Genomic DNA, 131,934 nt, shown 5'->3' on the forward strand with positions numbered 1-131,934 from the left:
AACAGCAGGTTGCCAGTATCCCTCAAGAGAAAAGTGTATAACAGCTGTGTGTTACCAGTACTCACGTACGGAGCAGAAACCTTGAGGCTTACGAAAAAGGTTCTACTTAAATTGAGGATGACGCAACGAGCTATGGAAAGAGGAATGATGGGTGTAACGTTAAGGGATAAGAAAAGAGCAGATTGGGTGAGGGAAGAAACGCGAGTTATTGACATCTCTGTCTAAATCAAGAAAAAGAGTTGGGCATGGGCAGGACATGTAATGAGGAGGGAAGAGAACCGATTATTTTTTTTATTATTTACAATGACCTTACAGGCCCCCGTAGGAGCATGACGTAAGGGGGGGTATAAACAGAAACAGTACTATATGAGCTAGTGAACATATTATGTAGCAAGTGGCACTTATACATTTCTACTACAAAGCATTCAAACACAAGAGATACAGCACTTTAAAAAATGTAACTGATGCGCAGTACAAACCACGATGCAGGTGAAAAATATCAATGAAAAGCAATAAGTTTGTGAACAGATTAAAAGGGTGTTTTTGGAAGATGACTGCTGACTTGGTTGCGGAAGGAATCATGGTTTGTTAAGGAAGCGATAGTGTCGGGCAAATCGTTCCACAGAGAAATGGCACGTGGAAGCGCAGAGCTGTTGAAGGTTAATGTGTGACCGAAGATGCGCGAGTAACTGAAAATATTATGGAGGCGTTTTGACATGCGCAAAGGCCTTTCGAGAGGTAGCGGAGACAGCCTATTACCATTAACGTACTTGTGGAACAAACAGCGAAGTGCGATGCAACGGCGAGTTTCAAGTGAAATGATGTCATGATTCTGTTTAATTTCAGTTACGCTATGAGAAAAGTTATAATCGCAAGAAATAAAACGTGCTGCTCTGTTCTGTACGGCTTCTAGCATATTGATTAGATATTTTTGATGAGGCGACCACACAGGACTTGCAAATTCTAGTTGAGGCCGGACAAATGTTGCATATGCAAGCTTCCGGATGCTGGGTGGGGCGTTCTTTAAGTTTCTTCGTAAATACCCCAAAGTTCGTGAGGCTTTGGCCTTTGGCTTTGGCCCAGGACAGGTTAGGAGCGAGGTGAACTCCGAGATATTTATATGAAGATGCTTCCGAGACCTGAGAGTAGTTAAGAAAGTAGGTGAATTGAGAATCGACGTGCTTACGGCTAAAAGTGATAACGTTACATTTAGATTCGTTAGATTCGTTCAAGACAATGGTCATTACGCGTTGCGGACTGGATTCCAAGGGAAGGGAAGCGTAGCAGGGGGCGGCAGAAAGTTAGGTGGGCGGATGAGATTAAGAAGTTTGCAGGGGTGACATGGCCACAATTTGTACATGACCGGGGTCATGTACAAATAATTTCTACAAAAATAATTTCTACCAAGGAAACCCATACGGATTCCTCGGGTAGTTGGAGAAGTATGGGAGAGGCCTTTGCCCTGCAGTGGGCTTAACCAGGCTGATGGTGATGATGATGATGATGATGATGATGGTGATGATGGCCACTATGCCAATCAAGTGCGGGCCGCCCCTTCACTTCAACTTTCCCATGCGCCATACGCGCGCTCTCCTTTTACGTCAGCGAAATAAATCTAAACTGCATACGTTGCAGAAAGCCTGTTGCGCTTTTTTTCCCTCTCCAATCTGTGAGGCTGCATTGCCCCTGCATTGGCGAAAGGGATGCGTTGATCATTACGTGCACTTGCTTTAAACACATTTGCGAGTGTCAAAGATTGTGGTCTCTGCGAAAAACTACAGTATGGCTTTTCGATCATGGAACTCCACAGTAACAAAGTTGGGGCTGTGTACATTACGGAAGTGAATACAATATATATATATATATATATATATATATATATATATATATATATATATATATATATATATATATATATATATATATATATTGTGAGACTAGGTTTAGGCGGTCAGACGGTTCTTCTTGCTCCCGAGTGAGAGCCTCACCGCCAGGCCCCAACACGGCGGTGATCAGTATACGCAGATGAGAATAGGAAGGGTCTGAATAATGATCACAATATACCTGTATATATTAGTGTAAGACCATTATTATTGCTGGTGCGATTGTTATACACTCGAACCCGGCTATATCAAACTCACAAGAAAGACTATCAGTTCACTATAGAGCATAATTCGATATAAGCCTGCTAAATAAATGAGTGTCATAAAAGCACATACCTTTTATAAAATCACTTCATTGATGAAACTAGCTGAGTTTCATGATAAATAGTTCTGCATTTTCTTCTGCTTGGGCAATTTCACTGCCTGTGACGCACGCACTTCTCCACATTGTCTAAGGAGTTGGAGCAGCCGAGGGCGCAACCTTCTGCGTTCGCACAGAAGCACCGGACTAGTGCAGGTGCACCAATCAGTTCGGAGGATGTGGGTAAAGGACCGTCGTTGCTTTCCTCATTGTGCCCATTTTCGCTTGTGCTCGGGGCGATGTCGGCAATGTAGTCCTCGTTTTCGGGCTCTCCCATGGTCGCAACATCATCTGCACTCACAAAGTCGTAGACCATCGACTTGTCAACGGCTTCCGCAAATTTCAACAGCTCGCTCCAAACTTCGGTAACAACGGCAACGGCTTCGTCGCATTCACCAGAATTTACAGTCATCACCGAGCACGCAGAACCCGGCACGCCTGAAGCAGTTCAGGTTTAACCACATGTACACGGTCGTGCGTACGCGTCGGGCACCACGGGCACCGGGTAGCGCGTTTGGCCGCTCTAGCCCTAATCTCCCCCTTATTCTTCAAGATCGTGCTGAGAGTGTTCCCCGGAATCTTGCACGCTGCGGGGACATCCGACTTCTGACCGCGTTTCGTGCCGATTTACGATTTCGAGTTTAAGGACCAAAGGAGCATTCTGCCACTTCGTCACGAACACTACGGGAGAAGGCCCAGAAGGCGCAAACACAATGAACCAGAGAAGAAGCGAGACAGCTTGCACTTTCACCATCTTGTACGACGAGGGCAGAAGAGCCTCTGATTGGCTTTCTGAGCAAGCGCTGCGGGCGGGCCAGGATCATTTTTTTTTTTTGCAGCAGGGGGCTGTCGACGGCTCGCCCGAGGCAGCGCGGTCGCGGTAGGGAGAGCGGTTGGATGGAACCGAGCTTCCAAGTTTCCCCGCCACCACGAGGGAAAGCCCACGTCTGGGGGCACTTTTCCACCAGTTGACGTTCAATATATCGGGAGTCGTTGCTACATCTGTTCGATGTTAGCGTAATTTTAACGCGAGAGCGTTAAGGAGCTCGTGTCGCAGAAAAACTGGTTTCGTCGGCGTCGGCGGCGTTGGCCATGAGCGATAAATCCCGGCAGGCACTTCATGAATAAAAAACAACTTGCAAGATGGGCTGGGTGGAAATCGAACCAGGGTCTCCGGAGTGTGAGACGGAGACGTTACCAGTCAGCCACGAGTTCGATGCTTCAAAGCGGTACAAAAGCGCCTCTAGTGAATGCGGTGTTGCCTTAGAAACGAGCTGTTTCTAAGGCTCAGGCGTGCGCCGCTTGCTCAGGCGCACGTTTCGTTGCCGCGCCGAACGCTGCGTTGCTCGACGCTCACCGCGTCCGATGCGGGGCGCCTCGTAAGTGATCGCTGCGCCGTAGCCCATTGTCTTAAACCCCTTGGCGGGTCGACGGGAACGCTGCCGCGTTCCACTCTTGAAGGCTAAGCTTAAGCGTCCTCCAATTTTTTACTGTATATATGCTCATTGTAATAATACCATGTTGAGAAATTGTTCGATATATAGAATAATTTGATGTAAACAGGTTCGATATGGTTGGGTTTCGACTGTACAGCTGTTACCCAGAAATTAAATACCAGAGCACTCGATGGGGAACTATTGTAAAAGGTAAGGCTACGATACAGAGTCCGACCATTGAGGCAAAGGTCCGCACATTCTTTCACCATGCAATTGTATGGCGAAAAAGCACCTAGTTCAAGACAACACCGTACAAGTGGAGTACTAAAGACTTAGGTAATTTATAATGAGGTGTCAAAATATTATTTATCCTGGTTTGTAGGCTTAGTAGAAATGGCGGAACAGGCACATTTCACCTGCTGAGGAGTACATAGAAGGGTATGACAGTGCCTATAATTTTCAAAAAGTAAGGTTTCTGAGCATCAGTCTCAGTCTTTAATAAATAATATTCGTACTTTCCGTGCAATTCTAGAATGCTCAAAGTTCCCACATGTCCACCATGCTTTAAGTATTATGACATTACCAAATTTAAATCATTCTTACGAAAAAAATACCCTGACAAGTTTGCTTAATCCATAGAAAAGTGAGCTTTTTCTTCACTTTGATCATAATAACTGGGACACCTTGCATATTACGATCAGCAATGCACCTAATTTCCACACATGCCCACGTTACAGTTAATATGGGCGCACAATACTGCACAGTAGTGTTGAATAACTTGTATATGCTTTTGGCAATTGCACATGCAAGAACAGATGATATCTACACACCCTGCAGTGGACGAAACTTCAGCGGACATATTTGACTTCATTGCATAGCAGTTACAACTACCAAAACAGACTCAATTATGCAAAGTAGCATACGATGACCAATGCCATGGCTACTGTACACATAGACTAATCCAACTACCTCATCCTATGTAGGCAGCGGTAGGCGAGTTGCAGCGCTTAAATCCGTGGCCGTCCTGAGCCTGCTCAGAATCCGCTCAGGAGCCGACGTCTATGCCAACTCCATCGGGTATTAGTATTCCCGTCTCTGAGGAGTGCAGTCAGTAGGGACATACTCTGCCTAATGTACTCTGCGGATTTCTCGATAACCTTATTAATGACATGGATGTGATGTATTGTAAAGTATGCTTTCGTGAAGCCAGCTTGTTTCCTTAGTTGACTAAAGTCGAGCTTTGCCGTTATTCTACTGGAAATTATTTTAGTAAATATTTTATATAATACTGGGACTAAGCTAATGGGCCTATAATTTTTCCGTTCTTTACCATCTCCCTTTTTGTGTAATATTATACTCTGCATTCTTCCAGTTTTCTGGGACCCTTGCAGTCGATAGCGGCTTCGTATAGAGAGCCGCCACTTTTCCTAGCATCATGTCTCCTCGGTCATTGATTAAATAAACTTTTATTCCCTCCTCTACTGCCGCCTTCCCCGTTTCATTTCATGCAAGTCCCTTCTAACCTCATCTCTAGTTATAGGAGAAGCTTCTGTATCCTGGTCACTATCTTTCAGAATGGAGTTCTCCTGAGTCATCTGGGTACTGTACAGGTCAGTAGAGAATTGTTCCACTTCATTTATCATACCTTCGAGATTGTTGATGATATTACCCTGCTTATGTTTTAGTGCATACATCTTGGTTTCTCCTATGCAAAGTTTCCTACTCACTGATTTCAGGCTGCGACCATTTTTTCGGCTTCCTCAGCCATTTTCACATTTTAATTTCGAGTATCACTCATTTTCGCCTTGTTGATCAGTTGGACACTCTTGAGTTGATGCCGTATCTCGTGAGTTGGACACTTTCATTCTTTGTTGTCCCTTTATTAGGTCCTTTTCTGTTTGGGAGAGCTTGCCTACTACTTGCCTTGGTGCCTTGCCTGCCACCTAATTTGCTGCCTCCGAAACCAGTCTCGTTACGGTTTCATTCATTAGCTCTATGTCGCCATCGTCATCCCTCTGTTCTAAGGCTGCAAATTTGTTTGCAAGCACCAGCCTAAATTTGTCTGCTTTTACCCTTACTGCCTCTAAGTTGACCTGTTTCTTCTTGATCAATTTTACTCTTTCTCTCCTTAAATTCAGGTCAATCCTAGCCCTCACTAACCTATGATCACTGCACATTACACTACCTTTCACTTCTACTTCCGGCACTATGCTGGGATCGTCACGATGTATGAAATCAATTTCATTCCTTGTTTCACCATTAGGACTTTTCCACGTCCACTTTAAGTTGTTACGCTTCCTGAAAATGCTGTTAATTATTCTCAGCTTATTCCTGTTGGCTAATTCTACCAGCACCTCTACTCTAGCGTTTCTAGAATCGACGCCGCAGTTGCCAAATGCTTGTCATCCGCCTGCTTTTTCGCCAATTTTTCATTGAAGTCACACATTACTACTGCATATCGAGTTTTCACTTTTCGCATCGCTAATTCAACACCTTCATATAACTATCTACTTCCTCACTGTCGTGGCTTGATGTTGGAGCATAGACTTGTATTACCAGGCCAGCAGGATTACTACAGCCGATCGAACCTCCTCGTCGACCATTCCAGCAGATTGGGATGGATTTTTTGGGGCCGTTTCCGATGTCAACATCCAGGAATAAGTGGATCATCGTGGCGACGGACTATCTCACCCGCTTTGCTGAAACCAAAGCTCTACCGAAAGGCAGCGCAGCCGAAGTGGCGAAATTTTTCGTCGAGAACATCCTGCTGCGACATGGTGCCCCAGAAGTCCTCATCACCGACAGAGGAACGGCTTTTACAGCAGAGCTCACCCAAGCCATTCTGCAGTACAGCCAGACGAGCCACAGGAGGACAACTGCCTACCATCCGCAGACGAATGGTCTCACGGAGCGCCTGAACAAGACCCTCGCCGACATGCTAGCAATGTACGTCGACATCGAGCACAAGACGTGGGACGTGGTCCTGCCGTATGTCACCTTCGCCTACAACACGGCGGTGCAAGAAACAACAGAGATCACGCCATTCAAGTTGGTTTACGGCAGGAACCCGACGATGACGCTCGACGCCATGCTGCCGCACGTCACTGACGAGGAGAATCTTGACGTCGCTACCTATCTCCAGTGCGCCGAAGAAGCCCGACAGCTCGCCCGCCTACGGATCAAGACCCAGCAGCGTACCGACAGCCGACACTACAACCTCCTTCGACGCTTCGTCGAGTACCAGCCCGGCGACCGTGTTTGGGTATGGACCCCGATACGCCGGCGAGGACTCAGTGAGAAGCTACTGCGACGCTATTTCGGACCCTACAAGGTCATAAGACGTATTGGCGCTCTATACTATGAGTTCGTGCCAGACGGCTTTTCGCACTCACAGCGGCGCCGCGCACGATCTGAAGTGGTCCACGTGGTGCGCCTTAAACCATTTTACGGACGCTGATGAACTTCCTTAGTTTGTTGTTTTCTTTGCTACGAGTGGTTTTCTTTGTTACTTTCGTTTGTTTGCAGCATCGGGTCGATGCTTTTTAAGAAGGGGGTAATGACACGTGTACTTATCTTTATCGGGCAACCACGTTTCGCCGCTTAACAACTGTAATCGCAGAGCGAGGGACGCACTTGCATGTATCCGACGTTTCTGGAAAATTGTCGACGCTTCTAACCGCGTGTCTGTTGTCGCCGAACCTTGTGTTATCAGTTTTCATCGCGTGACACGAATGGTGTAGAACTTTGTGGAAGACACGCGGGTCCCATTAGTTAATCTGGAACATTCGACGACTGATCAATAAAAGCCGACGCGCTTGACCCGCTGATCAGTTTTTTTCCGATGATCGCCGACCGTGTTCGCCGCTATTGTTATGCTATAAGTGTAGCCTGTTTTTGTGGGCACAGGTTCGCCCAATAAAAGCTAGTTTTGTATTCCACCGTATTGCTTCTTTCTTCACCGTCACTACCACATGGCAATATACAGTAGAAGGGAACATTATGCAGGACGAGGTCCCGAACTCAAAGACTGTAATGAGGCCTCCTCTACAGGGCATAAATAAAAATAAAATCAGTTGCAACAAATAATGTAAAATATAACAAAATTAGGAAACGTAGCATTGGTTTAGGTTTGGCTGTACAAAAACAAATCAGCTGCAGATATGGTAGTAAAAAATAATAATTATTATTATTACATTCGACTAATTACAGAACTATAACACCATTATGAAAGTGAATGGATAGTGAGACATAATCAAATGAACTTTTATTTGTGTAGCATAACCAAATAGACATTTGGAAGGGAGAAAAGGAAAAAAAAAGACTTAGTGGTTGCAGATGATCAAACGTTGTCTTTGAGTTCTCTTTTAAATTTAAATTATTTACATGACCTAATAGTAGGAGGTAGTGTGTTCCAGAAGGAAACGGACGAAAAAAAATGGATACTCTGCTTACCATAATTTGTGGCTACCTTGGGAAGAATAAAATTATTGTTTAGTGCAAAACACGTAAGATTAGTATTCATTAGACAAGATTGATGTATCAGACTGTTGCGGTAACGTATAAAAACATACCAAGACTAAAGTTAATAAGTTCGTCTGCAGTAAGAATGTTATAGTTATGTAATAACTCTTTGGAATTGAAATGGTCAGGACTAAATGTAATTATTCTGACACCCTAGTTTTGTAATACTTGTAATGATTGTAAGTGGGTACGATACGTATTGCCCCAGCATGCAATGCAATAGTTTATATGGGAATGGTTAAATGAGTAACTCTAAAGAGAGTAGCGTATTCTGGTTAAATACATACCGAGCTTTTAAAAGTGTAATCATTCCGTATGTTGCCCTCTGCCTAACGTTGACTGTGTTGATGAACTTTAAGGCTAGAATCAAGTTCTACACCGAAGTAGTTACAGGAAGTCCTACGCACGAGAAGATTATTACCAAGGTGTATTGACGGACTAAATACGCATGAGCAATGGTGGGACGTGAAAAAAAGAATTTTAGTTTTCGACGAGTTTATATTGAGTTGATTAATATTGCACCAATTTAACACGTTGTTTACGCCGGTATTAAGTTTCGAAACTAGGTTCCCTATAGAAATGTCAGAGTTAAAGATAATTGTGTCGTCTGCATAAAGAACGTATTTAGAAGAAAGCAGGCAATTAGCCGGGTTGTTAACTCATATTAAAAACAAGAGTGGGCCAAGTATGGATCCCTGAGGTACACCAATGTTTGTTATTATTGATTTAGAAAGAACACCAATAATTCTAACTTTTTGTGTTCAATTCTTTAAGTAATTTTGTATCAAAATTAAAGCAGGACCTGTCATTCCAATAGATTCAAGTTTAAAGGACAAATGCGGTCGTTAATTTTATCAAAGGCTTTAGTTAGATCTACGAACACTAATCCAGCACAAATGCCCTCATCGATTGCCATCTTTAATTGTTCAGTTAAGCTGATAAGAGCAAGTTCGGTTGAATAACCGTTGGGGAAGCCGAATTGGAATGGTGAAAGAGTACTAAATTTAGATAGGTACTTAGTTAAGCGCTTTTCTACCAGCAGTTCAATAACTTTGCTAAAAAAGGGTGGAATGCATATTAGCCCATAATTAGTAATGAAGGCGCGGTCAGCCTTGTTAAATACAAGAGTAATTGTAGTTTCTTTTAGTTCTTGTGGGATGGATGGATGGATGTGTGTTGTTTAGTGGTGCAAGGGCCAGGTGTGGCCAAAGAGCGCCATGACTGATAATGATGGGTTAAGTGCTGATTGGTGAGTTACGATGATGGGGTGTAACATGGCTGTAAAGTGGCCTAAAACTAATCGCTATCGTATAAGCATAAAACGATATATAGTATAAAATCATGACAGTGATACGTGAAGTGGTCTCTGGGTTTAGCACGAATGACAAGTGATCATGGGGCTAAAATGCATGAATATGGAAATAGCACATATGTCTCATTAAGGCCTTTGAGCCCAAACGCTGGGAGGCAGGTGCTTTCTTTTAATGCAGCTACCGCAGCCAAAACCTCTGTTAAGAGGCTTTGCTACGAATTTCTTGGGGCTATAATATGAAAACTATGTACAACATTTAAAAATTGAAACAGGGATTGATGTTTAAAGAGCGGTTCGATACCTATAATCATTTGAGGATGAAGTGGAATTTGTTGCCGGTGTGGTAATGGAAAATGCTTTTTGCTATTTGCATCTAATTCCTTGCATTGCATCAGGATGTGAAGCACGATAAGTGGCTCACCACATTTATCACACGTGGGTGGATCACCACCGGACAAGAGGTATGCGTGTGTACTGTATGCGTGTCCTATTCTAAGTGTGCAAAGTGTTACTTCCGTGCGGCGGTTATTTGACACCGGCGGCCAGTTGCCAAGATATGGCTTGATAACATGCCGTTTATTTTCTGTTTCTTTATCCCACAACCGCTGCCAGTAAGCCCTGAGCGTTTTCCTTAGGGAGGGCTTAAGGTCCATTACAGGGACAGTCGTGGAAGAGTTGGAAGCGGTGGACGGATGTGGCTAGCCGGTCAGCCAACACGTTTCCTTCGATCTCGCGGGGCCCCCACACCCAGCATACTACGATATGCTGCTTGGACGCATAGGTGGTGCATAGTGCTGAATAGAGTGGTACAATTATAGGATTTTGATATTTCTTGACAGTTTTCAATGTGTTTACGACGCTCAAAGAGTCTGTATGTATAACTGCCATTAGGATATTCAATTCTTTAATGTGTTTAACGGCAGCCAATATCGCGTAGGCCTCTGCTGTGAAGATACTTGTGCTCGGCTGCAGAACAGCGGTATCCGAAAAGGATGGACCGACTGCTGCGTAAAACACGCGAGAATAACACTTCGATGCGCCTGTAAAAAATTCAGGATAAGAGTATTTGTGATGTAATTCGAGGAAGTACATTCGCATATGCGCTACAGGCGCGCGCTTTGTAACAGCTGCGAAATATGTATCGCAGTGTATAGGTTGCCACTGCCAGGGCGGGGGCCGTATAGCAGGGGGCATAAGGTGGTATTCAAACAGTGGAACCCTTGTTTCTTCAGCTATGTCTCTAACACGCAGTGAGAAAGGCTTTGCCACTGTGGGCCGGTTGCGGAATAGTTGAGAACTGAACAAATCATTTATAATGGAATACGCGGGGTGCTCACTGTTTGCGTTCACTCTCAGAAAATAGATAAAAGACGAATATGTTCTTTGCAGATGAAGTGACCACTCATCCGATTCAACGTAAAGGCTTTCCACTGGGCTTGTTCTAAAGGCCCTTCTTGATAGGCGAATTCCTAAGTGGTGGACAGGGTCTAGCATCTTCAGAGCAGTTGGAGTAGCCGACTGGTAAACTATGGCTCCATAGTCTAGTGGTGTGCGTATGAGGCTTTTATACAAGTTCATGAGACATTTTCTATCACTGCCCCAGGTTGTGCGTGACAGCACCGTTAAGATATTTATTGTTTTCATACATTTGTTTTTAGGATACTTTATGTGCTGCATAAAGGTTAATTTCGCGTCTAAGATTATGCCTAAAAATTTGTGTTCCCTATTTACAGGCCGATGCTCACCATGCAACACAATTTCAGGATCAGGGTGCAGGCCTTTTTCTAGAGAAAACGACACGTGCTTTTTTATGGGTTCAGTCTGAACCCGTTATCATCAGCGCATTTAGAGACATTGTTAAGACCAAGCTGGACCTGTCGCTCACAGATTGCGAGAGAACTTGACTGAAATCCTAACTGCACATCGTCTACATGTGTTGAATAGAAGATGTTACGTGGTATGTGTAGACAAAGAGGATTCAGTTTTACTATAAAGAGCGTGCAGCTGAGCACCCCGCCCTGCGCCACTCCAGTTTCCTGTACAAATTTTCGTGACAGAACGTTGCCCACTCGAACACAAAATGCGCGATTAGACAGATAACTTTCGATAACATTGAAAATATTACCGTGTATACCTAACTGTGAGAGGTCTCTCAATATCCCGAACCGCCACGTAGTATCATATGCTTTATCCATATCTAGGAATACTGATACAAAAAATTGCTTTTAAAGAAAAGCTTCACGGATACGTGCCTCAATACGTTTGAGATGGTCATTGGTGGATTGACACTCCCAAACCCGCACTGTTATGGGTCGAGCAATTTGTTTGACTCGAGGAAGTGTAGTAGGCGACAGTTATTCATTTTTTCGAAAACTTTGCAGAGGCAGCTTGTTAATCCCATGGGTCTGTAACTTGATACAGAGGAAGGATCCTTTCCGTGCGTTAGAATTGGAATTATTATAGCCTCCTTCCAAACAGAGGGGATCTCATGATTTTGGCTTCTAGCGCGAAGTGAAACACGGACACAGAAAGGAGCAGACAGGACGAGCGCTAGCTCTCAACTAAATGTTTATTGAAACGAAGAACATATATATAGGTGATTGCAAAAACCGTAGCATAAGAACATGACAACGTAAAAGCATCAGTTAAACATATCAGGGGGTATGGGAGTCAAAGAACAAAAATTCTTTCAGATTAGTACACGTATTGCGAAGGTACTGAAATTCGCAATCTAACAGAGACAACGAAGCATGACTGACGCAAGTTTCTCCTAATCTTTTTATGTGGAAAGCCTCGATAATTTCCCGCGTGGTTAAGCATCTGTGTCTAGAAAGAATTTTTGTGTCTTCAAAGAAAGGTTTACAACCACAATCGAAACAATGTGCCGCTAAATGTGACGCATTAGGGTTGTTTAGTAAATGTTTGTGTTCTTTCAGTCTAATGTTAATGCACCTACCACTCTGTCCAATGTAAGCTTTCCCACACTCGAGTGGAATCTTATAAACTATACCCGTGTTGCAAGGCACTAAAGGGGACACATGTTTAACTCCGCAATCATTCCTTTTTGCCTTCGTGTTCAAGTCTCCTATTTATCAAAGGGCACATGTTAGCAAACTTGCGTGGGGCTGAGAAAACGGTACTGACGTCATGCCTATTGGCCACATTCCTTAAACCATGGGATAATCTATGTATGTAGGGTACTACAGCAAACTTTGTTTCTTTTTTCTGTTTTTCTTGTTTTTTACCAGGGCTTTTAACCCATTTTACAAGTTTTTCGCAGGTTAGTGATAATAAATGCACGGGATAGCTAGCCTTTCCAAGCCTTTTTATCTGTTGTGAAAAACTTTGTTGCATACTGTGCGGACATGACTTAGTAATGGCAGACCTCTCTCATGGCAGATCTCTCGCAATCTGTGAGCGACAGGTCCAGCTTGGTCTTAACAATGTCTCTAAATGGGCTGATGAGAACGGGTTCAGACTGAACCCACAAAAAAGCACATGTGTCGTTTTCTCTGGAAAAAGAGGCCTGCACCCTGATCCTGAAATTGTGTTGCATGGTGAGCATCGGCCTGTAAATAGGGAACACAAATTTTTAGGCATAATCTTAGACGCGAAATTTAACAAGTTTAGAATGGCAAGCAGAAAATTCTAGCAGTGGCTTCTTGGCCCTAGGCGAATAATGCCAACAGACATGCTCATCGTGGAACGTTAAGCACAGATCTAGAAATTGTAATTTGTTGCCCTGGATAATCTCTAGCATGAAACCTAGGCCCTCACCACATTCCCTAAATACTTTTAAAATATCCGTAGCTTTCTTGGTGTAGTTATCGCGAGAACAAAACACCAGATTGGCGTCTACGTATCTAAACGCATGCACCGCCAATTCCTTAATATTGTTTTGTAGTTTTCTATTAACGCGACTTAGATAAATGTCACTCAAAACTGGCGCAACTTTAGAACCAATGCAAACTCCCGATTTTTATACATATATAGAACTACCCCATTTTACAATGGTATTCCCTATGTAAAACAAGAAAATTTCTAAAAAACATGCCACGAGCATCCCACAGTCCTGAGTAAACTGTCGAGAGGGGATCTCGCCGGAAAACCATATAACGTTGTAGAGGCAAAGGAGTGTTTTTTTTTGTTTCGGAGGGTAGTTGTTTGAACATCTCATATATTACGCGGTCTGAACCTGGGGCGGATGTATTACAACAGTTCAGTGCTGCCTGCAGTTCTGCTATGAAGAATCGTTCGTTGTACACCAACCTTTTAGCACATTTTCTTTGTAACTTTTGCTGTCCTATTCGCGTTTTGTAGTTTAGAAAGGTTTCGGACTAGTGCGAGGAGCTCGATATGTATTCAAAATGTGCACCAAGAACGTTGGCTTGATCTTCCAGGCTTTCTCCGTGGCTGTTTACTAAAAGTAAAGAATACGTTTGTTGCCCGTTAACGTTCTTCCCTCTATTCCAGACGTTTCTCTCATCTGTGTTAGAGTTGATGCTTGCTATAAACATTGCCCAACTCTCTCGTCTTGCTTGTCGGCGCGTTCTCCTCGCCTGTGATTTGACATGCTTAAAGGTTTGCAGGTTTTTTGCTGTTGGTGAATAGCGAAGCAGAGCCAACGCTTTGTTCTGGTTCCTCCGCGCTTGCCTACATGCATCGTTCCACCAGGGAACACGCCGCTTAGAACCCAGTGCCGCTCACTTGAGTAATACAGTTAGAGGCGGCATCAAGTATAAAAGCTATCAAATATGTGACAGCATCATTTATGGTTATACCGGACATCTCAGTCCACGTCATGTGAGTAAGAGCTTGGTACCGTTCCCAATCGGCTGAGTCAACCTTCCACCGAGGGACCTGCGGGAGAAGGTGATCTTGTTCCGCCGTACTTAAAATTATTGGGAATTGGTCACTGCCATACGGGTTATTAAGCACACTCCATTTAAAATAACGTAAAAACGTCGGCGACAAAATGCTAAGATCTATGGTAGAATATGACTTGTTAGCCAGGTTAAAATACGTGGGCTCCTTTGTATTCAAGAGATATGCTCCAGAAGAAAAAAGCAGCTGTTCAATGACGTGACCACGCGCATCACAGCGTGAATCGCCCCACAAACTACTTTGTGCATTAAAATCACCAAGAATAAATAGGGCTCCGGGAGCTTATCTAATAATGATTCTATGTCGCGTCTGTGAAGGTGATAATGTGGTGGTATATACAAGGAGCAGATGGTTATAAGTTTATTTAAAAGGACAGCTCAAATGGCCACTGCCTCAAGGACCGTTTGGAGCTTGAAATGTTGGCATGCTATGCTTCTGTCAGCAATGATGGCTACACCGACCGATGATGCGACAGCATCCTCGCGGTCTCTTCGGAAAGTCACGTATTGGCGGAGGAAGTTGGTGTGCTTCGAAGTTAGATGAGTTTCTTACACACACAGCACTTTAGGTTTAAACTTTGTGAGGACTTCTTGGACATCATCCAGATTTCTTAATTGTCCTCTAACATTCCGCTGTATGATGTTATGCATGTTGAAAAAAAATTGTGCTGTGTGTCTCGAGAGAGAGGAGAATGACGTTACTTTACAGAGTCTTTGTTAGGCCCTGTAATTGGTGTTTTTCTTTTCTGGAGCGGTCAAGAGAACCTTGCTGCTCCTTCGACGCTACCTGTGCCGTTTGGCTTGGACTGGTGTCCATTGCCTCTTGCAAGGCACTGGACACCCGCTCCAGAGAGCGATGTGTGCGTCGCATAGACTTCATCTCAAGCGCCGAAGTCTTCGTCCCCACCTGGCCGGAGATCGACAGGACCCCTGTGGCCTCTGCGGTGGCCTGGCTGCTACTGGAGCTTGAAGAGACCACTGGTGTGGACACTTCGAGAGATGGCAGGGCAGCGTTGGCTGCTCCCACCGTAGGGGCGGGTGGCGCAAGCCTCGGCACGCTAGACGTGGTCCGGGTTGCCGCCAGAAGCCGTTGCGGTGCCGCCCCCCGTTGCACCACTTCAGCGAAAGGTGTTTTAAATGTAAATAACGAGGACACCGTTTGTCGTGCTTCACGGAATGTTATGTTCTCCTTAACTTTTACAGTAATTATTTCCTTTTCTTTCTTCCAGGCTGGACAAGCTCTGGAGTATGCAGGGTGACTGCAGTCGCAGTTCGCACAATGCACCTCATTATTATTGCAGTCATCAGCAGAGTGACCGGTTGTGCCACACTTTGCGCACATAAGCTGTCCTCGGCAGCTCTGGGATGCGTGACCAAATCTCTGACATTTCAAGCAACGTCGCGAGTTCGGAATGTAGGGTCGAACATGAAGTTTTACATAGCCGGTTTCAAGAGTCTCGGCTAAAGTAGTTGAACTGAAAGTGAGTATTAAATGCTTTGTTGCGATTTCATTGTCATTCCGTCTGATTTTGATGCGCTGCACATGAATTACGCCTTGTTCCTTCCATCCATCCAGGAGTTCTTCTTCATTCAATGCCATTAGGTCTTCATCTGTTACTGCGCCTTTGACTGTGTTCATAGTTCGATGTGCGTTGACAGAAACAGGGATGTTACCAAAAGCTACGAGATGTACGAGTGTGTTGTACGGTTTCTTGTCTTTTAGTTCGAGGAGCAAATCCCCACTTGCCATTTTGTTACTTTATAAGCAGCTCCAATGGTCTCATTTAGGCACTTGGCCACAAGGAATGGGGAACTTGCTCTAGCTTTTGTGGATGTTTGTTCACAGTGAGTGACGTGGAATTTTGGAAATTTTTCTTTGTTTGTGGGTAAGAACAGTGAGGTTGCGTCGGTGCGTACTCTTTTCGAGGCACGATCGGGTGAAAACGGGTTCGAGGATCCCATGGAAAAAAGTGAGTTGTTCGGCAATGGCGTCTGCCACTGAGCCACCACGGAGCCCAACAAGGGTACGTGGCAGAACATGTAAACAAGTCGCCACAGCGCCAGCAGTATGCCGTTACTATAACCCAATATGGTATACCCAAGGTAGGACAGCCACACCAGGTTAACCCTTGCCACGAGGAAAAGTCGAAATTAATGAAAAAGATTGGAAGACAGGAAAGATCAAAAGTGGAAGAGAAAGACGAAGATGAGGGTAGAGAGAGACAGGAAAAGGCGACTGCCGGTTTCCTCCAGGTGGATCAGTCTGGAGGTGCCGTCTGTGTGAAGCAGAGGCCAAAAGGGTGTATTGCCTCCGCCGGGGGGCCTTAAAGTTCCAAACTCCCAGCATCGGCTCAACCCCCAGGATTCTCCTTTCCCCAGACACGGCTAAGCCGCGCACGGCTACACGCGGGAGGCTCCAACCCTCATGTGCTCGGGTACGTGGTGTCGCAACACACCAAACGCCTGCTGACGCAGACGCCCCTACGGGGAGTTCTCGTGGGAATGTTCCAGTTTTGAACAATAGGGTTATTATACTTGCGAAAACATAAGAGATTAGATGCGCAATCAGCTTGATATGATTCGAATGCACATTATCATAGGGTGGTTGCTTGGGCTAGGTGGTAATTCATGTTAAAAAATAACGTACAGCGCGAAGGACAAGGACTGCGAGAGACGACATACACATATTATGAAGACCTGCACTTGTTTTTATATTTCTTATAATGTTTTTTATTTGCGATGGTGTGGTTCGAAAAACAAAGAATGAAGGAGGTAGGCATCGCATTAAACGGTTATATTGCGTGGGCTTATGCGAATCGCTGCTAAAGAAAAATCCTGGCAAAGCATCAGCAATGTCTTGTGAGGAGGTGTACGCTGTCACATTATGAATGATTTCCTTCAATGTATCCCGATTGTTCTGCCTATTCCAAAAATCATTTACTATCTTCCATTTCTTACTAATGTCTTTTCCTCATTCTAATAATTTTGTTCTCGTAATAAAGTTTTTTCAGCTTTTTTAGTTCGATAGCAAGAAAGTTGGAAAATTTTTTGTACCTAGTGGTCAAATTGCCGTTAAACAGCCGTAGTTTCGTTTTGTTATACAGGTTGCATTTTTTCCGCATCAAGGCTAGAAGCTTATAATAATAATAATATTTGGGGTTTTACGTGCCAAAGCCACTCAATAACACTCAAATCAATAACATTTCGTTTATTTTGGGTGCCATAAAGCTCCCCTATCTTCATGTTCATTTAATGATGCTCATTGCTACCCGTTTCAGAGTTCCTACAAAAGTAGATGCATGTGCATATTTTTCTTTATTCACACAAGATAGGCTGGATCCTGAACCTGCCGGCCAAAAAGAAATATGGGGTTTTATGTGCCAAAACAACTTTTTGATTATGAGGCATGCCGTTGTGGAAACGTCAAGAAATTTTGACCACCTGGGGTTCTTTAACGTGCACCTAAATCTAAGCACACGGGTGTTTTTGCATTTCGCCCCCATTGAAATGCGGCCGCCGTGGCCGGGATTCGATCCCGCGACCTCGTGCTCAGCAGCCCAACACCATAGCCACTGAGCAACCACGGCGGGTCTAGAAGCTTATCTGACACCTAAGGATTCTGTGGGGACGCAAACGTTTTTGTATTTGTCTTTGCGGGTGTGGCAGTCAAAATACGATTTTAGTACAGGTATAAAGAACGAGAAGCCAGTTTGTGGATCTTTCATATCTGCTATAAAGGACCAATCAACTTGGACCAGCGAATAAATGAAAGCTTCTTTGTCAAGTGTCGGCTTTGTGTGAGTGGCTTTGACAAAGTTTTCATTATTCTGAAAGCGTAAAAATATCGCGTAGCGATCAGTCAGATTCTGTAACCGGACGCCTGCGTCTGGCGGAGACAGCAAATTGGAAAGCGCATGATCGATTATTGTACTATCTTCATAGTTTGTGCGCCGCGTTGGCACTTTTATGAATCATTCGTAACCGAAGCTATTGAAACATTTTGAATATTGTAAGGCGTAGGCATATGAGCTGTCTGCGAGGTTAATGTTAATGTCCCCTGTCATTATTATGGTTTTATTTTCGCCTGCAAGGATATTTAGCACGTCATGAAGGGTGGCGCAAAAATCATTAATAGACGAACAAGGCGAGCGATATACACAACTTATTAGAGTTTTGTTGTCCACATTAATAAAGTCACTTTTAAGTTCGACCCATACTGATTCACAGTCACGTACTCCCAGAAGAAGGTCGTGCCTTTTTTGTACGTAAGAGTACTTAGAATATTGATTGCCACACCGCAATGACAGCTGTACGGACGATTTGAGTATTCTGCTTCACAGTTAGGAAAGCAAAACAGGTTCGTGTGATCAGTTAGCCAAGTTTCTGAGATCCCAGTTATTGAGCATGAGAACTGAGGTGCCGCAGTCAGATTTGAAAAGTCATCATAGTGTGTGCGGATACTTCGTGTGTTAAAAAGGAATGATATATTCGTGATTATTGGAAACAATTATTTAGCTCGTTAGTTGTAAAATGTGATGACATTGCGAATTTGTTTGGCGATGCGATTTGTCAAAGGGCGGTGGTAGCTGAGGGAGCCCAGAAAGGTCTGCCTCCATGACGATCCCAACAATGCGGCTGCCAGTTGCTTTGCGAGCTTTAATGTGGCAGTTGGCACTCCATAAAAATTGCCATTTCTTAGATTTCTCTTCAGTTAAGGCCTTAGAAACGGCCTTATTTTCAGGTGTTAGGTGGTCATTTACGTATAGCGGCATTTCTTTACTTACCGATATGCCAATGTCACTTACAGCTAGCCACACTTTCTTTGCTTTTGTCGCGAAGTCAGACCTTTTGGCTCGCGGGATAAAACGAGCAATGATGTTTTTGTTGTTCTCAGTTTTGGTAGGCACACGGTCTACGACGTCGAGATCACGTGACGATAATGGGTAACCAATTTTGTCCCCATTGGTGTGCATCGCCGCCAGGCAGTGATGCAAACCAATGCCTTGTGTACAAGGAATACCTTTCACCTCGACGTTGTTCAGCCTCGAGTGCTGTTCTAGATCCCTCACTTTTTTGTGAGCTTACTGTTGCTAGCTTTTAGAGCGTTATTTTCAGCTTCCAGTGTAGCCTTTTCATCCTTCATTATCTCTACAAAATTGTTGAGGAATACAACACTGGTCAGCAAATTATCCATTCGTGTTTTCATTTCAACAACGTCTAATCCTGAAGTGCTATTTTTTAGAAATAATTTTTCGTACATGTCATCGAGGAACCCGGAACTCGAATTGTGAATCTTGGATACCAGTTTCGCCACTGGTTTTGTGAGTACTGCGTTTGAGGGCATTGCGCTCTGGACAACAGACCAAGCTATAGGCGGCACAAGAAAAAAGAACCTTGCAGTAAATCGTAAGACTAAATTCAATGGCTTCTTGCGCAGGTAAACACACTCCGCAGCATTCTGACAGCAGCTGCGGTGACACAGGCAATAGTACTAAGAGAGAATGAGCTTATGACAAACCTGTAGATGCAACGTAGCTTGGTTATTGCATGTGCATGCTGTCGCAACCGCTGCCAGGGTGAGCACCCATTGTGCTCGTGGTTGCTTATGTACTCCTGTTGTATGCTAAGCGCAGGCGCAACGGTGTCTCTGGGGGGCCAGGTAAGATGACTTGGCCTAATTACTGTCCCAGGTATGCTAACTTTTGGCTTGGTGCGTTCTCTAGGAAAGAGTCAAGTCACATGGTAATTAATTGTACGAAACCGGGACAACAAGAGGCCACAGGGGTTACCGATGCTGCTACCCTGCAGATGCCAAGTAGCTTGGTTATTGCGTGTTCTTGCTGTCGCAACCACGGCCAGAATTGTGATGCAGCAATTTTGTAGCATTTGTAGCTAGCACTTTTGTATTTAGTGGTGTGCTGAAGCTGATTTAGCAAGAGCAAGTGTGCATTAAGAAATATGCCATAATTCTGACTGTCAATCTCAGCTTCTTTGAAATAATGGTAGTAAGGCAATCTATACTGTATTTTTGAACATCATCATTGTGACAGTCTGCACCACCATTTGGCCTATTGTGGGACCCCACAAGACACGCTGCTGCCTTGGGTTTTGTCCCTCAGTCAATTGCTGACATTCTGCATGCCCCATGGATGGCAACTGTCATCCGCATCCAACGGAAGAAATGAGTTCTTCCGGCATTTATAAATCACCTTAAGCTGAAGCTAGAACCATAGCAGGAACAGCATATATACTACAAAGATTTATCTCTGAATGCCGTTGGGTACCTGCACATGACAGGCTACTGCATAGACTGCAGTTGGTGTTTTATTCTAGAATGCATTTTTCAGCAGTGCTGCTGGTTATGTTTGTAGGATCAGAGTTAACGCTGTATTTTCAATCCTATCGGCTCGCAATAAGACGCAATATTGCGCAACAGACCACAATATTAATTTACTGTTTTAGAAAAAAATTGGCACTTGAACAGAAATAGTTAACAGGTGCATACGTGTTAACGGGTTTGTTGCCGGCACCCAGTGTGTCTGTACTTTTGGCAAATGTCAGAAGCGTATTAATAAGCCTGAGTCACTTGAATCAGTTGTTGACACGTGTAATTCATCTATCATTGCGCTCACTGAAACCTGGCTTCACCCAAATATTACTGACAACGAAATATTTCTTGATCACGTGTAGGAGGCGGTGTTATGTTGGCTATTTCGCGAGATATTCCGTCTTCCTATATTCCTGTTCAAACTAACCTAGAAATTGTATGGGAGCACGCTTATATCTGCCATAAAAGCTTTGTGTTTGGGGTTTGCTATCGTCCACCCAATAATTGCTCAAATTTTGCTGCACATTTACATGATGCCATTGATACTATTATGGCACGTCATCCTAACGCTTTCATTTATCTCCTGGGAGACTTCAACTTTCCCAACATTTCCTGGTCTTCTGAGCCCCCGGCTTTGAAACCGTTTTCATCAGAAAGCTTTGACTTTATTATTCTTTGCTCGGTATTTTCTCTTTATCAGCTTGTCGCTCAACCTACTAGGCTATCGCACAACACGGCAAATACGCTTGACCTTATATTAACGAACTGTCCTGATATGGTCTCTGATTTATCGTATCTGCCAGGCATTAGCGATCATTTAACGCTCTGTATTGAAGTAAAATATTGTCAGCCGATAAACCGGAGAGTCAAAACGTCCCTTCGTAATTACAGTAAAGCCAACTTTGAAGCTATTAATAACGAACTGTCTACGTTTCTCACTGTTTTCTTAAATGATTTTGAAAGCCGTACTGCCGAAACTAACTGGAATATGTTTACAACAAAAGTACATGAACTAATTGACAAGCACGCACCTATGCTCACTATTTCTTCGCATATAACAGCACTTTGGTATACCTCGAATTTAAAACGACCTCGTAACAAAAAAAAGCGGCTCTATCCCTCTGCCAAGCATTCCCCCTCCGAGCAGCGGTGGGATGCATATGTGAAAGCGAATAATGTTTATGTCTCCGCACTGAAATGTTCTCGTAATAATTTCCTACAAAATACTCTGCCAGCTATCATCAGTAATGACCCAAAAAGTTTGGGCGAACCATTCACCCCGACGGTAATAGCGAAATCACGTTACTTGACTCTTCTGGTGATCCGATTCCTGTTGCCGACTGCTCTGTGGTATTAAATGATGTATTTTGCCGTAATTTTGTCATAACCTGGTCTACAACACTTCCCAACGTGCAGTGTTTTGATTCTCTAACAATGGATCCAGTAATTATACAACGCCTTGATATCGAAAAAATTATCGAATCATTGAAAGTGTCCTCAAGCCCAGGAATTGACCTTATCAATGCGAAATTCTTAAAAAGTACCAAAATATATTCTAGTATTATGCTATCCAAAATATTTCAACAATCAATTGATGAATCCACACTGCCACCCGACTGTAAAGTCGGAAAGGTGGTTCCAGTTCATAAATCTGGAAGTAAAAATTCACCCCTAAACTACCGCCCGATTTCACTAACTAGTATCCCGTGCAAAATCCTCGAACATGTTCTTTACACAAACATTGTTAATTTCCTTGATGCCAACTCGTTCTTTTCGAAGGCTCAACATGGTTTCCGCCGATCTCTTTCCTGCGAAACACAGTTGGCTTCATTTACACACAAGCTGCATACAATTCTCGATCGTCGTTCTATAGCTGACTGTGTCTTCCTAGACTTCGCAAAAGCCTTTGAAAAAGTTTGCCATAGTTTACTTCTCTTTAAATTAGGCAAATTGAACATTGATAGGAAACTTCTCTCCTGGATCGAATATTTTCTAACCGGACGCTCACAATTCGTGTCTGCTACCATTCATAATTCCTCGTTGAAGCCTGCTCATTCTGGAGTGCCCCAAGGTTCAGTGCTCGGCGCTCTTCTGTTTCTCATTTATATTAATGACTTGTCGCAATGCGTGACGTCTAACATTCACTTGTTCGCCGACGATTGTGTAGTCTTTCGAGAAATTATTGACCAAAATGACGTTACGATCACTCAAAACGATATCAACTGTATATCTAACTGGTGTAATGTCTGGCTGATGGAACTCAACACTACAAAATGTAAGGTATTACGTATCTCCCGTACAACTTCTTGCCCCATTTCCTACTTCCTCTAGAATTCCGCTCTCGAATCCGTAACATCCTATTGGTACTTGCGTGTGCACATAACATCCTCTCTTGCTTGGTCTCTTCATATTAGCAAAATAATTAGCAATGCCAACCGCTCGTTAGGTTACCTCCGGCGCAATTTTTCATATGCTCCTGTTTCCTTAAAACTCCTCCTTTACAAATCTTTAGTCCGAAGTAAACTCGAATATGCCTCTTCAATCTGGGACCCCAGAACTGCTATATTAACCTCTGCCCTCGAGCTTGTCCAAAATAACTCTGTCCGCTTCATTCTAGGAAACTACAGTCGTACTGCCAGTATCACTTTAATGAAAGAGTCCCTACAGCTTGCGTCACTCGCCTGTCGCCGCAAGTTTTCTCGCCTATGTCTCTTTCACAAGATATACTACAGTCCAGCCCTACACAACGACCTTATTCTTCCTCCATCATACATTTCCCCTCGTTTCGATCATGCACAAAAGGTAGGAATGATGTCGTGCTTCACGCATACATGTTATCAATTATTTGTACGCCGCACCTCACAGGACTGGAACCACCTTCCTGGGGCAGTCACGTCCACTGTTCAATATTCCCAGTTTCATAATGTTTTAAACACAAGTGTATTGCAATGTAACTAACCAACTATGTAATTATCTTTGTTATCGGTCATTTGCTTGAATTTTTGATGCTTCCCGCAATTATCTCATCGTTTTAGCTAACATTGTATTAGCAGAAGAAAACCTGTATAGTGTCTTTTTCCGTATGTTCCACTCCCCTCTGTAATGCCTCTGGCCCTGAGGGTAATACTAATAAATAAATAAAATAAATACAGTTTTATTAAATATGGCTGAAGAACATAAGCTTGGATACAAGGCGTGTATCACAAAACTGCTGCATGCAGCAAACTGGTTTTAGTGCTGATGTTTCAGCTGGTAAGATATTAGAAAGGAGATAGAAGTCTTAGGCGGGATAGTGCGACTACTATTGTAGTGCAGCAGGAAACATTAACCAAAGCTCTCCTCTGCTTGCACACCAGTGCATGCGCTGCACACAGAGCACTTATTGAAAGGCAGTTGCTATACGTGCTTGTGTTGGCAGCCTGGTTTCTGCATAAGAGAAGGGATTGGTGGTAAACATACAAGGTTGTCAAGGCCCATGAAGACTAGCTTAGGAACTGCACTCCTTTTCTTTACTTTACTTTTCCTACTGCATACATTCGTTTAAGACTTTTATGTTCCAGAACACTATTATTTTGCAATCATAATCTCAGACTGTTTATATTAGCAAAGAAACATTTTTCAGGTGGTCTGGTGCTTCGGCAGCCTGACGAACATACAGCGATCTAATACTTACACAACAAACCCTCTATAACAACTGGAATGTGAGCAGCAATGATATGTGAGATATACCTGTCACCACTTGCTAACAATGCCTGTATTAGGATCTGTCACTGCACTGCTTCAGGTTTTTTTCTAGTCAAAAATAATGTGATGTACAAAAACTATGCTTTGTTGTATTGTTACTCTGCGTTTTGCATTCAAATGAAACATTACATTCACTATATATATTGTCACGAAAAGACAGTTGAAGTTCTACCCGGCGTCGATGAGACAGGCAGTTTTACAAGATGGCGTACAAAAACTCAAGCCAGCGTCTTGAGCCTCTACTTCTTCTTTAGCGCCCACCTCTTGCCGAGTGCGCGTTCCAGTGACTTCATTCTCAGAGCTGGCTCGTGACACGTAATGGCATTTTTCCCACGCCAAAGAAAAGCATCGACCCAATGCTTGCTAAAAGAAAGTGTAAATGTGGAACTCTTATGATATCGGGTTGGCGCCGTTTTAACGCGCGAAATACGGTTTGAGGCGAATAACATACACTATCTCTGAGTGGTGCTGTCGACGCCGAGGCGACGCTGCACCGTTGGGAATGATTTCATAGTTCACTTCACTAACGCGGCGTATCACTTTGTAGGGTTCAAAGTATCTACTCAGCAGCTTCTAAGACAACCCCTGGCGACGGATTGGAGTCCACACCCAGACTTGGTAACCTGGCTGGTACTCAACTTGCCGATGTCGAAGGTCGTAGCGTCGTGCGTCTGCACTCTGATGCTTCGTGATGTGTATGCGCGTGAGTTGACGAGCTTCCTCTGCGTGTTGAGTAAGTTGCTCGGCGTCGGAAGTAAGCGATACTGTCGGTTTCATGTGGAAGCATTACGTCTAGCGTGGTCTAGACCTCGCGCCCGTAGATGAAACGGAACGGTGGGAATTGTGTTTTTTCCTGAATTGCGGTGTTGCACGCGAATTTAAAGTACGGCAGGACTTCATCCCATGTTTTATGCTGGACGTCTACATACATAGACAGCATGTCAGCAATGGTTTTGTTTAGCCGTTTCGTCAGTCCGTTGGTCTGCGGATGATAGGCAGTGGCCTTGCTATGCTGCGTGCAGCTCAGCTCGAATATGTCCTCTATCAGCTGAGCTGTAAAGGCAATGCCTATGTCGGTGATGACATGTGATGGGGCACCATGTCTGAGGAATATGTGATCAATAAAGAACTGGGCAACTTCATAGGCCGTGGCACGTTGCACAGCTTTCGTCTCGGTGTAGCGTGTTAGATAGTCTGTGACGAATATAACCCACTTGTTTCCGCTGGCTGACAAGGGAAAGGGTCCCAGAATATCCATGCGGATTTGATCAAACGGCGCGATAGGTGGTGCGATGGGTTCGAGTAGCCCCCCGGGCTTCAAAGACGGTGATTTCCTGCGTTGACACTCACGGCAGCTTTGCACGTAACGCGTCACCGTGGTAGAAAGTCTGGGCCAGTAGTACGTCTGGCGTACTCTTGCAAGAGTACGTAAAAATCCCAAGTGTCCAGACGTGGGCTCATCATGGCAGGCTATTAGAATGTCATCACGGAGGGAGTCAGGTACGACCAATACATAATCTTTGTCGCTGGCACTCGAGTTTTTCTTGTAGAGAACACCCTTTCGGAGGCAGAAGGTCGAGAGATTGCGAGAAATGCGTGGTGGAATTGTAACATTCTTGCCTTCTAGGTGATCGATGGGAGGGCGTATTTCGGCGTCTTCGCGCTGCCCTTTGATGAGGTCAGATGCCGTGAGCGCCCCAACGAATGCGCCGTCTTCGTCCATGTCCTTATCGCAAGTTTTGACGGAAGCGCGTGATAACGCGTCCGCATCTTCGTGCTTGCGGCCGATTTGTAGACGATGGTTACATAGAACTCCTGCAGACGGAGACTCCATCGAGCAAGTCACCCGGAAGGGTCTCGTAAGTTCGCTAACGAACACAACGAATGGTGGTCTGTCACCACATTGAAAGGGTGACCGTAGAGATAAGGTCGAAGTTTCAGGATGGCCCACACACCACTAGACACTCTTCCTCAGAGTTGGATCAGTTGATTTCGGTGCGTGAAACGGTGCGACTGGCGTAAGCGATCACTCGCTCGACGCTTTCCCGGTGTTGAACGAGTGCAGCGCCAAGACCAATGTTGGTTGCGTCGGTATGCGCCTCGCTGTTAGCGTCCTCGTCAAAGTGAGCGAGGACGGGTGATTCCTGCAGGCGATGCCGTAACTCGGTGAAAGCGGCGCCCTGCTCATCCGTCTAAACGAAGGGTGTGTGTTCTCGCGTGAGGCGTGTGAGTGGTTCGGTGATCCGGGAGAAATTAGCGAGGAAGTGACGATAGTACGCACACAGACCGAGAAAGTGGTGTGCTGCTTTCTTGTCACGAGGAGGCGGAAAAGCAGGAACAGGAGATGTTTTGTCTGGGTCATGACCGAGAAATTTCAACTGTTCGTAACCGAAGTGACACTTTTCTGGATTTAGTGTGAGATTAGCCGAGCGGAGTGCCTCAAGTACCGCCTTTAAAAGCTTCAGACGTCATCTAAGTATACTAAACAACTGAACCACTTCAGACCTGTCAGAACAGTGTCCATCATTCTCCGGAATGTGGCTGGTGCCGAACACAGGCCGAATGGAAGTACTTTAAATTCGTACAGTCCATCCGGGGTAACAAAGGCAGTTTTTTCGCGATCTTGTTTGTCAACTTCGATTTGCCAATATCCACTCTTCAAATCTATGGATGAAAAATACCTGGTTCGCCGCAGTCGATCTAAGGGATCATCGATCCGCGGAAGCGGATAAACGTCTTTTTTGTGGCGTTATTCAACTTTTGATAGTCAACACAGAACCGAAGCGTTCCGTCTTTCTTTTTAGCGAGAACCACCGGCGACGACCAAGGGCTTTGGGATGGTTATATGACGTCATCGTCAAGCATTTCTTTCCCTTGTGCATTAATCACGTGGCGCTCTTTCGTCGATACGCGATAAGGCAGTTGCCGTATGGAACGAGAATCGTCGTACGTGATTATTTGGTGTCTCGGGATGGGCGTCTGGCGTACCTTTGGAGAAGATGCGAAGCACTCCTTGAACCGAAGTAGACACTCGCGCAGCGCTTTTTGCTTTTCCTCCGAAAGGTCTGAATTGATGTCGATATTGCTGAGTGTCTGAGCTGGGTTGTCCTTTGTCAGAGACGCAAAGCATCCAGCAACGTCTGCTATGGGCTCCGCAAAAGCGATAGTAGTACGACGAAACAGGTGCCAATGCTTCTGGCTGAAGTTCGTCACGAGGAGCGCAGAGTGTCCACCTCGAATCACAATGAGACTGCAGGCTGCACATACACCATGAGTCAGCATAAGGAAGGAATTGCTCTCTGCAACAGCTTTCCTGTCGCGCAGATCGGCGCATGCGACCGCTACCAGGACACTTGCGCGTGGTGCTAAAGTTACACTGTCGGCGTAAACCCGAAGCGCGTTACGTCGGCAATTGTCGCGGCTGTTCGCTGCTCTTTCTGTCGAAAAAGTCACTGTGCGCTCCCGGAGGTCTATAATTGCACCATACTCTCGCAGAAAGTCGACGCCCAAGATGAGGTCCCGAGAACAATCGTGGAGTATAAGGCAGCTGGCTGGGAACGTACACCCTCGAATTTGTACTCTGACCGTGCCCAACGGTGTTACGATATGCCCGCCAGCAGTACGAACTTGCGTTCCAGACGAAGGCGTGATGACTTTTCTGAGTTCCGTTGGTAGTTTTCCGCACAAGATTGAGTAGTCGGCACCCGTCGGCACTAACGTGGCGGCCTTCGAGCACAGCAGATATGTCTAGCGAGAGTCTGTCGATGAGTTCGGCTGCTGTCGTCGCTGAATCGTGCTGAATAGACCGTGCCCGCGTCGATGGGAGGTCTTCGGAAGGGCGATTATTAGCGGCCTCGCCCCCGAAGGTCACTGTTCTTAGTTTTCCCGGGGAGGGTTTGGTGATCGCCTTTTCGCTGCCATTGGAGGGCTTCTAGGAGCTAGGGAAGATGCCTGGGGTATGACGAGTGCGACTGCCACCGCGAGAACAGTGGCATACCCTGTTGGTTCAGGTACTCTTCAATCGCCCTAGACCTTTCGCCATATCTGGGCCTTGGTGAATCCACGTCAAAACGTTGCAGTCCGAGGCGGCGGCACGGGCACTCATGGTATACGTGACCTGCTGCTCCGCAGTGATAGCCCCGAGGCCTTCTGGCCGGGGTACGCCAGACGTCAGATTTGCTTTCAAGCGGGCACCGATCCTTCTTACGTGGGATCGGTTGCACTGATGGGAGCGGCGGGACGTATGGTGTGACGTAAGAACTGGTGGGTATAAAGTAGGTCCGAGCGCGGACAGGGACTCGCGCCACAACTTCCGCATATGACGGCCGCTGCAACTGTGCTGTCACAGGCGGCGCACTGCTGCTTGGAACGGGACCTTGGATCGCTTGCTGCACTTCACTTCTCACGAGGGCAGAAATGGAACCGAGCGTGGGCTGAGGCGGTCAGCTGAGCCGTTGAAGCTCATCACGCACTACAGAGCGGATAAGGTCTCTGAGAACGTCCAGGTCTCCAAAGGCAACCGCGTCCGTCAGTGAAGCAGCATTCGAGTGCCTGTCATACGTAGCTGAGCGCTGGTGCGCAGCTGACGTAGCGTTCATTTGCCTTTCATGAAAAGCTGAGCGCTGGTGTACCATCTTTTCCATCGTCGTGGCTTCGGTTAAGAATTCAGCCACCGTCTTTGGCAGGCTTCGAAACATACCAGCAAATAGCTATTCTTTATCTCCCCGCATTAGGTGGCTTAGCTTCTTTGCTTCTGACATGGTAGGGTCCACCCGACGGAAGAGGCGCGTCATATCCTCTACGTATGACGTCACGCTCTCATTCGGCAGACGAATGCAGGATTGGAGCCCGTTCGGCTCGCTCGCAGCGATCAGCATTGGTATATGTCTCCAGTAAGGCATGGCGCAACTCGAGCCACGATTTGAGGAGCCCTTCTCGGTTTTCGTACCACGTGCGAGCACCGTCGTCCAAGCTGAAGTAGACGTTTCTCAACTTCGCCGCGTCACTCCATTCGTTTATCTCGGCCACGCGCTCAAACTGGGCTAACCAGTCTTCAACATCCTCGAAGATATCCCCGTAGAACACTTTCGGCACTCGGAGATACTGCAGCAGGTACTGAGTTGCCGTTGTGGCCGTACCTTTCATAATGGTCGATAGAGAGTTTGATGTTCCGTCCATACTGGTCCGTGGGGGCGTCGATGTTGGTGCGGAGGGTTGATCAAGCTCCGGAGGCAATCCTCGAATTCTCCTGCTGGCCCGGTGAACAGGGGTGTCCACTATTATGAGGCTGGTACTCCTGCTACTAGGAGGGGTTTGGGGCACCGGATGAACCGTATCCCGCACCTCCACCAGTTTTGTCACGAAAAGACTATTGAAGATGCACCCGGCATTGACGAGACAGACAGTTGTACAAGAGGGCGTACAAAAACTCAAGCCGGCGTCCTCAGCCTCTAATTCTTCTTCTTCAGCACCCACCTCTTGCCGAGCGCGCGTTCCAGTCACTTTGTCAGCGCTGGCTCACGACACCTAGTGGCAATATTTATATATCTGTATACATGCAGTTATTATTCTTATTGCCATTTAATGGTTGCTACCTTCCTCGCTGGGCTCGGATGTTCATAGGCATGATAGGCAATTAAACTGAATACTTTGAAGCAAGGTGAACGTAATTATTGCTTACGGCTTTCAATTTAACCAAGTGTACACGTATCACGCCAAATTAAAGTACATGTTTTGTTTTTCGTAGCGCAACTAGCTGCATGAAATTAAGGAAAATTGCAAAAATTAAATTGAACGCACCTGCTCGTTTATAGAGTAGCTCGTCTTACTGCAGAGTGCTTCGTCGTCCTTGGATAAGCTTAGTCGGTGACGATGTACCCGAGTATAAACCGCTGGATTGGGGCGAATTCCGGCGATCGCACAGCCAGATCCGCATCCAGCAATCGAACACTGTAGGCGTTACACGCACTAATGGCAGGAATCTTCGTACTTGTTTTCTTTGATAGGTGCGAAGTCCGCCGCAGTTAAATACCACTCCTTGCTTGAACTGATGCGGCTTTGTACGATCAGTCGTGAGAAACGCGTGAATGCACTGGCGCCGATAGTAGTTTTGGAGCACACGCACGATGAATAGCCGTATGCAGGTCAACAAGTGACTCATGCACAGAGTAAGACGACAGTCAGTGCACTAGCTCGTAGTCTTCTTGGCACGACGACCGATCTGTGTAGACACCGCAGCGGAGTAATTTTGTTGCTGAAGAGGTCTAGAGGAGTGCACCTGTCCCTTGAAAATGCGCAGCATGGTTAACCTATGAAAAGCTATGGAGGCAACTGCCGTCCATTGAAAAAAAAAAAAGCCGACTAGGCGAGTGACAGATCACAAGGCAGCCATGTTTACGCACTAACTTCGCTCGAGGAGCGATTCGAAGTAGGTGCGGGGCTACCTTGAGATTATCGAGTAAAGCGATCGAGGTTTCCTTCACACAAGGTGGGTTTCAAGTGCAGGGCGATTTGTGACATGAAAAACCACCCTCAAGGAGCATTTAGAGTAGAGAGTCGAGTCTAGGTGCGTTTGTGAATACGGGGGCTTAGAGCCTCAGCTGGCGAATTTTCAATTCTTGGTGGTTTTGCCAAGATATAAAATGCGAGGTTATTTGCTCTAACCAAAAACTGTTCCGGGAGTGGCATCATTGTTTGCCTCGCAATGTCAGTTATGCTTTCCAATTTGTCCTGGCTCAAATGGGCTGTGAACAGATATCTGTAATTTAGTGATGATACTATATAATTCAGCAGTTATAGTGTGCTTGTCAGCGTCACACGTCCTGTCAGGGCAGTCCTTTCACTGAGAAATCCACACCATTGCCAAGTGGCTGCTTGTTCCGATCTACCTAGAAAGGTTAAACATTCTTCTAAGGTGACCGCACTCTTCGACGTTGCTCGAAGCCCTTTGGATGGTTATTCTACAGGTTTTCGCGCTCAGTTCCCCTACCCAGGAATTGTGGACATACGTTCAGTTTCCTTTTTAGCCACCACGTGGCGTATCGACCTTAAAGATTTGAAATTCGAGCCATGATGTATGCCTCGATGCACAAATAAAGAAAACAAACTAAAATAAAGCACACCTTGAGCCTTTTGCTTCACCTCGGTACTTGGAAACGAGCGCGCTTATGTATCTGCCTCATCTTCAAGAGGACGTGCTACTTGTTGGGCTTTCAATGAATCGACGATTTTGCTAGACCTTGCCAGTATTGGGATTCGAGCGGTCGTAGTTGTCAGGAGGACCTTGAGGCAACAGGACTAGGCGAGCAGGGTTTATTTACATTATTTACATCTTGGAGAAGACATACATCGACAGTCTAGCGTGACTCCCATATGGAGCCCACAAGACTAACATACAGCAAACAGCTTACGAGCGCACAGCTCTCGAGTACATTTCGAGTATGACAACGAGCATGACTAGCAGCCGACACTCGCTGCTTATAAGCACTTGGTCCTCCCTTGATTCCATGCGGACGGAAACGTTCGTCCAGTCATCGTTCGACGTCACCGAAGATGACCCGCCCTTTTGGAGGTGGAGGAGGGCTCACATACACGTGCTGCACAGGTTTCAGTGCTGCACACACACACAGGTGTAATGATCCGGAGCCGACCTCAGAGGGGCTTCGTAGAACTCTGCTCCGTCCCGGGTGGCGCGGCCGGGTACCGCAGTTCTCTGAAGTGCGCCCCATCTGGTTGGATTGGAACACGTGCAGCGGGCTGAAATAGCTGGCACGTTGTCAACCCGTACGGCCATTCCTATCAGCTCCTCCATGGCCCCGAAAATCTCGCCTGGCCAGTGCTGGCAACCACTGGGCAGTAAGAGAATGGCTGGCGAGCAAGACGATGGCTTTGCTCTCCGCAACCCCTGCGTACTTGGAATGCCTTCAACCATCTCACAACTACTAGGCACAGAAGAGTCGACCCGGCAACACAATACCGCTCAGGGTTCAAACGCCCGGAATCAGCTGTTAATCCACTAGGCCTCCAACCACAATTTCAATGCAAGACACTCAACTGGGAAATCCCAAATTATTCCCCAAAATTTTGTGCCGCCAAAGCGAGCGTTCACGTTCCCCTTCAATTCGACCAAACCCGACCGTCGCGCTCCACAAGAGTAAAGGTTTACGCAGAATTAAAGCGAAGGCTCTTATACACATAAACTAAAACATAAACATAAACCCAAACATAACGAAAGCAGGCTAACTCCGCGAACAGCCTGTTCTTATCCTATCACAGTGGCGTACTTATCTCATGTACTGTTGCCACTGAACAGTCTGGCCAACTCCACAGGTACGTAATTACAAACGCGCTAGCTTTGTGGTCTCTATTCAGAACGCGTACCTGCGTCATACACAAAGTTTTCGTCACGCTTACTCACATGTCTTTCTCTAGTCCAATCAGGACACGCAACTTAACCGAGCAACTAAACTTGCGTAACTTACGCACACCGCCGAACCCAAAATAAAATGCGTCTGCTAACTACTAGCTCTACGCACGCTCACTAAAAAGACAGAACGCAGCTGCCTTCAACGCACACGAGCAACGCATTCAAACATTCTGCTTCCTTCCGTCCGCACAAGACACGCGCTCATGGATCTAAGAACGTTTCTCAGTGCAAATGATGCACTTACTGAAAACCTACGCGCTTAACCTTAGAAAATAAAAAAAACGCATAAAAAAGGTTACGTAATACAAACACGCGTTACGATAGGCCTCTAAACGATAACCTTGACACACAGGTTACTTACACACACAAAAAAGAAAGCCTATCTACTTATTAATGAACAGCTCGCGAAACCAGATGTTTACTTAAAACGCGTCTTTAAACTCTCGGAGCTTCTGAAACAAAAACCCAAAGCACCTACCTTGCAGACTGAAAGAAACTAGTCTCAATTCACGAAAATCTTCAAATGCTCAAAAAATAAAACAAAACAAAACGTTTTACTTCTACGGAAGCTCTGTTTGCCTCCCGTTCCAAACGTTTTCGACTGACTCACTTTTGAGCCGTACCGAAGGTGGTCGCGGTTCAGAAGCTACTCTGGCTCCCGAGGAACAACAAAAAGGCTGACTCACTGTCAGCTCCCCCAAGACGGTACAGTCCCCTGCCAATTTGCGTCCTGGCGCCCCGCTTTCTTCATGACCTCGATTGACCGCGTCGCTACTCCCCACCTGGCGTCGTCTTGCCACCTTGCGCTTCTTCGTACTACACGCTGAGCTTCGAAAAGAACGACGGAAGGACGAGGAATTTAACTGCCCCGTGCCCTTTGTCCGCGTCCGTGCAGAACATGCATCTCGGTCCCCCTTTGACCGGTGGCTCGAACGTGTTTGATGCGTCAACATCGTCCGTGACGACCGCACCTTTCTTTTCTTCGCGCCCTGCCTTTTCGCGCCTGTCACCGTCTTTGGCTTCGCTACATTAGCCACCGCATTCCGATCTTTTCGCGCTTCTTTCTGCGGCACTTTCTCCTCGAACTCTCTTTGATGCCGTCATCTCGCGCCTCGTGCTGGCCGTTACACATCTCGTCGTCGGTCTCTCACCCGCATAGTTTTAATGATCCTTAACTAAATCATCGCTCTCGTGGCTACCTAGACTGGCGGAGAGCCGCACCGATACCTGAACAATGCAGTTGTTCTCTCGTGAGCTACGGAGCTCGCCATCCCGAGAGCAACTCTCAACTGCATCGTCCAGCTGGCACTTCACTTCGGCATGGAGATCTGACTCGACATGGGTGCTCGTGTCTATCGGGTCAGCAGTACTCTTTACTTCGCTAGGAACCTCGCTAACATTACAAGCGACGCACACGCGTGGTAACTGTGCCAATTTGTTCGCAGCTGGCCTAGCTGTCTCTACAGTCCTCTGTTGGCACAGCACGTCGTCGCTCTCACTCTGGCCTTTAACGGCCTCTGCTGCCACTAAGGCACTGTTAGCTGCTAGCACTTCGAGTTCACTTATGAACTTGCTGCTAATCTCGCAGGTGCTGCTACTTCTCTCGGCTTTTGAGCAAAACCTGTTATCTAATTCCTCCCACTTTCGCTGCGTCCAGCCTACAGATTTCTCAAGCCGCTATAGAATTCGCTCGATTAACTGCTCAAAACCTTCAATCTCATTGTTCAATGCAGCAACCTCCAGCCTCGTTACTTCTGTTAGGCCTTCTTCCTGCGAAACCCCTTTCAGTTATGCAAACTAGAAGTGAGGCGTGCAGACAGGACACAAGAGAAGAGAAGTGGACAACACTTCTTGTGACAACACTTATCTTGTGTCCTGTCTGCACGCCTCACTTCTAGTTTGCATAATGAATCCTTACCAACTAGCCCAGCTTTCTGTCGTTCTAAGCCCCTTTCAATTTCTGCCTAGCTTCTTCCTGTTTTTGCCTAAATTCATCCTGTTCTTGTCTAATTGCTTCCTGTTCCCGCTTTTTATTTAGAATTCGTTTACTGATTTGTTATATGAATTTCCAACCATGCTCACTTTCGAGAGTTGTCTTACGAATTTCTGTTTCCCTCAAGTCATCCTCTACGTTTACCTCGATCTCTTGACACAACCACAACAGGTCAGCTCTCGTCAAACACATTTGGACCATGGTCGCTACTTTAAGCTTTGACTCTGCTGTCACACAATACTTGCTGCCATACCCACGCAAATCAAAATACAAGTAAAAGATCCCCAGCGAATGAAATCAAAAAACACAGAGAAATTGAAGCTTGGTAAATCGTTCAGCCAAAACCAAACGCTTACCCACTGAAGCAGCACCATATCACCAGTCCTGCATCGTACCCAGTCAGTTGCAAGCGGTGGTCAATCCCAAGTCGCCTCTAACTTGATCAGGATACCTTTCGGTCACCATGTGCAGACGTCCGTCAGCTGCCGTTGCTGTCTCTGAGTGGTAGGCCGATTTAGGAGCCATAGGCTGACCAAGGAGCCGTAAGTCGATTCCACCGCTGTCAACCAGATGTTGGGATTGGAGCGGTCGTAGTTGTCGGGAGGACCTTGGGGCTACGGGGCTAGGCGAGCAGGATTTATTTACATTATTTACATCTGAGACAAGACATACATCGACAGTCTAGCTTGACTCCCACATGGAGCCCGCAAGACTAACATACAGCAAACAGCTTACGAGCACACAGCTCACGAGTACATTTAGAGCATGACAACCAGCACGACTAGCAGTTGACACTGACTGATTATAAGCACTTGGTCCCCCCTTGATTCCAAGCGGACGGAAACGTTCTTCCAGTCATCGTTCGACGTCACCGTTCGACGTCACCGAAGATGACCCGCCCTTTTGGAGGTGGAGGAGGGCTCACATACACGTGTTGCACAGGTTTCAGTGCCGCACACACACACAGGTGTAATGGTCCGGAGCCGACGTCAGAGGGGCTTCGTAGAACTCTGCTCCGTCCCTGGTGGCGCGGCCGGGTAACACAGTTCTGTGAAGTGCGCCCCGTAAGGTTGGATTGGAACACGTGCAGCAGGCTGAAATAGCTGGCACGTTGTCACCCCATACGGCCATTCCTAACACTACACAATTCGTCGGCATTGCGGATGAATTTTGTGGTCGAAATACCAATTCCCGCGAAGATTCCGCTGGGTTTTATTTCTTCAATGTTTTTTATTATTTTTGAACTATTGTGGCCGCGGACTTCCGTATATTCAGCGTTATGTTTCCTGGGATTCTACAAAACCAGTGTGATGGGTTATGAGGATGCTTTGGCTAAATTATTTTTTGGGAAAACAGCTCAACACATCTGACTGAGGCTTTGCATTTCAGAGAGAAACCTAAATCAAAGCGATTGCTGCACTAATTTTGATTTAGGCAATCACATTATTGAAAAGAATAGTCGGAAATCGGTAAATCTGAAGTATGATTAGAAGTACGAAATTTACAAATCCGTTCGTAACAAAAACTGATCTCGCACCTCTGTAAACTGCATCCCCGGGCCTGGATCATCTTGCACGGACAAATTTGATTCATGAATGTACTAATCATTTAAAGTTGTTACGGTGCTTGTAAAGGTTTTCCAAAAGGATCGCTGATTTCCCATGAAGGAGCTAAAACTTTCTTTAGGTTGGATTTAGAAGAACATTTATGCTGCTGCACTACATCTCCAGGCTTGAAGTGACGCCTGATGCCGGCAAAAACGCTGAGAGCAAGTGGGTTGATATTAATACAGGTACCACTAAATTCGGAAGGCTCACTACGCTTGAAAAAAGACACTTCCTCACAAGAGCGGAAATTGGCCTCCCTGGTGAAGGATTCTGCCGCTACCTCCCTGATGATTCCCACTATTAACCCGTGGTCCTCATACCCGAGCAGCTGCGAAGCACGTGACAAACGCGGTGGTCCGACCTGTAACGCAGCAGAGGGTGCTAAGAATTTCTGGGTCCGGACAGGCCGCAATGGAAACTGACCCTTTTAACCTTTAACAGCAGAACTCTGTCTAGTGAGGCTAGCTGAGCAAGACTATTTCAGAAAATATCATACGTTCTTTAGGATATTATCGGACAAAGTGAGATTAGCAGAACTGGTGAGGCTTATACATTGCTTAATAAGGTGCATGTCCTCTGCAATTGAGGTATCCCAGATAAGAAGAAATACGGTGTAGGATTCCTAATCTATAAGGAAAAACCGGTCGAAATTGACGAATTCTACAGCATTTCTAAAGGGTAGCAGTGGTTGTAATCAAACTTAAAAGAGCTATTGATTGAGGACACTGCGAGCCTACGCTCCAACATCCAGTCACGATGATGAGGAAGTAGATCAGTTTTATGAAGATGTTGAATTAGCGATGTCTAAACTGCAACCTCAGTATACTGTAGTAATGGCTGACTTCAATGCAAAAGTAAGGAAAAAGCAGACGGGTGAACAAGCAATTGCCAACTACGGCATCGAATCTAGAAACGCTAGATTAGAGATGCTGGAAGAATTCGCAGAAAGGAATAAGCTGATAGTAATGAATCCCTTTTTGAAGGAGCGTTAACCTCGAAAAGCGCTAATACTGAAACAAGAAATAAAATTGATTTCGTACTTTCTGGCCATACCAGCATAGTGCAGGGTGTAAAAGGGATAGTTAGAGAAAAGAGCAGTGGTCATAGGTTAGTGAGGGCTAGGATTCACCTCCATTTGAACAGAGGAAGAGTAAAATTGGTCATGGATAAACATGTCAACTTAGAGACAGTAAGCGTAAAAGCGGACTAACTTATGCTGGTACTTGCAAACAAATATGCAGTCTTAGAGCTGATAGATGAATACGATATAGAGGCAAACGAATGAAACTGTAACAAGGCTGGTTTCAGCAGCAGCGAATAAAGTGAGAGGTAAACCACCAAGGGAACCAGTAGGTGAGCTCCCACCGTAACACATGCCCTAATGAAGAAGCGAGAAAGAATGAATGTGTCCAACTAACAATCAGATCAAATTTCTAGAACTGCCGAAACTAATTAACAAGGAGCAAATAACGGACATTAGAAACTAGAGTCAAAAAAGACAAATGTGTGCCTGTCATGCTGTCTGTGCCTCCGTGCTCTCTAACTCTCTAGTGCGTATTGCTTGGTTGTAAGCGTGCCGCTGCTCGCACTGTCGATGCTGTCGCGGTTGTTCAGTGGTCAGCCGAAGATGCGAAGTTGTAGATCTGGTGACGGCTTTGACCTGGGCAAACTGTAGCGGGAGGAGGTTCACTGCATTTGCCGGCCTCAGAAGCATGGAAGATAGGCTTTAAACGCGTATCCAGTGGAACTGTGCGCAGGAATCCGGCGATCGAACTATCGAGTAACTGCAGAGTCAAAACAGACAAGTTTTTTCGTGTTGTCCTGTCTGTTCCTTCGTGCTCTCTGACTATCCAGTGCGTATTGCTTGGTTGTAAGCGTCCAGCTGCTCGCGCTGTGGATGCTGTCCCAGTTGCGCAGTGGCGACCCCAAGATACCAATGGCGTGTCTTTCTTAGTTCTAGATTTGATGACGGCTGTGATCCGGGCAAAGTGTGGCGCGAAGAGTTCAATGAACTTGCCGGCCTCGCAAGCATGGACGATAGTCTCTCCACGCATATCCAGTGAAACAGTGCGCTGGAAATTAGCGATGGAAGTAGCGAGTAACTGGAGCGTCAAAAAAGTCAAGTGTGAGCGTCTTATGCTCACTGTGCCTCCACGATCTCTGACTCTCCAGGGCGTAATGCTTGGCTCTAAGCGTTCCACTCCTGGCGCTGTCAATGATGTCGCACATGCGCAGTGATGAGCCGAAGATACGAATGGCGTGTGTTTCTCAGTTGTAGATTTGGTGACGGCTTTGATCCATGCAAAATGTGGCGGGAAGAGGTTCGCGGAATTTGCCGGCCTCGGAAGCACATACGATAGGCTCTCCACGCGCGTCCAACAGCGCACTGGAAACCAGCGATGGAACTAGCGAGTAACTCCAGCGACAAAAAAGACAAGTGTGAGCCTCTCGAACTGTCTCTGCCTCCGTGCTCTTTGACTGTCCAGTGCGTATTGCTTAGCTGTAAGCGTGCCGCTGCTCGCGCTGTCGACCCTGTCGCGGTTTTTCAGTGGTGAGTCGAAGATGCGAATGTCTTGTCTTTCTTAGTTGTAGATTTGGTGACGGCTTTGCTCCGGGCAAAACGTGGCGGGAACTGGTTCGCCGAATTTGCCAGCGTCGGAAGCATCGACGATAGGCTCTCTACGCGTATCCAGCGGAGCAGTGCACCGGAAACCAGCGATGGAAGTAGCGAGTATCTGTAGCGTCAATAAAGACAAGTGTGAGCATGTCGAACTGTCCGTGCTTCCCCGCTCTCAGACTGTCCAGTGCGCATTGCTGCGCTGTAAGCGTCCCGCTGCACGCGCTGTGGATGCCATCGTTGTGGCGCTGTGTTGAGCCGAAGATGCGAATGGCGTGTCTTTCCTAAATGTAGATTTCGTGATGGATTTGATCCGTGCAAACTGTTGCAGGAAGAGTTTCACCGAATTTGCCGTCTTCGGAAGCATGGACGGTAGGCTCTCCACGCGTATCCACTGGAAGAGTGCACCGGAAACCAGCTATGAAAGTAGCGAGTAACTGCAGCGTCAAAAAAGACATGTGTGGGCCTGTCGAACTATCTGTGCCTCTATGCTTTCCAACTGTCCAATGCTTCCTGTAAGCGGGAAGTGTAATGGTGTAATAGTGTAAAGGAAGTGTAATGCTTCCTGTAAGCTTCCAATGCTTGCTGTAAGCGCCCTGCTGCTCGCGCTGTCGATGCTGTCGCGGTTGCACTGTGATGAGCCGCAGATGCGTATGGCGCGTCTTTCTTAGTTGTATATTTTTGACTGCTTTGATCCGGGCAAACTGTGGCAGGAAGAGTTTCACCGAATTCGCCGGCGTCGGAAACATGGACAATAGGCTCTCCACGCGTATCCAGTGGGACAGTGCACCGGAAACCAGCGATCGAACTTGCGAGTAACTGCTGAGTCAAAAAAGACCAGCGTTATCCTGTCGCGCTGTCTGTGCCTCCAAGCTCTCTGACTGTCCAGTGCATTTTGCATGGCTGTAAGCCTCCTGCTGCTCTAGTTGTCGATGCTGTCGCGGTTGCGCTGTGGTGAGCCGTAGAGGCGAATGGCGTGTCTTTCATAATTGTAGATTTGGTGACGGTTTTGATCCATGCAAAATGTGGCGGGAAAAGGTTCGCCGAATTCGCCAGCCTCGGAAACATGGACCATAGGCTATCCACGCGGATCAAGTGGTACTGTGCACCGGAAACTGGTGATCGAACTTACGAGTAACTGCAGAGTCAAAAAAGACAAGTGTGATCCTGTCGTACTGTATGTGCCTCCGAGCACTCTGACTGCCCAGTGCTTATTGCTTGACTGTAAGCGTCCCGCTGCCCGCGCTATCGATGCATTCGTAGTTGCGCAGTGCTGAGCCGAAGATGCGAATGGCGTGTCTTTCTTAGTTGTAGATTTGGTGACGGTTTCGATTCATGCAAAATGTGGCGGGAAGAGGTTTGCTGAATTCAGCGGACTCTGAAGCACGGACGATAGGCTCTCCACGCGTATCCAGTGGAATAGTGCACCGGAAACCAGCGATCGAATTTGCGAGTAACTCCAGAGTCAAAAAAGACAAGTGTGATCCTGTCGTACTGTATGTGCCTCCGTGCTGTCTGACTGTCCAGTGAGTACTGCTTGGCGGTAAGCTTCCTGCTGCTCTCGCTGTCGATGCTCTCGTAGTTGCCCTGTGGTGAGCCGAAAATGCGAATGGCATGTCTTTCTCAGTTGTAGATTTCGTGACGTTTTTGATCCAGGCAAACTATGGCAGGAAGAGATTCAACGAATTTGCTGGCCTCGGAAGCATGGACGATATGCTCACCACGCGTATCCAGTGAAACGGGGCACTGGAAACCCGCGATCGAAGTAGCGAGTAACCGCAGCGTCAAAAAAGACAAGTTTGAGCCTGTCAAACAGTTTGTGCGTCCGAGCTCTCTGACTGTCCAGTGCGTATTGCTTGGCTGTAAACATCCCGCTGCTCGAGCTGTCGATGATGTCACGGTTGCGCTGTGGTGAACCGAAGATCCAAATGGCGTGTGTTTTTTAGTTGTAGATGTGGTGCCGGCTGTGATCCATGGAAAATGTGGCAGGAAGAGTTTCACCGAATCTGCCGCCCTCTGAAGCATGGATGATAAGCTCTCCACGCAGGCACGTACCCAGAATTTTTTTTCGGGGGGGGGGGGCACCACCTCCATGATCATCATCACCATCATCATCATCATCGTCATCAGCCGGCTTTATTTCCACTGAAGGACGAAGGCCTCTCCCTGCGATCTCCAATTACCCCTGTCCTGCGCCAACCGATTCCAACTAGCGCCCACGAATTTCCTAATTTCATCGCTCCACCTAATGTTTTGTCGTCCTCGATTGCGTTTCCCTTCTCTTGGTACCCATTCTGTAACCCTAATGGTCCAACGGTTATCTAACCAGCGCATTATATGACCTGCCCAGCTACATTTTTTCCTCTTGATGTCAATGATAATATCGTCTATACCCGTTCGCTCTCTGATCCAAACCGCTCTCTTTCTCTCTTAACGTTATGCCTAGCAATCTTCGTTCGATCTCTCTTTGCGCGGTCCTTAACTTGCTCTCAAGTCTCTGCCCCATATGTCAGCACTGGCAAAATGCACCTTACTTTTCAATAATAATGGTAAGCGTCCAGTCAGGAGCTGGCAATGTCTGCCGTATGCGATCCAACCTATTTTTATTCTTCTGAGAATTTGCTTCTCATGACCAGGGTTCCCTGTGATTAATTGACCTAGGTAAACGTATTACTTCACAGTCTCTAGTGGCCGACTGGCTATCCTGATCTCTTGTTTCTTTGCCCGGCTATTTATCTTTATCTTCATCTTCTGCATATTAATATTCAACCCCGCTCTTACACTCTCTCTGTTAGGTCTCCAATCATTTGTTTTAACTCGTCTGCATTGTTGTTCAATGGAACAATGCCATCGGCAAACCGAAGGTTGCTGAGATATCTGTCATCGATCTTTCCTCCAAAGCCTTTCCAGTTTAATAGCTTGAATTCTTCTAAGCACTCAGTGAATAGCTTTGGAGAAATTGTCTCCCTGTCTGACCCTTTTCTCTATAGGTATCTCCCTGCTTTTCTTGTGTAGAATTAAGGTAGCTGTAGAACCTCTGTAGATATTCTTACGCGAAGGACGAGTCAGTAAGACGAGAAACTATTTACAGAATATATTTACAAGAACGGTTGCTGCGCTGACCGGTTAGATTCACAGCGCGAGCCCAGTTCGTTCTTGCTCCTCTTTTCTGGGGTGATGGCGCCTACACACCTCGTTCAAACAAACAAATACCACATGCATGTAGCAATATTTTCCGAGCTTTTTACGTAAGCGTTCTGTACTCCTTGATTACTTAGTGCCTCTATGATTGCTGGTATCTCTACTGAATCAAAAACATTTTCGTAATCTATATAAGCCACATAGAGAGGCTTATTGTACTCTGCAGATTTCGCGATAACCTGATTGATGACATGGATGTGATCCATTGTAAAGTATCTCTTCCTGAAGCCAGCCTGTTCCCTTGGTTGTCACAATCTAGTGTTGCCCTTATTCTATTGGATAATATTTTGGTAAATATTTTATAAAATACTGGGAGCAAGCTAATGGTCCCATAATTTTTTCAATTCTTTAACGTCTCCTCTTTTGTGGCTTAGTATAATGTCTGCATTCTTCCAGTTTTCTGGGACCTTTGCAGTCGATAGACACTTCGTATAAAGATCCGCCAGTTTTCCAAGCATTATGTCTTCTTCATCTTTGATTAAATCAACTGTTATTCCACCTTCTCATCCCGCTCTTCATCGTTTCATGTCTTGCAGGGCCCTTCTGACCTCATCGCTAGTTGTAGGAGAGTTTCTAAATCCTGTTCACTACTGTTTCTAATTGAAGTATCGTGACTCCTCTGGGTACTGTATACATGTCCGCTTAGAATTTTTCCCCTGCTTTTACTGTATCTTCGAGATTGCTGATGATATTATCCTTCTTATCTTTTAGTCCATACATCATGGTTTGTCCTATGCCAGGTTTCTTTTCTACTGATTTCAGGCTGCGTTCATTTCTTACTGCTTCTTCAGTCTTTCTCATGTTATAGTTTCGAATATCAGTTATTTTCGCCTTGTTGATCAGTTTTGACAGTTCCGCGAATTGCGTAACGCTGTGCGGCCGCCAGTCCCATACAACCGCGTAGAGCGCAGGACTCTGCGATTCTAGACGTACTGCGCTCACCGCGAAAGGTTAGAAAAACGCCCACATAAGCACAGCAGAGAAGTGGCTACGTGAGGCGGTTCCACCGATAACTGTAGAAGCGTCATTCAAAACAAGTAATTGTTCTCCACTTCCGGCGTCGTTTTCCCTACTTCCTTTTTAAATAAAAAGATGTTGATCCAATAATATTCTCATAAACAATGGTTAACGTTCTTATTATTCGCTTTTGCTTGATGTTTGGTTGTTGCCTTGACTCTCTCCCTTAGTAGATCGCTTAAATTCTCAACTCCTTGCGATTTTTGTTTCGAGTTGTCAATTTTGCACGAAAAGTGCTATACAATTAGGGAAAAACAGACGAGGTAATGGGCGACAGCCATCTTGCTTATGGTTTTAAAGGTTATTGCAGGGTTTCATGATGGATGCTCTTTCACATTATTTTATTTCCCACCTTATCTAACCCATATCACTTGTATATGGTTCCGGGCATCTGCCAGCGTCGCGGTGAGCTGTAACTGAAGGAAATAATGAAGCAAAGGGAAAAGTTAAACGCAACTGACGTTTTCTCCGGCCGCAACTCGTTCCATGAGAGTACAGACCAGCTGAGTAACAGCCGCATCCTTCTCCTGGCCCTAGGATCAGCCTAGACAAAGAAGGCTGAACTAACAAAAGCAACAGCTATGCGCGTGACGGTTGAATAGATGCTGACAACTGAAGCATCTCGAGTTAATCGCGCGGACGCAGAATCTATGAGATAACTGTCCTTCAGGTTACAAGAGATGCCGATAACTACCACCATCTAAAAGGAGTGAAAAAGGCAGCATAATGCTGACCGATGAACAGCTGCCAAGTCTCAACATTGATCTGGCGGCGCTTTAGGAATGTGTGGGAAGTGGTGGCGTGGGTGTACATGGGGAGGGGGGGGGGTATGCCACTTGATTTCGGGGGGGTGGGCTCGGGCCCCCCCCCCGCCCCCCCCCCCTGGGTACGTGCCTGTCTCCACGCGTATCCAGTGGAACAGTGCACCGAAAACAAGCGATGGAAGTGGCGAGTAACTGGACAGTCAAAAAAGACAAGTGTGAGCCTGTCGATCTGTCTGTGCCTCCGTCCTCTCCAACTGTCCAGTGCGAATCGCTTGGTTGTAAGCGTCCCACTGCTCGCGCTGTCGATGCCGTCGAGGTAGCGCTGTGATGAGCTGAAGATGCGAATAGCGTGTCCTTCTTCCTTGTAACCCGCCGTGGTTGCTCAGTGGCTATGGTGTTGGGCTGCTGAGCACGAGGTCGCGGGATCGAATCCCGGCCCCGGCGGCCGCATTTCGATGGGGGCGAAATGCGAAAACACCCGTGTACTTAGATTTAGGTGCACGTTGAAGAACCCCAGGTGGTCAAAATTTCCGGAGTCCTCCGCTACGGCGTGCCTCATAATCAGAAAGTGGTTTTGGCACGTAAAACCCCAAATATTATTATTATTCTTACTTGTAGATTTGGTGACGGCATTGATCCGGGCAAACTGTGGCGGGAAGTGTTTCGCCGAATTTGTCAGCCTCGGAAGCATGGACGATAGCCTATCTGCATGTATTCAGTTGAACAGTGCACCGGAAACCAACGATTGAACTTGCGAGAAACTGGAGAGTCATAAAAGACCAGTGTGATCCTGTCATCCTGTCTGTGCCTCCGTGCACTCTGACTGTCCAGGGCGTATTGCTTAGCTGTGAGCTTCCTCCTGGCCGCGCTGTCGATGCATTCGCGGTTGCGCAGTGGTGAGCCGAGGATGCGAATGGCGTGTCTTTCTTAGTTGTAGATTTGGTGACGGTTTTGATTCATGCAAAATGTGGCGGGAAGAGGTTTGCTGAATTCAGCGGACTCGGAAGCACGGACGATAGGCTCTCCACGCGTAAGTGCACCGGAAACCAGCGATCGAACTTGGGAGTAACTCCAGAGTCAAAAGAGACAAGTGTGATCCTGTCGTACTGTATGTGCCTCCGTGCTGTCTGACTGTCCAGTGAGTACTGCTTGGCGGTAAGCGTCCAGCTGCCCGCGCTGCCGATTATGTCACGGTTGCGCTGTGGTGAGCCGAAGATGCGAATTGCGTGTCTTTCTTAGTTGTAGATTTGGTGACGGCTTTGATCCAGGCAAACTGTGGAAGGAAGAGTTTCACCGAATCTACAGGCCTCGGAAGCACAGACCAAAGGCTCTCCCCGCGTATCCACTTAAACAGCGTAGTGGAAACCAGCCATGGAATTAGCGACTAACTGCAGACTAAAAAAGGACAAGTGTGATCCTGTCGTCATGTCTGTGCCTCCGTGCTGTGTGACTGTCCAGTGCGTATTGCTTGGCTGTAAGCGTCCTGCTGCTCTCGGTGTCGATGCTGTCGTGGTTGCCCTGTGGTGAGCCGAAGATGCGAATGGCATGTCTTTCTCAGTTGTAGATTTCGTGACGTTTTTGATCCAGGTAAACTATGGCAGGAAGAGATTCAACGAATTTGCTGGCCTCGGAAGCATGGACGATATGCTCTCCACGCGTATCCAGTGAAACGGGGCACTGGAAACCCGCGATGGAAGTAGCGAGTAACCGCAGCGTCAAAAAAGACAAGTTTGAGCCTGTCAAACAGTTTGTGCCTCCAAGCTCTCTGACTGTCCAGTGCGTATTGCTTGGCTGTAAACATCCCGCTGCTCGAGCTGTCGATGATGTCACGGTTGCGCTGTGGTGAACCGAAGATCCAAATGGCGTGTGTTTTTTAGTTGTAGATTTGGTGCCGGCTGTGATCCATGGAAAATGTGACAGGAAGAGTTTCACCGAATCTGCCGCCCTCTGAAGCATGGATGATAAGCTCGCCACGCAGGCACGTACCCAGAATTTTTTTCCGGGGGGGGGGGGCACCACCTCCATCATCATCATCATCACCATCATCATCATCGTCATCAGCCGGTTTTATTTCCACTGAAGGACGAAGGCCTCTCCCTGCGATCTCCAATTACCCCTGTCCTGCGCCAACCGATTCGAACTAGCGCCCACGCATTTCCTAATTTCATCGCTGCACCTAATGTTTTGTCGTCCTCGATTGCGTTTCCCTTCTCTTGGTACCCATTCTGTAACCCTAATGGTCCAACGGTTATCTAACCAGCGCATTACATGACCTGCCCAGCTACATTTTTTCCTCTTGATGTCAATGATAATATCGTCTATACCCGTTCGCTCTCTGATCCAAACCGCTCTCTTTCTCTCTTAACGTTATGCCTAGCAATCTTCGTTCGATCGCTCTTTGCGCGGTCCTTAACTTGCTCTCAAGTCTCTGCCCCATATGTCAGCACTGGCAAAATGCACCTTACTTTTTAATAATAATGGTAAGCGTCCAGTCAGGAGCTGGCAATGTCTGCCGTATGCGATCCAACCTATTTTTATTCTTCTGAGAATTTGCTTCTCATGACCAGGGTTCCCTGTGATTAATTGACCTAGGTAAACGTATTACTTCACAGTCTCTAGTGGCCGACTGGCTATCCTGATCTCTTGTTTCTTTGCCCGGCTATTTATCTTTATCTTCATCTTCTGCATATTAATATTCGACCCCGCTCTTACACTCTCTCTGTTAGGTCTCCAATCATTTGTTTTAACTCGTCTGCATTGTTGTTCAATGGAACAATGCCATCGGCAAACCGAAGGTTGCTGAGATATCTGTCATCGATCTTTCCTCCCAAGCCTTTCCAGTTTAATAGCTTGAATTCTTCTAAGCACGCAGTGAATAGCTTTGGAGAAATTGTCTCCCTGTCTGACCCTTTTCTCTATAGGTATCTCCCTGCTTTTCTTGTGTAGAATTAAGGTAGCTGTAGAACCTCTGTAGATATTCTTACGCGAAGGACGAGTCAGTAAGACGAGAAACTATTTACATAATATATTTACAAGAACGGTTGCTGCGCTGACCGGTTAAATTCACAGCGCGAGCCCAGTTCGTTCTTCCTCCTCTTTTCTGGGGTGATGGCGCCTACGTACCTCGTTCAAACAAACAAATACCACATGCATGTAGCAATATTTTCCAAGCTTTTTACGTAAGCGTTCTGTACTCCTTGATTACTTAGTGCCTCTATGATTGCTGGTATCTCTACTGAATCAAAAACATTTTCGTAATCCATATAAGCCACATAGAGAGGCTTATTGTACTCTGCAGATTTCGCGATAACCTGATTGATGACATGGATGTGATCCATTGTAAAGTATCTCTTCCTGAAGCCAGCCTGTTCCCTTGGTTGTCGCAATCTAGTGTTGCCCTAATTCTATTGGATAATATTTTGGTAAATATTTTATAAAATACTGGGAGCAAGCTAATGGTCCCATAATTTTTTCAATTCTTTAACGTCTCCTCTTTTGTGGCTTAGTATAATGTCTGCATTCTTCCAGTTTTCTGGGATCTTTGCAGTCGATAGACACTTCGTATAAAGATCCGCCAGTTTTCCAAGCATTATGTCTTCTCCATCTTTGATTAAATCAACTGTTATTCCACCATCTCATCCCGCTCTTCATCGTTTCATGTCTTGCAGGGCCCTTCTGACCTCATCGCTAGTTGTAGGAGAGTTTCTAAATCCTGTTCACTACTGTTTCTAATTGAAGTATCGTGACTCCTCTGGGTACTGTATACATGTCCGCTTAGAATTTTTCCCCTGCTTTTACTGTATCTTCGAGATTGCTGATGATATTATCCTTCTTATCTTTTAGTCCATACATCATGGTTTGTCCTATGCCAGGTTTCTTTTCTACTGATTTCAGGCTGCGTTCATTTCTTACTGCTTCTTCAGTCTTTCTCATGTTATAGTTTCGAATATCAGTTATTTTCGCCTTGTTGATCAGTTTTGACAGTTCCGCGAATTGCGTAACGCTGTGCGGCCGCCAGTCCCATACAACCGCGTAGAGCGCAGGACTCTGCGATTCTAGACGTACTGCGCTCACCGCGAAAGGTTAGAAAAACGCCCACATAAGCACAGCAGAGAAGTGGCTACGTGAGGCGGTTCCACCGATAACTGTAGAAGCGTCATTCAAAACAAGTAATTGTTCTCCACTTCCGGCGTCGTTTTCCCTACTTCCTCGTTAAATAAAAAGATGTTGATCCAATAATATTCTCATAAACAATGGTTAACGTTCTTATTATTCGCTTTTGCTTGATGTTTGGTTGTTGCCTTGACTCTCTCCCTTAGTAGATCGCTTAAATTCTCAACTCCTTGCGATTTTTGTTTCGAGTTGTCAATTTTGCACGAAAAGTGCTATACAATTAGGGAAAAACAGACGAGGTAATGGGCGACAGCCATCTTGCTTATGGTTTTAAAGGTTATTGCAGGGTTTCATGATGGACGCTCTTTCACATTATTTTATTTCCCACCTTATCTAACCCATATCACGTGTATATGGTTCCGGGCATCTGCCAGCGTCGCGGCGAGCTTTAACTGAAGGAAATAATGAAGCAAAGGGAAAAGGTAAACGCAACTGACGTTTTCTCCGGCCGCAACTCGTTCCATGAGAGTACAGACCAGCTGAGTAACAGCCGCATCCTTCTCCTGGCCCTAGGATCAGCCTAGACAAAGAAGGTTCAACTAACAAAAGCAACAGCTATGCGCGTGACGGTTGAATAGATGCTGACTACTGAAGCATCTCGAGTTAATCGCGCGGGCGCAGAATCTATGAGAAAACTCTCCTTCTGCTGACCGATGAACAGCTGCCAAGTCTCAACATTGATCTGGCGGCGCTTTAGGAATGTGTGAGGAGTGGTGGCGTGGGTGCACATGGGGAGGGGAGGGGGGTATACCACTTGATTTCGGAAGGGGGGGGCGGCCCCCCCCGGCCCCCCCCTGGGTACGTGCCTGTCTCAACGCGTATCCAGTGGAACAGTGCACCGAAAACAAGCGATGGAAGTGGCGAGTAACTGGACAGTCAAAAAAGACAAGTGTGAGCCTGTCGATCTGTCTGTGCCTCCGTCCTCTCCAACTGTCCAGTACGAATCGCTTGGTTGTAAGCGTCCCGCTGCTCGCGCTGTCGATGCCGTCGAGGTAGCGTTGTGATGAGCTGAAGATGCGAATAGCGTGTCCTTCTTACTTGTAGATTTGGTGACGGCATTGATCCGGGCAAACTGTGGCGGGAAGTGTTTCGCCGAATTTGTCAGCCTCGGAAGCATGGACGATAGCCTATCTGCGCGTATCCAGTGGAACAGTGAACCGGAATCCAGCGATCGAACTTGCGAGAAACTGAAGAGTCAAAAAAGACCAGTTTGATCCTGTCATCCTGTCTGTGCCTCCGTGCTCTCTGACTGTTCAGTGCGTATTGCTGTAAATGGGATATAATAGGGCTCAGTGAAGTTAGGAGGCCAAAAGAAGCATATACAGTGCTAAAAAGAGGGCACGTCCTGTGCTACCGGGGCTTAGCGGAGAGAAGAGAACTTGGCGTCGGATTCCTGATTAATAAGAATATAGCTGGTAACATGCAGGAATTCTATAGCATTAACGAGAGGGTGGCAGGTCTTGTGAAACTTAATAAGAGGTACAAAATGAAGATTGTACAGGTCTACGCCCCTACATCCAGTAATGATGATCAGGAAGTCGAAAGCTTCTATGAAGACGTGGAATCGGCGATGGGTAGAGTGAAAACTAAATACACCATACTAATGGGCGACTTTAATGCCAAGGTAGGCAAGAAGCAGGCTGGAGACAAGGCAGTAGGGGAATATGGCATAGGCACTAGGAATATCAGGGGAGAGTTATTAGTAGAGTTTGCGGAACAGAATAATATGAGGATAATGAATACCTTCTTCCGCAAGAGGGATAGCCGAAAGTGGACGTGGAGGAGCCCGAGCGGCGAGACTAGAAATGAAATAGGCTTCATACTCTGCGCTAACCCTGGTATCATACAAGATGTGGACGTGCTCGGCAAGGTGCGCTGCAGTGACCACAGGATGGTAAGAACTCGAATTAGCCTAGACCTGAGGAGGGAACGGAAGAAACTGGTACATAAGCCGATCAATCAGTTAGCGGTAAGAGGGAAAATAGAGGAATTCCAGATCAAGCTACAGAACAGGTATTCGGCTTTAACTCGGAAAAAGGACCTTAGTGTTGAAGCAATGAACGACAGTCTTGTGGGCTTCATTGAGGAGCGTGCAATGAAAGTCGGTGGGAACTCCGTTAGGTAGGATACCAGTAAACTATCGCAGGAGACGAAAGATCTGATCAAGAAACGCCAATGTATGAAAGCCTCTAACCCTACAGCTAGAACAGAACTGGCAGAACTTTCGAAGTTAATCAACAAGCGTAAGACAGCTGACATAAAGAAGTATATTATGGATAGAATTGAACATGCTCTCAGGAACGGAGGAAGCCTAAAAACAGTGAAGAAGAAACTAGGAATTGGCGGGAATCAGATGTATGCGTTAAGAGACAAAGCCGGCAATATCATTACTAATATGGATGAGATAGTTCAAGCGGCTGAGGAGGTCTATTGAGATTTATACAGTACCAGTGACACCCACGACAATAATGGAAGAGAAAATTGCCTAGAGGAATTCAAAATCCCACAGGTAACGCCGGAATAAGTAAAGAAAGCCTTGGGAGATATGCAATGGGGGAAGGCAGCTGGGGAGGATCAGGTAACAGCAGATTTGTTCAAGGATGGTGGGCAGATTGTTCTAGAGAAACTGGCCACCCTGTATACGCAATGTCTCATGACGTCGAGCGTACCGGAATCTTGGAAAAACGCTAACCTAATCCTAATTCATAAGAGAGGGGACGCCAAAGACTTGAAAAATTATAGACCGATGAGCTTACTGTCCGTTGCCTACAAACTATTTACTAAGGTAATCGCAAATAGAATCAGGATCACCTTAGACTTCTGTCAAGCAAAGGACCAGGCAGGATTCCGTAAAGGCTACTCAACAATAGATCATATTCACACTATCAATCAGGTGATAGAGAAATGTGCGGAATATAACCAACCCCTATATATAGCTTTCATTGATTACGAGAAAGCGTTTGATTCTTTCGAAACCTCAGCAGTCATGGAGGCATTACGGAACCAGGGTGTAGATGAGGCGTATGTAAAAATACTGAAAGATATCTATAGCGGCTCCACAGCCACCATAATCCTTCATAAAGAAAGCAACAAAATCCCAGTAAATAAAGGCGTCAGGCAGGGAGATACGATCTCTCCAATGCTATTCACAGCGTGTTTACAGGAGGTATTCAGACACCTGGATTCTGAAGAATCGGGCATAAAAGTTAATGGAGAATACCTTAGTAACTTGCGTTTCGCTGATGATATTGCCTTGCTTAGTGACTCAGGGGACCAATTGTAATGCATGCTCAATGACCCCTAGAAGCAAAGCAGAAGAGTGGGTCTAAAAATTATTCTGCAGAAAACTAAAGTAATGTTTAACAGTCTCGGAAGAGAACAGCAGTTTACAATTGGTAGCGAGGCACTCGAAGTGGTAAGGGAATACATCTACTTAGGGCAGGTAGTGACGGCGGATCCGGATCATGAGACGAAAACAATCAGAATAATAAGAATGGGCTGGGGTGCGTTTGGCAGGCATTCTCAGATCATGAACAGCAGGTTGCCATTATCCCTCAAGAGAAAAGTGTATAATAGCTGTGTCTTACCAGTACTCACCTACGGGGCAGAAACCTGGAGGCTTACGAAAAGGGTTCTACTCAAATTGAGGACGACGCAACGAGCTATGGAAAGAAGAATGATAGGTGTAAGGTTTAGGGATAAGAAAAGAGCAGATTGGGTGAGGGAAAAAACGCGAGTTAATGACATCTTTGTTGAAATCAAGAAAAAGAAATAGGCATGGGCAGGACATGTAATGAGGAGGGAAGATAACCGATGGTCATTAAGGGTTACGGAGTGGATTCCAATGGAAGGGAACCATATCAGGGGGCGGCAGAAAGTTAGGTGGGCGGATGAGAGTAAGAAGTTTGCAGGGAAGGGATGGCCACAATTAGTACATGACCGGGGTTGTTGAAGAGATATGAGAGAGGCCTTTGCCCTGCAGTGGGCGTAATCAGGCTGATGATGATGATGATGATGATGAAGGGTCCTGCTGCTCGTGCTGTCGATGATGTCGCGGTTGCGCTGTGGTGAGCCGAAGATGCGAATGGCGTGCCTTTCTTAGTTGTAGATTTGGTGACGGGTTTGTTCCGGGCAAACAGTCGCAGGAGAGTTTCACCGAATATGCCGGCCTCGGAAGCATAGACGATAGGCTCTCCACGCGTATCCAGTGGAACAGTGCACCGGAAACCAGCGATCGAACTTGCGAGTAACTGCAGAGTCACTAAAGAGAAGTGTGAGCCTGTCGAACTGTCTGTGCCTCCGTTCTCTCAGACTGTGCAGTGCATATTGCTTGGCTGTAAGTGTCCCACTGCTCGCGCTGTCGATGCTGTCGCGGTAGCGCTGTGATGAGCTGAAGTTGTGAATGACGTGTCTTTCTTAGTTGAATATTTCGTTATGGCTTTGATCCATGCAAAATGTGGCAGGAAGAGTTTCACCGAGTCTGCCGGCCTCGGAAGCATGGATGATATGGTCTCCACGCGTATCCAGTGGAACAGTGTACCGAAAACAAGCGATGGTAGCAGCGAGTAACTGCAGCGTCAAAAAAGACAAGTGTGAGCCTGTCGAACTGTCTGCGCCTGCGTGCTCTGCGACTGTCCAGTGCGTATTGCTTCGCTGTAAGCGTCCCGCTGCACGCGCTGTCGATGCATTCGTGGTTGCGTTGTGATTAGCCGAAGATCCGAATGGCCTGTTTTTCTTAGTTGTTGATTTGGTGACGGCTTTGATCCGGGAAAACTGTGGCCGGAAGAGTTTCACAGAATTTGCTGGCCTCGGAAGCATGGACGATAGATTTTCCACCCGTATCCAGTGGAACAGTGCACCGCAAACCAGCGATCGAACTTCCGAGTAACTGCAGAGTCAAAAATGACCACTGTGATCCTGTCGTCCTGTATTTGCCTCCATGCTCTCTGACTGTCCAGTGCGTATTGCTTGGCTGTGAGCGTCCTGCTGCTCTCGATGTCGATGCTGCCGCAGTAGCGCTGTGATGAGGCGAAGATGCGAAAGGCGCGTCTTTCATAATTGTAGATTTGGTGACGGCTCCCAGCCAAGAAACCCAACAGGCTGTCAGCCTGTCAGCTTGTCGGCTATACGTTATTTTGGCTTGTAAGTCTGTCAGCCTGTAAGTCTGTCAGCCTGTAAGCCTGTCAGCCACATTGTAAGCCTGGTGGCCTGTAAGTCTGCTGGTACCTACTATTGGCTGCCGCCGCCTGAGGCAACATTCTCCGACGATCACATTGAGCGATAGCTTCACTTTCGCGAGATTTCACGATTCAGCCGTCAAGATTCTTGCATTAGCCCGACGCTTGTGTGCAGCTGTCCTTTGTTGATCCTCACAAAAGTGAAACTACCTCTGAAAGTGATCTTCTGAGCATACATCCCTATAGTGGTCTGCGTACCAAGCATGCTTGACTTCGCTGGTAGTTGCTGTAATAGGCCGGGTGTAATACTAAGGCCGGGTGTAATACGCCCGGCCTTAATAGAACTAGCATATTCATGTATATCTAATACAGTTGAATCCCGCCACAATGAATACCGCTACAACGAAATTTCCAGGACAACGAATAATTCCTAATTCCCCGTCAGTATCCAAAAAAAATTATAGACCAAGTTTCTCTGCACGAGCCATTTTTGGTGAGCGTTCCCGCTTCAACGAAATTTTCGCAGTCAAAATCACAACCAGAACAAGTGTTATTGGCAAAAGTTTAAGTTAAATCCAAAGCCGTAGTAAGCACGAAATCATGTAATTGAAGTTTCGCCATTTTGGGTTTTTTTTTTCGTGGTCGCATCATTCGCAGCGTGTCTCTTCGACGACGAGCTGTCATCCATGCGTGGGACGAGATGTCAACGCTAAACCCTTTCCCTCAAGCAGAAAGCTGAAATCATCACCCAAACTGTGAGTGGAAGGAAGGAAGTGGCAATCGCTGAAGACTTTGGGATTCCGGCCAGTTCGCTGTGTACGATTCTAGGAAATAAGGACAGCGTAAAAAAGGCACTTGCTTCAGGCACATCTTCCAAGCACAAAAAGGTGACGCGGCCCCTCCGTGAAGAGCTGGACAAGGTGGTGCATGCGTGATTTGTTGAAGTACGAGGTAGGAACGTCCTCCTCAATGGAAGCATTGTCCAGCAAAAAGCCTTGAACCACGCCTGCCTACTCGGAATTGACGATTTTAAAGCCAGCGTTGGCTGGCTGAACTGTTTCAAGGTCCTCCATAACACCATCGGAAAAGTGTTGCGCAGCAAATCGATGTCCGCAGACGTTGACGGAGATGGAAGGTGAGCAATGTTGCCGGCATTTTAAGCAACTTCACGCCGGCAGACATCTACAGTGCCAATGAGACCGGGCTATTCTACGAGATGTTGCCGGCCAGGATGCTCGACATTAAGGGGCAGCGCTGTCACGGTGGCAAACAGCAAAAGATATGTAACGGTGCTGCTTTGCACAAACATGGATGGCTCTGACAAGCGTCCTCCATTAGTCATTGGACAAGTGCCAAGCCACACTGTTTCAAGGGATCCCGTAGCCTACCTGTGCAATACAAGGCGAACAACAAGTCATGGACGACCCGCGCTATTTTCACAGAGTGGGTGGTGGCATTCGACCGCAACATGAAGCAACAGGACCATGAAGTTTGCTTGCTTCTGGACAATTGTTCAGCCCATCACTCCGAAGAAGTCAAGCTTACTAACACGGAGCTGATGTTTTCCCCTACACATTGCACATCTGTCCTACACCCTCTCGACCAGGGTGTGATTCTGAGCCCGAAGCGCGCTTACCGCGGGAGGCTAATTCAGCGGCTGCTCTTCAACAGTAATACCGGCCAAGACACGAAGGTGGACATGTACGTGGCACTGCAAATTATGTCGGCTGCCTGGAACTCACTGGGTCACTCAATAATTGCAAACTGTTTTATGCACCCGGATTTGCCGAAGATCTATCCTTAGACTCTGACGTAGTAGTTCTGCGGAAACCCGCAAGGTGGAGAGAATGAATAAAGGGAAAATGAGACATCCACCTGTTCGTAGCAATTGCTACAAAGGAAACCCATATGGGTTCCTAGAAAGAAAAGCCTCATAGTTGAAGAAAAAGTCCCTGACCAGGACGAGAGCAGCAGGACGAGGCTTTTCGTTTGAGGGACCCGTATGGGTTTCCTTTGCAGCAATTGCTATGAACAGGTGGGTGTCTCATTTTCCCTTTATTCATTATCCTTTGACTCTGCTAGCCCAACACCGACGAGGAGGCGTCAGCGGCACTGGGGATCACGGCCGCCTGGAGAACACTGGAAAAAATGGGAAACGTGTTGCCTAATCTCGAGCTTGATGAATACATCGGTGCTGACGATTGTGCTATAGTTCATGAAGAGGTGAATGATGAGCAGATTATCAAAGCCGCCTGCAATAATGAAGACTCTTCTGATCTCGAAGATGACGTACAGGACGTGCCTGCTGAGGCAACTGCCTCACAGGTGATGGACGCTTTCGATGTAATGAGGAATTTTGTTGATGTCCGTGAAGACGATGTCACGATGGGTCTGCAGACTGAATGTGAAAATCACGTGACAGCATTGCTCACAGTGAAGCGCAAGCAAGCCAAGCTTACAGATTTTTGGCATTAGAAGTTTTTGCTGCTGCTTGGGCAATTATTTCTGCGTTTCGTATCGAATTTCTGTGATAACGAAGAACGAATTCTTTTTCGGGCACCGTAAATTTCGTTGTAGCGGGATTCAACTGCATATATAAGTCCCCCTTTTCTTTTTGAAGCGGTCGCAAGTACGGGCACCTACGTACCAAGATGTGAAATCAGCTTTACTTCGCTGGATGCAGAAAGCAAACGCAGCCCGCCTTCCCGTCAATGGGACGATACTGCGGGAGATGGCCAGCGACTTGGCTCTAAAACTTCGGCACGCAGAGTTCAAGTGTAGCAATGGATGGTTCAGCAGTTTTAAAGAGCGCAATAATTTGACCTTCGTAGCAGTCTGTGGCGAGAGCGGCAGCGCAAACAAGAGGGTCATCGACGCCTAGAAGGAACACACGTGGCTCCATTGCTTAGCGAGTACGGTGCAGACGATGTGTACAACCTTGAAAAGGCAGTCCTTTTTTACAAGGTGCTGCAAACGTTTGCAGTGAAGGACACCGCGGTCAAGGGTCAAAAGCAGGACAAGGAAAGAATCGTTGTTCTGTTCGGTGCGAACATGTGTGGCAAACACAAGCTGCCGCTACTTATAGTTGGAAAGAGTGGGAAGCCTCGCTGCTTTAAAAATCACGGCTGCCGCCAAGAGATGAGCTTATCATACCGGCACAGCAAAAAAGCTAGGGTCACAGGCGCAATATTTGAAGATTATGTTCGGCAGGTTGGCCGCAAGTTCGCTGCCACAGGCAGGAATGTACTCTTTTTTGTTGATAATTGCCCAGCGCATGGCGTCATCCCACACCTGAAAGTTATCCGGATGGTATTTCTTGCTCCGAACACCACGTCGATCCCGCAGCCAATGGACCAAGGCGTCATTCAACACGCAAGGAAGATTTACCGCCACCACCTGCTCGAGCGCATGCTCCTTTGCTTCGACAACGGCAAGGAGTACTCCATCGACCTCCTCGGGGCCATATGTGTTATTGTGTATGCATGGAAGCAAGTGGAACCGACTTTGGTCATGCGGTGTTTTGAACACGATGGCTTGTCGAAGGAAAGCATCGTCGATGCTGATGCTGACTATTCACGTTCACTTGATGAAGAAGGAGCTGAGTATTGTGACCGCATCAATGCACTCTGCGCAGAGATAGCGAATCCACTGCAGTTGGCTTCGCCGAGTATCTGAACTTTGAAAAAGATCAACAAACATGCTACTCAGATTTGGAGTGTGAAGCTACCGCTGATGTGGCCAATGTGCGATCCAGCGACAACGGCAGCGCTAATGAGCCCTTCCGAGCACCCGCTCTCGGGGAAGTTATCGGATCGCTGAATGTTATCTGCAGTTTTGTTGAGTGCTACTGTGGAAATTCTCAAATGCTGCATGTAGTTGGTCAACTAGAAATAACATGACCCTTGGAGCCTCCAACTACAGGACACGGCAAACCGAATTTGAAGATTTTCTGCGGTCCCAATGACTTCGAATCAATGAGGCGCACCATTATCATTGAAAAGGAAGGCATACAATCAGTCCATTTTATCAGCGATGACATATGGGGAAGAGACTTGGAAACTAACAAAGAAGCATGAGAACAATTTAGGGACTGCGCTAAGAGCAATGGAACGAAGAATGCTAGGCGTAACTTTAAGAGACAGAAAGAGAGTGGTTTGGATCAGAGAGCAAACTGGTATAGACGACATTCTAATTAAAATGAAGAGAAAAAAATAGCGCTGGGCAGGTTATGTAATGCATAGAGTAGATAACCGTAGGACCATTACGGTGACAGAATGGGTACCAAGAAAAGGGAAGTGCAGTAGAGGACGACAAAAGACTAGGTGGTGGGACAAAATGAGCGAATTTGTGGGTGCTAGTTGGAATCAGTTGGTGCAGGACAGGGATAATTGAAGATCATGAAGAGAGGCCTTCGTCCTGCAGTTGACATAAAATATGCTGATGATGACTGTACAAGGACTGCACCAAAAGTTTGTGCAGTTCATGCCACCACACCCTCTGCTGCATTTTTGCTGACTCACTTGTGCAGTGAGTCAGCAAAAATGCAGCAGAGGGTGTGGTGGCATGAATTGCACAAACTTTTGGGACAGGCTTTGTAGCTGTATCAGCGGCACTACTTCCTTTGTGCATCAGCAAGTTTTTGTGCCAGGTGCCTGCGTACACTTTTCATTCTTTTTTTCTCGTCTTCTGGCGTCACATCGCTGCCCATGAAGATCCGGAGGAGGCCTGCACAAGAAGAGCAATCACAGCTTTAAAGTAATGAAAGCAGCTAAACAAATATTTCCCGCATGAGACTGCATGTTCCCAACAATATACCGAAGGTTAAACGAAATATTTTATCATAGCTACGTGTTTAATATGGCAACAAAATTACAGGCTACTTCTTGCCTGTTCATTTGCATGCCTCAAATTCTTTTAGAGCTTCAACATGAAATATTTCAGTAGCAGGTTTTCACAACATGGTGCTTTAGCACAACAGCTTCGCTGTTACTGTGGCCTTGCGCGTTTGCCATCTATAGATGAGCAGAAGAATTAGCTAATGCACACAGCTGGCACCCGTCAGAGTCAGTAAGGCTAAAGGTCAATGATAGGCTAAAGCATTCTGATCAGCATTGCAGCTCTCAATCGTGAACACGTAGGCTTGTTGGTTTATCGTCTTCCAGAAAGTAGCGAAATTACACAAAAGTAGCACTCCTATAGATATGCATTCTTTTTTGCTGATGTAATTTCACTGATATTATAAAGCTGTCGATATCAAGCACACTGGATAGTGCTGCTCTGTTTGTGCTAATAGCACTACATCCAGACACCATAAAATTCTAATGTATTCAGGATTAAACAGACATTTACCACAACTGAATGTGGAATAATAGTAGACATGTTTTTTAATGTCTCCGTTATGTGAAATAATAATTGAAATGAGTTACTAGATAGTATGTTTTCTGTATCAATATCATTTTCAATAGCAAGCTCACTACTATGAGGAATAATAATGATTTCAGTTTGTTTATTACAGGATGGCACATCAATGCAGATTAAGCGCACTGTTTTGCGAAGCACCCCCTACTAGAAAATCCTATTTGTTTTCAAACGGGTTTCATCAAATAGGGTTATGGAACGGGACCCCGTTTGATCCTGTTCAGTCCTGACCTGTTTAAATCCCGTTTGTTCCTGTTTAAACCTGACCCGTTTAAATCCTGTTTAAACCTGACCCGTTTAAATCCTGTTTAATCCTGACCCGTTTAAATCCTGTTTAATCCTGACCCGTTTAATCCCGTCCTATCTAACCCAGACCTGTTTGCCCCTGTTCAGACCTATTTTTTGCTACATTCATACCAGGTCCTTTCAGAATGGATTGATGTTGCTTAATATAATTTACTCTTTACACATATTTTGTGCACTTGTGTATTTGCGATCAGCATTGAAGAGAAGTAGATCTGCATTAGGTTCGCAACAAGAAGCCACTTTCATATGTAGGTTTGCCTGGTACATTGCTTGATACGAAGATGAACACAATTTTCGGCATAAATTGATTAGCACTACCAACACTGATGTGATACATTATGAACAAGTTTTGTATGACCCACGAGTACGTTCTCTATGTATGACCTACAAGAAAATGCACCCTGAAGAAGATTGTACCTCCTTTTCATATTTATACTACAAGTATGCAAATGTAATTCTTGCTAGTTTAGTATATGTTCGATTACTTGTACTCTTCTTAATGCAGTGCTTCTTGTTGTAATGGTTTGTACACAAATCCACAGTAAAGTGTAATTTTGGGGTGAAAAATGTCAGGCAAAGTATTGGCATGTACTTGTAAGTGAAAAAGACAAGTATACTTTACGTAGGTATTTCTGTACACCCACTTGAGCTTTCATTAAGCCTGAAGTCCTCCGGCCTAAATAAAAGCATGTCATAAATGTCTCAAGCACTGTTTATTGGACCATCTAATGGTATTTCGATGCATCCAGTCTGCTGAGAGAAGACCGCTGGAGTGGGTTGCTTGGGTGCGAGCGAGCAGGGCACCTGAAAAAGTAAAGCCAATAATTTATCTTGACTCATGCAACAGGTTAGCACATAGGCAAATTTGCCTATGTTCTCACAAATAAGAAAGGTTCAGCATTCCGGTCATAGAAGATAACGAATACATCTTATTGAAAAATATGTGGTTTCATGCACTGCCTATGTTTCAAGGGAACATGGATTACTGTGGGAGAATAAGCTGTCATAATTAGCAGGAGATTGAAGCAAGTCTTATAGGAAAAAGATGGACACATCGTTTGATTAACAATAATTACTAGTATTGAAGCAACAGAATACAAACATGAAATACCTTTAAAAACAACACCGACAGGTTGAGATAATAAATTATTCAGAAACTAAACCCGTCTGCCAGCAAAATACCGTAGTGTACTGGCTTTGACATTGCGCTGCTCAGGCAGAGGGCATGGGATTGAATCCCAGCCACAATGGCTGCATTTAGATGGCAGAGAAATGCCAAAACCCCTATGTAAGGTCTATTGGGTACATGTTAAAGGAGACTAGGGATCCCGCCAACTTGAAGTTATAAAAACCGGGGTAAATTTCGAGATAAGTAAACTCACAAAAGTAGAAGGCCCTGGCCATGCGAAGACCATATAAAGCCTTTTAAGGTAGGTGCCAGCAGCCGCTAAATATCTTGCAAAAGCGAAATATAGCAGAAGCGGTATTTTTCCGTAGATCACTTTTGCAAGCTATTTTACAATTTGACACCCGACATGTTGGGCATCTACGGGCAACAGCAATTCTGGCACAGATCATAGCAAACACTGTTGTACCTAGGTGTACATAGACACATAGGTATAGGTACAGTCGCCGACTGATTTTCCGGACATGATTACTCGGTCTGCTTCACGGCACCGCCATTCTCCCCATGGACCATAATATATAACAACTTCCGAAAATTAGGACGCCTTGCAACCTCTCGTCTGATTTTTCGGACACTCCTTGAGCCAACTTGATCGAGAGCACCATGCACCGACTCTCACCGTGGCATGGTTCTACTTGCTGAACGCCATTTTTGTTTTGAACGAAGCCTCCTTGGTGCCCCACGAAGTGGCGCTACTACAAATCCCTGCTCATCATCATCGTTTCTGCCTGGTTTGTAGCTACAGCAGTTCCGGTCTCAGCTTAGTATGCGATGCCAAGACAATCCAGCAGCTGATTTGTTTGTTTCTTCGTGCACGACGCTGCAAGTAGGCCAGGTTTTTTGTTTGTGCAACTGATGTCGGCATGACGATGTTTGACGAAGCAAGATGGGCCAATTCATTTCACTAATATTTAGAATAGCTACCTGTAAGCACCACCTACCTTTCAACAACATTTGCAAAGCAAAAAACCTCATCCTGAAAATCTGCACACGAAGACATCGGTAGCATCATCAGCGTGGGGCCTCAAGATAATTCGGCAAGCCAAGAAATTACTGACAGCACGAGTGCAATCATGCCAACAGGAAATCTGTGGCTGAATAATGCACCTTCTACCACTTGGCAGACAGTGCATTTTCGCAAGGCCCTAACTACGGCAGATCATTGTTAAGGAGTTCCTGAATGCACAACTCTATGACATTTTCCCGCTGACTCTAGGGAAGCACCTCTGCACAGTTGCAAGAAAAAAAGCTAGATGCCCCAAGAGAAATGAGCCCACTCAAGCCATGGAAGTTATGTTTACCTTGTCTTCCTACAACTACTCTAAACCTAGGACTGCTGTTTTGCACAAGGGAACAAACATCAACATTGGTGCCTCGCCCAACACAAGTGGTCTGCGCCGTAGAAGGTGCCATCAGTCAGCCCACAGATGAGGCCCACACCAGTGCTGTCAGTGTGCTGTACAAATTGCAGAAGCACAGCCTACAAGCTTGTCTGCCTTAGTGTGATCGCAATAATGAACGAAAACCAACGAATCAAGTTTGTTTCGTGCTGAGAACAGTTGCCTCATGCTGGATTTTCCTACAATTCTTTCTAAGCACAGATAATGCTTCGTTTGTTGTGTAGGCATGTAAATAATGAAAAGGCCTGCATCACTATCTCTGAAAAAAATAATGTAAGAAAGCACGTACAGTGCTCACGGAATGAAACGCGACAGCGAGTATTTCGTAGAACCCAGCATATGTGCAGAGAACTCGAGAGTACCATGTCATGTCACTATGAATCTGGTCACTAAAGGTGACTCTGACTCCGCTCTAAGTCTACACACCAAAGTTACGTCGATGTGACACGAACTGCAGCCGGTACAAACGAAAGTCTGGGCATTAGTTAGCCCTAAATTGACGCGTTTCATTCCGTGAGCACTGTACAGTACACAGGTGCAGTGTCTATCACATACTATTTCGTGCAGTAGAGGCTACATCGGATAAACCGGCAAATGTATAAGTGACTGGCAGCGTGACCAAGCAAACTTGATGTGTGGGTCAGTTAGCAGTGGTAGTGCACTACTCTCGGTGCACATGCACCTATGTTTAAAAGCTGCTTGATCGTGACAAAATAAAAAGACAAAAGCGCTGGAGAGATATCTGAAACTTTTCTTATATGTATGACGAGGAACCTAGCACTAGCTCCCCATGCAGAGAATTACTAGACAGTGAGACTGCTTCTTATCATTGTAAAACAAATGTCACACTCACCATGTGATGCATCCTTTTCGTTTCTGTGCGAACAATATGTATTCAGATCTATTCTCCCCCTTTCACCTTTTGCACAATATTACTGTGCGAGCTATAATACTGAACTGTTAGTAGCACTCTGTCCTGTTGCCTCCTTTCATTCCTTGTGAATTTTGTGCTAAATACGGCTTTTTTTGGTGAAAGAGTGCTAGTTTAACGCATAAACTAGCGCCGTGGCACTTTACAATAAAGGACTGTTATAATTCTCTAAAAATATGTCCATGCAGAACAGTGTCAAAAGAACACCTTAAAGAAAGAACATGAGTAAATCTATCATAAAGACCAATCCTTGTCTTTTTCCTTAACATAATTTTCAATACCGATATTGAAGTACAAGCTCACCATATTATATCACCTTGTCAATGAAGCAAGGCACAATGGCGCCCAACTGTCACGGGACCAACTTGGATGTGGAGATCAGCAACATAGCATGGTCTGCTTACACTTCTTCTCCAGGTCCAGCCACACCTATAGCAGCTATAAAACAAGTGAGCTTAGAATAACAAGCGAAACAATATAAAAAGTGGCAGTGAACACAGCAACTTTCGGTAGGCATAAATAGGATCGCATTGCTGACATTATGCACATAAGTAACTTCATTTTGAGCAACAAAGCATCCAATTTAAGAAACATTATATGTATGAGCTATCTATGTGAGAAAGATTAATCGAACGCCCTCTATTTGCTACACCCCTCCCCTTATGCATGGATGTCTCCCTGACTGAGTGAGCTGGGCTGATCCCAGGTATACTGTAAGTAAAGGGTGTCACTTGGTGGGCCAATCTCGATACCATTGCATGACTTGTACAATAATTTTAATGTGTATTGTAATGCTGGCCATCCTGCAGGCACTGCAACATTATAGCACCCATAAGGCTAATGGTATTACCTGATAAGGTTAACTAATAAGTGTCCCCAGAAGCATAACTCGGCATGTATACTCGGAGGCCATTATTATAAGAGAAGCAATAGCAGAGGCGAAGCTTTATCCTGTGCCATATGCAAAATGGCCGAGCACGCCCAGCTTTTGGTTACATTCTCACTTGTGACCACTGCAACAGGCTGACTGACATGCGTAACCAGCAGTTTGTAGGACAATATTTTCATAACCTGCATTTTTTTTTATATCTGAAGAGATCAGCCTCAAGCTCCATGCTGCGCTGCACTCGAGAAGCATTATAAACTGGCAACATTTAAATGCTATGCTGCATGGTTTGTTGCATGCTTTAGGAATTTACTTACTTATTGTACACATAGCTCATAGTCTCCAGTTGGAGTATTGCATGAGGTGGCAAGAAAACAAATTCTGAACTAACAAGGAGAACATTCAACAAAACAAGTCAGACCAAAGAAAAAAAATAACATACTCTCATAATGGGACTATGTATCTGGCAGCTAGCTTATAAAAAAGACAATTAGGAATGTTTTACTACTGGTAGCGCTTTAGGGGATGGAATGTAGAATTCCAAGCATCATACACTTTTAAGCCACCTTTCGTGGTTTTTTGTTTTGAAGTCCTATTCTCTGTACTATTATAGAAATGAATAGCCCCTCCAAAATAAAACAAAGAAAACATGTAATGCACAGTAATGTAACACAATAATGTAATGCACAACAGTGAATACTTAGAAAAATGTAATTAAGAACATGGAGTCTATGTGGGCACAGATGTTCGATGTCTACATGAAAGCATAATAATAAAGGTGGGCAGAGCATTTATGCTATTGTCGGGCAACCTGCTGCAAGACATACAGGTAAAAGGATATGCATGCCTCACAACACAGTCCCTAAAAATATATGTCACAATACAGTGAGTAGGTATATCATGCTTATCTACAATAGCTCCTAATTATATTTATTTCAGAGGGGGCTACCTATGAACCTTGATCAAACTGAAGGTGGGCGAAATTCTAAATATACGATTCAAGTAGACAGAAAAGGGACGTTATGAATATGACATCTACAGCAAAAGTGTTGTACATTATTGTTGTACATTATGTCATACCTGCCAACCTGTGAACATAATATTTTGTAAAAATGCTGCAGACACTAAATTCTTTGTTGGGGACATAACACATTATTTTAAAGCTTGCTCTCAGCACCCCCATTGTTGCATACACACACACATTATTAATAAAGGGAAAATCGCACATCCACCCACTCGTAGCAATTGCTACAAAAGAAACCCGTACGGATTCCTCGAAAGGAAAGCCTCATAGTTGAAAAAAAGAAACCGTCCAGGTCCGGGACTCAAACCCGGGACCTACGTCTTTCCGGGACAGCCGCTTTACAATCTAAGATAACCAGGCGGCTAGCAGATGGCCGGGCGAATTCGAATTTGTCGACAACATGAAGCAAAGGCAAGGGTGTGACGTAATAGTTCTGCGGAAACGCGCAAGGTGTAGAGAGGTAATTAATAAAGGGGAAAAAAATATTACGTCAAACCCTTGCCTTTGCTTCGTGTTGTCAACTAATTCGACTTCGCCCTGTCATGTGCTAGCCACCTGGTTATCTCAGATGGTACAGTGGCTGCCTCGGAAAGGTGGTAGTCCCGGGTTCGAGTCCCGGACCAGGACGAATTTTTCTTCAACTGTGCAGCTTTCCTTTTGAGGAACACATACGGGTTTCCTTTGTAGCAAATGCTACGATGTCTGATTTTCACTTTAATAAAAACTTCTCTCCACCTCGTGTGTTTGCGCAGAACTATTACGTCACACACACATTATCAACCATTATTTACCTTGTCGTGCAGCACAAAAAGCAGCAGTGAACTTGAAACCAGTAACTGACAACTTTGTTTTTTCTTTAGATTACAGAGCTTTTACAGCGTGTATGCTGCTGCCACTTTACGCTGCTTCATGAATTTATCTGACCAAACTTCCCTAAAGCAAGTGCCCCTCTGATGTTCTCGTTAGAGATATTGCATCGCTAATAATAAACCATTACAAGTACCATTACAATTAATTTTTACGTGCATTTTAACAATGTCATGCCCTTAATCTCTCAACAGCTTTAAAATATCTTAACCAACACAACTTCATTGTCTTTCTAAAGTGACATCCATAAAATTGTAAAATGAGCCCACATTTGTAAACCCACGGAAAATTCAGGAGAGTTTCCAAACATGGATGATACCAACAAAATCTGCAGCTCGTGTACGTGGCAGCAACTGCTTTGCACACACCTTGTCACAGTATGCACATCAGGTACTTTGCCGTGCTGTTGAGGCTGCAGAAGTGCCGCAGGTGCATATCTGGAGGTGCCTCTGGTTCACAAAATCTTGCCATCCCTAAACAATAATAAATGCTTAATTTATTGTAATCTCTGCTGAAACTGCAAACTTGTGATATAAAAAGATCACGTCATATTTTGATAAAAGTCTCATACAACCAGTTACATGAAGCTGCAACTGGTTGTGCAAATATCTGACCGTAACATCACAGGCGGTTAAATAACACGTAAATCGAACTGTAGCAAACATGAATCTACTATGAAAAGGTTCACACAAACGTACAGCTGTATAACGTGAAATGTGAATTGTACTATCAAAAAATTCCTTAGGACATGAAAAGCGTTCCAAAACCTAATTTGTTTATGCGGCGCAACAAAGCACTGCTCCCAAAGGACGATGCGCTCAAAATTTCAACAGACCACCTCTTTTTCTGGAGAGACAATACAGAAAAGAGAAAGATTTTTCGATTAAAAAGAAACATTGCTTTTGTAATTTCGGCTTCTCTGCAAGATCGGAACCCTTTACAAGTACACGAAAACACACAGGACACTAATACACGTCATCTGACGACACTCTATAAACAGACAAATTTCCATACAAGCTGAAAATCTGGCCATGCGTCGACGAAGAAATCGGGTGCTATCTCGCGCAGCTGTTAGCTGTGAAGACGACACATCGACGTACTACTTCTGGAAATGCCTATACCATTTCTCAATGAAAAATTATGTACACAAGCAGTAACTTTCTTTGCTTGAATTTTTGTGCCCATTTAGATAAAAGAACCACCCGCGCTAGCGTGCTTCATAGGTGAAAGTAAATAAACCACAGATAGAGCTGTTGGTAACATGAATACGTTTTAGGGCAATTTCCATGGAACTTTTTGCTAAATGTGCACTGCGACATGAAGAACAACCATTTGAAAAGCACATTTATAATTCTTGCTGCTTTACTCATTCGGATTCGGTTGTTGTACGGATCTTGCGATACGTACAAGAACGCACACTTCACGAACCATAGACAGGAAGAATGCGCGCAAGCGCGGGACTTACCTTTCTAGGCGTACTCGGAAAACGCTCCTTTTAGCGTCACAGGTGCCGCGGCATCGACTGCACCAACGGTCCTTCCGGCGCACACACTGTTGAATTGCGGATCAACTACAGGACGTAAGAGCACAATTTTCACCAAATTCTTCCGTACAGTGTGACACGATGCGAGAGTGCCAGAGGAGGAGATCCTTTTCGTGAGCCCGGAACAAAGAAAGTGGCGAAGGCTCATACCTTCGACATCGGCGCACCACACGAAGGATACTGCGGGCTACATTACGCGGTCCCAGGGGTTTTGTGATTCTCAATGAATACAAAATGCACCACAATTACTCTCGGCACAGCGTACATACGATTAAACAGCTGCATCGGACGGCGTCAATGCAGCGCGCACTCACATGTAGCTAAGGCAGAAGACGGCAAAATAATATCACCTGTAACTTTACCGGCGCTACCTGTGCTGCCATCTGTAGGCAGCCACCGAAAGTGCTTTCGGTGATCTCATGGATGGTGACGGCGTTGTATTTCGATGTTATGCGAGTCGTACAGCGTCTTGTACGACGTGTTTCAGCAACGTTGCTTTTAATGAAGAGGACGGCAATGTGCGCATACGCCTTATAGACGTCTCACCCACTTGAATAACACAACAGGAAATTTTCAGTCTGTCGTATTTTGGGACGTTGTGACTGTCGTTCTGTTCTCTGTTGTGTGACGTCTTGTAGTCGAAAATTCTGTAGCTTCTGATCAATATATTTGATTAAAAATTGACAGACACCTCTTTAAGGATAAGAAAAATTATTAATACAAAAAAAATGAAAGTAGAAAAAAAGAGCTTTCGCACGGGATTTGAACTGCGGACCTCACGATTCCGAGACAAGCATCTTACCACCGCACCACGCCGAACACGCCCGCACCTCGACTAGGCCAGCAATATAAATCTTTTTCTGAGTTGCTGTTTACATTTACATTTTCAAAGCCAAGATGCGCTTTCACTTCACCGCGTCAACTGCCGCATCTCTATATGCGCGAAAGTGTTGTTACCATCGACAGGTACATCGTGGAATGCTAGAACATCAATTTTGCTGTACCGATATCCATATTTAATAAGAAATTCAGAAATAGACAACGGTGACCGGGGACACTGCAGGTTGTTACTGCTAATTTCGACAGTTGTCTCTTGCTCTTTACAGTTTTGAGCTCGCATATAATTCGTCCGTTCAATGCAAAATAGCTACATAAACACTCGTGGGTGAGTATTGATCCGGACAGTATACTGGCTTCTCACGGCAGCGCTGTACCAGATTAATGAGACCCGAGCGAGAAAGCTTTTCACGCAACTTTGTGGAACAATCCAAAACTTCTTTTCCGCTTCGCATAAGCTTGCGCAATATTTCTGGGAAATTAACTAATGTGTCAGTGTAACCGCAAATGTAAGTCCACAGGACTGTGTGCCCCATCTTACCAAATAAAACAAAGCGGATACGCAGCCATTCCCGCAGATGGTATGATTTTGATCAGCGGCCGATTTTGAGGAGGCCGGTAGCGCGTTGCTGGTGCCGCGTCGTCACGGCACAATTATAACAATTGGCCACGTCGACTTTAATACCGGTGTCGGTGCTATCAGTATTGCCGGCTTCAGAGAAGCACGATTGAATACCGCGCAAGAGAAAAGTACAGTGTACACCACCGATGCGAAGCTGACATTTTAAAGGGCCGCGACGGAAAGTGCTTCTGTTGCGACTTCAGAACTCTTGGCCGTCGCGACCGAATGTTTCTGTTGCGACGTCAGAATTGCTGTCGTAACGTCAGAAATGTCTGTCGCAGCTACAGAAACGTTAGGAACTTCTGTCGTACAACAGAAATTTCTGTATTTGCAGCAGGAATTCCTGTTGTCTTTTTCAACTGGGCAGGACCGGGAATCGGTTTGAAATTCGCAGCTAGCATATCGCAGTTTGGTCTGTGAATGTTCCGAGGTATTCACGCAATTTCTGCAGAGCTTGATAATGGCCCAATTTAGCACTAGGGGTTAAATTGTCAGGATGTCGAACAATAAAAAAGCTCCTCCCCAGTTATATTCAAGCATTAAACTGGTATGCATGATGCCATCCAGTATAGTTGCCAGAAACCTTCAGATTAAACCAGCTTTTGTGACAAACAGGCGACCCTATATGGTGCCACTGCGTCCAGTATAAGCTAGTTTAGTTGCAAACAGGGCCCCTGTTAAGACCCATTTCTGCGTGAACTGGTCATGCCTATACCTGCTTGCATGCCAAACGGGACCCCGTTCAGACCTGTTCGTGTGTGAACTGGTCCTGTTTATACCTCTTTGCGTGCCAAACGGGACCCCGTTCAGACCTGTTCGTGTGTAAACTGGTCCAGTTTATACCTGTTTGCATGCCAAACGGGACCCCGTTCAAACCTGTTCATGTGTAAACTGGTCCAGTTTATACCTGTTTGCATGCCAAACGGGACCCCGTTCAAACCTGTTCATGTGTAAACTGGTCCTGTTTATACCTGTTTGTTGCTGAACAGGTCCCTGTTAGAACCAGTTTAAACCTGTATAACCCAGTTTGAATTTAAATAGGATTTTCCAATAGGGCCGCACCACCTTCAGTGGCTGTATCAAAAAATACTGCTGCTACATTTTTTTTTCATTTGAACAGTACGTTCAATCGTGCATACTTTTCAAGGATGACAGCTTCTCTGGTGTTACAGCTTGTCTGGCCTCCGTCCTTCCCATGGACCGCGACTTGTTCGATCAAATTCCGGTGACACTTCTGTTCTGGAGTTCATCAGGCGTCCAGTAAACAGTCGAAGCCATGCGACAAAACATGGAGTCGTCCGTCGCCCGGAACAGTGTCCCCCATGCTGCCTTGTCAGTCCACTTCCCGGATCCAGCATACATCTGCAATATATCATACATACAGAGCTAGTAGCTAACAGGTTTTATACTGGACGATATACACTGTATTTTCTCAATTCTGCAGTTTGCTGGCATTTTGGCACATTTATTTTTGTCATTTGGGCCGATACCTGCATGAGCGGAACTAAATTATCCAGTATTATTTTGATACATCTTTTAGATCCTCCTACAAAAAAATCTCCTAGGCATCAGTAGCTAGCTCTAAACTTGGAAAACTGACGATTATCTGCGAGAATATTCACTCCTACAGCTTGATGAAATCACTGAAATCTACCTAGACATTGGGTAGCCGAATTTCAAATATGTTCCATGTAATATCTGTACGACCACTCTTTTCCACAGGTTACTCTGTACAGTCACTAGAGGCAATATAGAAATCTGCACCAGCACTGTGGTCCAAGGACTGCATGATTACATAATTATGTTAATGTACACAAACCAAAAACTTCACATGCACTGTGATCATGTAAAAAGAGGAGTAGGCCACTAATTAGGTTTTCGAGCCCCTTTTTTCGAGAACAAAGTGCAGAGGCAAGCACATACCAGGTCAATGTCAGCTGCAAAGGAAAATGTACAACTTTTCCCTTGAACTGCCCGGTGTGATACTTCAAAAGCAATATAGAGGAGTTCCATGCTAAGGAAAGAGTACGATGTAACCATTACACATTACCAAGGAATAGAAGCCAAAAATAGCAGTTGCTAAGAACGCTGTGTGGGACATGCCACACACTGGTATTGTAGGCTCTATAGCCTCCAAAATAGGGAGACGCATGCTTTCGACAGAAAGCGCGTCAAATTCTCTGGTCTCACAGGTGCCTCCTATTTCTTGGCCGAGAAAACGCTCCCGGGGACACTGTTATTCTTTCTTTTTTCAGTCAGCGCTATCATTATAATCACTCAATGCAGGATAGATAGTTTTAAAGTTTCAGTAGATTTGTGCATGTGGTGTGCACATGTAGGCTTTCTGTGTGGTGTCTACAGAGCCGGTGTGTCTCGGAGACGTCATCGCATCTAATACAGCTGTTGCACGCGGCGCTCTTTTGATTGCAACCAAGCCCAATCCAAATCTAATTTCCCAGTCGCGATTGGATTCTTTGCTCCATCTGTGGAAGAAAACCAATCGCGGTCGAGAATTTCAATCCAAATCGCGGTCAGTCTCAATTGAAAGTGGACATGTGACACCAGTATAAGTTTCGGTTGCTTTCTGCAAGCCGTCTCTACAGAGCAGGTGTGTCACAGAGACAATGTCGCATCTTTGTGTGTATTTGTGTGGCCTCGCATTTGTGTGCACCACCTCATGTGCCTTCGCGAGAGCCAAGTGGTGCGAAGAAACATGGCTCATTTCTTCAATCTCCGTGGTGACCCTGGCAACGGAAATCCCCAATACAGTGACGCTCTAATCAGATCGTGTATGGAGATGATGTCGCTCTTGCACAAATCCAAGCAAATCTGATTGCCTCCAAGTGTTGTATGAGGCAGGGCATTATTAGCGATTTCATAAGCTGCCCTAAGCCTAATACATTTATTTAGGACTTTAATCAAAAATCTAAAATGTAATACATTTTATTTTGGGGAGTGAACGAATTTTTCGGACTATTTTTCGGTCCCCACGAGGCCCGGAACATCGGTCAGCAACTGTACAATGTTTAAACTGCCATACCGGCAGCAAAGCAGAATAACATGTAAAAGAAATCAAGGAATACTGTGGCTCTGGTTTGCACAAGCCTATTTATATAATTATCTATACTATCACAGAAGTGTCGACACAGTGTCTGAGCTGTTCTGGTTATCAACTATGAATATGGCATGAGGGCCCTCAGTAAGGCAATCCATTAATTTTAGGAGCAGAGAAGGTCACGCGCATTCTATTTGTATTGCTACTGGCCACACGTACTTCGATGTATTGCACACTTAAGGAAAAATATCTGGCTTCAGCATGTGACGCAAGTATTGTTTGTTCTCAAAAGAGCATTCAATAATTCAAACATAGGTCCTGATCCCGCTAAGCAGAAAAGATGATGCGGCTTGTAAACTATTATGTGCAAGGCAGTGTTTGTATGGATGACTGACTTATTTCCATGGAATTGCGCATGCTTTGAGCAATCAAAGCTGTATTGTTAGTATGTCCAAAAGCAAACGTACTTAAAGCCGAAGTTGGCGGCTCAAAGATCTCAAAGGGCGGCTTCTGTCAGAGGGACTCTTCACCACTTTGAACCCTCACCACCCTGTAATATTCTTGCTAGGCTCACATCGTACTCGCAGATTCAACAGTTTCAACTAGCAAAGTACCCGCAACATTAATAGCCTGACTGTAAGCGTGACAGGAAAGCACAGCGGCATTGTACTGTCAGTTCCGTGTACAGTCGCCCAAAGCTTTATCTGGTGTGCGAGAGCGGCGACTTTTCCGTGCGTCAGCGCCGTTTGACGGGGCGAGGCTGGAAACAGTCTGAGGCTAAGCGCATGCCTCGCCAGCCTCGCCGCGTCAAACGGCGCTGACGCACGGAAAAGTCGCCGCTCCCGCACACCAGTTAAAGATTTGGGCGACTGTACATCATCGCATGCAGTGTAGTGAGAAACATTACATGGACACACACCAAAATTAGGGACGTGCAAATACTGATTTTTGACACCCGAGTCAAATACAAACCAAATACTGCCATAGCGAACTGAATCGAACCGAACAGTTTTCAAATAGTTTGCGAATAATGAACAGCTATCACAATTGATGTAGAACAAGGTTTCCGTCATACCGTGGTACATTATGAAGTGTTTAATAAATGCACAAGTGGACCATTAGAAGCAAGAAAGTACTGTCTTCGCATGCACAGGGCTCTTCAGAGTGAGCAAATGATCGCTGTATAGCCTGTAAAGTTTGGCAACCTGAGCAACGTAGCACGCTCCACTATGAAATATGGGGGCGAAAATTTACAATACCTTGGCTCCAATTCAATGTTCAGTTGGGCATAGTTGGAGTTTTAATTTATTCAAAAAGTATTAGAAAGAAATTCGCATCTTAAATAGTGACTATTTGGCTCGAAAACCGAATCGAAGGGACACTATTCATTATTTGAAAGGTGTGAATATTCGCACACCCCAAACTACAATTGATGGGAAACAAAATATTTTCCTACCGAAGTCATTTGGCACCATGCCTGGCATCTCGCTGCAGAAGCCATCTTCTGGCGCTGAAAATTTAATGTTGAAATCACTGTTACAATAACGTAAAACCTAGCGTTTCTCGAACTTTATATGCCATCTTTCTCTTAAAATGCCAAACCAAGCAACCCATTTTCTTTACATTATATACAGTACATAATAAAAATAATAATAATAATAATAATAATAATAATAATAATAATAATAATAATAATAATAATAATAATAAACTATAACAGTTGCTTGTCATGTTCTGTTTCTGCTGCTTCACAGGTGCCTCCAAATTTGGAAAAAAATACTCCGCAATAAAATTTTCTTTTACCAGGTGGTCTGTGGTAGTGTTTTTCAGGTAAACTGCTAGGTGCTGTCAAAAGCACAATTCAGTTTTGTGTGCCCACCATATATAATTTAGTCAAGACAAGAAAAAAAAAGCAAAATATATAAACCACTTCTATTCCGTGAAATTTTGGACATGACTGGGCATAATGTTAGCACGAGTAGGCATCAGTGACACCATAAAAGCAAATGTGAAAAAGTGCAAATGCATGATGAGCGCCTGTAGGCACAAATGAATTTGTAATGTAGTGGCAGTGAGTAAGCACTGCTGAGCAAGGGTAAATATCAGTGATGTTGAATTCCAATGGCAGATCGCGAGCGCTTGGCCAGATCACGAACGGAGCAAGTCGTTCTGAGTGAGATAGCTCTCGTCAAATTTGCAAATAGAATGTGTGCGTTCCCATGGAGTACTTAGTACAAGAAAATCAAGTGAGAGGGCGCTAACCTAGAGGTGGATTGGGTAGGCCTCATCACCATGACCACCTGGATCATCCCGGCATTCCGTGCGTTTGTTTTTCTTCCGCATCAAAAGAATCATTACTGCACTTAGGAATTTATAGTGTCCGAGTATAAGCTGTCACTATCAGGAACACAAACGCACGGCGCGACATAGCATCCATATTTTTAACGTCCATAGCCAGCCGCGACCGAAAACAAGTGACCATGACAGCAAGCAGAGGTGGGTGAAGGAAATATGTCACGTGGACTTCCGGTCAAATCTGCCAATTCTGGTGCAGAAAATATTTCTGCTCCACAGACTGATTCGGAATCGGTGGCTGGTCCCAATCTGCCATTGGAACACACAACTCACGCTCTCATTCTGCCATTGGAATAGGATTGCTCCATGCAGAGCAGAAAAACTTGATTTGGATCTACCATTGAATTCGACATGCGTGAAGTACTGTACAACTAAAAAAAATTGTGCTTGGAACTGAACAGTGCCGTATAAAGAAATACAGTCTTATCATGCTATTGTGCAAAGCTGCAGTTATAATTTCTTTAAAAATTGCACAGTAAAATAAATGCAGACATGAAAGTGCAACTTGAAGATGGAACCACAGAAGAATGTCTCATTACCTGGCTCTGGTGTCGAAGCCCTTTCAGTGCTCTGCACTTGTGTGCAGCTTGTACCTGCAGCAGGACATTCGTTTGGTGACAGAACTGCCAAGACTGCAGAAAATATGTCCTGAAAGATGTGATGAACTGCCACAGAGAAAAATGATCCTTACAAGGCTCTGACATGCAGTCCACTGCATTTGGCTGGCTTGGAGCTGGGGCAACAGCGGTTCCTGATGACTAAAGTGGAATTACCACATACATTATCTTCTGAAAGATTCACTGAACTGCCACAGAGAAAAATTATTCTTACTGGGCTCCGACAAGTAGCCAGCTGATAGTGGCTGTACAATCGTAGCCGGGGCAGCAGTGGTTCCTGAAGGTAAAACTTAATGAGCACTCTCATATATGATATTCTCAAAGGTTCAACAACACGACCACAAAGAAAATGTGTCCTTACTGGGCTTTGCAGAAAAAATTGTATGGTGCAGCTGAACCAGAGGTACGGGATCTGTGGTTCCAAGAGATAAAACAAAAATATCCAAATTTAGGTGACAGATATGAGTGAACAAGTCATCCACCAGATTGTCAAAATATATAAAAGTGCCAATGGCTAACAACAGTGGCCCTTTGTACTAGTTGCATCAAATAAACATGTGAAGTCAAACTTGTGGCCAAACAAGCAGTTCATGCCAGCTGCCAGTTGCCATCAAAGACAGGAGCGCATATCATGGTGATAAAGCATGATTCAGGATAATCATTTTCTGTTATGCTCTCTTTTTCCTCTCGCCCCCAGTAAACCCCATGCCTTCTACGTGCCATTTGCATGAATAGCACACAGAACAGGGAATGCATAGAGGGTGTTTTTATGAAGACTTCTAGCATTATTTAAGAATTGCCATTATGAATAAACGGAGAGCTCTTATGAGGTTGTGATTTTTGGAGAAAGCCCAAATGACAGACGCCCATAAAGATATGTCGTCATCCTTCAAATGGCTGTGGTCATTAAAAATAGCCTCTTAATGTATTTTACTTCTCAGCAGTCACAGTGCATTTTACAGACCCTAGAAAGTCACATTATGGAGTGTTTCCCAAGAGTGAGGAGCCGTAATAAGGAACATTTTTTGCCAGCTGATGGGCTGAAAATTAGTATTTTTAAATGTTCTTGCATATTGAAACAGAACACGCTCATAATTTCAATTATAATTTTTCCAAAACTTTATAAACAAAAGCCAAGTCAAGACTTTTGTACAATGTTAGAAATATTAAGCTAACAGAAATGACACAATTACACACTTTACAACTTACCGTTAGCTCCTTGTGCTCCTGTTGGTCCTGGAGGACCTGCCACCACCGAAACTTCCAATAAGGTGGCGTAGATAATCCTGCTCTCTGAAATGTTTGCAGTACATCATGCTACAGATGACTGGAGTGCTTCCACAGTATAGAATGCAGTTTGGTACAGTTGGCTGTGACCTATGGTAGACACGAACATGTAGATACCAATTTGCTAATACAGCTTCACAAGCACTCTAATGAGTATGCAAGAACAAAATTTTATTTAGGATTGGAACGTACACCTGCAGACACACTAGAAAGCAAATAAAATTGCTCGTTGACTGAGGTTTCTCCACTATCTACATTAGCTTTCAATAGTCTGAAATATTTCGAGTATTCCAATATTAGAAAAGACAAAGAGGTTCAAAAAGTCCACCTCACCTTCACAAATGTTTTTGTTATTCTTCTCTTATGTTTTTTTGCATAGGCACTCAATCATACTTCATGTGATACAAACTTCACTGTTACTTTTGGCTAATACTGCACAATACAGCTCCGTCTCCTTTCATTAATCAATCAGAATACACTTCAATCATCTGCTGAAACAAGCCCAGAAATTTTACTTTATATACTATGATGCCCTAGCAGTTATTTCAAGACAGAAAAATTACGAACTAATGGCATGGGAAACAGGAAAATGTGAATGTTGCCAAGGCCTTTTAAAGATATGACTAATTCCCATCAGTAGACGAGTGAAAATTCCAGGCCTAGATTAACTAACAACTAGACATATTTAAGATGGTTAGGATACTTAAACGAAAGGGCCAATGATGCGAGCAGTACGAGCCAACTTACGGGCTCACTTGGGCCGAACTTCTGCTAGGTGGAAACAAAACCAGCACCATCGTCAAAATATGCATTACTGCAATGGCACAGCATTACACATTTAATGAACATTCATGGACCCAGAAGATGGGCTACAGCAAACACATGTCCATGTGAGGGCCATGTCACACATTGTCATGCTGCAACGTGGCAACCCGAGTCAAGTGAGCACTTGCCTTGCCAAGCGTATAAATGCATAGGCTGTCTTCCAGAGCATTGCTTCAGTTCAGTTACAGCTTTCCATGTACATTTTAGACGAGCTACCCTATCTAAGCTAATGGCAGCTGCTGCCAGGGAGTATCCATGGCAGCGACTGGTTGAAGACCGTTACTTGGCAACAAATTGTGTGATAGAGTTTAGTTTAGTTTAGTTGCAGTACTTTAGCGAGAGTGCTTCGTTATGTTGCATTAAGGTATACCTGCAGAACACGATTTCCATGCAGAAGTGTGCGATCGCGCCAACAGATCGTTAATTGAGTATTGCTGCTGAATGCATCAATTCTCTGCCATGTTCTACTGCACTCGAGTATATTTAATTCCACCTTCAGCAAACGAACGCTTACTCACCACTTGCTAAGTCTTTTGAAGCCAAATCATCTTGCAGATGTGCATATCTGTTCTCCAAGATGAGCATCTTTTCCTTCAGATTTCTTAGCTCCTCAGTGACGTCTTCAAACTGCTTGCTTTGTTCCTGAAGCTGCTTACTTTGCTCTACAGTTTCTTTTTTGCACTTCACAAGTTCTTCAAGAACAACACATCCTTGGTCACAGCATGTGCACTGCACATGCTGTTGCGGGCATGCACCTTGGATTTCTGCGAGCAGTTCCCTTTCTATACTTCGTTGAACTTCCACTCTCATACTTTTTGTTGCCTGTGTGACCTGCTGTTGTAAACAAAATCAGTTTTAATAACATGGCAAGAACACAACAGAACTCATCGCAAAATCCCTTCAGTGCAATCTCGCAAATGTAAAACACACAGCATATGCACAAAAAATGCTTACATGATAATTTTAGGCAAAATTTTGCAGTTGAACAAAAATTTGTCCCGCTCCCAGATTCGAATCCCAAACCGCGACAAATCTTTAGGGCACAGCTCTTAGGTGCCGGTTCCTGCAGCAAGCGTCAGCACTGTCACTTGTAACCAGGCGAACAAGCACAGCAAAGAATGAAAGAGGGAATGCAGAACGCCGCAGGGTATGAAAGAAGCGAGGAGCAAAGCAGAGAGGAGCACAGCAGAGAGGAGGGTGCAGCAGAACCATGAGGCAGAAAGCGGAGGGGGGTATGGTGAAAGCATGAGAAGCTCAGTTTGGCGACGATAGCTACAAAATGGTGCCAGAGTAGCATGCGTAATCTGGGAGGTCTGGCGGTGGTGGCTGTGAATCGCGCCCCCGCGCTGGCTCTCATGATCTGAAGATTGGCAAAGTCGTGCCACACTTTGTCCCATTCGCAACATGTCACACGAGACAGATTGGCTGTGTCAGGCAATATATTCCAAAATGAAAACACGTACAGAGTTGCGCTCAAATTTCACCTTATGGAGCATCGCAATTGTTGAATATTCTTCAGCTGCAAATTATCGTTTTAAATTTTATATTAAGAACAATGAAGCCATCTGTCTGCGTTCCTGTTGGCGGTTTCTGCACTGAGGGGTGTTTTAAGATCATTCACACATGAGCAAAGCATGGCTTCCTTCAAGCTATCATTGAATTTGCTCTTGAGCTTCCGCATGCTAGCCACCTGGTTACCTCGGTTGAGCAATCACCCCGGAAAAGCGGTGGTTGTTTGTTTAACCCTGGGCAAGGACTAATTTTCTTTGCCTGTGAAGCCTTATTTGAATCTACAGAATGCATGACAGCACAGAAATTCACTTTCATACATCCCCAATAAAAAGATCTACTCAAACTCAAGCATGCTTAAATCTTATTAGAAGAAATTTACCGCATGCCAAGCTTCCCTGAAAACGCAATGCAGTGAAATACAGTGGTACCTCAGTTTATAAGTCTAATTCCATAACTCAGGTAGCATCTGAACTGATCACGGATTTAACCACAGTTTCCCATAGGAAACAATATAAATGTGGTTTATCTATTCACACTCAAGGCATCTTTAAAAAATTGCAGACCTATAACACCATCTAGCATAGTCAAGAAAAAAATTAAATTATTGGGTTTTACGTGCCAAAACCACTTTCTGATTATGAGGCACGCCATAGTGGAGGACTCCAGAAATTGCACCTAAATCCGTGCACCTAAATCTAAGTACACGGGTGTTATTCGCATTTCGCCTCCATCGAAATTCGGCCGCCGTGGCCAGGATTCGATCCCTCGACCACGTGCTCAGCAGCCCAACACCACAGCCACTGAGCAACCACGGCGGGTGAGCATAGTCAAGCGGGTGAGCATAGTCAATAATTGTACTATTCAATTTCCTAAGCATTTTATCATTTTCTGTAAGCTTATTGCCATGTGGCAACAATGTTAAGCACACAGAGGTATACGCGCCATATATAGTACTGAACAGAAAGATATATTTTGCATTTGGGTTCTATGAGGTAAACTGCTCAGAATGTTGGTGCTGTGTTATGCCTGACCGCTAGCATAGAGGAACGGTCTCTTGAACAAGTACTGCCATTGTACTTTACTCACACAGCACAGGCAGCCCACCATGTCAATAATTTGTGTATTCCAATAATATACTGCAAGAAAATATCAAACAGTAGTCAAGATATGTGTGCAATGGTGAGAGAAACATTAATGATAGGTGAGAGGTTGGCCACAAAAAAGCCTTAGTATGCTACTACACGTTTAATATGTAATGAGATGAAAGAATGCGAGAAAAAAAATGCACACGCATTCACTCACACAAACTCTGAAGGGAGCAGCAGTGAGCCCCTTGAGGTCAACTAAGTGGAAAGTGGAGCTTACAGCATCACCAATAACCAAAATGTTATCCATTATTGTGGTGCAGCCAAATGGACCGATATCAATAACATTTCGTTTATTTTGGGTGCCATAAAGCTCCCCTATCTTCATGTTCATTTAATGATGCTCATTGCTACCCGTTTCAGAGTTCCTAGAAAAGTAGATGCATGTGCATATTTTTCTTTATTCACACAAGATAGGCTGGATCCTGATCCTGCCGGCCAAAAAGAAATATGGGGTTTTATGTGCCAAAAACACTTTTTGATTATGAGGCATGCTGTTGTGGAAACGTCAAGAAATTTTGACCACCTGGGGTTCTTCAACGTGCGCTTTAATCTAAGTACACGGGTGTTTTCGCATTTCGCCCCCATCGAAATACGGCTGTCTTGGCCAGGATTTGATCCCGCAACCTCGTGCTCAGCAGCCCAACACCATAGCCACTGAGTAATCATGGCGGGTGCACCTGCTGGCCACTTTGAACAAGAACAACAAAGTGCGTAGCGGTATGCACGCTCTCAGAGTATAAACCATTATTAAAAGAATGTTCTGCCGAGGCGTCGCTTGTTAACTTTGTGGCAATGTATTGAACCTGTAGTATCATTCCACACCTTTTGTTCGCCTAATCTTTCCATCCATCATTGAAATTTATCTCACCAGCACACACATACTTTCACTACCGGTTGATATTACGGTTTCCTTGAGATAAATTCTTGGACTACACAAATTACGTACACAGCCATGCGGTGTGAATAAAGTATGACAGAAGTGTGTGTTCAAGAGACCTATTGCCCTAAGCTAGCAGTCTGGCATAATGCAGTAGCACCAACATTCCGAGCAGTTTGGCTCACAGGACACAAACGCAAAATATATCTTTTTGTTTACTGCTGTACCCTGAGCAGAGTAGACCCTGTGCTCATGAAGATGGCAGACATCTAGCAGCTGTGACCTCATGTGAATGACGTCAGTTTCAGTTATGATTCATCGTCAGATTATTGTTTGTATAGGTTAGCATAATGTCTAATCATGATTTCAATTTGGATGATAGAAACCTGCAAAGCCCAGACCATCGTCTGCTGTTCAATGGCCGATGACATGAGTTAATACAAAATAAAACATATCAACCATATATCACCGAAGTGTAGTCAGTGAGCGTGATCAACAACCATAGTAGCAATGTGGGCTTGTTGGTATGGCATCTTGGCGGGAGTGTTTTAGCGTGGATAAGACTGGACAGTGGACACAAGAACACGCACAGTACACACACAGTACACACACAGCGCTACACGAATTGCCGCATGTGCCTTTTGTGTGTCATCTTGTTCCCAGTCTTATTCGAATAGGCGCCAGAACACTCGCACGATTATGATGATTTATAGCCATCCCACCTGAAACGAGGCGGTGACAGCCTAGCTGGCTTGAGTTAATCAGGTATGCTATATTTTTTCTCCTTCCTCAAAACTTCTCCATCTGCCTTGCACCGCTATCTATGCCTGTAATGGATCCGTCCATATCAATCTCTTCCCTGCCTTTTTTCCACCAATACTCCGTCTCTTGCTTATCTCAACTGCTAACCAGTTGATGCTCCCGTCCACTCTAAGTACCAGCGCTTCTGGAAGGTGGACCTTACCTACGGCTCTCATTGGGTGAATCCCTTCGCATAACCATGCCAAGAGCCTGATCAACGCTCCCGTGTGCTGAGGCTAGCAAACTAAGTCGTATTAATGCTGCGTGCATAAATAGAAATACGTGTACTGTAAAAAGAACAAAGAGGTGGTAAACAGCAGGCTAGCTTAATTTATAGAAACCATACTGTTACACAACGTTGTTTGTCACTTGAGGCAAGTTTCATCAACAGAGGTAAGCTTTTGGAAATGGTGCTGTTAGTGAACAAGAGCATTCATGAAATGAGATAACACTGTGGTTATATAGGGTGTCGCTGTCTACCGCAGCGCCATGAGAAGGCGCGTGGTTGGAGTCGCCCAAGGGAGAGGAAAAAGAGGATGGAATAAAGGCAGAGAATGAGTAATGCCTCCATTACTGTCGTACTGAGTAATATGTATGACATATCAACTGTACAATGTTTAAATGACAGCATATTGAGGAATTTTTATGAAAATGAACAAAGCACAAAGAAACAGGTGTTGGGTGTTTAGTTATCTATGCTGAAAATCACAAGAAACAGTGCGTGGGAGGATGTAATATATGCTCTACATGATGTCTTCTGCAGAGGTAATTTCCCTAGAACAAAGGTGCAATGTTCTTGTAAGGCCTTCAACAAGCCTAACTTGTTTAGAAAATGCTAGCAAGTATACCAACATTCCTTCGCTCATAAAACATAGCCACATGACCCAAATCAGTAGTAACATACAAAACTAAAATCCTGTTAACCATAAGTTGCCATACCTTTCCTTTGGCCCTCTTCTTGCCTTTCTCCAAGGAGACTACAGGCTTTCTGAGCCTTTTGGACATATGCGTTCTCATATCTTCTTCGGTTTCTGCATTGCATTTAACAAAGTATTACAAAGCTGACACTGCTGACAGACAGCAATGTTAGGCGAGAAACATAAAAGGGTCGTAATGAGAAATCTGGTCAGCATACTAGTTCCTCTGGCATTACTCTCGTTTCATCTTTTCATAATTGCAAAGCATTTGCAAGTGTGGCTCCCACGTCCACTGCATGACTGTTATCTGTTCAAGCAGTGGACAGGTGTCATCACATCCCACTAAATATGGAGTCAATGAACACTATTTAAGCCGAAAATTTTGTGTCGAAACAAAAAGTATACTGATAACTGACAAAAGCACACACTTGCGCTGATGGCTCCTGCGAAGCGGTGTCCGCATTGAGCGCCCGAGGCAGGACGTGCTGCACCCACCCCCCATTTCTTAACGCCAACCCTTTCAGGCATGTTGCAGACAGCCCGAGACTCTAATCAAAGCCATACCCAGAGATACGTCTCAGGCGGACCTGTGTGCAGCCGCATCGAAACCCCTAAGCCTCGTTACGAGATTCCGTCGGCCGTTTGCTAAACTACTGCACAATGAGTGGGACAAAGCACACGCTGGTTAAGATTATATCGTTCGAAAGGCGCGTCGTATAAGCTTAAGGTTTGCCTAATGAGGAATGAGTGGTACTTACCAGCCATGTGCAGCACTCTGGCCTTATAGTATCCTCCCGACGTGGTGTCGTCCCCATTCCACCACACGTCGTAGCGGACGGTGGGATCGAAATCCGCAATATTTTCAGGATGAAAGTTTTGCACTGCGGTGTGCTCCAGAACCGCAGTGGTCATGTCCACGTCATACTCTACTAATTCGCGCATCTCGACCAAGGAGGACATGCACAATTTGCTTGAAATCGACGAACAAAAAGCGACACAGTCGTATCCTTCAAGATGACAGCTGTGTAGTCTATGGATATGGATTCGCATGCGACTTCGCCAGGACCATAGCAGAACCAAAATAAGAAAAGAAGAATAATGATATAAAACAGCAGCGGCGTCAAAGTTGTACAGAAGCTTAATGATAACAGTTTTTATAACTTCATTAGGCGTAAGCATTCATAAAAGACCACGCAACTCATGTGAGAGTAACTGTAACTGCGTTACAAAAACATGGGTTATATTTAAGCAAGAAATCAACAACGCGTCACATGAATTAGATACTCTAAAGTTATATCTAGAGCATTGGGAGCGATATTCTGCGAAAAATAATAAGGACCACAGCAGAACCAAAATAAGAATAATGCTGTAAAACAGCAGCGGGCTCAAAGTTTACAGAAGCTTAATTGTAATTTTCATAACTTCATTAGGCGTAAGCATTAATAAAATGACGTCGTAACTCATATGAGAGTAAGTGTAACTGCGTTACAAAAACATGGGTTATATTTCAGCAAGAAATCAACAACGTCACATGAATTAGATACTCCAAAAGGGTCTGTTATATCTAGAGCATTGGGAGCGATATTCTGCGAAAAAGACACACATAGGGTCAACAGCGCACGGTCAATGCTGATTTCAGCAAAAAAAAACATTTCCTTTTATAGTTGCAGTAATGCAGCACAGGTATCGCGAACACAAGAGCTGATCAATTACATAGATAAGCATGCATGTGCGTCCCCAGAAAGGCTGTATTCGAGACGATATGTAGCAATTTCTGCCGCGAACTGTTAAAGGAATGTTGATCGCCATGACGCTACATATATGATGGTCCAAGCTTGTGCATATATTTATCAGATCTTGCAAATTGGCACTGCCGAAACAAGGAAATTTGAAACAGCTTGATTCTGTTCAGAAACGGGTAATCATGTATGCAATTTAATTAACAACGCATTGGAATTTCTGCTCGAGGAAAACTGAAGAAAGCTTGTATGCACGAAAGCTTAAGAAAAAAACGGGCACTGAAATAAAGATCATAAATGCTCAAGAACCACAATCATACAAAAATAACTTGTTAGGCAAGTTTCTGATTGGGGTTGCAGAAGTCGCTGGGTGTGTGAGCGCAGAACCAGCGCCGCAGGACTCAGCAACTCAGCGTCACAAGTTGGTGGCTAATATATACATATATATATATATGTATGTATATATATATATATATATATATATATATATATATATATATATATATATATATATATATATATTTGCGTATACATGTGTGTGTGTGCGTGTGTGTGTGTGTAATGTTTCATTATTGCGTATGGCAGCGCCTCTAGGACACCAAAGTGGCAAATGGCGCACCGAAGCTAGAACGCGGACATGGTCCATGGGTTGGGGCTCACGAAGGCCCACGGCCAGCCCTGCTTCTAGCATCGATCCTCCCGCTTTACATAATCTCAGCTGCTCTATAAGGCCTCCGTTTGCCGGTTACATGTGCCCTCCTGTTACTTGTAAAAAATGAAATATATCGTCGAGAGGAGAATATAGCCGCCCGCAGCTTCTGCAACACGGATCAGAGTTTTGACGGCTAATTGGCTGTGGTTTACTGAAGGGGTAGGCTGTGCACGCCGCTTTTATAAATGTGCTGCAACTCCAAGATGTGGTAGAACTGCGCGCAAAATATGCAGGGACGTCGATTATGCTTCGATCAGTTGACAGAGCACAAAATAAAGTTAATCTAGCCACTTGCTTGTCTGACATACGTGCATGTGCTTGATAATTCACGAGCAAGCACGAGTAAAGTTAAGATATAGTATCTTCTCGGCTGCGATATTCAGAATCTCTCTTCCGGATCCTTTGTCGCTTTGCACTAGCTTGGTCAGAGCGAATGTTGTGCTAGCATAACCAACCTTATAAGAAAAAACAGAAGGACAAAGGGCGTTTACCCTTTCGCTATCCCATCAGTAAAACATTTATTCAATCAGTCAATCATTCGTATACGCATGCGTGCGTTCCATGTTTTTTTACTTGTATGTGTATGCCGCAACCCTTCAAGGCGGTTTTCCGAACCCTTCATTTATACAGTGATTCACAATAAACAAGCAACTAATCAGTTCGTCATTTTTCTTGAACAATGCTTTCACTAGGTCACTCTAGTCATGTCTAATGTTTCTAGCTTTAACCAACGTTACGGGTATGGATAAGCGGTTACAAATTTTCACAGCGGCCGATGTGCAGGCTCCGAGTCGCATTTCAAGCCGTAACATTTTTGCTTACAAGTTGTTTGGCTGTAATTACGGCCAGCAAATAAATTGAAACTTTTTTTTGCATTTTTAGTGACATAATGTACTTTACAATCTAAGCGTTATAATTTGACATTGGCTTGGCATCACGTGATTTCGCCAGCAGAACGTGATTCTGACCACTAACGCGAAGCCAAGCTATAGCCAAGCTAACAGTTGACATCGTGCATCGTGTGATCGTGTGTGAATTCAGCGTTGCGCCATTGCTTACGCTTACATTGTCACATTAGACTGCCTCACGGTGTTCGCCACAGCGGAAAGTTTGGGCTTTCGAACTTTTAGCAATGTCCCAAAATCAGCGGAACCACTACAGGCAGTACCTGCAGCCGGACTCGAACGTTCAAGTGCCACGGCAAACTCGAGAGTACGTGCTGAAAAGAGCCAAGTCATCCACTGCTGCAAGTCAGGTACGTGTCGTTGTAACTTTCAATATTCCTTTCTACGATTAACAAAAAGCAGTAATGAGTTTTACTGCATGAGGGGCAAACTATAACGCGCCAGAGACGTCGGTCTCCTTCCCGAGCCATTTGTCCAAAAAACGCTTGTCTTGAGTGTTGCCCCGCATATCGATCGGTCTCGACGCGAGGAAAGCGAGAATTGTTTCGTGCTGGTACTCGATCGGGACGCGCATGTTTCTTCTAAGTGCGGTTACAGCCAAGGAGGTTTCGTTACAACGTGCCCCGATCGAGTCACGGTTGCCGCCGCACATAACTTTAGCGATCAGTTTTCTCTCAGAACGAAGTTCACGAGGTATCCTAATCGTGTAGCTACTGTATTGTTTCCAAATTTCAGTATCAGTTATTACTGACATTGAATTATGCAGTTTTACTGACTTGTTAATTCAGTCGCTTGGAGGGAGACATACTTTAATGCACTGTGATTCATGTGGTGAATGTTTTCTGCAACTGCTGGCAGGATAACTTCTTTGCTTTTTTTTTCTATGCAGTATAAGGCATCTATACTAATTGAAATGGATTTTTGTGAGATTGAGCATGTAGACACATTGCAACACTTCTATTTCAATAACCCAGTGAAAAATTGGTTCTTTAAGGAACATTGTTGTGGTAGGCATTACTGTGAGTAGGACGAACTATGTGCAGAGGTGAACACTTGGACACATGGATATTGCATCTGGATGGTTTAACTTTTAAACATGGAACAATAGCTCGCTACACATAGCCAGCCATGGCTAGGGGATTTCCTCTTGACGTCCACATTTGTTGCTATAAAGTGCAGGAAGGGTGTGATGATGCTCATGAAACAAAGTGACTTAGATAGCAACGGGAGATCCTACAAAAACACAATACTTGGTTACATTGGCATCACTTCTCGGCACATAATTGGCTGTCCTAATTACTTCTGACCCTTGTGCTTAGACCTAAGCTGACCTGCTATGCCGTTCCAACACTATTTGTAAATACAAGGCAGGGTGCTTGCAAAAATGACTTGGCCAGAGGTGGCTGATGACAGAATAGACGCACTCCTAGGGAGCACATTTTCACAGCGTTTCGTTAACTTAGGTAGGGTTAGTAAACTGAGGTAAAATTCGGCAAACATTGCTATTTGTAAAGAGAAACATTCTCGAATGGAAAGACCCCTACACCTTGCTGCTCCATGGGACGTACACTGTCGCACCCTTAATTCAATTAAATATGTGTGTAGAACAACACGGTTCTTGTTTGCGCTGAATTTTAATCAATGCACTGCCTTTGCACAGGAGAGGTAATCGCACTGTTACCACTATGCCCTATGTATGTGTCTTGTGAATGCGACACTTGTTTTGTCAGTGTTATCCCTCGGAGATAAAATTTATTTGTTTGCTCTTTCAGACAAATTTGGCAAACCTGAGCAGCCCTTCCGCGGATGTCAATAACATTGATTCCAACGAGAATGAAGCAGATAACCTTGGGCAGACTGATCTTGCTTCTGAAAGTTATGCTCGTGAAAGCACAAGTGCCTATGTCAGCAACGTAGAAGGCACTAAGGAATCTGCAAGTGAAATAGGCAGCAGGGATGAATGCAGTTCTGCCTTCGAGTTGAGCAATGATGATGATGCAGAAAGTCAACCAGAGAATGCTGCTGAAGGAAGCGAGCATGAAGCCCTTGAAGATGATGAGTTTGACATGTACTTCACAAAGCTTTCAGAGGAGTGCCTTCCGAACCAGACAACAACAAAAGCACAGGCTCTTCTGGCATATGTTGTTACTTCTGGCCTTACATGGACACAACTACAAGGGCTTCTTACTTTAAAAAATGCTCTGTTTGGGGTGCAAGTTGTGCCATGCTCTACATATTCTGTGAGGAGGCTGTGGAAGAACAGAAAAGAAGCATTAAAGAAGCATTAACCCATTAGGGACCGGTTTCTTTATTTTCTTGCTATCTTGAAAGAAATGTCATATCTGAACGTACATTTACACTAATAATTCACATGCAAGAAATTATTACTCTTGCCTAATTAGTTTTTGAAATATAGCCTGTGAGCATATGGTCACACTGGGCCCTTACGTTACAGCAAAATACGCGAAGGTAAAAACATTTATTTCAAGCCATGAAACATCACAAAAAACATATATAGCGAATAGTCGAGCACTTATTTAGTGTGATATGGTTTAAATCATGGAATACACATGCCGACGTCATACTTTGTGCATTGTGTGTGCACCGCGCTGTTGCAATTATCTCATGCACACCTCCACCTCTTGCCATTAGGTATTGGTGCAACAAAGTGGGCCACTTGGTCATACCGTGTACCAGTCAGGACATCACCAGTCTGTGGTATTCTGCGTCGACCAGGTCCTCTAGGCTTATTGTCCCATCGCATCAGGTAGCTTTGTGCAATTCGCGTGCAGAATTCCACCTGCGTGACGTTGAACCCTGTGCTACGAATTAGCGCCCAAGCGTTGCTGATAGATACATCAGAAAGGGAAGTGAAAATTGGCCACCACCACTTTTTGCCACGGATTGCAATCCTATAGGCGCCTGCATTTGCATCCATCTGGTCCGTACCTCCTATAAATCTTGTACTTAGTAACAGTGTTTGGATGCGCCACCTTGATTCGCTTCTTCTCAATATACGAGTACTTGCCCTATCGAGTACGGCGTTGTCAAAAAGATCGAACAACTCGACAGGTGAAAAGTCCCTGTAAGCAGCAAAGTTTGAGTCGCGAAATATGCCAAGGCTTGTCTGGAGATCGCCTTTCGTCCACTTCGAAGCAGTGGATAAATTTGCCGGAATGGCCGCATCAACTACACAAGAAGAAACCTCTGATATTCTCTCACCTTGCTCACCGGGGTCGTCATCGTCCGAGTTGCATACACCAATGCGGCGTCCGTCAGAGACAACAGTTTCAGCGCCAGCTAATAGCTACCACCTGCTTAGAATTTCAATGAGGCCACCTGAGTCTTCATCGGCCGAGTTTTCATCCAAATAGGTGCTAGCCTCTGGCGGCTTGATATGAATCACTGACACGTCGTCATGTTCCTCTACGACTGCTTCGCTATTTCTTCCAACATCGACCTATTCAGGCAATAAAATAAGAAATAACCTCTGCGAGAACGCGCCAGCAGCCGTGCACGAGATGATAATGCAGTTAAAAAAAATAAAAATTTAGGTAGTTAAAAGCCCAGCGTGACCATATGGCAACGCGCAAGATAACGCACTCGTTCATGGATAAATCAAACATTAATCTTTCACAAATGGTCATCGAAGGTCACATTTTCAAAGAGCAATATGGAGGTAAGGATATCTGACTATTGCCTAAACAAGTAGTAAAAAAATGCACACTTACACCTTGGAGCGATGCATGGCAACGCTACTCGCAGAGCGACACTTATTCCTGCATTTTGCGAGGGGCTCCCACAAAACGACTGACAGCTGCTGCCACTTGGTATCTATAAAGGGAACTCTAATCTATCAAACGGCACGTCAAAGGCAATTTCGGTGCCGTTTTGTTTATCCTAATAAATTGAAATCAACCGTGCAAACTAACGTGACCATATGGTCACGCTGGGCTTTAATGGGTTCAAGAAGCACTGCCAGAAATGCCATCAATATCTGGGAAAGTACAGCGATGTCAAAGATGAAGACACCATCACTTGTGCTTCTTGCAGCAGTAAGAAGAAGCTGCAACATTTAATGAATTCTGCAAGTTTTTTCCTGATGTTTAACATTAAGCAGCAGCTTCTGGTGCTATTGAGACAGGTTGGCAGTACCTTGCTTTCGAATTTGCAGAAGATTGCATCTGTTGCTCATGTGTCGGCTGTCTGCTGTGACATCACGGATGGCATTCTTTACCGCAGTGTTAGAAAGCAGAAGAACATGACATGGAGCGACATCACTTTGACCATGAACACTGACGGGGCGCCTGTGTTCAATGCAAGTAAAAACTCTATATGGCCAATCCAAGTGATGGTTAATGAACTGCCAGTTTTAACTCGGTGGCAAAATGTGCTATTTTCAGGTGTCTGGTATTCGCATGTTCACCCACCTATGCACCTCTTCATGAAGCAGTTTGTTGAAGAAGTCAACAGCATCGTAAAGCTGGTGTGGTCCCACGCTGGAAGAACTATTGCGTCAGCATTGCACGTTATTGTGTGTTGTATGGACTCCCCAGCAAGAGTCGCTATCCTGAACAGGAAGCAGTACAATGGGTATTTTGGGTGCAGCTGGTGCTTGGAGCAAGGCATCACTATAGATGGTAAGTGAACTCACTTAAACAGCACACAGCTATTGTCAAGTCTATGAGAAAAACAGTGTGTGCTCTTTGCTTATCCATACTGGTATGCTTCGAATGCATTGTGCACAACTAAAAATAGGCTGTCAAGAAAGCTTTGTGGGTTGCATGTTTATCTGATCTTTGTTTTAGTGCATGTGCTGCACATTTGAAGGATACGAAATAGCTCCTGTCAAATCTCCTTACTGTCCCTATTGAAAAAATATGTATGAGAATTTCACGAGAACTTCTGTACGCTATTATTGCTCCGTAGACTCGACGACGTCGTACATCACATGTGTACGAGTGGACATCGTCACTGAACGAGATCGTTCTCGTGTGGGTATATTAAACGAGATTATTCTCGCATAGCTATGCTTGACGAGATAGTTCTCGCACGGCGATGCGAAACGATATCGTTCTCGTTTGTGTATGCTACATGAAAATGTTCTCATTCAGCTATGCAAAATGACACCATTCTTCTTTAGCTGCATTCTACAAGTGTTCGCATTTGTGTTGAATGAGTTCTTTTGTTCATGCAATATTTTTGGTGAAGTTCCACACAGTAACACCTTCTGCCAACATTGCAGCGATTAATTGCGATCACGTGAGTCGGCCGATGTGCCAGCTCAGAGACAAAGAGGACACTTTTTAGGGCCCACAATTAACACAAACCATCTTTATTTTGTATTCCGAAGCATGGTGGCCAGGTGCTTGTTCAGGTCCTTCAGCCTCCTTGCCTCCGTATCCACAGTGCTCGGCGTTTTTGAAACAGTGCTCGTATGCATCTGCACAAAAATGTAAACAAAGCAGCCAACCCTGTTAGATTACAACAAGCCATTGGAACTGACATGCACAATAGGTAGCTCCACTGCATAACTGATTTGGCTGGTTCTTGCATGATATTGTGTGTAAAGCGTGAACATCTCACAGAGAAACAGGAAAAAGAGAACACGGAGGTTTATGAGTTTTCTACCTACGTAAATTGATATTTCAAGATTAACCACAGCAGCTGAAAGCAAGTGCTGACATGCACAATAGGTAGCTCCACTGCATAACTGATTTGGCTGGTTCTTGCATGATATAGTGTGTAAAGCGTGAACATCTCACAGAGAAACAGGAAAATGAGAACACGGAGGCTTATGAGTTTTCTACCTACGTAAATTGATATTTCAAGATTAACCACAGCAGTTGAAAGCAAGTGCTCGTCCTCGCATTGTCTTGTTCTCGTCTCTGTTAAATGTTCGTGTTTCACAAACAATAGAAATGGCTGCAGAATTGCAATACAAGAACACTGAAATAGTCTAAGACTTTTCCAGAAGTATTTTACATTAAATGAAAAAGTATAACCAGCACAATGCGTTGGCGGGCTAGTTGGTGCGAATCCATGAATACTTTGTTTAGCGCAAAACGACACACACAAGAAAGACGACAGGACAAGGCACTACTCTCAACTGACATCATTTTATTGCGTCACTCCTTTATAGACCGCTCAAACCACAGGAACATGCGCAGTGAGCACCATGCGGTGGAGCCACCAACAACATCCGATCCAAAGAGCGCACTCATGCGACAGAATCCAAAAAACCAAATTCAGCGCTGTACAAAGTTAAGGAAGGCACACTAATGCACTGCGACTCCAATGACTTAATGAAAAATGCTTCCGATAACTCTCGGGCGGTGGTGTCACGGCTCTTTTTCAAGATCGTGGTATCACGAAACATGGGTTTGCATTTGCATGTTTTACAATGCTGAGCCAAATGGGAACCTGTGCCTGTTGGTATGGATCGCTCATGTTCTCTAAGGCGCTCGTTAACACAGCGGCCTGGCTGCCCTACATACACTTTGCCACATGACAAGGGAATGTTATAAACGACACTGACGCTGCATTCTACAAACTTCACGTGGTTCTTTTCACAATCAGGTTTTTTACTTGTTTTAGAAATGCGGCTGCACGACATTGACAGTTTCTGAGGAGCGGCAAACACTACCGAAATTGGGTATTTAGTGGCGACATTCTTTAGATTGTGAGCCACTCTGTGGCAATATGGCACAACTTCAGGCCTCTTCTTTCGTGTGATGCAGTTACTTTTGTGCAGCTTCCCTTTCAGTTTCTGAAGCAATACTTCCGAGACTGACGTCACCACCACACTTGGGTAACCTGCAGCCTATTTAACTGTGCAATGAAACTCATGTTCGCAGAGTGATGACAAGATTGCATTAAGGAAGATTCTAAACACATCAAAGCAATGGCGCGTTTCACAGTCTTTGAGTGCACAGACGCGTAAGGTAAAAGTTCCTTACGTGCGCGTGGCGAGTACATCCGACAGGCGTGGCCTGTTTGTAAGGATAGCTGCAAATCTAAAAACTGGAGTTTACCGTCCCTAGATAGCTCATGTGTGAAAGTTAAACCTTTGCCATTGTCATTAAAAAGTGTTAAAATATCAGCTACCGTCACGGAGCATTCGTTGTTAGCCTGTTTTATCACAACAAGAAAATCGTCAACATATCTAAAAATTTGAACCGAGTCATTGTTTAAGGCACTCTTAAGAGCGCGGTCGACAGAACATAAAAAAATATTACAAAGAGCCGGCGCCACACATGAACCAATACACACACCATTTTTCTGGATAAAAAGGTTATTTTCGAACAGGATAAAAGTTGCACTTAAATAAAATTCAAGAAGGGACATGAAACTTTCCGAAGACAAGCCGGTGGCATTGCAAAAATCTACCTCGCCACTTTCTTCGATGCACGTCATCACACTGCGAAATAGCTCATATGCGGTATTGAATAGTAAAGATCTTCAACGTCAACAGAAAAAATGTCGGCTACTGAATGGTTGTCTTCCAGAAAGGAAACAACATCGAAAGAATCCTTTATGCCATAAGGATCGTCAATAGTTAAATGCTTCAACTGTTTTTGCAAAAAGCGGCTAACCAAAACCTGCCAACAGTTGCTTTCACTGACTATTGTACGGAAAGGCACATCTGGTTTGTGTGTTCTTGCAGTGAAAAAAACATTTAAAGCAAGTACCTTACATTGTTTAACATCTTTCACAATCTTGGTGAGGCCTATATTTTCCAACAAAGAAATGGCTTTGCGTTTTACCTTCTGAGCTTTCTCATTTGCCAGAATGAAGTGCTTGTTGACAGCCTCAATGGCTTTTTTGTTGAAGACAGCAGACGGAGCTATCACAAACCCGCCCTCTTTGTCACTCAGTAACAGCCGCAGTTCATTGTCTCTAAAGAAAGATACTGTCCTTTTGATCACAGTTGTCGAAGGTGGCGCGCTCCCAGTGGCGGTCCTACGAAGGCAGTCCACCCTATCGGGGAGGCACCGCTCCTGGTCCTCTAGTTCTGCTATCCTTGCGATGCACCTGTTCAAAGCCAGTAGCTCATGTGCAGAAATTCTTGGTTCCGTGCTGTACTTCGGCCCAATCTTTAGCAATGCAGCAACTTCGTCAGGAAGCCTGACGTCACCGAGTACCTGGAAACCAGCGGTGACCGGTTGCATTTTTTCCTTTCTGCACGGTAGTCTGGACCGGAGGACTAGCAGCAGCTGTGTCCACCAGAATTCTGTAGTCCAAGTTGATAGACGTCTGTAGAAACAAAACTTCTTCTCGGCCACAATAGGTGCATCGCGCGAGTAGCACACAGCTCTCAACCAGTCATACAGAAGGCGTACCTGTCGCCAAATTTCAGAATGAAGAATCCGACACATTCGCTGCACATGACCGACGGAAGGCCTGACGTTCCCGAAGAGACTCGCCACATCTTGAGGAACATGTCCATTCTTCATGCAGAACGTAAGCATCCTTGCACGGCACACAGCAAAAGCTATGTGACTGACCAGAACAGCAGGATCAGGAGACAAATATCAGTGGGCCCTTATATTTGTGTGTCTGTGTCATAGGCCTCACCAAGATTGTGAAAGATGTAAAACAATGTAAGGTGCTTGCTTTAGAGGTTTTTTTCACTGCAAAAACGCACAAACCGGATGTGCCTTTCCGTACAATAGTCAGTGAAAACAACTGTTGGCAGGTTTTGGTTAGCCGCTTTTTGCAAAAACAGTTTAAGCATTTAACTATTGACGATCCTTATGGCATAAAGGATTCTTTTGATGTTTCCTTTCTGGAAGACAACCATTCAGTAGCCGACATTTTTTCTGTTGACGTCGAAGATCTTTACTATTCTATACCGCATGATGAGCTATTTCGCAGTGTGATGACGTGCATCGAAGAAAGTGGCGAGGTAGATTTTTGCAATGCCACCGGGTTATCTTCGGAAAGTTTCATGTCCCTTCTTGAATTTCATTTAAGTGCAACTTTTATCCTGTTCGAAAATAACCTTTTAACCAGAAAAATGGTGTGTGTATTGGTTCATGTGTGGCGCCTGCTCTTTGTAATATTTTTTTATCTTTTGTCGACCGCGCTTTTAAGAGTGCCTTAAACAATCACTCGGTTCAAATTTTTAGATATGTTGACGATTTTCTTGTTGTGATAAAACAGACTAACAACGAATGCTCCGTGACGATAGCTGATATTTTAACACTTTTCAATGTCAATGGCAAAGGTTTAACTTTCACACATGAGCTATCTAGGGACGGTAAACTCCAGTTTTTCGATTTGCACCTATCCTTACAAACAGGCCACGCCTGTTGGATGTACTCGCCACGCGCACGTAAGGAACTTTTACCTTACGCGTCTGCGCACTCAAAGACTGAAACGCGCCATTGCTTTGATGTGTTTAGAATCTTCCTTAATGCAATCTTGTCATCACTCTGCGAACATGAGTTTCATTGCACAGTTAAATAGGCTGCAGGTTACCCAAGTGTGGTGGTGACGTCAGTCTCGGAGCTATTGCTTCAGAAACTGAAAGGGAAGCGGCACAAAAGTAACTGCATCACACAAAAGAAGAGGCCTGAAGTTGTGCCGTATTGCCACAGAGTGGCTCACAATCTAAAGAATGTCGCCACTAAATACCCAATTTCGGTAGTGTTTGCCGCTCCTCAGAAACTGTCAATGTCGTGCAGCCGCATTTCTAAAACAAGTAAAAAACCTGATTGTGAAAAGAACCACGTGAAGTTTGTAGAATGCAGCGTCAGTGTCGTTTATAACATTCCCTTGTCATGTGGCAAAGTGTATGTAGGGCAGCCAGGCCGCTGTGTTAACGAGCGCCTTAGAGAACATGAGCGATCCATACCAACAGGCACAGGTTCCCATTTGGCTCAGCATTGTAAAACATGCAAATGCAAACCCATGTTTCGTGATACCACGATCTTGAAAAAGAGCCGTGACACCACCGCCCGAGAGTTATCGGAAGCATTTTTCATTAAGTCATTGGAGTCGCAGTGCATTAGTGTGCCTTCCTTAACTTTGTACAGCGCTGAATTTGGTTTTTTGGATTCTGTCGCATGAGTGCGCTCTTTGGATCGGATGTTGTTGGTGGCTCCACCGCATGGTTCTCACTGCGCATGTTCCTGTGGTTTGAGCGGTCTATAAAGAAGTGACGCAATAAAATGATGTCAGTAGAGAGTAGTGCCTTGTCCTGTCGTCTTGTGTGCGTCGTTTTGCGCTAAACAAAGTATTCATGAAGCATAACCAGCTCATGCAAGTGAATACACAGATTTAACAGCTTTTTGCTACCGCACTGCGGAATATGCAGATGGAAAACACTGCATAGATGCCAGTGCAGAATAGTTTATAGGAAATATTAATGCACCTTTAATACCACTATAGAAACTAAATGAGTTTTTGTTAGCATGTTAGAGCACTCAATATGAACAGCTTCTATTACATGTCAGCTGCTGTCTGGCCCTGCTCCCGATACTGCACTGGTCAAACAAAGGTGCAACCACACTTTCTACAATGGCTATTTGTAATATTGCGTCAGCTTTTTAAGGCTAATTTTAGCCCCCCCACCCCCCCACCCAGTTATCTGGGAGCCGTTGCATCACAGTAACGACAGCTGAGACAAGGATCTGTTTGTACGACAAGGTTAATCTTCCTCTTTTGCTTACTTAAACCTCCCCTCACTTTACTAATTATGTGGCACAGCAACACAATTTTTATATGCCGCCTCTTTAAAAATGCCTAATTTATTGTACAGGCAGAAATAGCTTCGCTAACCGCAGCACTACTCAATTTTCATTAAAAAGAATATCTTACTCCTGAAGCAGTGCAACAACTACAGCTACCAAACTGGTTGTTTGCTGGTGCAAAATATTAATAAGCTTACCGGCTAATGTAAAAACTACAATATTTTTATCGTCATATCAGCATTCATAGTAGCCATGCCATGTGTCGCATTCGCAGTTGTGCAAGCAACATGCATTGCCGATTTATCTGTGAGCATTGCCCTTTCGCTTCTCGCTTGATATTGCTGGGCAAGCAGTCAAACTGGATAGTTAGACACTGGCTGTCACCTCCTTACCTTCCTTATGAATTGTGCATTAAATGAGGATTTTTTCTTGGTGAAAGAGTTCTAGTTTGAGGCCTAAACAAGCTCCATGGGAGTTTGCATTTAAGGAGTGTAACCATCCTCTGAAAACATGTACACGAGGAACACTGCAGAAAGAGCACTTTAAAAAAAGAACACGAGTGTATTTATCACCAAGGCCAACCCTTGTGTCTTCTTAAATATTTATCAAGTCAAACTCAAAATTGGTACTGAGGTGCAAGGTGTCCACAACGTATTACCTTGTGAAAGCACAGTGGTGCCTGGATGTTGTGGGACCAGCTCGGACGTGGAGATCAGCACTGATCAGCAACACAGCAGTCTCCTTACAGCTTTTCTGCAGGCCCAGCCACACCTGCAATAAAACAAGTGAGCTTGGTGCCACAAGAGTACTGTATTTACTCGCATAATGATCGCATTTTCTCTTTAAAGAAATGGTCACAAATTCAGGTGTGTGATCATTATGCCAGTTAAATTTCCCGCAAAAAGAATTTTTTTCATCCTGCGTTTGCTGCGGGATGGCAACAGGTCAACAAATAGGTGGCTGCCACTCTATGTAGTGCGGGACACCGAAACAAAAGTGGCGGCCGGCGTAGCAAGCTGAACACACCAAATGCGCCGAATGCGATTTTTTTTTCTCTCGAGTACATTACTTGCATTGAAAGTTTCTTCCATATCAGTAATGAATAATATTGTTAATATCGGTAAGTTTGTGGCAATAACGTCGCCATGTCCACTATGAGGGGGCAGAAACAGATAGGCACGCTTAGCTGCCAGTGACATAGAAAGACACGGCGGGCATGCTGCGGAAACTGCGGCATTTGTCTTCACTACTATCCTAATACAGCACGTTTCTGCTAAGGGTGGGCAAATATCTTAGCTGTGTTACAAGTGTCGGCGTATGGATAGGGTACACTTCTAACGTATCAGTGTAAACATGGCTGCTATCGTTGCCGCTCGTGATTTGTTGCGTGTCCACGAGTGCAGATGAGAAGAATCGAAAGGCATCTTTTTTGTTGTTGTTGACCACAACCATTACAAAGCCTACACATAATAAAGGCAATTTTGGTTGTAGCTTTTTTGTCATGGAAGTGCGGAAAGTAATGAAAGGAATGAAAACGAGCATCTGCTTAAAAATGTTTGGTGCGTGCAGACCGCTTGGTTTATCTTGAAGAGTTGTTCGCGTAGCATTCGACAGATGGTAAGCGCGATCATTAATAGCTAGACTTGGCACATGACATATCGCTGCAGCACGTTAGGGGTGCAATCATTACACAGGAAATAAAAAAAAATCTAATTTGGACGACAAAATTCAGGGCTGCGATCATTACGTGAGTGCGATCATTATGAGAGTAAATACGGTAAATATAGAAAGTGACACTGTGAACAAAGCAATATTTATTAGGTATGAAATGCTGATATTCGCCCGTAGAAAGCTTTAAGTAACAAAGCCTGCAAGATAAGAAAAATGCAATGTATGGGCCATCTGTAAAAGAACATTAATCAAAGGTCCCTTCATTTTTTAGTCCCTTCTCCTCCTCATGCATAGATGGCAGTCAGGTTAAGTACACTGGACCAGATTGCCACATAGTGTAAGCAAAGGTGGTCACTTTGTGGGCCAATTATGATACCATAGCACGACATGCATCCCTACGGTTGTTTTAATGTGTTCCGTAATGCTAGCCACCTTGTAGGCCCTACAGTGTCAAAGCATCCATAACTTTAACAGCGTTACCCAGCAGGGATAACCAATAAGTGTCCACAGCAGCACAACTCAGCATATCTATCAGGAAGCTTTCGTTACACTTTTACAATTCTCCTCTTATGCCTTCATCCAAATTTTTGTCAATACAAGCTTGAAGCCTCTGCATAATCTGAATGCACCAGGGCACTATAAAAAATACCACATCTTCCTACCCAATTCCATGCTTAATATAATACTGGAAAGTTCACTATCATGTGCAGAACAAACCAAATTGCTCTGGAATCAAGTAATCTTCCACTACCTGTGAAAAAAAAGCATGCAAGAAAGAGTACGTCGAGCACAGGGGTGTTGATGGATATTAAATACCACTGTCGTGCAGTAGACACCACGTCAACAAAACAGGCCAATGTATAAATGACTGGATCTGCAACCATGTTAACTGAATGCTCAGGTCATTTGGTGGTCACTTGGTAGTGCAAAGCTCACTTGCATTATTTTGTTTGAAAACTATGCAACTGTGGCAATGTGTTACGAGCATAGGGCTGGCAAGATTTGTGAGCCTTTCCTTATATGTGTGACAGAGAATCTGCGAGTTGGCTCGCCCTCCAGTGGATTATCAGATAGCAAGACTGCTTATTTATCATTGTAAAACAAGTGTCATAGTAGCCATGCTCCTTTTCGCAGTTGTGTGAGCAACATACATTGTCGATTTATCTGTTCTTACCCTTTCACCTCTCACTTTATATTGCTCTGCAAGCAGTAAAATTGGATGGCTGTTAGACTGTTATGTCCTGTCACCTCCTCACCTTTCTTATGAATTGTGCATTAAATAAGGCTTTTTTCTTGGTGAAAGAGTGCTACTTTAAGGCATAAACAAGTTCCATGGCAGTTTGCATTTAAGCATCCTCTGAAAACATGTACATGAGGAACACTGCAAGAAGAACGCTTAAAAAAAAGAACACGAGTGTATTTATCACCAAGGCCAACCCTTGTGTCTTAGCATATTTCTCAAAACTGACACTGAGGTGCAAGGTATCTATATCATATTACCTTGTCAATGAAGCAAAGCACAGTGGTGCCTGGATGTTGTGGGACCAGCTCGGACGTGGAGATCAGCACTGATCAGCAACACAGTAGTCTGCTTACTCTTTCTGCAGGCCCAGCCACACTTGCATTAAAACAAGTGAGCTTAGTCTCACAAAAGTATAATATAAAAATTGACACTGTGAACTAAGTAATTCTTATTAGGTATAAATAGGAATGAAATGCTGATATTCGCCCATAGAAAGCTTTGAGTTAACAAAGCATGCGAGATGTATGAGCCATCTGTGCAAAAACATAAATCGAAGGTCCCTTTTTTCGCTTCTCTCCTCCTTTTCGTGCATAGATGGCAGACAGGTTAAGTAAACTGGACTAGACTGTCACGTAGCGTAAGCAAAGGTGGTCACTTCTTCGGGGAGAAGCCTATAGGCTGCTTCTTGAAAGCGTATTAGAAAATGCTAATAATGCATATATGCATTATTCACAAGAGGCCTTGTTTCTCCCAGAATGCCAGAGCCAATCACATATGTCAAATTGACCATTTTAAAATGCATGAAAAGTACAGCATAGCTTTGAGGGTACCTCAAACTACTGAAATTCACATCGGCCAAGTTCAGCAGACAAGACCATAATCAAGCCTCTAGAAGTTGTGCATATTATTGCAAGTTGACAGAATAATGAGAAAGAGAAGGTGAGATGGTGCCACTATAGCATAGTTCAAACTCTATCCCACATCATGTGCAGAAGGGCAAAGAATGCGCAGCTTTCAGTTATACTCTCACCTGTGACAACTGCACCAGGTTGACTGACATGCGTAACAAGCAGTTTGTGATACCACGTTATTGCATCCTGCAACTGATGTGACATCAGAGATCAGCTTCAAGCTTGACGCTAAGCTATACTAGGGACACATAATGAACTGGCTACATTAAAATCTAAAGCAAAAGTGTTGATCATTGTTTGCCAGCCTGTGCACTTCATATTTTACAAAAGTTCTAGACAGAAATCCTGTGTTGGAAAGACAGCACGCACTTTCCTAAAGCTTTCTGTCAGCATCCACACTTTTCTATGCATACATTATTAACCATTATTTACTTTGACACACTGTACACAAGCAGCACACTTGGAAAAGCAGAAACTAACATGTTTTTAGATCAGTGAGTTTTTCTCAGTGCTTTTGTTGCTGCAAACTTAGCCTGCTTCTGGAACGTATCTTAGTAAACTTACCTAAAGCAAGTGTCCCTTTGCTAATTTTATTAGGGATTTTTCATTGCTAGCAATTAAGAAAGCAAAGCGCCAGGACTATTTTTTACGTGCATTTTCGCAATCCTATGCCACCCCATTTCTCAGCAGCTTTAGAACATCTTCGCTAATAAAACTTCATTCTCAATACTTAATGGAACATTAGTAAAATTGTAGAATAGCAAGAATTTATAAATTGCATGAGAGACTAAGAAAAGTTGACAGGTACCAAATACACGACCAGACCCTAGAACACATAAATGGCTGTGACCGTTTAGTACATACCTTGTCAAAGCAGGCAGGTCAGATGCTTTGTCGTGCTGTTCAAGCTGCATAGTGCCGCAGCCTATATGGTGCAGAGATGCCTCCGTCTCAGGAAATTGTGACATCCCTAAACAATAAATGTTCAGTTTATTGTAATCACTGCTGAAACTGCAAACTTGTGATTTGACAACATCGCGTCAAATTGGGGAAAGCTCTCGTATAGCCAGCTACATGAAGCTGCATCCGCTTAGAGAAATTAAATATTTCATCCTTACATCACAGGCGGTTATTCAACATGTCAAAGGCACGAAAACAAACAGAACACTAAACACAAGAAATACAGGTTGCCTTGGCGACAATCTATAAGCATCAAAGTTTGCATACAAGCTAAAATCTTCTCACGAGTCGGATCATTTGGATGCCGTCGCGCGTTAACGTTAGCTGTGAAAACATTTGCGCAACACATCAACGTACTTCTAGAATTGTCTATACGATTTCTTGCTGAGAAATTACGTACAGAAGCAGTGACATTTCCTGCTTGAATTTTTTTGCCCGTTCAGACCAAGCGATGACCCGGCGCTAGCATACTTCATAACAAAAAGAAAATAAACAATAGATGAAGCCCTTAGCAACATTAACCTCGGGGTAATTTTCGTGAAACTTTTTGCTAAATGTGCACTCCGATATCGAACGAACATTAGGAAATCACTGTTATTGTTCTTGTAGCTGTACTAATCATCTTCTGCTGCGCATGACAAGGTACAGTGCTCACGGAATGAAACGCGTCAATTTAGGGCTAACTAATGCCCAGACTTTCGTTTGAACCAGCTGCAGTTCGTGTCACATCGACGTAACTTTGGTGTGTACACTTAGAGCGGAGTCAGAGTCACCTTTAGTGACCAGATTCATAGCGACATGACATGGTACTCTCGAGTTCTCTGCACATATGCTGGGTTCTACCAAATACTCGCTGTCGCGTTTCATTCCGTGAGCACTGTACACTACATGAACCATAAGAATGCGCCAGGCGCCGGTCTTACCTTCCGAGGCGAGCGCTCCTTCGCGTCCGTTCACGCCGCATCGACTGCACCAACAGTCCGTCCAGCGTAGTGTTGAATTGCGGTGAACTACAGCACGCGATAGCACAACTATCAACACATTCTTCCGTGCACTGTGACCCGATGCGGGAGCGGCGAGACAAAGAAGCGCGAATTGACCGCACTACGATAATCAACAACGGCGCACCGCAAGAAATATACAGCGAGCTAATAGCGTTGCACAGGCCCCAGGGCTTAGTGATCGTTAATTCACACAAAAAAGGAGCACATGTTCTCTAAGCACCGCGTAAATATGATCAAACGATCAGCATCACATCGGCCGCCCGCCGCAACAACGCCTATAATCCACTTTAAGTACCCCAATTCCTCGCCTATGCGCACCATGCAGCCCGCTGCCGTTCCCGCCACCGCAGCACTGCCATCGACCTCCGCGCCAAGCATCCGAGCGTCGTCTGCTATAGCCTGGCTCAGTTATGGTTGTTAGTCGCGGCACTCGGCATTTACATGGTGCTCGCTGAATAAAGCAGCCGTTATTTCTTTCTGTTGTTGTTTAAGCTGAAGTATAATATTCTACAGACACCATACCTGAGGGTGCACGTCCGAAGAAAGTGAGATGGAAAAAAAGGTGGGCCTACAAACCAAAGTGCACACGCAATGTTAACGCTTGGTGACCCACACGTCGCCGGTACTGGCGTCTCCATGAGCGCAAAACTTGGACCGGACGCAAAAGACCTCGACCGCCAGCCACGTGCCCGAGAACAGTTACAAGGCACACGCAATGAGAAAATAAAATCGGCTACAGCACAAGAAGCGCAAACACCTGCAAGTAACGTGCACATGTCAGCAGAGCAGCGCCGCTCACTTGGTGCAGAGCTCGACCGCAGCGCCCTCACAGTCCCCGGAACAAGTCGCGCCCTGCTCGAAAGGAAGACTCGCGCAACTGAGAAACTACTTCGGTCCGAAATGAAGGGAAATGACGTCGTTTGTTTACTTCGCCGTCTGTGGTTCCGGTAACTGTGATCGCATGAGCATGGGTAGTAGAGGCGTATTATTTCCATGTTTTTGCGTGTTTTAGGCGGCCTTTTTCAACAACTTTGCTGACATTGCTTTCAACAGTGAGGACAGCCTGTGGAGCAGCCCTATCAACCGGACAGTGCCGTAAAATCTGTTTGAAGTTCGCAGCACATCGTCGTTTGGTTTGTGAATGTTAGAAGGTGTTCGTTTCTCAGCGGCGTAATCGACGACGGATTTGGCGTCGAGTGGTGTGTGCTTTGTTCCGGCTTGTGCGCCGTTCTACGGATGTGTACTGTTAATGAGTGGTGCTCTTTGTGCATCGGGAAATGGTGCCACGCCGGTGGGATTTGCTTTTCTGTAAAAACATCCCTGCCGTCTTTGGCGAGTGCTTCCGGAAACTGCTCGCCTTTTGTGCGTGCGTGTGTGTGTGTATGTGTATGCGCGCGCGCGCGCTTCTGATATGCGTGGAACGCGTAGGAACGTCCGTACAGTCTTTCGCGAGTGCTTTCGGAAACTGCTCGCATTCTGTCTGTGTGCGCACGCGTGTGACATTCGTCGTTATTGCGATTTGCAAAGGTGTTTTTCATTTGGTGACTGCGTCTGCGAATGCCAGGATGTGATACACGTTCGTTATTTAGAGACGCTGCTTCAATGTAGGGTCACTTACATTTTGGTTGCTTGGAGGTCAGCTTTCAACGCATGGCAAGGCATTGCAGCGCGCTTAACCATCATTGGCACACGAACTGCTTTGTTATTTCTCCTTTAATTTCAAATTCAGTTTTGTGTAGTATGTAGGGAGATAATGGTCACCAAGATGCGACGCTCATCTCGTTTTTTGCCACTGCTGTGCACATATGAGGATTTTTTACTAGATCAAGCCCTCTCAGCAAGTTGTGAAACACTTAGTGCAAATAATTTTTCACAGCAGTAACTGTGATCATTACCACAATTGATCACATGACATTTTTAGGGACTGTTATTTAATTACAATATTTTTAATTTATTTGTGACAAAGTGCGATGGATTTTGACTGCTATTTTGGCTATCTGTTCACCAACCTATTTATACTGTCTTGTGGTTCTGCTTTTTATTTTTATATGTGGGCATGCATGGCCAATCGCACGTTTGCCTTCTACAATTGGACAAAAACAGGCACTAACATGCTCTTAGCAGATTTGTATTTGAGAGTATTGTGATTGACGCACTTGGCTATTTGGAAAATATGCAGGTTCAAGTTCGCCCTTATACTACCTCTGACTGATATATCTGATGCAAGCAATATTATTAGGATGTGACAAAGTGCATACATAATTTATCACTGATCAAACTGCTTGCAATAAACTTTGCCAACTCGTCCTTGTTTGAAGCATCTCCAAAGTGCTATAATCTCATTGCCAGATTATTTTATTGCGTGCACAAACAAACATGTAACATTTTATTATGAAACTTTTATGGTACCTGACTCCTATATTGCAATAAAATCTTAGGCAGATCTACTCTGTCTGTACTAGGGATTCAAACTCGGCTGATAGCTTTTGACAATATCATTGTGCTATCCAGTGCTTACTGGCTGGTCGAGGAATGCGTCATGCAAAGGCAGTAGTATCGCCGTAAGTGTTCATCCGAGAATATGTCCCCAAGTGAAAATCATTGCATCAAAAGTACCGACACCAGCTTTGATGGGGATGAAATTCCAGAAGTTGAGCTCTGAACGTCTTATTTGCTCTGTAGTTTATGCTGGTATATATGTGTCATAATGATTCAATGTGATCATACAGCACATTGATCACACTCTTGCATTTACTACGAACAGCTCATAAAGCTGACTGTCATTAATGAGCTTTTGTATGCACTACGACTTAAGTGCACACACTTTTTATGCAATTCAGTCATCTTCAAAGATCAAGTTGCTCATACGACTACAGTGCGTACACATCACATGCCACCTCACACACGTCATACATAATCTCGTCAGGTCTACACAACTCAACGCACACATGTCATTCAAGCTCTATGCATTCATATCGCACATCGCATAAATCTCGTGCACTTCGTAAATGTCTGCGTAGCACATCATACAGATCTCGCCCGTTTTCTCTGCGAGTTCGTTCAATATGCATTTCATATCGTTCCTTTCTCGTCAAATCTGTGCGACATGCATCCATCTCGTTCTATTTCTCGTCAAATCTGTGCGACATGCATACATCTCGTACTATTTCTCATACAAATTTTTCAATAGGGGTATTTAACATTAACAGCAAGGTTTGTAGTAATTAACAAAGCTACCCCCGTACCATACTGCTCTTTCTTTTGTTTGGTGCATTAGCAGCCTTGGCTGACTATGCCTGATGTACCTTATATTGACTGCATACTCTTTATACTATTCTATACTGCAATTATGTGGTCACTAACCCTCAGTCATTTTCCCACTAATTACTTTTAACCTTTGTTGCAAATCAGACAATTTTAGTACCTTAATGATGTCGCGCTTGTCGTTGGCAGACAGCAGCTAAGGGGTGTGCCTGCATGTGATGACAAGTTTGTGCAGAAGGTGTCCTTAGCAGGATACTGCAAAAGAAGTACAGAAAGCTTTTCCAATTTGGCTGACTGCTGTACTTATAAATCTCGAAAACAGCAATACAAACATGCAAAACAGCGAAACTATTTGAAGCTTGGACTAAATTATGGCAGTTCAGCTCACATGCATAATTTTTCAGTGCAATTTTTTTCTAGCTTTGAAAAACTGGCAAAAAATCTGCTGTATGGTGGAAAGAAAAAAAAGTAAGGAGACACTGACTTTAGTGTTGCCATAGGGCGAGTGTTGTTTCTCATTCAAGGTCAGTAGCATAAAAGGCAAGCACAAATTCATTATGCATTACACACAGCAGCGGTGTGTAGTGCTGTTTTTCTTGGCCTTTGACAGCTTTAGGATTTTTTGCCATTCAGACATGCGTTTTTCTAAATAGTATTTGGCACTCCTTGCACTGTGGCTTGGGTAGTAACATGATTTGCTGTCATCTGCTTCTGTGAAATCTTTGCGCAGGCTTCTTTTTTGTGCATGCACAGCTATGCTGCTGTTCACAGCTGTGGTCCAAGCCACAGAAGCTTACCTGTATATTTCTCTTCGAACAGAAACTGCAGGGCAATGGCGTTATATACCTTACACAAAATTGGCACACCATATTGTAGGAATGTACCCATCACAAAGCTGAAAGAACCCGCCTAGGACCATCCAAGACTTGCAGTAATTGTGAGCCATGCCAAATAGCCCTAACAAGACCACTTGCACTGGAGTGATTGTGTATTGTCAAAATTTAAATTTTAATCGGCAATGCTCATGGGCCTCTCCAAACATTACAGTGCACTGTCATTGACAGTGTTAATTCATGCCTTAATTATGTGTAGTTCAGGACGTTGTGCAACTGTAAGTTGTTTCAAAGAAACTTGTCACGATCATAAACGGCTAAAAATGGTAAGCGCTCGTTTCTGTGCATGAAAATGCATAGTGTAGTTGGATCAATCATATCTGACTTTAACAGTAACTGCATACTGATGGAAAATCTCGCAAAATAGGTTGTGGATAAAGTGCTGCTCATGCCGGTTGCTTTTGTTTCGCGATATATATGTGCAAGAAAGAATACTTGCATCTTTTGTTTCTAGCTGGTACCCAAAAATTCTATTTCATTACCTCTTTAGTCAAAGTCAAAAATGAACCCGGGAAATGTTAGAGCTATCTTGCATGACTCACGCAATCCACAAGTCTTGTACTGTCCTAGGCAGGTTCCTCCACTTAGTGGTGGGTGCAGTATTGCAACATCGCAACTTTTCACCACTTCTGCGCTGCTGAGAGATGCCATAAATTTCGCATAAGGGCTATCTGTGAAATGTTTTACTCGGAAGTGTTTTAAAATCTTTCATATGTTCACTGCAGTGACCAACTGAACATTCTAAATGCAGATATCATTCTGATGCTTAGTGCAAATGATGCTTTGCCTGCAGGCACAATGAAGTAGCCTTTCAACAGCCAGAACGCCCCTGACAGGACTCACAGTGGTGTGCTCAAAGGAATGGTTGAAGCAGCACAGCGTAAGGAACCTGTCTGCGGTATCAAGGGACCATCAACTCTGATCAAGTTGCAAGGCCTTGATCTTGATTGGGGGCTTCAACCTGACTATATGGGGAGGATTATCTTCGTTCTCGCTTCAAAACAACCTACTCGTAAAGAAGAACTCACCAGTGCGCGCCAACTATCTTCTTGTTGTCCCGTCAGGACTGCGTCCTGAAGTATTGCACGCCCTACACGACGATCCAACCGCTGAGCACCTTGGATTCTCTCGGACGCTGTCGAGGATACAGGAAAGGTATTATTGGCCGCGCCTGACCGCCGACGTCCCCCGTTATGTCAGAACATGCCGAGACTGTCAGCGACGCAAGACACCACCGACAAGACCAGCCGGATTACTACAGCCAATCGAGCCTCCTTCCCGACCATTCCAGCAGATCGGGATGGACTTGTTGGGACCCTTTCCGACGTCAACAACCGGAAATAAGTGGATCGTCGTGGCGACGGACTACCTCACCCGCTTCGCTGAAACTAAAGCACTGCCGAAAGGTAGCGCCGCCGAAGTAGCGAAATTCTTTGTTGAAAACATCTTGCTGCAACATGGCGCCCCAGAAATCCTCATCACCGACAGAGGAACGGCCTTTACAGCGGAGCTCACCCAGGCCATTCTGCAATACAGTGAGACAAGGCACAGGAGCACAACTGCCTGCCACCCACAGACGAATGGCCTTACGGAGCGGCTGAATAAGACCCTCGCCGACATGCTGGCAATGTACGTCGACGTCGAACACAAGACCTGGGATGCCGTCCTGCCGTACGTAACATTCGCTTACAACACGGCGGTGCAAGAAACAACACAGATCACGCCGTTCAAGTTGGTTTACGGCAGGAACCCGACGACGACGCTCGACGCCATGCTGCCGCACGTAACGGACGAAGAGAATCTTGACGTCGCTACCTATCTCCAGCGCGCCAAAGAAGCCCGACAGCTCGCCCGCCTGCGAATCAAGAACCAGCAGAGGACCGACAGCCGACACTACAACCTCCGACGACGCTTCGTCGAGTACCAGCCCGGCGACCGTGTTTGGGTATGGACCCCGATACGCCGACGAGGACTGAGTGAGAAACTATTGCGATGCTATTTCGGACCCTACAAGGTAATCCGACGTATTGGCGCACTGGACTATGAGGTCGTGCCAGACGGCATTTCGCATTCACAGTGACGTCGCGCACGACCTGAAGTGGTCCACGTGTTGCGTCTTAAACAATTTTACGGACGCTAACGAACTTTCCTTATTTTGCTTTTTACATTGCTATGAGTGCTTACTTATTACTTTCGTTTGTTTGCAGCATCGGGTCGATGCTTTTTAAGAGGGGGTATTGACACGTGTACTTGTCTTTATCGGGCGACAAGTTTTGCCGCCGAACAATTGTTATCGCACAGCGCGGGATGCGCCTGCATGTATCCGAAGTTTCTGGAAAGTTATCGATGCTTCTATCCGCTGTCTGTTGTCGCCGAACGTTGTGTTATCTGATTTCATCGCTTGACACGAATGGTGTAGAACATTTTAGAAGGCATGCGGGTCCCAACGTTTAATCTGGAACATTCGATGATTGCTGTATAAAAGCCGACGCGCTTGACCCGCTGATCAGATTTTCGACGATCGCCGAGCGTGTTCGCCACTATCGTTGTGCTATAAGTGTAGCCTGTTTTGTGGGCACAAGTTCGCCCAATAAAAGTTAGTTTTGTCGTTCACAGTATTGCTACTGTGTTATTCAACGTCACCACCACGTGACAATATCTTGACTGCGCTTAAGAAGCATCTGCTCACAAAATGAACGATAGCTTTAGGGCTCAAACTGGCAGGTTGATTGAAGGTGACTTCCCCATCCAGTGACCATGGCTAATATGAATCGATGCTGCGAAAGGGTGTGAAAGGAGCACAAGACAACACTTGATTGCAGGTGTGAGTGGCCTTAGCTATTGCTTTATATCCACTGGGTGTTCCACTCTTTGGAGAAGGTTTCTAACCACATGTCGCTTGTGCTCTCAGCCTCGGCAAAGCCAGCATATCTTTGCTGCTTCAGTAGACAAAAGCAGCTGCTTGAAACTAAATTCAAAATGCCCTTTGTCAGCTTTGCTGCTGTTGCGTTATGCAATGCCACTTGCATGAAAGTTTTAATAGACAATGGCTGGATGCTGTCTTAATACCTTTGTTACAGTGGTAATTTTAATGTCATTAGATTTGAATGTCATTCAGTGCAAGAAATGCCATTCAACCCATTGTGGTGCTACACAAGAAAGATTAAGTGTTATTCAGTCATGATATCGGCAGCACTCATTCCAAAAATACTTTGCAAGAATAGAACAAGGTGTATGTGAGCGTCTGAAGAGTCTATCTATTTTAAAATAAATATGGAGCATTGCTTCACTGAAATGACGCGAACATAAAACTTCTATTTCAGAATCTCACCACAGCCAAGACAAGGCTTAGCCAGCTTAGCAGTGAGCCGATAAATTGAACAAAAATGATATGAGTGACATGGCACCGCTGAACGATGACTTGCATTTGTCTACCAGTTGGTCCTTTCAAGTAACGCCTAATCAACCCACACGACATCATCGAAAACCAAAGAGAAACAAAAAATATGCAGATCTCATGCACTGTGGGAATCGACATAAGTGAAGCTTTCTCTGCTGGTTGCTTTGATTGACGATAACTACTGGTGATGTTGGCAGCGAAACCTTAATTTCTTCAACGTATAGCTTAACACGAGAGTTGTGAGTTGATGTTAAACATTACCTTGCATTCATCACTGCTGTTTGTCTGCATATGTATGTAGTACACAGAACACACAGCGAGATGTGTTTGCTTGAGGCATTGTTGTGCACCATATTTCATAACCTCTGAGAGGGCTGAGCATTGTCATTGCCTCAGATGGCACATTGCATCATGGCAGAAGTATTAAACTTGAATTGTATTACGGGCCTATACGTGCCAAAACCACAATGGGATTATGAGGCACACCGTAGTGGCGGACACCAGATTAATTTCGACACCATGATGTTCTTTAATGTGTCCCGAAATCTAAGTGCATGTGCGTTTTCTATTTCACCCCCATCAAAATGCGGCTGCCGCGGTCTAAATCAAATGCACGAGCTCTAGCAATGCCGTAACCATAAAGCTACCACGGTGGGCACAGAAGTGCTGATTTTACAGTCAACTACTTCCATAGTGTTGCTTGGGCCCTGTGGTGCAGTTTAATTATAGCACCTCTGCTTCTGGCACGCCTTGTGAAATTTGTCCACTTGAGATATTTGCACGGTGTTTATTTTTCAGAAATAGCAGATACGTGTACCATAGCTTGAACTTAAGCTTATTCAGTTTCCCTTCAACCACTGTCGTATAGTAGTAGGGTTTCCTTGCCTTCTCACGTCGCCTTCCCCCCATCTCCTTGTATGGAAACTGCCTCTTCTCCTTGCTCTCTACAGTTCGATGTCCCCTCTGGACTTGCACGTTAGTTGCACTGCTTTTGAGGGGGACCACGGATAATTACAGCTGTCAAGGGACTGGTGTGGCAATGCCCAGAGAGCTTCAGAGGGCATTGTGCACATCCAACATGGTGGGGTCCAAACGAGTTTCCTCTTTCCCTCTTCTCTCTGACTCGCCGCTGTCATGTATACACACGCTCTGAACCATGCCCTAACGCCACGGTGTGGCAGACAGCAGTAGCCGCAGCAACAGCAGTAGGAAAGTCAGAGAAAGCTTTGCTTCAATACAGCCACCTACACCCCGACCTTGTAGGGGAACAGGCCAGAGACTGGCACCACATAGAGACAAGCACATATCAACACCGTCCAGTTTACACGTCCATGTAACTTGGACATGTGAACTAAGGCCCCTAAATTTCAAATTTGCCCCTTATGGTGGAGATGCCAAGTAAAAGGCACTGAGTTTTTCAAACTCATTCGATTGCGAAAGTAATTTGATTCTAATCGCGTTAAGTGTCGTTGTGTAGCAGCCAAGTAATGTCATTTGATGCTAATGCTGTTCACTTTGAGTGACATTAAAACATCTAGTGTAACAGGGGTATAAATGACAGTGAGGGAGCATGTTAAAATAAATATTAAAAAAAGAAAACATAAGTATTGCTGCATTTCTGCAGCATGCATTTGTGAGCCTCGACTTGCTAGGATACAGATGCTTGGCAGTAAACCAAGAGGCATGACTCCTATTGGAGCCATTTTTACTGTAAAAAAGTGTATTGTTCGTAGCAGCGATCCAAATTCACTTTTATTTGTGTACTTTTAAGGGGACGCTAAAGAGAAAAATGATTTCTTCTGCATCAGTAAACTACCTTTCTACGACACTGAAAACACCACTCTTACCATGATAACACGCCTGGTAAGGCAGAACAGGGCGAGAATGAAAGATGCGTGGCAACGCCTCCTTGAAGTTCCCGCAACTGGTCACTGTGACATGAATTTTGCTGGCATCTTCTATAGCCTACTTAATTATATAGCAGTACAGATTGACTACATCGTGTTCTAAATGAACCAAATATTAAATATGGCAAGTTTCGGGAACCTTTACTCAGCCAACGCAGCCCAGATGTGAAAACATATACTTTGGAATCCCTGATGTCACACTGACGTATTGGCGTCGAGGTTTCGGCATGAAATTCAAATACTGATACTTCAACCTTAATTTTCTCATCTAATAAAATAATATTTTGAAATGACTGCCTTCAGGGTTCTCAAACAATGCTTTATTAGTCTAAACTGATTTATTCTTTCACTTTAGTGGCCCTTTTTAATGTGCACTAGCTTGTAATGACTTATGATAGCTATGTTTTGCACATGCTGTTTGCTACCTATGCACCACATATTTTTCCTTTTGTTTGCTTTTTCATGGTACCTTCAATTATGTCTTGACAACTAGCTCAAGGGGAAGTTTTACTGCAACTGTGTATGGTTGCAATACTAAGTCATATGATTCTTAGCAATGTGCTTCACTTGCTGGCTATTCTGCACAGTGCTAGACAGTGACATTGTCATTTTTACAAGCACTTTTTTCGTATGCATTGACTTGTGTACAATGTGGTAAAACTTTTTCACGTCTGTAATGAATGAGGAACATGTATGGCATAAACATATGCTGTTCTAGCTGCAGTGCTTGTATGTGCCAGCTATGAACACTTCGGCACTGTTGTTGATGCCTTCTACAGCTGCTTCTCCAGTCTACAGCTGCTATCTATGTGTACCATTGTTCTAGCCAATGTGTACATTAGTGTGTCTGACGAAGCTGAACTTGTTAGTGCATCTAGCCTCAACTGCTGATTTGAATCTGGACGCTGTAGTAAATGTTGCATATTATTAGAAGCATTAGGGAAAGAGTTTATGATGTCCTTTACTGGATAAAACTGTGTGTGAAAAGTGGTTACAGAGCTTGTGTGAATACTATATGTCTATATACCATATTTACTTGAAAATATGTTGAACACAAATATAGTTCGACTCCTGTATATTGAACTCACCAAGAAATGAAAATTATAATTCAAATTTAGGTTGACTCGTATCGTTCTGAAAAACAAGTTTTTGAACATCACACACCTTTATTAAACCTAAGCTCGGCTACGAAATCTCTCTGGTCTACCCACAGCAACATTCCCGGTGGAGCTTCCAGAGATGTTGCCTTAGTCATCTTAGTCAGATGCTTTGCAAGCATCGTTGGCACCCCAAACGATGACCTTGATGCTGTCGAGTGCATTGGTTTTGCAGCAGTTTATACATCCAGTCACGGTAATCTCCACACTGGCTTCACAACGGGCACAACAGAGAAATTTGGTGCCTTTGCTAGCTTTGTTAATGAACACAGGTCAACAGCTAGTGTTGATTAACATTTTCAAGAAACAAAGGTAGACATAGTGCTAAGGGTGCAATGTTTCAGTGTAGTGGTTGGCTTAAGAAAATACTTGTCCAGAGTGGCTAATGTATATACGCGTGCTTGCTGCATAGGCAAGATCACTGCAGTGCTTTGGCTCCAGTACCTGCCAAGTGTACAGATTGGCAGTGAACCATAATTTGCATAGTGACATGAATGTTGCACTCTGCAACTGTTCTACAACTTATCATGAAAATGTGCATGACCATAGTAGAGAGAAAGAGAAGGGAAAAAGAGCAGGGAGGTTGACCAGACTGAGTTCAGTTTGCTACTACGCATGGGGTGGGGAATGAGGAGTTAGAGAGAACATGACTCTACACTGCACTTTCACACCCACTAAGTTAGGTGCAGGATGTCTATGATCGGGCATTCAAGTCTGTTGGCTTCAGGTAGTGAAGAAGTGCTCGAACTGCTTTATGGACTAATGAACTGTGAGGCCAGGCTCCCAAGATCTTTGCTTCTGTAAATGGCCTGTTGTCCAATCTATTCAAGGCACACTAGAGAGTCTGACACTGTTTATCAAAGCAAGAACAGTGGACACAGAAGATGACTGATGGTCTCTTCACACTTGCACTTAGTGCACATAGGTGAGTTCGCCATTCCAGTATGATAGCTGTAGGAGTTAGTGAATGCTACTCCTACCCACAGCCGACACAGCAGTGTTGCGTCACATCGTGAAAGGTTTGCTGGTAATTGAAGTTTCAGTGATGGGCCGAGACTGTATAAATGACACTCAAAGTTCTGTGGTGTATACCAGTAACTTAACATGATGGTACGAGCGAGACAGACAAGCTCTCTTGCAGCGTCTACTCTCGATAAAGGTATAAGGAGTGATGGTGCGCCAGCCTGCGCACATCCGGCAGCGTAATCGGCGAGGTGATTACCAACGATGCCACAATGTCCTCGCAGCCACTGAAAGATGATATCATGTCCTCGTTCAGAACCACAATGGCAAGTTTCGTTGATTTTAGACACCAGGTTTTCATAATTGCCACGTCGTAAACCTCGCAAGCTCTGGAGAGCTGCTTTCGAATAACAAAATATTGCCCGTTTGTTAGGTGGTTCTTTTTCAATGTGTTCAACAGCAGCGCGAAGAGCAGCCAGTTTGGAACCTGTAGATATCGTTACGTGTGAAGCCTTAAACTTGGTGACAACTGACTGAGACGGTATAACAATGGCGCCTGTCGAATTTTCCGAGACGGAACCGTCCATGTAAACATTGATTTGGTTAGCGTATGAACAATGCAAAAGTTCCAATGTGATTTGCTTCAGAGCCGTGGCAGTCATGCTAGCTTTCGTCACTATTTCTGGAACAGCAAGGTACACGGGAGGCTTTTTCAAGCACCACAGAGGGGATGGCGTTCTTGTTGCGGGCGAGTGCCTCAATGACAAAGAGTGCTGTTTAGCTGCAACTGATCTGGAAAACACTGTCTTGGGTTTTTTCTCAGGCAAGCGAGCGAGATGGTGGTCAGGGACTCTAGATATATGGCGAACATGCGCCTGGAGTGTGTCGATGGCTACATGGGTCATTGTTGGGTGGTCTCTCGTGGTGGCAATTGTTGTTATGGTTGAAGAATTTCGAGGTAGTCCCAGACATGTTCGAAGGGCTTGGCCTTGAATGCCCTGTAGGACCTGTTAGTTTTGCTAGCATTGGACAGCACTGGTGTACAAGTGTCCTAGGAAGACATGACCATAAGAGCAAGCTGAATGAGAAGGAAGTTGATTCTCTGCTCAATTACAGAGGTGCGATTGTTCGGCCATTATAAAGTATATGGGACGCAGACTTTCCTAAGGTCTCCATTCACTCATGCTTTACATAAACCAAGCTAAGTCTGCACCCAAAAATTCCATGTCTTTGTGCAATGTAAACTTCTCTGTATGGTTGCATTTGTGTTACTCCCATTCTGTAATGCTGGACTTATTTTGTCTGTCCTGTTACTTAGGACGGGTGAGCTGCACCTATGTTGTATCATGTGAACTGTCGTGCTCCTCTAGCTGCAAGTATCAATTATTATATGGTCGCTATAAGATATTGATCTGCTCTTTATTACTGTACTTCCATTTCTTCTTACTTCTTTTTGCTAAATCTGTTCTATATTGTTCTCTCTGTAGCCTCCAAAGCTTTATGTAATTTTTTGTACAAAGTGTTGTACACGGGATCTGATTACCCATCATTTTTAACATCCTGATGTGGTTCATTAGTGCAGCCTATATATTAAATGGCCATTTGAAAATTGACTAGTTTCTGTGTTTGTTACATGTGTTGCCCTGTGCCTAAAGTTACACTGAGTGTATTACATAAAGGCTGGTTGTAGTTTAAATATACTAGTTTTTCTACTCTGGCAGCTCATTTAGGCATTAGTAGTATGTGTGCATTTTCTAAGTGACAGGTTGGTTGTACGCTGTTCTTGTTCACAGCATTTTTGCATTTGTAGCATTCACAACTACACAGCTCAGTGGGGTCTCTTGAATTTGAACCGCATATATAATGTTTGGTTTTTCCTCAGAAAAATAAAACTTGCTTCTTCAGAAATTGAAGTGAAATTTGTATTCATTTCTTAAAGAAGGGAAAGGGCCGCAGGCAAAACGCTATCTGCAAGATAGCTTCAATGTGCTGCCGCCGCACACGCCGACTTGGCGCGACAGCTCCGTACGCAGTCAAAGACAAACATAGTACAATCTCACTACGGTGATTGATTTCCACGGAACGAAACATTGATACGCTTCCGATAACACCGACTGTACGTGCATATGATGTAGTCTCGACCGGTGCTCGATCGCATTAGTTGCCGCACAGCTTCAATCTTCCGAAGTGCACCCGCATGCAAGATAACTAACGAAGCAACTTTTCTGATACGTGCATACACGCGTAGACTCAAAGACAAACATAATACAATCTCACTACGGTGATTGATTCCCACGGAACGAAACATTGATACGCTTCCGATAACATCGACTGTACGTGCATATGATGTAGTCTCGACCGGTGCTCGATCGCATTAGTTGCCGCACAGCTTCAATCGTCCGAAGTGCACCCGCATGCAGGCCAACTGACGAAGCAACTTTTCTGATACGTGCATACACGCGTAGACTCCTTATTGCCATGAAGCAAGACACGCGTGTACGACTGTTTCAAGCGTTTACAATCAAGGCCGGAACGAGCTTAAAAGAGCACGACGCCTCGGCAACCAATCGCGACATCTTTCCTTCGTCATTAATGACTTGCAACACAAATTCGCTAGCATCGATCCCTCATGCGGATACAATTTTTCGAATACTTGGGGTTTGGTGTCACATGATGCCTTTATAAACGCGCGCATAACCTAACATGCGTTGCTTCGGCGACGCGTATGTTACAGTGATCATCTAGTCGCGGCCGCCATATTGACGCTCCGTCAGTGGCATCAGCTATAGACGGCCGTGCAAACAGCAGTACTGATGGTGACGGAAGGCTGCAAACAGGAATTCTATCGTTGCAAATAGCATTGCTGTCGGTGACGAAAGGCAGCAAACACGAATGCTGTCGTTGCAAACAGCATTGCTATCGGTGTAGGAAGGCTGCGAACAGGAATTCTATCGTTGCAAACAGCATTTCTGTCGGTGACGGAAAGCAGCAAACATGAATTTTATCGTTGCAAACAGCATTTCTGTCGGTGACGGAAAGCAGCAAACAGGAATTCTATCGTTGCAAACAAGAATCTTGTCGTTGCACACAGAAATGCTGTCGTTCCGTCAAAAACGTCTAGAGGGTTTTTTTGACTGGGCTATGATCCATGCAAAATGTTGCAGGAAGAGCACAGACCATAGGCTCTCCACGCGTATCCAATAAAACAGGCCACAGGAAACCCGCGATGGAAGTAGCGAGCAACTGCAGCGTCAAAAAAGACAAGTGTGAGCCTGTTGAACTGTCTGTGCCTCCGGTCTCTCAGACTGTGCAGTGCATTTTGCTTGGCTGTAAGCGTCCCACTGCTCACGCTGTCGATGCTGTCGCGGTAGCGCTGTGATGAGACGAAGATGCGAATGGCGTGTCTTTCTTAGTTGTAGATTTGGTGACGGCTTTGATCCATGCAAAATGCGGCAGGAAGAGTTTCGCCGAATCGGCCGGCCTCGGAAGCATGGACGATAGGCTCTCCATGCGTATCCATTGAAACAGTGCACCGGAAACCAGCGATGGAAATCGCCAGTAACTGCGGCGTCAAAAAAGTCAAATGTGATCTTGCCGTCCTGTCATTGCCAGCGTGCTCTCGAACTGTCCAGTGCGTATAGCTTGGCTGTAAGCGTCCCGCTGCTCGCGCTGTCGATGTTTTCGTGGCTGCACTTTGGTGAGCCGAAGATGCGAATGGCGTGTTTTTCGACGTTGTAGATTTGGTGACGGCTTTGATATGGGCAAACAGTGGCAGGAAATGTTTCGCCGAATTGGTGGCCTGGGAAGCATGAACGATAGGCTGTCCACGCGTATCCAATGAAAGAGTGCACGGGAAACCAGCGATCGAACTTGCAACTAACTGCTGAGTTAAAAAAAGAACAGCGTGATCCTGTCGTCATGTCTGTGCCTACGTGCTCACTGACTATCCAGGGCATATTGTATGGCTGTAAGCGTCCTCCTGCTCGCGCAGTCGATGATGTCGCGGTTGCGCTGTGGAGAGCTGAAGATGCGAATTGCGTGTCTTTCTTAGTTGTAGATTTGGCGACGGCTTTTATACATGCAAAATGTGTCCGGGACAATTTCGCCAAATTTGCGGGCCTTGGAAGCATGGACGATAGGCTCTCCATGCGTATCCAGAGAAACAGGGCACCGGAAACGAGGGATGGAAGTAGCGAGTAACTGAGTAACTGCAGCGTCAAAAAGACAAGTGTGAGCCTGTAGTGCTGTCTGTGCCTCCGTGCTCTCTGACTCTCCAGTGCGTATTGCTTGGCTGTAAGCGTCCCGCTGCCCGCGCTGTCGATGTAGTCACGGTTGCACCGTGTTGAGCCGAAGATTCGAATGGCTTGTGTTTCTTTGTTGTAGATTTGATGACAGCTTTGATCCTTGCAAATCTTGGCGGGAAGAGGTTCGGTGAATTTGCCCGCCTCGGAAGCACAGACCGTAGGCTCTCCATGCGTATCAAGTGAAACAGTGCACCGCAAAACAGCGATGGAAGTAGCGAGTAACTAAGTAACTGCAGCGTCAAAAAGACAAGTGTGAGCCTGTAGAACTGTCTGTGCCTCCGTGTTCTCCGACTGTCTAGTGCGTATTGTTTGACTGTAAGCGTTCAGCTGCTCGCGCTGCCCATGATGTCGCCGTTGCGCTGTGGTGAGTCGTAGATGTGAATGGCCTGTGTTTCTTAGTTTTAGATTTGGTGACGGCTTTGATCCGGGCAAACTGTGGCAGCAAGAGTTTCACCGAATTTGCTGGCGTCGGAAGCATGGACGATAGGCTTACCAGGCGTATCCAGTGAAAAAGTGCGCCAGAAACCAGCGATGGAAATACCGAGTAACTGCAAAGGCAAAAAAGACAATTGTGAGCCTGTCGAACAGTCTGTGCCTCCGTGCTCCCCGACTGTCCAGTGCGTGTGTCGGCTGTAAGCGTCCCGCTGCCCACGCTATCGATGCATTCGTGGTTGTGCAGTGGTGAGCCGAAGATGCAAACGACGTGTCTTTCTTAGTTGTAGACTTGGTGATGGCTTTGATCCATGCAAAATGTGGCAGGAAGAGTTTCACCGAATCTGCCGGCCTCGGAAGCATGGCTGATAAGCTCTCCACGCGTATCCAGTGGAACAGTGCACCGGAAACAAGCGATGGAACTAGCGAGTAACTACAGCGTGAAAAAAGACAAGTGTGAGCCTGTCGAACAGTCTGTGCCTCCGTGTTCTCGGACTGTCCAGTGAGTATTGTTTGGCTGTAAGCGTTCAGCTGCTCGCGCTGCCGATGATCTCGTGGTTTCGCGGCGGTGAGTCGAAGATGTGAGTGGCGTGTGTTTCTTACTTTTAGATTTGGTGACGGCTTTGATCCGGGCAAGCTGTGGCAGGAAGAATTTCACCGAATTTGCTGGCCTCGGAAGCATGGACGATAGCCTCACCAGGCGTTACCAGTGAAACAGTGCACCAGAAACTAGCGATGGATATGGCGAGTAACTGCAGAGGCAAAAAAGACAATTGTGAGCCTGTCGAACTGTGTGTGCCTCCGTGTTCTCCGGCTGTTCAGTGCGTATTGCTTGGCTGTAAGCGTCCCGCTGCCAGCGCTATCGATTCTGTCGAGGTAGCGCTGTGATGAGCCGAAGATGCGAATGGCGTGTCTTAGTTGTAGATTTGGTTACGGCATTGATCCGGGCAAACTGTGGCAGGAAGGTTTTCGCCGAGTTTGCCAGCCTTAGAAGCATGGACGATAGGCTCTCTACGCGTATCCAGTGGAACAGTGAACCGGAAACCAGCGATCGAACTTGCAAGAAACTGGAGAGTCAAAAAAGACCAGTTTGATCCTGTCGTCATGTCTGGGCCTCCGTGCTTTCTGACTGTCCAGTTGGTATTGCTTGGTTGTACGCGTCTTGCTACTCGTGCTGTTGATGCTGTCGCGGTTGCGCTGTGGTGAGCCGAAGATGCGAATGGCGTGTCTTTTTTAGTTGTAGATTTGCTGAGGGCTTTGATCCATGCAAAATGTGTCAGCATGAGTTTCACCGAGTCTGCCGGCCTCGGAAGCATGGATGATAAGCTCTCCACGCGTATCTAGTGGAACAGTGCACCGAAAACAAGCCATGGAGGTGGCGAGTAACTGGAGAGTCAAAAAAGACAAGTGTGAGCCTGTCGACCTGTCTGTGCCTCTGTGTTTTCCGACTGTCCAGTGCGTAACGCTTCATTGTAAGCATCCCGCTGCTCGCGCTGTCGATGCTGTCTCGGAAGCGCTGTGATGAGCCGAAGATGCGAATGGCGTGTCTTTCTTAGTTGTACACGTGGTGACGGCATTGATCCGGGCAAACTGTTGAGGGAAGTGCTTTGCCAAATTTGCCAGCCTCGGAAGCATGGACGATAGGCTATCTGCGCGTATTCAGTGGAAACCAGCCATTGAATTTGCGAGAAACTGGAGAGTCATAAAAGACCAGTGTGATCCTGTCATCCTGTCTGTGCCTCCGTGCTCTCTGACTGTCCAGTGCGTATTGCTTGAATCTAAGGGTCCTGCTGCTTGTGCTGTCGATGCTGTCGCGGTTGCGCTGTGGTGAGACGAAGATGCGAATGACGTATCTTTTTTATTTCTAGATTTGGTGACAGTTTTGATCCCGGCAAACTGTGGCAGGAAGTGTTTCGCCGAATTTGCTGACCTGGGAATCATGGCCGATGGGCTCTCCACGCGTATCCAGTGGAAGAGTGCACCGGAAACCAGCGATCGAACTTGCGAGAAACTGCAGAGCCAAATATGACCAGTGTGATCCTGTCGTGCTGCCTTTGCCTTCGTGCTCTCTGACTGACCAGCGCGCATTGCTTGGCTGTGAGCGTCCTGCTGCTCTCACTGTCGATGGTGTCGCGGTAGCGCTGTGATGAGCCGAAGATGCGAAAGGCGTGTCTTTCATAGTTGTAGACTTGGTGCCGGCTTTGATGCGGGCAAACTGTGGCAGGAAGTGTTTCGCCGAATTGGCTGGCCTCGGAATCATGGGCGATAGGCTCTCCGCGCGTATCCAGGGGAAGAGTGCACCGGAAACCAGCGATCGAACATGCGAGTAACTGCAGAGTCACTAAAGAGAAGTGTGATCCTGTGGTCATGTCTGGGCCTCCGTGCTCTCTGACTGTCCAGTGCGTATTGCTTGGATGTAAGTGTCCTGCTTCCCGCGCTATCGATGCATTCGTGGTTGCGCTGTGGTGAGCCGAAATGCGAATCGCGTGTCTTTTTTAATTGTAGATTTGGTGACGGCATTGATCGGGGCAAACTGTGGCGGGAAGTGTTTCGCCGAATTTGCCGGCCTTGGAAGCATGGATGATAAGCTCTCCACGCGTATCCAGTGGAACAGTGCACCGAAAACAAGCAATGGAAGTGGCGAGTAACTGGAGAGTCAAAAAAGACAAGTGTGAGCCTGTCGACCTGACTGTGCCTCTGTGCTCTCTGACGGTCCAGGGCGTATTGCTTGGCTCTAAGCATCCCGCTCCACGCGCTGTCGATGCATTAGTGGTTGCGTTGTGATTAGGCGAAGATGCGAATGGCCTGCCTTTCTTAGTTGTTGATTTGGTGACGGCTTTGAACCGGGCAAACTGTGGCCGGAAGAGTTTCACGAAATTTGCTGGCCTCGGAAGCATGGACGATAGGCTCTCTGCGTGTATTCAGTGGAACAGTGCACCGGAAACCTGCGATTGAACTTGCGAGAAACTGGAGAGTCATAAATGACCAGTGTGATCTTGTCATACTGTCTGTACCTCCGTGCTCTCTGACTGTCCAGTGCGTATTGCTTGGCTGTAAGGATCCTGCTGGTCGTGCTGTTGATGCTGTTGCGGTTGCGCTGTGGTGAGCCGAATATGAGAATGACGTGTCTTTTTTGGTTGTAGATTTGGTGACGGCTTTGATCCGGGCAAACTGTGGCAGGAAGTGTTTCGCCGAATTTCCTGGCCTCGGAATCATGGCCGATAGACCCGCCACGCGTATCCAGTGGAAGAGTGCACCGGAAACCAGCGATCGAACTTGTGAGTAACTGGCCGTTGCTAGATAGCCAATATCAATATCGGTATCCACATCGTAGCACCACCGGCGGTCGTGCTGCCTCCATGTACGATGAATGAGCGGAAAGGTATGTTTCCTAGCTGAGTGACAGCTTTCACAGTGTCGAGGATGGTTCGTGTTGTCACATAAACATTAAGTATGTTCCTTCTGGGAATAATTCGGACCTCTGTGATTTGCCCTGCAGCCAGCCTCTCGAGATCGGCAGTGAGAATTTTCCTATTGGGGAAATTGAGATTGCCTCTTGCAGCGACAGGAATGTAGGCAATTGTGTACGCTTGCTGCGAGGGCGGCTTAATGTAGTTAAGCTCCCCTACGCTTGATGTCCTACGAAGTTTCCTCTTCAACCGACAATTTGTGACCTTGGTATACCCACTGTCAGAATCCATGTCGTCAACGTCTGAGCTGCTCGATGACCTTGTTAGATTCGCGTTAAGGTGGTCGGATGCTGCAGACCGACTTGCAGCTTGGGGGCCAGCCCCCAACTTTGGCGGCAGAGGGGGCGGAACGGCAGTCATTAGAGACGTTTAGCGCGTCCGGTATTCGGGCAAGCGCAGGCGGTTTTCCGGTTTAGTGGGGGCGCCAACCTGAGCGGCCCGATTGGCGGCGCAGCTGGTGGCGCAAAGCTGAACCACACAAACAGAGCTAATTCCTACGTTCTGCTTAGCTGCTGGCGTAAATTTTCGGCAGTGGCATATTCGTGTTCACAATTACGCCGCTGCCAAAAATTTGCACGGGTGGCGAAGCAGGATATGGTGAGTTCTGCAGTTTTAGCTATGCGTTTGTCTGGTTGAGCTCTAGAACACCAGGAGGCTTCACCGCTCACGTTTACGCCCCGACCATCCGGTAATCCGCCCAAACCGCTCCCGTTTACCGGATTAGCGTACAAGCTAAAAGTCTCTATTGCTTTTTATATCGTACCCGCCACGGGGGTGCCTGTACGCACAAATTTAACTGAAAAACCAGAGCGAAGCAGCACTAGCAGTTGATCGAGAACTCGTTTTCTTCCGGAATAGGTGAGGTTAAGAATTAAGGTTAGCTGGCGGCATAATGTGTCATAATGCCCCCAGCTATTCTTAATTCCCTTAACTTCACCTATTCCTCCAACGTGTCTCATCCCCGAATCGCTGAGACGCGAATTGAAACGCGCGGTGTGATACCCTTATCCCCGGCTCTTCGGAACAAAAGTTACAGCGGAACGCAGTGCTCCCCACGCATGCGGTTAAAATCTACGCCTTCGCGTATTTGTCGCGCAAGGATGACGAACACGAGTGTGCGTTTTCGGCTGATATGGAATCACTTTGCTCCATAGCCGGTGTGGCTTGTCTGGTCGTGGACGCTGCATTGTTGCATGGCGGCACCGCCCGCGCGCTCTCCGTTCCCGTCACAGAGGCATTTCGAGTTCTGACCGCTGTGTCGTCGTTCCAGGAGGGAAATTTGAAGTGCGCGCTCGTTGATTGCGGCGTACTGGCGGCCTCGAATCCGCACTACGATCCGCGATCGCTGGCTGCGCTCATAGGGACCTGGTGTTGGACCCCTCTTGGACCCGGATCGAACACCATGTTGCGCATGCTCGATCCCATCGCCACCGGCTGCAATGCGGACACTTACACGCTCACGGACTGTATGCGCGCGTCGTGGTTGAACCTGTTCGACGCGGTCAAACGCACGTACGTTGCCACGAGCTCTTTCTGGACGCGTGACGTATTGTGGGACCAATGCTGCATGTTATGGCGACTCGGGGTCGTGGTCGAGAGACGCACTTTTGGACCAGACAAAGAGGAGATAAAAAGCTTTATACAATATGTGCAGATAGAAGGTGATCGTGTCCTGGTAGCGGTGCCGAAGAGCGCACCAGGCCATCGGGGTGGCTGGTGGCGCCCCTAACAATGGGCCGGCTCTGCCTTATACCTCTTTGGGTGTCCCTTCATCGGCAGGACGAAGCAGGGCTAGTGCTGGTGTCAACGCGTCGCTTTCCTCGTCGAAGGAGAAGCCCAAGCTGCATAAAACTGGTCTCCACGGCAAGGGTCACCAGTTCGATGGAATTCTGAAGGCTGCCTGCCTGATTGATTCGTCGTGGTGTTGTGTGCCCCGGACACCTCAGTTCAACCTGAGGTGTCCGGGGCAGGTGACAACCGTGAGCAGGTGACAAGAGTTAGTGAACGCCAAGGCGTACGAGGTGACGTGGATTATTCGCGATGCCTTCGTCGGCACGGTCGCAGGCAGGATGTGCGCGCCGAGCGCGCAGTTCGACTCCTATTAACCCCACCGGAGTTGGCTCAATATCTGCCGGACACGCACGCCCTGGGCACGGAGCTGGCACCGAGCGACGAGTGCATCATGTCCGACATATACGTCGGACTCTCGTCGAAATAAAAGAATAACATTATAAAAATCTCATTATCTTTTTCTCTGTGATAATGGAAGACGTCGTTCATGCGCTGACCAGACGGATGGAGTGTAACTTTGGGGTTGACGTGGTCACCGACGCCATGCTGTAGCGTGACGACTGGCCGTTCGATTGTACGCCGCCCGTATTGATGTTGATGCCGACCGAATGGTTTCGCAGCCAGGGGCTCCTGTACGTTGTACCGAACATGCCACTCAAGCGGTGTGCCCGACAAAAGCTACGTTCGTGGATGACAGGAGCCGACGAGGACGCGGAAAGGACGCGCCGCGAGTTGCGCCCGTCACTCTTGGAGGCGCCGTCACAGATTTAATTTGCCTTTCGCACCAACGAGCGCAACCCTTCATACAATCGCTATACTTTAGTTAGTATTAGACTTGTGAAAGCGAACTTCGAATCCTTGCAACTACGAAGTATCGTTCAAGGTTAAAATACATGTATTTGCTCTTTCATTATAAGCTTCGCTTTGACTCGAGTGCAAGCATAGAAAAGGTTACGCGACGACCCACGCGAGCGTATCATTCAAACAAATTAATATAATTTTTGTAGGTCTAAAATACTATTCCATGTTACCTGTCGCGTTATTCAAAACCCGTATACCGCGGATAATTCAAGTATTCCAAATATACTAAATGGACCTAAACTGACTCTACCAACATGCCTCGCACTGACTTCCCAATGAGAGCCCACACCCCCATTCCCGAAACAAAAACAATGCAGCGCTAAAGGAAGAAAAAAAGGGATGAGAAGGTTTGCAGTAGCACGCAAGCAATAAGAAATAAATAACGTAACGTCAACAGTTGCAAAGTTCACATACAGATTTTCATCAAAAAAAGTCATACGTTGCGTCCAATTATTTCTTCTACATTAGCACTTACATTCTGTTTGTACTCCTATAGATCGTGAGCATGTATTCGAAACTGTCAATGGTCGTCGGTACGCCTGTATGGTTTGTTTAGCCAAGTTCAGGGCCGTCAGCGCACGCGCGATTCCGGAACTACGAGGCCATAACCATCTAGAAATCGTTCTATATTGAGTCACTCATCGCGATAAGGAATACACTTCTATCGCGGACAAATCAAATAAGTTTTTAGGCATGTACGGCCCTCTGCGCTGTACTTGTCGGCGATAAGGTAGCATCGCCGTCTATGGGATTATCTGACTGAGCTATATCAAATGCCCGGTTGCCATAGTGAGAAGTTTGAATTGCTCTATTTGATTTTTTTTTTTGGATGATGAGTTTGAAATTCACCTCCTCCAGTGCACAACATCTGCAGGCTTGGAGTTACCACTGTCACCAGCAAAACATGGCGATTGCGAATAGGGCTATACTAATCCAGGTACAAATTAGCAAGGCCCACTAAGCTTCAACAAAGACACTATCTCACCAGAACAAGAATTGGCCTCCCAGGTGCAGTATTCGGCCACCTCCCTTCCAAATGAATCGCTCAATTCACCCAATCGCCCTCTGTGCCCAGCAGCAGCGGAACACCTTACCAAGGCCTCGGTGAGACCTTGTAACAAAGCAGAGGGTGCTAAGAATCTCTGTGTCCTGACACGCCGCCACTAGAACCGGACCCTTGCAACATTTAACACCCGAACCCTCTGGAGTGAGACTAGGTTATCAGGACTCTTTGAGGAACTATCAGACAATGTTTGGGATATCATTGGCCTTAAAGAGATTTGAAGAACTTGTAAGGATTATGCATTGCCGAATAACGGATATGGCCTCTGCTATAGAGGGCTCCCAGATAAAAAGCAATAAGGGGCAGGATTACTAATTCATAAGGAGACAGCGGACAACACTGACGAATTCTACAGCATTATTGAGAGAGTAGCTGTAGTCGTAATCAAACTTAATAAGGCGTATAGATTAAAGGTAGTACAAGCCTACGCTCCTCAATCCAGGCATAATGATGTGGAAGCAGAGCAGTTTTATGAAGAGGTTGAATTAGGGATGAGAAAAGTACAAACTCAGTATACTGTAGTAATCGGCGACCTCAACGCAAAAGTTGGGAAAAAGCAGGCGCAGGAGGTGAGAGGCCGGTTGCATTCGCAGAGACGAATAAGCTTCCAATAATTAATTACTTTTTCAGAAAGCGCAGAAATAGAAAATGGACCTGGAAAAGACCTAATGGTGAAACAAGAAATGACACTGACTTCATACTTTTTGCTGATCCCAGCATAGTGCAGGATGCACAAATGATAGGTAGGGTAAAGTGCAGTGGTCATGGGTTAGTGAGGGCTATGGTTCACCTCAATTTGAAGAGAAAAAGAGCAATATTGATTCAGAAGAAACAAGCCAACCTAGAGGCAATAAGGGTAAAAGCAGACAAATTCAGGCTGGTACTTGCAAACAAATCTGCAGCCTTGAAACAGAGAGATTATGATGACAAAGAGCTAATGAATGAAACTGTAACTAGGCTGGCTTCCGAGGCAGCACTTGAAGTGGGAGGCAAGACACCAAGGCAACCAGTAGGCAAGCTCTCCCAAGTTACAAAGGATAATAAAGAAACGAAAAAGAATAAAAGTGTCCAGCTCAAGAGAGTTCGACACTTTCAACTCAAGAGAGTCGGACAAGGAAGACTGAAGAAGCCGTAAAAAATGGAGGCAGCCTGAAATCAGTGAGAAAGAAACTTGGCATAGGCCCAACCAAGATATATGCACTGACGGATAAGCAGGGTAATATCATCAGCAATCTCGAAGATATACTAAAAGAAGCGCAACAACTCTATACTCACCTGTACAATACCCAGAGGAGTCAGGATACCTCCATTAGAAACAGTAATGAACAGGATACAGAAACTCCTCCTATACCTAGCAATGAGGTCTGAAGGGCCTTGCAAGGCATGAAACAAGGAAGAGTGGCAGAAGATAGAATAACATTCGATTTAATAAAATATGGAGGAGCCATACTGCTTGGAAAACTGACGGCTCTTTATAGGAAGTAGCTATCGACTGCAAGGGTCCCAGAAAACTGGAAGAATGCAAACTATATACTAATCCACAAGAATGGAGACGTTAAAGAATTGAACAAATATAGGCCCATTAGCTTACGCCAAGGCTGATATAAAATATTTATCACAATTATCTCCAATAGAATAAGGGCACCTTATCACTTGCCAATTGTCAATCAAGGGAACAGGCTGGCTTCACTAAGGGATAGTCTACAATTGATCACATCCATGTTATTATTCATGTTATCGAGAAATCACCAGAGTACAATAGGTCCCTTTATTTGGCATTCATAGATTATGAAGAGGCATTTGATTCAGTAGAGATACCAGCTGTCATTGAGGCATTACGTAATCAAGGAGTACAGAACGCTTACGTAAATACCTTAGAAAATATCTACAGAAGTCCTACAGCTACCTTAATTCTACATAATAAAAGCAGGAAGATACCTATGAAGAAATGAGTCAGGCAGGGACACACAATCTCTCCAGTGCTATTCACTCCATGCTTGGAAGATGTATTCAAGTTATTAAACTGGGAAGGCTTAGAAGTAAGGATCGTAGACGAATATTTCAGGAACCTTTGGTTTGCCGATGACATTCCTCTATTCAGCAATAATGCCGACGAGTTACAACAAATGATTCAGGACCGCAACAAGGAGAGTGTAAGAGTGGGTGGGAGATTAATATTCAGAAGACAAAGATAATGATGAATAGCTGGGCAAAGGAACAATAGTTCAGGATCCCCACTCAGCCTCTAGAGTCTGTGACAGAGTACGTTTACCTAGGCCAATTGATCACACGGAACCATGACTCATGATAAGAAACTTAATATAAGAATAAAAATGGGTTGGATCGCATATGGCACACACTGTCAGCTCCTGACTGGAATCTTATCATTATCATTGACAAGGAAGGTGTACAATCAGTGCATTTTACCAGTGCTAACATATCGGGCAGAGACTTGGAGACTGACATAGAAGCTTGAGAACAAGTTAAAAACTGCGTAAAGAGCGATGGAACAAAGATTGCTAGGCATAACGTTAAGAGCCAGAAAGAGAGCGGTTTGGATCGAAAAGCTAACGGGTATAGACGATATTCTAATTGACATCAAGAGAAAAAATGGAGCTGCGCAGGCTATTTAATGCACCGGTTAGTTAACCGCTGGACCATTATAGGTTACAGAATGGATACCAAGAGAAGGGAAACGCAGTCGAAGACCGGCAGAAGACTAGGTGGAGCAATGAGATTAGGAAATTCGCTGGTGCCAGTTGGAATCGGTTGGCGCAGGACAGGTGTATTCGCAGGGAGAGGCCTTCGTCTTGCAGCGGACATAAAACAGGCTGCTTTAGAAGCAGGCTGCTGCTGCTGCTTATGATGATGACGATGACCCTAAAAAAAACATTTTTTCCCGCGAACTGTACGCGAGTGTGATCTTGAGCGGTATTGTGGATGCAGCCACAGTCTTTTCATATTTAGCACACCTGAAAAATTTGTAACACTATTATTGTCGCCGTATCTGTTCTTGTCCTTCTTGTTGTTCTGACGTGAGCACGTTTTTCAGTATGGGTTGCGCATTGTGCAATTTTATTTGTATATAGGATTTCACTATGTTGCCAACTGTGCGTTCAGAGTGTTTTGTATAATATTACACTGTGCTATAATGAATGTTGTTCAATCACAGAGAGAGTGGCCCACTGCCCACTCTTGCTTACAGCCTTATTCTAAGGCCAGCAGAAAGATTGTATAAAAAGTAATTGGAAAATAAAGCTTGTTGTACACTAGTCTTCATTCGCATATTGTAGGACCTAAAAATGAAAAATTGATGCCAACAAGTTTTAGAACAATAAGGCAATGTATTTTAGTAATACAGGGTCCCAATTTATTTCTAGCCACAACATGTCGTTCCCTGTGCATACTGAGACGTAGCTTGCCAATTGGAGATATTAGTATTTAGTGCTGCAGTGCAGTAGTGGTGCAGTGCAATGCAGTACAGCAGACAATTACACTTGTTCATTGTTTTTAAGCATTAAATGCTTTTACATCCCATTGTCGGCGAGCTTGAAGTGACCTTGAGCCAAAAATCCAAGCCGTCATCCGGGCAAGTTTCGAGAACAAATCGAAATCATCCGGGCAACCTGCCGAAACTTAAGAAAATGCGGTCTCTGGTTCCCACCTCTTGGTACAGGACCGCATTACATATGCTACTTACTGGCCATGCATGTTACAAAAAATATTGGTTCAGAGATCTTCCTAATGTTTCTTCACCACATCACTCAAGCTGTGACTTATAGTACCCTGAAGTTTTATTTATTATTGCCAATAGGGCGACGTTCAAAAGGAATATACAGGGCACCATCCACTTGAGTGTAATCTTTTGCGCTGAGGCTTAGTGGCCTGTTCAACGCCAGCGGTTCCTTAGTTCCGCGGCGCGGGTTTTACACTGGTTAGAGAGATGGCGCCTCACTGCATGACCAGCGTCCAAAACGCCACGGATAGCTGTTTGGTTGATACGGCACTTACAATGAGCTTCCATTCAAAACAGATTCCAGCGCTGTGATGTGGTGCGGTGTGGTGGGCTGTTGCGAACATGCACTATGGCCGTACTAAGATTGTGGCCAGTATTATGTACAACCAATCTGCTCTGCCGGTAACCATTTAATGGTTACGTCTACTCCCGATTACGGGAGAGCCATTTTTTTTCTATTAATTTGCCTTCTTTATTTGCTAAGACTCAACCGTATAATTCCTTGAGGTAACGGGGCTTCCAATATTGTTCAAATACGGGTTAAGTTGTTTTCATTTTGGCATGAGCTGTTGCTGCGGTATTAATGCCAGCCACGTCTTTCAGTGTTTATACCTTTGTTCAATTTGCCCTGCTTTAGATGCAATGTATCGCTAGGTAAATATATTGCAATTTGTGCCTTGTAAAGCAGGAAGAGTGTGCAGCAAGGGTATTAAAGGACAATTTTCCAGTAAACGGGATATTCAAACGAGGGTGAATAACAAATGTATCAGGGTCGTTTTTATTGGAAAACACAGTTGGCGGATATACCGAAACAGTGCTAAAATTTTTGTAAGTATGACGTCGTGCACAGTGCAATATAAATACAGAAGCCAGTATTTTTACAGACAAATATGAAGTCCTGGCATTGCGGTGTCATGGAAGAAAATTACTAATTTGTCTATTTTTGGGTGGGTTCCTGTCAATGTGATGGCGTGTTTTTTTGCGGTGCCGTGAATTGCAGTTGCACATGTCTTTATTTTTTCGGCAAATCACTGCAAATATAGCGCTGCCTTGCTGTAGTGCTTTGCAAACAATGTAAGGCCCTTACGGGAAACTGCTGGCAGCCGGTGCTGCAGGGAAAAAAATTCTGCACATTTTTTATGCTATATTTCTGGCCAGCCAGCACAATTCAAAATACTGATCTGTGGCTGCTGTTATCGATGCTCATATTTTTAGTGGAAACAACAACGGAGACACAGGTACAAAACGTTTTAGTGGCTGCTCCTGGCAAAGCACCTGAAACCGCTCGCTAGCGCTTCTTTTCCGGCTGTCAATTTCTTTGTCGCTTTCCCCACTTGCCGCTTTCACTGGGCTCGCTGCGTGAAGAATTGCCGCTTGACATTCATTTAGGAATAGGAGTGATTCCCTAGAGTAGTGAACACGGACACAGACAAACATGTGCACGCACATATAAACTGACTTAGGAGAACGCGTGATCGTAGTGAGTGAGTGTTCATCTGCTTTCATAATGTGGTACTGCAAAATCAAAGGGCCATTTGTGCAGGACTTCGCAGAAAAGATGTAATATCTTGAAATGAGCAAGGATGCACAACTTAGCACTTTAGTGCGCACGCTTATCGACTACTTGTCTAGCTCAAAGCCCCTCGCTGGAGGATTCTGGTGCTAACGGAGCCTTATGCCTGGGCTGCCGATGAGACTGAGACAGCCGATCATTTTATAATTGTGTGACTGTTCTGTGGGTATTATTACGAGTAAGGGTTCACTGCTATCATCAGCTTCAAGCTGCTGTCATCTGCATAAAATAACAAGGATGGTTTCGGTAACATGTCAGCGGGTCTGAGCATGGAGGAGAGCGCAGTCATGTACTGTCAGCCAAAAAAGTAAACGGACCAGGGTTAAGGTGGCACGAGTGCCCCGAGTAACACCAGACTTCTCCCTCACTCTTACGAGGGGCCTCATCACGCTTAATAAATTTCTGGTGCACCGTTCGGTTGCTCTGCTGCTGCCGGTCGCGACGAAGGGGACCGTACATCACCGGTATATCCTAGCACATGGCGCTGTCGTGGAGTAGCGGATAGCAGTGGGGCATCAAATCGCGCCACTTAGAAGGAACGAAGACCCGTTCTGATTGTTGTTTTGCTTATAGTCAACTTATCTTTCATATTAGTGCGTGTCGCCGGCGTCCACCGTTGCTCAATTTAAGGTAATATCACGCAAGTTACCGCAGCGGCGGCTACGGTGACGCGCGCTCTTTCAGGTCGGCACGATAATTAGAGAGTGAGAAGCGCTGCGCGAATATCCGTAGCTATCAGAGGCGGTGTTCTATGACTCAATGCCAAGGCGAGTGTGCCATTTCATCGCGGTCAACGGCAACTTTTCATCGCACTGACGAACCCTTAAAGCCATGGAATGCTGCCATGAATAAACTTTCACGACTGATTAGTTATTCCGATTCGTCTTCCCAATTGTCTCTTCCTGGCCGTACTTATGCAAATTTTTATACCGGCCGACGCATTTTACAGGTGTTCCCGTTTAATTTAATCCAAGCGCCAGTCAATTTAATCCGAGCGCCAGTCAATTTGATCTAAACGGCAGTCAATTTAATCCAAGTGCCAGTGATATTAATCCGAGCGCCACTCAATTTAATCCAAACGCCAACCGAAATAATCCAAACGCCAGTGAATTTAGTCCAGACACAACGGAATTCAAGAACCTTTGGATTTCAAGACTCCTGAGAATTTGTGAAACATATTATGAGTTAACAGCTTGAAAATGAAAGAGCGAGGTGGTAGAGCAGTAGCTTTCCTACCACGGGACTAACGACCACTTTTGGAGGTTTTGAAGCGAAAAGCTTGACTACGCTGTAGTCAACACCGCGCATCGCGCGAGCCGGCGTATGTCAGAATTGGCTCCTTGAGCGTGTTCGGAGTCGGCGCATGTGGCCACTGCCGCGCACTATGCGTCATCGTTTGATGTTGCCCGCAAGCGCGTGTTT

At 45.2% G+C, this 131,934-nt stretch overlaps 2 long non-coding RNA genes across 3 annotated transcripts; both read right to left on the bottom strand.

Moving 5' to 3' along the window:
* Positions 1 to 59,833: 59,833 nt before the first annotated feature.
* On the bottom strand, positions 59,834 to 67,338 carry LOC139051503 (uncharacterized). The gene is made up of 4 exons (XR_011509402.1): positions 66,926 to 67,338; positions 65,829 to 65,933; positions 62,987 to 63,121; positions 59,834 to 59,970 (listed from the first exon to the last, which is right to left on the bottom strand). It is a non-coding gene; the product is annotated as an uncharacterized lncRNA (long non-coding RNA).
* Positions 67,339 to 90,525: 23,187 nt separating this feature from the next.
* On the bottom strand, positions 90,526 to 100,660 carry LOC139051546 (uncharacterized). 2 transcript variants are annotated; one of them, XR_011509426.1, is made up of 4 exons: positions 100,599 to 100,660; positions 99,081 to 99,198; positions 96,568 to 96,680; positions 90,526 to 90,655 (listed from the first exon to the last, which is right to left on the bottom strand). It is a non-coding gene; the product is annotated as an uncharacterized lncRNA (long non-coding RNA). The 2 variants fall into 2 exon arrangements; XR_011509425.1 differs by lacking the exon at positions 100,599 to 100,660 and having other exon boundaries at positions 99,081 to 99,213.
* Positions 100,661 to 131,934: the final 31,274 nt, after the last annotated feature.

The sequence above is a fragment of the Dermacentor albipictus genome, unplaced genomic scaffold (genome assembly GCF_038994185.2).
Source record: "Dermacentor albipictus isolate Rhodes 1998 colony unplaced genomic scaffold, USDA_Dalb.pri_finalv2 scaffold_12, whole genome shotgun sequence".
NCBI classification, from domain to species: Eukaryota; Metazoa; Arthropoda; class Arachnida; order Ixodida; family Ixodidae; genus Dermacentor; species Dermacentor albipictus.